Here is a 144,179-nt window from a genome sequence, read left to right on the forward strand (position 1 = left end):
AGCTATCAAGGTGAAGGGAGACGGGTCCTTTCATTTCCATGGAATAAAAGCTTTAGCATTGTTAAAAAGGTGATGAAGGATCGATCTACAGTAAGATTTCATAGGAGTTTGGGAGGAAGAGGAAGAAAGAAAAGTCTTTCAGAAGTGAATAGTCTGTGAAATTTTGGGAAATATTCTTTAGTAGTAGTATGAGAAATTCCGCACACACTGCAAAGTTAAAATATAACTAAAGGCAAAACTTATTTTTTTTTAGTTTTGGATAGAGTAGAGATAGATTAGAATGCTTGCCGGTTTTTATTGCTGTCTTTACCCCTGTTAAGATTCTCCCTCTCTATTTGTCCTGTTTACCATTATCATTGAAAGTAAAAGTAAAAGAATATCCCAAATTTTGAGTTGGCCCCAGAAATGTAAGAGACAGGACATCTTCCAATGGGGACACAGATGGCAGAACAAAAACACAACAGGGTTATAACCCTCCCTTAGACTGAGCCTGATTTTTCACCCCAGTGTGTATCTTCTTGAAAAAGAGAGTGGCAGTAAGACCATAAAAATAGAGGCTGTTCTTACAATTTGCTACCTGACTGAGTCCCAATTCCTGATTCTGGGCTTTCAATGTATAATGAATAATTTATTCTGGTTCTTTAGATGTGATATGGCAAATATATGTGAAAAAGAAGGTATTTTGAAGGTTGAAAGGAAAGAGAAGATTCCCGTAAATAACCAGCTGCATCATGCACTTTCCTCCAATTAGAATTTAGAACAAGTCCTTCAATTACGAAAGTTGGCCACACACAGAACATCTCAAAAGTTTTCTCTATCATCTTCTTATACTTAGGTATAAAGTATATCATGACTTTTTCTCTCCAAACCACGTGTGAATTCCCCAGTAACATTTCTGACTCCTGAACACTCTGTATCCTAAAACCAACTGCTAATAGCACTCAAGCATATCAGGTAGATAGTAACAATTGTGTCTCTTTGCAGTTTTTTGCATATAGATATGGTTCTAAAGATCACTAGTTGATAAATAAAACTGAAAATATCCTCTAATAATAATTAAAACCATGACTGTGGTTTTCCTTCAATAAATCCTAAACTCAGTAATACATGGCAGACGTCTGGCACCTGTGGTTATTAAAAAACAGTCATAGTATTTGTGAGGTCTCTTAATTTAAAGGACTGAACATTAAATTGAGGTCAGGGAATGTTCTCTTTATAGTGGTCATATACTCTACAACTCAAATTGATGACTAGTACAACAACCGAGGCTTGAAGGTGAATTGTTCTCCTCTGTACCAAGAGGTCACTTAATGGAACAACAATGAATCCTAAAAATCACATAATTTAGCCTTGTAGAGGTACTAAACCTGCTTATTGGCACTGACAGTAGTTGCATTTTGGTAATGCTGACACAGGCCTGGGCAATTAATGTTGAGCATTTAATGAAACAAACATAAGTAGAAATTGCAATTAGTGAAAATTATATGTCAAAATGATCAGTACATGTGGAAATTTGTAATTTTGCACTGTTCTTTTCTTTTTTTCTAACCTTCTTATTGGTCCTGTTATAGACAGGAAAAGGAAAACTAGGAAGGGGTCAATGCCAAGACCAAATTTAAATTGAGCTTTGCAAAAATGTATTTGTCTGTTTATTGTGATTTAAAGGATAAGCTCACCTTTTGGTAAAAAAAATAATAATAAATGCACATTTTTTTGCAGGTTAAAAAAATGTGCATTTATATTTTTTTTCTGCAGGAGTCTGTAAAGCATTGCACCAGCAATCAGTAGATTGCTGGTGCCATGCAGATCTCCTGCAGATCTGTCAGTAAATCTGCTTGCCCGTACAGGATGTACGAGCAGGGAGACATGTTGACAGGAGGATTCAATGAACTACCACGGCTCTCCACAGCGCCGTGATAGTTCACTGAAAACTACAAGCCGACAACCTCTAAGGTTGTCGAGACTTGTAGTTTCTCATTCACAGAATACAGTGAATGAGTGACATGGCCCGGTGGATGAAGCCTTGCGCTGAAAAGTTTTTTTAAATTCAAAATGGGGGACCAGCTGGAGCAGTGGCCGGTGCGTTCATAACATGTTACATGTTACACCCTGAATATGGGTGTAACACGTAATATGTTATGAAAGGTGAACTTATCCTTTAAGTGTTTTTAAAGACTATTTATTTTGGACTGAAGTATGTAAAAGGGTTAGAACACTTATCAAGTATTTAATACTCTCAGTGTCCCATTCAGGAGAGTACCTCTCTGTAATTAACCTGGTGACCACTGTTACCAGGACCCAAAGTGATGTGAAATTGCATACTATTTTACAGCTGTCATCAATACAGGAGATAAGGGACCAACTTGTTTCTTTAACCATTTTTACCATGTACATAAATGGCCAGACAGGAGCAGTGCAGGAGCTGGTGGTTGTTTAGAAACGTCCTCCTGCATTCCCTGCCTGTGCTCGCTTCCTGGGAGAGTGCGGCACCACGAACCAATCGCTGTACGGGACCTCTGTGTGAGGTCCCGATTCATGTGATCACTGATTGGCCAATCAGTGATCACATGAATAGTAGTAGTAAGCAAGATGTCACTTGCTGACATCATTGCTTACTACTAGTGAAATATGTGAATGATCACAGAGGTCACATGGTTATTCACCACCGCCTTGTACCATGTGACAAGCTGTGACTAATCATAGCTCCCACAGTATTTCTCAATGGCTGCAAGAATGCAGTCAAGTCTGTTCTATCAGTATGGAGGCCTGGACACAGCTGATGCATCTCTTTTCTGCCTACATCTGCTGCAACAGAACACTGCTATTAACAGGCTGATTATTACAGAAGAATGAAAAATAAAGTCTACATAGTCTATTCAGCCACAAAGTAAATGCAAAATTGCAAAAAAAAAAAAAACTTCTGTTCAACCAAACCTTTTATAGTCCATGTACTGAACAGTCCAGAAACAGGTTCTTATAGAAATGGCAGTTTAACCACTTCAAGTCAGGACACTTTCACCCCCCTCCTGTCCAGGCCAATTTTCAGCTTTCAGTGCTATCACACTTTGAATGACAATTGCGCAGTCATGCAATACTGTACCTATATGAATTTTTTTGCATTTTTTTGAGACAGTTAAAACTTTATTTTGGTGGTATTTATTCATCACTGGGATTTTTATTTCATTTGCTATATAAATGAAAAAGTCCACAAATTCTGAAAAAAGTGTTTTTCTTTTAAAATTTTGCAAAGAAATAATCTTTCTTCATAAATCTTGGCCAAAATTTATTCAGTTATCTTTTTAGTAAAAAAAAAAGATAACCCAAATTAGTTTATAACCAAACATTATAATTTTTCAATTTTTTTTTTACATTTTTATTTTATTTTTTATATTATTATTTATGTTTTTTCTTACATACCATCACCCTAGAAGTACAGTGTCACCATAGTGACACTGTACTACTTGTGGGGGGTGATTTAAGATTTTTTTTTTTTTACACTGATTGCTTTTACACCCATAAAGGCTGTAAAAGCAATCCTTTCTCCTTCTCTCTGGCTGCATTCTTGCAACCATTGAGAAATACTGTGTGAGCTGTGATTGGTCACAGCTTGTCACATGGTACAAGGCTGTGGTGAATAGCCCTGTACCATGTGACCTCTGTGATCATTCACAGATTTCACACATAGTAAGCAATGAGGTCAGTAAGTGACATCTTGCTTACTACTATTCATGTGACCACTGATTGGCCAATCAGTGATCACATGATCGGGACCTCACACAGAGGTCCCGTACAGCGATTGGTGTTCCGCTGTGTCCTGCACAGGCAAGGAAGTGGAAGGACGTTTATAAACGGCCACTCGCTCCTGCACTGCTCCCATCTGGCCGTTTATATCACATTGGCCAGATGGGAAGTGGTTAAGTGCAGCAGCCTCCAGCTTTGCAGCTCAGGGTGGCTCTATCTGAGTTGAACACATTGTCCACAGCATCTTGGTTCAGCTAAAATGAATAAGCAGACCTGTCTGGAGAAAAAAACAAACATGGTCTATGAGATTGGCTATCCACCCCATCTTGTTTGTAAAGATTCCCAGTGTAACCAGTCCCAGTGCACTTTTTGTAAACAACAAATGAAGACCTAGGTCTCCTTACCACGTGGCTTGCTGGTTTTACCTTAAAATGAATATTTAAGAAACTGCGAAACCACACACCTCCAATTATATGTTTTTCCATACAAAATAACCACATTTCAGCATGTTACAATGAGTATGTGTTGAAAAAAAAAAATCCCTTTGCAGATTAATTCCAGGGTCCCAATAATTATGTCATATGACCTGGATAACATTTGCCTTGGCTGTGTGATCATCAAATGTTCACATAAGAAACACAATGTCATTCAGATCACAAACCTGAGAAAATGTCACCGTAGTGCTAATTTGTATCCCTGCTTGATTTTATTACACCATCCCAGCTTGACTTTATCGTTATATTATATTAACAATTTATTCATACAGATTTTTTTCCCTGCACTTGTCACAATGTAGCTGTGAAATAGAAACTGTGAAATAGAACTTGCATAGTCACGTTGCAAGCTTTTCCACGATAAAACAAGCAACTACAAACAACCATGCTGACACTCATGGCACAGGCTTGGTCCACTGTTGTCACCATCAGAAAACTTGCGCTGAGAAATGATGTGCATCAGCAGCTGAAGTGCATGCTTGTTGACAGGAAGCAGCTACAAAAGAGATGCAGGAGATCAGCAATACCGAGATGCAACAAATATGACAAATGGTAGAAGCAAGTATTTTATTGAAAAAAAATGTAAATTGTTTATTATACACAGTGCTTTATTAAACTAAATTTAATCCAGTTAGAGCTTACATCTATTTTAACTGTAAACCTCACTGTACTTTAATTTGTAACAAACACCCTCCAATATTATACATATAGTTTTATGAATACATCTTTGCTGCTTTGGATAAAAGTGATATTAAAATAACTCAAACCAAATTAAAAGCATATTGAAACACCAAAGCACCATTTGCCAGCTGTAAAAAATGACAGCAGCTGCAACCATTTTCTGTAAGCTTGTTATAACCACTAGCTGCAAGGAGTGTGGTCAGCAAGTGGTTAAATACCAGCTTGTGTAACAACCATGGCTGCTTCTAATGATACAGTGGAGAAAAAGCATAGACACTAAGCAACCAAAAGTATGTTATCTTTTTGTTTACCAAATGAATGTAAAGGGAAAAAAAGCATAACAAACAATGCAGCCAAAAGTATGTTATTTGTTTGATTACTAAATGAAAATAAAGGAAAAAAAGCATAAAAAACAATGCAGCCACCTGAGGTCTAATCCTTGGTATCCAAGGATTGGTCTCTAAGGACTGGTAAATTGCAATAGAATATACAGTACATTTTGGTTGTGGGTTTGGATACCCTTTTAATATCTAGTTTAGAATGTAGAAGAAGAGGATCATTAGACATAATGATATAATATAAAACTCCCCTTGGATATTTTGTTTGCTGGCTCCATATAAGGACCCTAGAATTGATCAGCACTACTCCATTCTCTCTTTTGTGTGCTTGACCTACTTCAAACATATTTAGCAAGTGACTTCTCTGCTTTGTGAGCTTCTCATCTACAAACAGGTCAAGTGTTAAGAAGGGAGAGGACAGCACACTGGGAGAGTTACAACTTTCCCAATGGATTCAGTAAACAAAGGAGTTCATTTTCTTATTTAACCCTGCTATTGCCATACAAAAATAAAAATTGTGACAAAATCTTCTATAAGTCACACTTGTTCTTTCTGCTTCAATTCTTTTGTTGTTGTCATAGCATGCATGTTATTAGTGGTGTACTTTAATCTTTGTTATAATAATAAAAATTGTGTCTGCCTTGAAACGTATATTTGGAAATATGATGGTTTTTCAACTTTGATCTTTCTGGATGCTATAAGATATATCAGCTATTTTACTATTGTGGCCTTTAGTGTTCAGGGTTATCTTATTTTCTGCTGTACTACCATTTCAACAAGCTGAGTAAAATTATATTTTCTCTATCTCTTTCATGCATGATACAATGATATAAAGGGTCTTTAGGGACCTATATCTAATATAGCACGGAAGTGTTTAAATTTTACCCCCACACTATTCATTTATAGCGCATATATTTAGTAATTGGCTATAGTGATCAGTGGTTGACTACCCCTGATAGACTTTTATAAATGTAGGCAATTAAGTTAAAAATTTCAGTCTTCTCATTTTTCGGTTTAATAAATGACAGTTTACGATAGATTATGGATGACTTTTAATACATGTTGGAAAGATTCTTGTTTTTAACTACTTCCCATCTGGGCTATAGCCAAATGACAGCCAGGCAGTACATTCTCCATTCCAGATGGACGTGATATGTCTTCCTCCCTGGAGCGCGCCTCTGTGGTGTGATCTGTCACCTGGAATACCAGTCAGTCTACCGGCCACTGCCGGTACAATGTAATCACTGTGAAAAACCATAGTAGATTGCATTACAATTATACACAATGGATGGCATTGATTCATTTCATTCATTGTGTACTCTTTTGTTGATCTCTGTGATTGGTCACAGTGATCACATGGTACAGACAAGGCCAATCACAGCCTATCTGTACCATGTGATGAACTGTGGCTAATCACAGCTAACCACAATAGTAAACACTGAATGAATCAATTTCATAAAACTGGTTGCTTTTAACAGTGAAATTCATTGGTATAAGCAATCATAGTGTGGTTACAGTGGGCATGTGCTTTGGTCAGAAAAAAAATCATATGTTAAAAAAAATCATCAAAAACAAAAAATGCAATAAAAAAGAAAACAAATTGTTAAAAATTAAAAAAAATATAAATATTTCAGTTGATGCCTACATGTGTGATAAATAGATATTAGGAGTCAGTCACATGCAACTGGACTTGTTCTGTAATGTTAAAGACATTTTGCAGAAGTTTTTTTTTCAGTTCTAATAAGTGTCAAGATGATACCCAGCATTTATATCCACATGGATAACTCAATCACAGAAATTCAATTATCCTAGTATTTGTTAAGGCAGATATTAATTAATCAAGAACATGATGGGAAATGTGAAAGTTTGTAAAGCCACCCCGATCTATGTCCATAATCCAGTCATATCACATCCTGCCCGACTGTCATTTGGCTATAGCCCAGATGAGAAGTAGGTAAAAACAAGGATTTTTCCAACATTTATTAAAAGTCAACCACAATCTATCGTAAACTGTCATGGTGTCAGTTAAGCAAACCAAGCAGAGAACGGCCAAGATTCAAACCATCTATGGACAGGCTCATTGTACCCAATTTGATTGTTGTATGACTTGGGTACAACCAGCCTGTCTAATTTTTAATGCAAATATTGCCAGCAGTTACAGCTGCTAGCAATAATCACTGTGGCAGGGACCGTTTCCCCCACTACCTCTCGCACCTCCCCGATGGGAGAACAGAATAGCTCTACAGGAGGGATTCCCCTATCAACACTGATTGTGTTGATGGGGAAGCAAGCAGTTTTCTTTCCTGCAACCTGTACTTGCAGGAAAGAAAATTGCATCATCTATGGGCGGCTTTAGTCTGAGACAGATGTTAATCGTTCAAGATACCTGGATGGAGGTGTGAATTGATGTCATAACACTGGGAAAAAGACACTAAAATGGCATCATATGTTGGTCACAGATGCCCCTCCCCCCTCCACTATGTTTAGGAGTGGCTGTTTCAGTTGGTCACTTTCATATCTCTTGTGAACCAGTAGTCCTATCTGTCCAAAGTGTACAATTTGCTAATCTGTAGCAAATCCTCTAACACAAAGGAAGTGATATACAATGAACTAATAACTGCAAATAAATCAGCAATTTTGCACCTTTGCCTAACACATCCTTCTATTTCATCCTATAGCTCGCACTTTTCCACCTACATGGTTATCATTGGTTTCTATCTTAAAATGAGCAATATTTTCCAACTTATCTAATCAATTTACTTGCAATTTTTAACTACTTGACAATAAAATGTGTTTTTGTTGTAGTTGAATATTTCCTCCAGGTTGATCAGAAAATGGGTATGTTTTCTATTTCTTCTTTATAAGCATCTCAAGGCATTTGGTATGCAAGATTCCCTATTTAATTAGCAATTAAATGGATCTTATGGAAATCACTTTTGCAGTGTTTCAATGTTGCAAAATTATTTTATGCCTCATTTGTTTTGAAGTTATTTTCTCTACTTGAAGAACATAAAATCTGTCTTATATATTCTTAACTGCAGTAGCTAAACACAGATTTTACAACACCTGACCTGTGAACGGAAAAGTGTTCCAAAGAGTTGTTTCAGAAATTTAGCTTAGACTGTTAGACTGCTTATCTGTAATTATTCATAACATTATTGAGTACTGATGAATTTTAACACACCATGAAAATGAAGGGGACAAAAAGATTTTGGAATAAGATTAATGTTTGTTGAAAGCTTATTGTTTACATCCATTGATTAGAACGATACCATCAGTCTTCCAAAGGTCATGCGATGCCTAAAGCCAAGACGTTTTTCTGTGTTGCAACTAGACTGCAATAACATTGACAGCAAACATCTCTTCATTTATTTCTGGCACATTTTCAGTGCCACCATACAATTATTTTTTGACATTAATGTGTTTCCCTTTTTTTTTCAAATTTTAGCTTACTCAGTAACATTGCAGAAAAAAAAGATGTGCAGTAATCCATGGCAAATAATCATAATTAATTTTATGTTTGTCTGGTCACAAGTTTAATGTCTTCACACAGGCTTTTTCTTGTAAACATTATAACAGCAGTGTGTCCAAAATATTCAATTTGCAAAGCTCTTAGCCAGCTTTGCATAGCTCTTTTGAAGCCCTTAAACCATCCTTTCAGGCCCTGCTCAGAGACGTTTGTAGTGTATGAGTACCCAAATCTTTTTTCCTAGTTTTAGAGTGAGGAAGTATTAGAACTGAAGGTTCAGTTTTTATTGCTATTTGAGGCTCTGGTGGAGAGATTTAGGTGTCCACTACATGCTGTAAGTCACTGAATCTTCCTTCGAGTTCCCACAAAGTTGGGAGCTAGTTAGACTCTATGATGTTGTCACAGTCTGGAAAAAGGATAATTTATACACAAAGCAATGTGGTGTTTTGGACTAGGTCACCTACAGACCATTTACCGTGATCTACCAGTGATCCAAATTAATATAGAATTACGTGCATGTGGAAGCAAGACACTGACACTGTTGCAGTTTGCCAACTTCCTAAAATTCTGTTTTATTGAGGAACTAACAGTATCATTTATAGGGCTTATGATGCAGGCAAAGCATATACATTGATTGGGTGAAAAGTCCACTGGGTTTCTGCATATTCTTCCATCCGTGTTGATATCTTCCAATCATTGTCCCCAAAAAGACTCCTTCCCTTTTATGGGGGTTGTTTACATTAAAAGATACTTTTCTCCTAATGAGTCACCTAGGGTGAGACTCCGGATGAAGGCGCCATCTTAATTATCATCATTGTTCTGTCAACCTATATCTGATTGTTTACTTAAGAGAGTAAGGAATTTAAAGAGCAAGAAGCAGAAAGTAGCAAGACTATAAAATTGTCATTTTACTGATCATCTAATAGAACGTGGACTGTCTATCACAATCCACTACAGTGGTATGTGACTTTTTGGAAGGCATAGCGTATAGGATAGGGTATTAAAGAAGTTTCCAAGATGTCTATATAGCCAAGATGTCTTTATAAATTGTCAATGTCTGTTTAGAAATAGATATTGATCTAAGTTAAATTTTTGAGAAAACAGGTAGAACATTTGGCCAGAACAACTGTATAAAAAACTGCAGCAATCAGAAATATCTCCCACCAAAAAGAAAAATTTTTATGAAGAGCTTCCTAAATACTCTGACCTCTGTAAAATACTTCTAAATTCTAGGATCATACTGTATATTCTTTGTTGTCTTCTTTATATATTTAGATTAGCTGACATGATACTAAAGACAGTAGTTCATTTGGCTCATAATGCATGCAAGTACATGAATCCTTTGCTGTGTTTGCAGGAGGATGATTTTTTAATGCATACTAATGCTTGTTTAATCGAGTGATCCAGCAGCTTTTATTACCTGTGGCTACTAAGTGCACTTCCCTTTTTCCTCTCAACAGATTATGCTAAATGACTGCTCCTAAAACAGGGTGCAATAAAACACTCTATTTGATAATTTGATTGTGTATGCTTTGCATTTTCTTGTGCAAGTTTGCACCATTATTTAAAAAAAAAATGATACACTTGAAGTAGGCCTGTTACTTTACACAAGATGTTATACAATTTCTGCTACTAAGCTACTACAGTCAGAAAAAGAATAGTGCCTACTTTTGCTGATCTTTTCCCTGGCAGTTTTGTATTATTATGAGATAATAGGATCACTTGTAAACTGACTGACCAGTTGGTGCACTAAAACTGGCCATATACTAAAAGAATTTCAAACACTTTTTTTTTTTGTTATAGGAGTGTTCATATGGTTTTCTAATTGTTAATGGGATCAGATCAACATTAGTTTTTAACCACAGCAATGAAAAAATTCAAAGGAGCAGGGTGGAATTTTTTTCTTGGAAGAACACATTTCTAATAGTGTATTTGTTTTTTGTTTTTTTGAGAAATTACATTCATTACAAAATCGAATGTTAAAAGCAAAAGAAACTTTGAAGTACTTTTGACTGCCATTTATCAAGTCATTTACTGAGAATATTTGTACAAATGTTCATTCGAAAATCTACTAAGTTATAGCCAGGGGTGTCCCGAGGCAAGTGCAGGAGGTGCACCGCACTGGGTCACACCCACCTTTTGCACGGGTGACACCGGACACGCTCCACCAGGGGCAGACTGACCGAGTGCCTGGTGTCACTACAGGGCCCCATGAAAGGCTCAGTCCTTCCCTGTATGTGCCGCTGCTGAAATAAGCAAGTATTGAGGGGAGGGACAGTGAGGCAGGCACTTCAGACACCTCTCCTCCTTGGAGTTTCAGCAAAGGGGTGAGTCCACATCCCTGCCACGGGTGCTGAAGTCAGAGAGCTGGAGGGGTGGGCAGAGTATGCAGCAGGTCAGTGTGTAATCCGCGGACCCTGGTGACAGCACTGCCGCTTCATGTAGTAGGTAGGGGGGAGAGAGAGAATGCAGAGAGAGGGGGGAGAAAGAGGGCAGAGAGAGAGAGGGCAGAGAGCGAGAGAGGGGTGTCATCAGGTGTTCCGGCACCGGGTGACACCAACCCTAGGGATGCCCCTGGTAATGGCTAGCTTTATTTATCTCAGTGATAACCTTACATTGGACTTACATTGTCAGTTCTTTCTGTTATTCTATTTGCACCTCTGGTTTGGGTGCATATCAGAGACCTAGCATTTATTTTCAGACAACAGCTAAGTGCATAGATAAAATACAGTACATAGTTGAATGTATTTTACCTGCTTAAAGCAGTTGTAAATCCAAGAGCAAACATTTATAATATTGCAGCAATTCTTAGATGTGATTGTGTCATTAGCTTTCTTTTTTAGGCTGTCTTTGTTCTATTTTTTCAGCAAGTCTGTTGTTTAAAAAAAAAAAAAAAGAAGAAAAAGCAAGACAGTGACGTGGAAGTATTTAACTAAAAGGAGCCCAGGCAGATGGTGTAGCTGACTGTGTTTCACTGTGCATCCTCCACATTTTGTCTGAATGAGGTGAAGTGGTGGAGGGGCAAAAGCTGTGGGGGTATCTTCACCCGGAGTAGGATGATCCAGATGCATGTTGGGCAGGAAGCTCAACTCCATACCAGACAAGTTTTTCAATATGTCTGCATTTATAATAGTGTAACCCATTGAAATGTTAGTACTTCCAATTTCATTAAAGTGGACAGTAGATGGTGGTGACCTGCTATTCAGGGTTACTCACATTGACAGAACAGACCTCTGGAACTTGTATTTCTAAACAGCAGGACTTGGCTGATGAGCAGAGTAGCTAGGACTACATTTCCCAAGAGGGTAAGCGTGTGGGCGGGGAGACATACATATCCAAGCTCGGGAGATTGGCAGGGAGAACTTACTGACCACCCAGCTTGCCACGCTGCCAAGTAGGCCACTCTGACAGCAGGAGACAGAGAGGAATGCCATGTCTGACTCAGAGGGCCTGTGGACTGTCTCATCCATTGGGAAAGACGGATCGCAGCAGTCCGTCAAACCACATTGATTGGGTGAGAGAGACCCATGCATCCACTAACAAAGTGAACATTGATAATTCGTCACCTCAGTTATCTACCTGCACATAGTTGTGAACATTACATACAATTGCCCTAGTTTGCGGCCTAGTTATACCAGAGCCATCATTGGAAAATATCTGCAGTACAGTTATCATTTGACCATAGGATATACAGTAACAGATCAAGATACAGCAGTGTCAACTGAATCAACCAGTCCCTTTCCCTTTCTGCAGGACAGGATTCTTTCTACTACTCATCCTCTGCCTTTGTACATACACCTTTATGTCAATTGTTGCTATTTACTACATCAAGCTCAATTCATGATTAGAGCTCTTAAAGGGAACCTTGCACTAATTCTTTACCATCAATCAGGGAAGTGTTACAGCTTCTCCTTTTTCTTCACTATCTTTGATGTGACCACCTCAAGGAACTACCATCCACTCCTTGAGGCAACTTCACATCAACTGGGCCCCAACTAGTGCACAGAAGACATTATAGAGCTCTTAAAGGGGACACTGCCAATTATAACTTGGAATTCTCTTTATTTCACATAAATAATAATCCTTATTATCTAGATCTGAGGGCGCACAGTGAGCTTGTTTGTTATTGATAATTATTCCTGCACACTGGGATTAAACAGTCCTCTCAGACTGGAGACAGCAGATTATTTTGAAAGCAGGCCTGTTAATAGTTGCTTCATTGTGAATGGCATTGCTTTTGCTCACAATTGCCAAGAGTGATCATATTTGCTGTCTATATCAGTTTTATTTTGCTATTCTTGACTCAGTTACCTCTAATTCTAATATAAACTTCAACTTGGTTTATACTACTTTGTGTGTGAGTCCATTTTATAGGTGTGATTTAGCTGGGTCACCAGAGCACTGTGGTGTCAGCAGAGGTTGGGCTTTCAATGAGAGGTCCAGATTGACATGGAACCAAAAAATGACTAAGCAACCCTTAAGGGGGTAGTACTACAAGAGAATAATCCATTTTCCCTTTGTGAATTCAAATAAACATAAAATGGTCTGTATTGTGACTACCAATTATAAATAACAAAAAAAAAAATCACAAAATCAGGTTCACACTGTTACTGCTGCATAATCATGCATTTTCAGTGCATTTTTGTAGATGATCTTTGGACATTTTTATGCATGTTTTTTATACTTTTTCATACTTCATGAGGTTTTTTTTGGAGGAGGAGACTGGCTGTTAAACACAAAGCAATGCCAAACACACCAAAGAAGCATGTATATGGGTTCTTATGCACTTTTTATGTGCCCCTACTGAAGTCTATAGGGCCAAAAATGCACTATGCTGCAACTAAAGACACTCATGCCTTTTTTAAAAATTGCTCCTTGTTGCATTGATGTGATCAGGCACCTTAGAACATAATGCTATTTCCATTGTCATACATTGCAGCATGACAGAAGAATCAGAAGTTGCACTAGTGTGAGCGGGCCCTTGAAGTAACCTTCCCTTTGCTAATGTTTACTGACACTGCTGCCAAACATGAATTACTAAGCCTATAAACATGTCACTGGTGCATAGACAGTGAGCAAAACTCTGCTCCAGTGTGTTCCAAAAAACCCTACTGTTCCACCACTGATAAACTCAAAAATCAAAAACTGAACTTGAAATACCTTGTGTCCTTTCTGTGGCAATCATGTGCCACTGCTCACTGCATAGATCATCGGACAGGCTGAATTGTTAGAGATAGGTGAGAGAATGGGAGCTTTGCTGTGAGCAATTGGAAAAAAAACGACAAATTGTGTATGAGTGACAATGCTATTTAGTCTGCTTAATCTGTGAATGTTTATGGAGGAATGAGTGTTTTTGAAACAGGTGGTGGAACAGATTATGAAGGGAACACTGTTACATGATTGGAGAATAGAAAGGGTTCACTTTAAATGTATTTTGAATCATTCAGGCCTAATAACAACACCTGTTTTTGAACTCTAACTTTTTTACTTGTTTTTTAATTGCTTATCATTTTATTACTGCTAGCAGAAATCATATGCTAAAATAACAATAGAAGTGTGAATCAGAGAAGTCACTGGGTCTCTGGTGCATGCGCATAGTGTACACCTGTCCTTGGACTAATGCACACAATTATTTACACTATATGGCCAAATGTATGTGAGCACACCTCCAGATTACTGAGTTCAGGCATTTCCAGTAAAGGGGACCATTAAAACTTATCACATGCCTGATGAAAGGGTCCTGTGAGGATTCAATTTATCACCTCTGTAATTATGATGTGATCACTGAATAAATCTTCAGAGATATGCTGGAGATCCTTGGTGTGCTGGTGACTTACTTTCTACTTTGACTGTCTTCATTTTTCAACCGGTGCTGGCTGCAGCACCCACTTACAATCACAGCCAATTTTCAAGAGCATGAGCATTGGGAATATTGTGTTTGAACTCATTGATGAGGAAGTGCACATGATTATCTACACTGTATGGCTAAATGTGTGTGAACACCCCTATGTGAATACTTGAGTTCAGGTATTTCCAGTGAAGGGTACTGTTAACACTTGGCACAAAAGGGGCTATCAGGAATGGTGGGGATTGTGGGCCCTCAGTGCAGCTTGCATCCCTGTAGGCAACAGCTGACCTGGTACGGGAAAGTTCTAGAGACAAGAACCTGGGAAAGCATGGACTAGAGGACTCATTTATTTATTTATTTCAGGTACTTATATAGGGCTGTCAATTTATGCAGCGCTTCACATATATATTGTACATTCACATCAGTCCCTAACCCTCAAGGGGTGTACAATCTAAGGTCCCTAACTCACATTCATACATACACATACTAGGGCCAATTTAGACAGGAGACAATTAACCTACCAGCATGTCTTTAGAGTGTGGGAGGAAACCAGAGTACCTGGAGGAAACCCACGGAGGCACAGGGAGAACATGCAAACTCCAGGCAGGTGGTGCTGTGGTTGGGATTTGAACCAATGACCCTAGTGCTACCAGACATAAGTGTTAACCATTTAGCCACTGTGCTGCCTTGGGATGGCAGGAGTATAGTGCAGCACTAGGGTGCATTTCTCACAGGGAGAAAGGATTACAGCAGTATCCTACAGCAATGGTACCTGATGACAATACTACAGCATATAAAGACATTTTAGATAATTGTGAAATTTTGACCTTTTTGCAACAGTAAAGGAAGGTAATTTTCTGTTCCCCGTTTGGTGTAGAGGAACTCAAGTGGCCTGCACACATCCCTGAGCTCAACCTTACTAAACACCTTTGAGGTTAATTGGAATGCTGACAGCAAGCCAGGTCTTCCCATCCAACATCAGAACTGGACCTCACAAATGCTCTTTTGGCTTGGTTTACCACAACCACTCCAAAATCGTGTGAAGCATTATAAAAACAGTGGAGACTGTTATAGCTGAAAAAAAGGAAAGGGGCTGGGGGGGTGGACACCTACATACTAATCTGCAATATTTTTTAATGTGATGTCTAAGGCTAGCCATACATTATGCAATTTTCTTTCCTTCAACCAGGGGTGAAGGAAAGAAAATTGCTCAATTTCCCCATCGACACAGTCAGTCTTGATAGGGGAATCCCTCCCACAGTGCTATTATGTTCCACTGGATGGAAGCACGGGAGCCTTCCCCACCAGCAGAATACAGTGGTCACTGCTGATGGATATAGAGTCTGTCAATGATCATACAAAAAAACATAGACGTCAGTACAACCAGACTGCCCATTGATGGATCAAAATTCAGCTAATTCCAGCTGAATGAGCCAAATGTCAATCCATCTATGGTTGGCTTTACTGGTTAATGTAGGTGTGATTGTCAGATGTCCAAAACTTTTGACCATGCATGTCCCTATGCCACAGCACATCTGGTATGGTTGGCTAAGTCAGGATGAGTTTGATATATGACACTGGCTCTCAGGCATTGATCATGCTCACAAGGCAGTAAACAGTAAAAAAGAAAGTTTTTTATATATTACATTGTCTCCAAAATCTACCTATCTCTGCTTGTACAAGGGATACAGCTAAACTGTAACTTGTTGAAATAGTAGATAAATAATTGAGCATTTTCACTGCATATCATATCTGTAAAATTAACAAAAGTAAATCATTAATCAACTGAAAAAAGTGTAACGATTTAAAAGTTAATCATAAAACAGAATTACTGCACAAAATTTACTTTTGTATTCAAATTGACGTTATTAAAATAAACAAGCCTTATTTGATTAGTTCTACTTACAGTCATTACTTACTTTTGTTTGCTAAATTAGCAATATTAACTTTCCAGCAGTTATACCAAAGCTGCATTATAAGGAGAATTATTGTATCATTATCATTTTAACATAATTACATGTCTAAATACAAATCGCAATCCTTGTCATTATTGTTGTTTTCTTTTGGAAAATCAAACTGTACAGTCTAATAACAGAGAAATGGTTATGTGCAATGAGCAGCAAGCGATCAGAAATGATATTTTAACTACATTGACCTGACATCTGATTGTTGCTATGGTTTACTGCACTTCTGGAAGAGCCCAAAATACTCTGAAACACAGATCTATTTTTGTTGACATCTACACTGCATATAACATTCAGCTTCATCTGTTGCTTGTATTGCCATCTACTGGTCATTAGTAGGAAAAGTCTATCTTGTACAGCTTTAATTCTTGTAGTATATAATCATGTGTATGCTGCTCTGTTTCTGTAGTAATGAAACCTTGGTACACATGTGTAAAGATAAGTGTATAGTAACCAGTCAGTTTCTAACTTCAGCTTGTTCAGTTAAAAGAGAAGTATAGGAATAGTTTTAAAAAAAACTTACGTAGGTGGATGCAGCATTGATCCGATGCTACATCTGTCCCCTGCTGGCTCTAAGAATGAAAAATGAGCGATTAGACTGGGGTTTCCACCTCATCTCTTTAAAATCAAACATATATTAATCACACAGGTTCTGTGGCTGATTAAAGTGGTTCTAAAGGTTCAAAGTTTTCTTTTTACCTTCATGAATTTTTTGCATGAAGGTAAAAAACCTTCTCTGTGCAGAAGACCTCCTAGCCCCCCCCCCCCCCAATATTCACCTTGATCCAGTGATGTGCACTGGAGTCTCGGTTTTCTCAGGACTCCCTCTTATCATTGGCTGTCAATCACAGCCAGTGAGCCAATGAGAAGAGAGAGGGCTGACGCTGAGCCACGGCTCCATGTGTGAATGGATACGCGGAGCAGCGGGTGTCCCCATAGCAATCTGCTTGCTGTGGGGGCACCCGACAGGAGAGAGGGACAGGGAGGACAAGAAGAGGATCCGAGAAGAGGATCCAGGCTGCTCTGTGCAAAATCACTGCACACAGCAGGTAAGTATAGACATGTTTGTTATTTAAAGAAAAAAAATAAGCATTTAGAATCACTTTAAAGTGGTAATTAAACTCACCTAGTGCCTTATGTGCCTTAAATTAGCCTCAGCACCCATATAATTATTATCTGTTCGGTTTTAAATGGATTAGGTGGCAACCCTAGATTAGACACTGCTGATCGCTCAGTTGTCCCTGCTTCTCTGAGCAATGACTGTCGGTCACCTCTGTCTGCTCTGCCCCCCCCCCAGCGCTAACTGGAGCACTGGGCTGTGGAGGGGGAGGAAGTGGCTGGTTCAGGCTCCCAGTGTATCTCTGAGAGGCTGAGCCAGGTGCTAGTATGGACATCTGGGTGAATCCCGACTTTAAAATCAGGACCTTTTCCCAGCCTGAACCGGCTCAGTGTTGACAGCCGACAGTGGACTTTAGCCCGCAATTCACTGAAAATGGGTCACAGGAGTGCAGAAGGAACTGCACTCCTGTGATCCACAGGAGAAATACAGAAGCACAGTCAAACAATCATTGACTGTACTTATCCTAAAATCTAGATGCTGATTGGTTACTGTGCAAAGCTGCACCATATTCTGGATGCACCAGTTTTAGTAAATTTCCTCCTATGTCTACTTTTCGTTTTAAACTCTATGAATTTTATTCAGATACATTTCATGCTGTTATTATATTTATCCAGATATTTTTCTTTAAACGCCACCTAAAAGTGATATTTTAGTTTTGAATGGGCACCAGTAAGTTAAATCACTTGCCATAATCTTGTATATCTTGTAACTAAATATCTTGTAACTAATATCTTGTAACTTGTAATCATGTAACTATATCTTGTAACTAGTCTTGTAACATTAACAAGCATTTCTTGTTTTAGATCCCTTGTGTGAGACCATAATTATGGCTTATGTGGACCAGCTTTGTGTGAAATGCAGTATTTTGTGTTCAAAAGCAGTACCATTCAAAGGCGTGATTTTTTTTCTACCATTTGTAGACCTCTTTGAAGCAGTAAAAACACACCCAAATAGAACAAACTATGTCCACAAAAGCACAAAGCAAATCAGTCCTAATACAGTCTGGCGGATCAAGGCCACACCAGTTAACAGACTTGGCTTGGATTTGATGGGCCATTTCAAACCAAAAATGGTGAAAAACAATTCCTAGAAGTGTTGTTTTCATGCAGGTGGGCTGATTATTTTTTTTCTGGATGATAGAAAAGACACTTTACAGAGGGTTGCTTAGGCATCTGGGTCTGTGATAGCCATGATAGCTGTGCCAGACTGGATGTTTTCTTGTGCAAATATCTCCCCACTGGAGTCCCAAAAAAATCTAAAAGTTGAATTTGATATAGCTTAATACTGTGTCTCAGATAGGATAACCATAATTTCCATCAATATTGCAACTTCATAAAATGCATTTATGTTATAAATATAGGATTTCAGCCTAAATCCTGAATTTTCCTCAATCCTAAAAATTTCAACTACTATTGTCTACGCAAGAATACATCTATCTGCACTCACATTTTCCGCTATATATTACCCACTACCTCTGATTTTTAATATCCATCAGGTAGCTTGGATTAAAATGCATACCTTGGCTTGTGCACTTTAATAGAGTGAATTTGCAGGTTTTTTTTGAAGAATTGGATCTATTTCTATGCATCACTCCATGTCAAATCTAAATTCCTTCAACAACCATTGTTAAATAAATGGTTTGAAGCTCTACTCAGAAATATTTCACTTGAAGGAATAAGGAGCAGCTTAATTGCCAAGTACTAATCACAGTATTTATAATTCGGATACTTATCTTGATTGTCAAGCAGGCTGGAGTTATCATAGCAGAGTACATAGAAATGTAAAATTGAAAGCTGGAAAAAAGATTTAATTGAAGCAGTATTAAAATGTATGTCCAGTCAGAGCTTAATTTTGCATAGAGAGGGGAAAATAAAAACTCCTGTAAGAATATAACAGCCATCTAGGGCTCTTTTAGAGAAATTAACTCTCACTGTCATGGTGACAACACTTTCAGCAGACAGGAAGTGAAGGAACATTTGAAACAAGGACACAGACAGCAATGACATATTAAAAGGGTTTCTAACCTTCCTCTGCTCTTCTGAAAAAAAAGATGAAACCTTTCTAAGGGAGACCAAGCATACCCTTTAGTGATTGTGTATGTGGACACATGCTACATACCATTGCATGCCCTCTGAAAATGTATTTAATCAAAGAGTAGGTATACTGTTGCTTGCCAACATATCAATTGCATTGCTTTAAAATGTAAAAGTTTGTTTTTTATTTCTGGATTTTCTGGCTAATAAAAAAAGTTATCTTGTTTGTCAATATCTATATGATGTTTAAAATGTGTCTAAGCTTTGTAAAATACTCCAAAATCCATTAAAACTATTAAAAGCTGTAATAACTTTAAAATTACAAGTCTAATTTATATAATGCTAATCATATTCAAACACTGGCAGACTTGCATTTATAGCAATTACTGTGAGAAACAAATGCCTCATTGGTACCGATTAGTTAAATTAATTGGCTTATGGTGGAAGTCATATGTGACAGACTATGTGAAAGAAGGTCACACATGATACATATACCTTTCATTTTTTATCAGGATTAAAATTACTTATTGTTTAAAAGTCATTAGGTGATATATGTATTGTTCATGTTAAATAAAACAGCTGCCAAGCTCATTTGCTTTATAGCTGCTTATGTAATATTCCGTAGACATTACCAGGTTATACAGAATGCCAAGTCAGACAGCTATGCCCCAATTTCAGCTGCATATTGCATGAGTCTTTCAGTATGATTCACTTTTATACATAAGTTAGGAAAGGAATGAATTCTAATTAGCAAAACAAAACAGTGATTACCATTCTATTTTAAACTACAATACTCCCTACTTTAAAAGTGACAGAGTAACATTCATATTCATGAAATAGAGGGCACTCTGCAATAGGCAGGTGGCATAAAAAAAATCCCTATTTGTAAGTGCTTTCTAGGAATAGTTATCAGTATGTAGGCTCAGCTAAGCATATGTATACTTTGTTATATCTCTTCTGCATTTATATCTGTTTAGACCTTAGGCCGCTTATTTCATATTCAGGTTCTTGACACCAGGTATAGCTTACTTATCCTTTCCATGATTTACTTTCAATACATGCTAAAAAGGAATGTATAAGTCTCCTACTTAAGTAAGTTTGCAGCATAGGAATATTGCTGATATGTTTTTAAGAAGGTGCAGGCCCATTGTTCCCAGCTTCAGGGACCTGAACAAAAATGCAAACTTTGATTTCTGATTTATCATACTTCATTGACTGCAGTGAGTGAGAAGGTAGTGAATTACAGTAGTAAAAGTCCAAATTAAAAAAAAAAAAATAAGTAAGAAAGAGATACTGTAACACGTTCCTGCTCTGTGAAACAACATTGCATAGAAATGTTGCTTTCCTACTCTTCTCACAGTCTCCATTGGTGCTGTATGTTCCTCTCCTCCTTTGGGTGCCTTCTGTAGCAAGCCAGATAGGGTGGTAAGTCATGCCCAGGGGCGGACTGACCATTCGACCATTCGGGCACTGCCCAAGGGGCCGGGGTCAGTAGGGGGCCCCATGAGATGCCCTTGGTACTTTTTATTGGCTTTTTTGGGTTTGGTTTGAGTGTGGATAAGGACACAGGGGCCCCATGATACCCTATTGCCCGGGGGCCCCATGAGTTGTCAGTCCACCCCTGGTCATGCCCCTACTCCTTCCTCACAAGAATTTGACTGATGGCAACAGAGGAGCCTATGGCGCCACTGCCCTCAGTTTCTCATGTGAAACCAGGTCTGGAGCTGGAAAAGTGACATGGAGCCAGGTAAGTGTTTAGGGATTGGGGAGGAGTAGGAAAGGTAGTAAGGTGTTTTTTTTTACCAGAGAATGCATTAATGTGAAAACATTTAGAATTTAGTACTACTTTAACCTGCTGGGGCTGGCCACAGGTATATATGCGGTGAAACGGCCTTAATGCCGAGCAGCTGTATATATGCGGCCCTGTTAAAACAATTTACCATGATGAGAGTGCATTCCCTGCATGCTCCTAGTGTGATAGCCAGCAGGGATTGGTAATCTCCAGATGCAAACCTGCAATCAGGAGCTTTCTGATAATGTGACTGCTGTGACAGGCAATCACATGACCCGAATGCTTGCCTCTGCCTCCCAGCTTTTAGAATGCTTGCCTCTGCCTCCCCTAACAAGGACTGGGAGGTGGTTGGCACCAAAGGATTAATTATCAAAATGACAACCCTTTACAATCAAATCAGGAACAACAACTCTCATATTATTATCCTCACATATTCTTTTAAGTGACCCATTCTACCGACAATATACAAATGCAAAATTATTATATTCCTATTTGCTTTAGCATGATGACTTTTAAGGAAACCTACTTTAAACACATAATGACCAGAATCTGTAGAACAATGTTCTCAGGCACAGTATCCTATGCTGAGGGAATATTGTTCTATATTACACCATCCTTCATTGGTTGCATTGTGATCATCAAAATTACTATTATGCCAAATGTACTATATATTTTTGAAACATTAGCAATCCCTTCACCCAAAAAGGTACAAAATAACCTTCTGAGCTTTACCTAAAGTTACCAGCAACATAGTATACCTAATTCTCCATGATAAACACAATTACGTCTGAGAGCTGTGGCATCTTACAGAAAATTCTGCTACATAGATTCTACTCTAACATCCTTAGAGTCCCATCCCTCTTTAGTCCCTCTCTTTTTATTTCAATTCTGTTCTCTGTATAGTTTCAAGCACTACCATTTCTACACTTCTATTTAAAGGTTCTTCAGGCTATTTATGCCAGGCAAGAGACTAAAGCTGGGTACACACAAATTCAAATTCTGCTGGTTCAGTAGGGACTGGATGGAATTCGATCTGTGTGTGGCCCTCCTTGTACAACAGAAGCCAATTGGTAGATTGACTTCTGTTGAATGGGACTTATGGAAACGTTTAATTTGATCAGCTGATGCAGCCAACTGATCAGTGTATTTTGACTTTGGAGGTATGCAGGGAGAATTCCTCCATTCACCATGTTCCCCACTTTAACGAAAAAAAAAACTATGCATGTATACCCAGTTTAAAAAAAAAATTCAAATTATACTGCAAAAAATATATATTTTATTAGGACAGAGGTACAAGCACATTATGATACCATGGATAAGACGGTGCTGCTAAGAGTACTGTCAACTCTGCTGGAGATTTTACTGTGCTACTCTATCTTCAAATGGTGACTTTGGGAGTCAGCAGCCCCATTACATTGTGGGATCAGCCAGTTGGAGTGGTTACAACCTCCTCCCCTAGCCTCCCCTTTTAATTTCCATCCCTCTTTAGCCCCTATTTTTTGTTCCAATTCTGTCCAGTTCTTCAAGCTATTTATGTAAGACTGGAAACTAAATATGAGGAAACATGAAGAGACTCAACATATTTGCATTGCATACTACAAAAATATATTTTATTGGGACAAAAGTACAACCACATTATGATACCACAGATTTCAGTGTGCTGCTAAAGAGTATTATCAACTCTCCTGGCGGTATTACTGTGCTGCTCCACCTTCACATCGTTTTTTGGGTTTTTGCAATGTTTTTGCAATGTTTTTCTGAAGCTCCCTATTGTACTCTTTTTGCAATTTATATAGCATATGCTGAATCATGTGACAATCTTTGTAGGATGAGATGTTTTTCTTGAACACTTTGTATTCTAAATTCCAAATATAAAAATGATTAAAATACTGTTATATATATATATATATATATATAAATAAAAAAAATCTACATTATTTCTACCTGTGAAGCTGTGCAGACTGCTAGGTCTGAGAATATGCTCCTATAATTCTGTTCATTCAGCATGCTTCCCAATCATGTGATCACTGCAGAAATCAATTACAGTGATCCTATACAGGCTGGAGGCTAATTTACAAGCCTTCAAGTGACACCATGCCTCTCTATCACTACTTGCTGTTTCACGGATGAACAAATGCAATGTTGGAAATAAATACAGTGTGTAAAAAAATAACAAATTTATTGATATTTGTGCCCATTTGTTTCTCAGCTTAGAATAAAAATATTAATAAAAATAAGTGTATCAAAGAAAAACCCTGCATGTCCTTCAAAATTAATATAAAAATTATGGAGGCAGATCAGCTATACAGTAAATATACAGTATTGTAAAGTAGCTGATACAAACAGATATTTCTAAATTTAGTCTGGACATCTATGACTTAATGACCTCATGTCATAAAGTGATTATACTGGGATTTTGGCATGTTAGGCTCAATTTACAAAGCTAACATATTAGGATAAGAATATTTTTTCTTAAGCCTTGTGACCATAAGGGCCTGTGTCAGTAGGCTTTTTCTCTGAACCATCAGATAGGAATGCAAAGCTCACTTGAAGCAGGTTGAATGATTCAGGAGGTTAAAGACACCTGTCAATGAATTTTTAATCATCTCAGAAACATCTCTAACTAATTTCAAACTGATGTCATCAACAGAAGTTCAAGGGCCAGTTCACACCATGGTGCAGAGACATCAGGTTTTCTGCACACGTTCTGGAAGAGCACAACAAAATAAATTGTTCTCTATGTGTCCTGTGTACACCACCACACAAGTTTTACATGCAGATTTTTTTCTGCACAGGAATCTGCAACATCTATAAAACTCATTGAAGCATACATGAAAACTGATGTAAACTGATGTCTCTGCAAGTGAAATCTGTGCGCTAGTTTCCATCTGTTTTTCTGCACATATGGCGTGAACGAGCCCTAAAGCCTATCAACACAAACCCTACATTTCAAATCTCACTGTACTAAACTAAACACTTCATTTTTGAAAATAAGGACTTTTATCCTGGGTTTTATCTTTGTGAATTGAGCGTATTGGGTTTAACTCATGTAATTGGCAATAACTTCTGATATTTATAAAATGTATTGTTTTAATTATTGTTACTTTTACAATTTTGTGATAGCTTTTATATTTTACCTTTTATATATATATATGTTTTGCTGTTCGTAATTTTAGTTATAGGATATTTATAACACTTACATCACCAGTCAATCAGGAGTATATCTTCTTCCTTGTTCAGTAAATATAGTGTTACGGATTCTTGCTTCTTTTTTTTTGCAATGCCTGTTCAATAAATGTTCATCTTAAAGTTTTAATGGCTTAACCAGTCTGGGGGCTCCCTATAAGCTTTAAAACTAAGCAATTTTAGGCATGCTCAAATGCAACTTGTTGCTAAGGGTGGCACCAGTAGTTTTACACCCCGATAATATAAAATCATATATATATATATATATATATATATATATATATGAACATTTTCAACTAGTATGGTCTTTTACATAATAAATCCTTATGTGCTGTATTTCTTTTTTTTTTTTAAGATATGCAGGCATATAATACCTAATAAAAAGAGCAAAGGGCAATGCCAGTAGCAGCCATTTAGATTGTACCAATGATTTTCTTGACTTTATAAACATTTAAATTGGTTGCTAGGCATAAAAATGAAATTATTATTATTATTATTATACAGTATTTATATAGCGCCAAAGGGTTTGCTCAGCACTGTACGATAGTGTGGGGACAGAACATGAGACAAAACAGTGCAATACAATACACAAGGGGTTCGAGGGCCCTGCTCTTTGGAGCTTACAATCTAGGAGGGAGGGGATAGTGGTACAGGAGGAAGTGGCTGTGGGGGATGGAGTGGTAGGAGGAGTGGAGGAGATCGGTTGTTAGGTGAGGGTGGGGTAGGTTTCCCTGAAGAGGTGGGTTTTCAGGGTGCGCCTGAAGGTGAGGAGGGTAGGTGATAGTCTGATGGATTGGGGTAGGGAGTTCCAGAGGATGGGAGAAGTCCTGCAGTCGGGCGTGGGAGAAGGAGACCAGGGAGCTAGAGAGTAGGAGGTCTTGTGAGGAGCGAAGGGCACGGGCAGGGTGGTATTTGGGTCAGTGAGGTAGTTTGGGGCAGCGTTGTGAATGGCTTTGTATATCAGAGTTAGTAGTTTGAATTTAATGCGTTGGGTAATCGGGAGCCAGTGAAGGGATTGGCAGAGGGGGGAGGCAGATGTGGAGCGGTTGGTGAGGTGGATGAGTCTAGCTGCTGAGTTCAGGATAGAGTGGAGTGGGGATAGCGTTTGTTTGGGTAGGCCAGTGAGAAGAGAGTTGCAGTAGTCCAGGCGTGAGATGATGAGGGAGTGTACGAGTTGTTTAGCAGTGTCTGGGGTGAGGAAAGTACGTATCTTGGAGATGTTGCGGAGGTGGAGCCTGCATGACTTTGATAGTGATTGGACATGAGGTTGGAAGGAAAGGTTTGAGTCCAGGGTGACACCCAGGACTTTGGCGTGCGAGGTGGGATCGATGGTGGCATTGCTAGTCGTGATGGAGAGGATGGGGGAGGGCACGGGCTGGGGGGAAGACTAGGAGCTTGGTTTTGGACAGGTTTAACTTGAGGAAATGGAGCGACATCCAGTCTGATATGTCGTTCAGGAGGTGGGCGATGCGGGCAGAGAGTGAGGGGGTGACTTGAGGGGTATACCTAGGGTTTTAAAAGCAATTTGGGGTAGCATTAATAAGGGCTAGTATCATACTGTTGCAACCTGACATCACTCACACTCAGGCTAAATAAGCCCCCCTTCATGGCATCTTCACCAACATGTCAAAATCAGGCACATTTGCATACTGCTTGCAAAGTGCTTATGCCTTATATTTTGGGTGGAGACACACACAACCATGCACCAAAAAAGAAATGATTTTGGTGGTTAGATTGCGACAGGTTTTACATCAGTATGTCAAACTATTTTATATTATTTATAAAAAATGTCCTTCTGCAGAGTCTGTGACTAGTTAAAGCAATGGCTGTGGTATACTGAACTTGCATTCCATGTATACAGAATTGAGAAGACACTGCAAGTTAATAGAACTTTAATTACCATAGCACAGTGACTCAGTAAACAGACAGCATATTCCCAAATGAAAAGATTGCTTTCCCTGTGGCTGTGTGTTCTTTCTATTATTTCATCTGTGTCTAATCAGTGGAATTGACTGGCAGGAAACTGTGCCCTGGACATAATCAGTGTATACCTGAAATGAAAGTAAATGAAGTTCATGGAAAAATACATGCACATCAACCACACTACAGTAAAGACCATGTATTTAAATATAAAGTTTCACATGGATTGTTTAATCAGCATTTGTTCAAAAAGACACAGTATGTGTAAAGAAGTAAATATTGGGTGCAAAAATATAATGTTTAAAAGATCCGTACAAGATAACAAGTACATTCTTCCAATAAGAGGTAAGTTATGTAAATTCATTTAGTCATCACCTCTTCAAAAAATATCCCATGGCATTACTTTGCAGACAGAGGTTGAAAATCTGAAACAGGTGACTGTATATTTAACATTTGAGGCAACAACATTTTGATTGGTTATTTGCCACTGTTTATGAATCTCACATGAACTAATTTTAGCTCAGGCAAAGATGGTGGCTTGCATAAAAGTGGCCACCCGCCCAAGTCTATAACTGGCTTATGAAGCAAGGACACATAAACAGGCATCACATAGTGATGCCTGTTTATGTGTCCTTGCTTCATAAGCCAGTTATAGACTTGGGCGGGTGGCCACTTTTATGCATGTTTGAGTTTGTGGTACGTGGGTGCACTAGGGCCCTGGTTGCCATTGTGCTACATGCTGGGGTCCAGTGCACTCCTTTGCCTTTAAGAGTGGTGGCTCCCTCAGGTCCACCTGCCCTTGATCTATCCATTAAATGCATGTGCCTCTACTATGGGGACTCATAAATTTTAGAGTTAGGACCACAGATGATCAGGGTGCCGTGTCGTGGCTCTGTGGCTTACGTATGTATTTGCAAATGTGTGCTAACTAAACCCCTGTTATAAACGCATACTGTTAGACAAGTTAATTCGGTTGTTAGCAAGCTGGCTGGCAAGTTGTCCAAGAACATTGTTCTCTCCCCCTTTTTTTCACTTTCAAGATGGTGGCTTGACCTGTACCATGATCTACTGTAGCTAAGCAGGATACAGCATGCTAGTAAATATGTGGTGTTAATCAGCACATCCTGTAAATTCAATAAGGACTGACCCAAGCAATCCAAACCAGATAGGCAAACAGGTCAGAGTTGTAGCTCTCCAATATACCTTTATTTAAATAAGTCAGCAAACAACAGCATGTATATGAAGCAGTGTCTGATTTTTGCTTACGCTAGCGCCTAATCATATTAGAGCCCTGAACACAAATCAGATGAAAGAAAAGCTTTCCACCATTCGCATGGGTTATGAGATCGACATCAAGGGCTATTATACTTTTCAAATCTTTTATGTTATTTACATCTTAAAATGCCCGTGTGGCTTGTGCTTCTTCAGTGTGATTATTCAGAAAACAATAGCTTAGATAGCCCATCATAAATAATTTATTAGGGATAATACACTGAGCTTACAGTTGCTACACATTATACACACTACATAGAAAACACACTCTGTATCCCAACCTAAATATATGGTATATATAGTTATTGATCATATCCCACCACTATGGAGGGGAGGTATTAGGGAACTTAATTTTCATAACATTTAGTGGATTAATTGTCTGTTGGAATGTTGACCTGGAAACATTTACTGTGTATATATATATACATATATTATAATATTATAGCACCCTCCTATTTTAGCTAGGGAGTTAGGGAGCTAGATCCTAATGGTTAGCAAGGAGTTGGTTATCAGCTCAAGTGTAATAGCCAGAGGGGTCAAATTGTGGTCAGGGCTGAGAGATTCTGCAAGCCATCCCCTGTGGAATTTCTTCCTGCTCTGAGGCTTTCAAAGGAGGGCCTTGGAGGCCAATCCCCAACTGAAGGCTTGGCAAGGGACTGGGACTCCCTTAAAAGTGTAGGAGCCTGCTCAGTAGCAGGAGTGTGGTGGTGGGAGAGGTGTCGAGAGTTGGATGAAGATGTTAGGCTGGAGGAAGAAGGCTACCAGAAAGCCTAGTGGGATGGGGTCTGCCTGTGAGCCTGGAGCTGGGAAGGGGGTATAACCCAGGACTCACTGGCCTCCTGAGTGAGGCCCACCTATATGGCAGGGAAAGAGCAGCCCAACTGATGGTAGCAGCAGCCAACCCACAAGCGGTACAGGAGAGGATCTGAGAGAGTACACTTGCACCCCCTGGGCAGATAGGGGGAGGAGCACTCTGGTGGGAAACCAGATTAGCCCAATACTAGTGACTGTTCAACTCATTTAAAGGGACTGGAGACAGATCCCCTGCTCAGGAAACGTCTCCAGATTACTGGGTGAAGAGGAGTTTGTCTAAGGTCTGGGGTGGTACAACAAGGAGACGCTTGCTAGCTCTCCAACAGAGACTGTGTTGCAGAAAAGAAGCTTGTGAATAGTTACAGGACGTTTTTCCTCAGTTGTCGGTTCCCTTGGGCATCTTATACCTCCGTACCCTATCCAAATTTTAATCCCCTCAATAAAATACAAAACAAATGCTCAAGGACTGATCTCTGGCTCAGAATGCAAGCTTGTGTGGAGAATTCAGATTGCCTGGCAGTGCAGAACTGTAGGGGGACCCAATTCATCAGCAACCCCTATATATATACACTATATTAGCTAAAAGTATTGGGACATCACTCCAAATCATTGGATTCAGGTGTCCCAATCCCCTCCATGGCCACAGATGTATAAAATAAAGCACCTAGGCATGCAGACTGTTTCTAGAAACATTTGTGAAAGAATGGGTTGCTCTCAGGAGCTCAGTGAATTCCAGCATGATACCGCGATAGGTTGCCACCTGTGCAATAAGTCCATCCGTGAAATTTCCTTGCTACTAAATATTCCACAGTCAACTGTTAGTGATATTATAACAAAGTGGAAGCAACTGGGAACAAAAGCAACTCAGCCACGAAGTGGTAGGCCATGTAAAATGACAGAGTGGGGTCAGCGCATGCTTAAGCGCACAGTGCGTAAAACTCGCACTCTATCTACAGAGTCAATATCTAAAGACCTCTAAACATTGTGTGGCCTTCAGATTAGCATAACAACAATGCGTAGAGAGCTTTATGGAATGGGTTTCCGTGGTCGAGCAGCTGCATCCACGCCTTACATCACCAAGTGCAATGCAAAGTGTTGAATGCAGTGGTGTAAACCATGCCGCAGTGGAGATGTGTTCTCTGGAGTGACGAATTACACTTCTCTGGCATTCTGATGGACGTGTCTAGGTTTGGCAGTTGCCAGGAGAATGGTACTTGCCTGACTGCATTGTGCCAAGTGTAAAGTTTGAGTTTGGTGGAGGGAGGATTATGGTGTGGGTTTGTTTTTCAGGGGTTGGGTTTGACCCCACAGTTCCAGAGAAGGGAACTCTTAAGGCATCAGCATACCAAGACATTTTGGACAATTTCATGCTTCCAAATTTGTGGGAACAGTTTGGGGATGGCCTCTTCCTGTTCCAAAATGACTACACACCAGTTTACAAAACAAGGTCCATAAAGACATGGATAAATGAGTTTGGGGTGGAGGAACTTGACTGGCCTGCACAGAGTCCTGACCTCAATCTGATAGAACACCTTTGGGATGATTAGAGTGGAGACTGCGAGCCAGGCCATCTCGTCTGACATCAGTGCCTGACCTCACAGATCCAGAGGCCAGGAGTGGGCTATAGAGCAGGGGGCTCTGACTAAAGGTTGAGTGAGCCAAGACAGCCATGAGAGCTGGGCAATACTGGTAAGAAGAACAGCGGTGCTGCTGACAAGGGAACCAGGTGGCTTGGCATTTTCAATTTATGTTTTGATGTTAAACAATTCCTGTGTGGGAATCTGTTTATGGACTTTATGTAGTAAAAGTGCATTGCTGTGCCCTAAGGTACAATTTGGACTGACACTTCTCATTGGTAAATGCACTTACCACATGAGCATAATCAACACACCACAATATATATATATATATAGTCACTCCTGAATCAACAGCATACTACTACATATTATGATGCATTCTATTTTTAGGTGCATTAGTAGACATGCATACAGTTTCTAACTGTTTCTGTGTCTTTATAAAGGACTGAAAGAATGTACTGGTGTATTCTGAACATTAGCCAAGTCAGTTTTAGTTGAAACTCATAGAGATGCATTTTGCATAATCTTTTCCTTTCCCTTTTTACCCCTACAGCTATGAATGTTACCATAACCATTTTTATGGTCACAGTTTCATCAGTTTTACAATTATTTTTACTTAGCAGGAATTGCTCAAGAACTTCATCATAAACAGCAGAAACTTTGTCTAACCTAAGACAAGTAACATTTTTAACTATCAATTATAAGGAACCATTCTAAAGACCATTATAGAGATAATACTAAAAGAGAAATGCTGAAGGCAATGTCACATAGGCTTTCTAATACTTGTGACATTTTGGTAATTCAACATGATAATGAACAGTAATTAGCTTGTAAGTGAGTCTCAAACCTGTCACATTGCTTTTCCTTATTGAACAATGCTCTCCTGTCACTTGTGGCCGTACATTAGTCATCTATTACCAAACCATGAGCACAAGATAATAATAATTCTTTTTTCAACTTGTTTTGTTTTTCTGTTTTAATTAGCTCATCTTATCCATTAAAAAGGTAGGACTTGGTAATAAAACCTTGCATAGATTTAGAGAATTCACTATAAAAGTGAACTGATACATTCATTTTCAGTTGCACTCTGAACTAGGGGTGAGTAGGTTCAGGTCTACTATGAGTTTGACCTAAACCCACTCTGTTTGCAATTTAGGAAGAAGTAAACAAACTGGATGAATTTAGCCAGTTTACCTGCCCAAACCTCTGAGAGATGTTTGTAAGCAAAGATCTGTTGTAAGCCTGTGATATAGTAGTGATAGCAATACTAATGATGTCAAATGATGGATTGCTGACACTGCTGGTATATAAACAACAGAGACAGAGATCCTGGGTGACTTAATTGACAAAAATATGATCATGACCATATCTGATCAATGACATTACTTGGGATCCACTCCACTGTGTTTATATTCAAAGAGAGGCAGGGAACTGTTGTTTGCAATGGAAGCAGCGGTGGGGCAGCATTGTCATGACAGTGGGTCTTCAGGCATCATTAAGCATGATTGACACTTATCCTACATCACTGGAAGACATGATAGATTTTTTTGGGGTTTTTTTTGGGGGGGGGGTTCTTTAAATAAAGGATTTATTGTTCTACATTGTAGTGACAGCACTGACTGGCGGCACTGACAGCACTGATGGGTGGCACTGATGGGCACTGCTGGGTACTTTTGGGGCCGCACTGATAATCAGGGCACTGATAATCAGTGCTCTGATTATCAGTGCAGATGTCCTCTGTGACACTTGCCAGTTATTGGCAGTACTTTCCTCACGTTGTGACAGTGTGAGGAAAGTGCTGCTGATAACCGGAAACTGTATTGCTGATCACGTGGTAAAAGGCCGCTGTGATTGGCCTTTTACCTTGTTATTCGGCTATAGTACGGTTGTAAAGTGGCTAAGGTATGTAGATTACATGTTAATCATGAAAAGCAACACCTGGCAACAGAACAGCAGTCCTGCCACTATTATTGTTGCAAATGAACTGTTTGCCGATCAGCAGCTACAGGCAAAGCAATGTTCGAGTACTTTGTTCTGGCTGTACTAACATAGGGGGGCACTGCAGGCCCCCACCAGACACAGTAGAATGAAGATCCCAATAAACAGGACCCAGTGATCATGTGATCACTATGCAATCCAATGATCACAATGTTAGCAAAGCTGTTTTGAATCAGTCTGATTCATAACAGCTCTGCTTCTCTTCCTGGTGAGCTGTGATTGGCCCACATGGGGCCAACCACAGCACCCTGTACCATGTGACCAGCTCCAGCCAATCACAGATCACGATTATTTTGAACTTAATTCATGACAGTTCAAAGCAAGCTTTGCTATGCAGAGCAAAAACCTTTATTGCTCCTGCCAAGCAAAGTGTAAAAAAAAATCCCTGATCACCCCCTCAGAGTAATGCATGTAAAAAAAAATATTTTATCTTTTTTTTTCATTTTTTTTAATTACTTTTATCAGAGTTGTACAATGTTACCATAGTAACATTGTACAACTCTGATAAAAGTAATTAAAAAAAATGAAAAAAAAAAGCTAAAAAAATTTTTTTTAAAGAATTTTTTTAAAAATATTTACCTTACCTCCTTCTGAACCCCCCCCCCCTCGTAGATCCAGGGAGACAGGAAGAGAAGAGATAACACTGTGAGTAAAGCACTACATTTTACATGCACACGTTAGATTAGCACATTTAACCCTTTGATCGCCCCTATTAACCCTTTGATCACCCCATTACCCAGCCAGTGCCATTAGTACAGTGTCAGTATATAATAATTTTAGTAATAGTAATTTTTCACTGATCACTGTATTACTGCCACTAGCAACATTAGACAACATCAGGGTCTGTAAGCTCCTCTCCCAGCTAGCATTATATTGCCTGCACACTATCGCACTCACGCTATAGGATGCTGATCACCGCCATGACTTGTATAGTGTTTGTACAGATCAATATATTGATCCTGAACAGAACTATACTGGTACCTCCTTGGTATAGTGTTCCCAAAAGCACAGTGTTAGCAGGATCAGCCCCGTTCACTGCCAGCACTAGCGTTTAGCCCCTCTGCTGTTTTTAACAGAAGATTTCTATCCATTGATTGTGGGCCAAAGCAATTTATACAAACAACAATACATCGTCACCCATCCAAATTCTGCTCTTGCCAGACAATTTGCATGAAAATACTGTCAACATGGGTATTACAGATAATAATGAATTGCGGTCATATTGGTCCACAGAGCTGATTCATCATATGCCAATGTTCTCTGCTGTTACATACAATACATTGCCAAAAGTATTGGGACACCCCTCCAAATCACTGGATTCAGGTGTTCAAATCACCTCCACAGCCACAGGTGTATACAATCAAGCAACTAGGCATGCAGACTGCTTCTACAAACATTTGTGAAAGAATGGGTCACACTCAGGAGCTTAGTGAATTCAAGCGTGGTACCGTGATAGGTTGCCACCTGTGCAATAAGTCCATCCATGAAATTTCCTTGCTACTAAATATTCCACAGTCAACTGTTAGTGGTATTATAACAAAGTGGAAGCAACTGGGGACAATAGCAACTCAGCCACGAAGTGGTAGGCCACATAAAAAATGACAGAGCTGGGTCAGCACATGCTGAAGCGCATAGTGTGCAAAAGTTGCCAACTGTCTGCAGAGTCAATAGCTTAAGACCTCCAAAATTCATGTGGCATTCAGATTAGCACAACAGTGAATAAAGAGCTTCATGGAATGGATTTCCATGGCTGTGCAGCAGCATCCAAGCCTTACATCACCAAGTGCCATGCAAAGTCTCAGATGCAATGGTGTAAAGCATGCTACCACTGGACTCTATAGCATTGGAGATGTGTTCTCTGGAGTGATGAATCCCGCATCTCTGTCTGCAAATCCGATGGATGTGTCTGGGTTTGGCAGTTGCCAGGAGAATGATATTTGCCTGACTGCATTGTGCCAAGTGAAAAGTTTGGTGGAGGGGGAATTATGATGTGGGGTTGTTTTTCAGGGGTTGTGCTTGGCCCCTTAGTTCCAGTGAAGGGAACTCTTAAGGCATCAGCATACCAAGACATTTTTGACAATTTCATGCTCCCAACTTTGTGGGAACAGTTTAGGGATGGCCCCTTCCTGTTCCAACGTGACTGCACACCAGTGCACAAAGCAAGGTCCATAAAGACATGGATGGGTGAGTTTGGGGTGAAGGAACTTGACTTGACCTCAACCCGATAGAACACCTTTGGGATGAATTATAGAGGAGACTGCAAGCCAGGTCTTTTCTTCTGACATTAGTGCCTGACCTCTCAAATGCGTTTCTGGAAGAATGGTCAAACATCCCCATAGACATACTCCTAAACCTTGTGGACAGACTTCCAAGAAGAGTTGAAGCTGTTATAGCTGCAAGACTGGGGTCTTATAGACTAAGACTGGGATGTCATTAAAATTCATGTCTGTGTAAAGGCATCCCAATACTATGGCAATATAGTATATATGCCCAACAACATACTGGTACATCACTGGACTTTGAGAGATTATACTGGGATGACGCCTGCAGCTACAAACATCATCCTGGTATCTTTTTTTCAGCTGACAGTTGGCTTTAATGTAAAAGCAATCCTAGCAGCTAATTAGCCACTGGATTGTTTTCACAAGCAGTGCGAAGGGAAATCCCCCCTCCTGCCTCCTTCCACAGATTTCTTGGGCTCTCCTGTCCCACAGGGGAATCTGGGAATGCAGCCAGCAGTTCTGGCTGACCAGAGTTGATCAGAGACCAGAATGGCTCCAATCATCTCTATAGTCTAAGAAACCGGAAGCTACGAGCATTTCATAATTCCCGTTTCAGCAGATATTTACAGCGCCATTTTTAAATTGGGAAAGCATCTGATCACACTGATCTTGGTATGATCAGATGCTTTAAGAGCAGAGGAGAGATATAGAGTCTGATAGACCTCAGATTTCTCAGAAAAGAGTATCTGACATTGTCTACTGCTATCACAGGGGATATTTACATTCCCTGTGATAACAATAAAAGTGCTTAGAAAAAAAAGAGACAATGTAAAAAAATAAATAAATACAAAATAAAATCATTAAGATTCAAAAGATGTATTTTCCCCAGAAAATTTGCATTTATAAAATCACAGCGCAAATACTGTGTGACATAAAAAGTTGCAATACCCACCATTTTATTTTCTAGAGCCATTGTTTTTAAAAAAAATATAATGTTTGGGGGTTCAAAGTAATTTTCTAGCAAAAAAATGTTTTTTCATGTAAACAAAAAGTGTCAGAAAAGGCTTGTTCTTCAAGTAGCTAGAAGAGTGGGTGATGTATGGCAGAAGCTTCTAATAATGGCCCTGAAATGCCAGGATAGTGGAGCCCCCCCTCCAAATGATCCCTTTTTTTGAAAGTAGACACTCCAAGGTATTTTCAAAGGGGCATGGTGAGTATTTTGCAGATCTCATTTGTTGTCACAAGTTTTTGGAAAATGAAGAAAGAAAACAAAAATGTATTTATTTTTCTTTTTTTCTTTTTCAAGTAAAAGAAAAATCTCTGCTCAAATACTGTGTGACATAAAAAGTTGCAGCACCCACCATTTTATTTTCTAGGGCCATTGCTTTAAAAACAAATATAATGTTTGGGGGTTTCTAGTAAAAAAAAATTTTTTCATGTAAACAAATTGTGTCAGAAAAGGCTTGTTCTACCATAACCACTTGCCCTCAGGAAGATTTACTCCCCTTCCTGACCAGGCCACTTTTTGATATTCAGCACTAAGCTATTTCAACTGGTTATTTCGTGGTCATGCAATGCTATACCCAAATTCAATTTATGACCTTTTTTCACACAAATAGGGCTTTCTTTGGTGGTATTTGATCACCACTGGTTTCTTATTTTTTGTGATATAAATGAATAAAGATCTAAAATTTTCATTAAAAAAACTATATTTTCTACTTTCTATTATAAACAAAATCCAATAAACTCAAATTTAGGAATAACTTTAGGCCAAAATGTATTCTTCTACATGTCTTTTGTAAAAAAAAAAATCCCTATATGTGTATATTAATTGGCTTGTGTGAAAGTTATAGAATCAACAAACTTTGGTATATATATTGAAATTTGCGCAGCTTTCACTTTCTTACTGCCTATCACATTTCTTGAGGTGCTAAAATGCCAGAGCAGTACAACCCCTCCAAATGAACCCTTTTTGGAAAGTAGACACCCCAAGAAATTTGCTGAAAAGTATCTTGAGTTCATGGAATATTTTATTTTTTTTCACAAATTTTTGGAAAATTACACAAAGTTGTCACTTAAATGATATATTGCCATGGCTATATGTGAAATAACATCCCAAAACACATTCTAATGCTTTTCCCGAGTATGGGGATACCACATGTGAGAGAATTTTTGACAGCCTAGCCACATACATGTAGTGTTCTCTCTTCTCTCCCTGGCCTGACAAGGGTGACAGGGGGGCAGAGGAGGGCGCGCATATGCTTGCTTGCTTATACCTGGAAATAGAAAGCGGCGTAAGGGTACACCACTTTGCCTAGAGCTGCCACTCACATGCACATGTGTGTGGGCAGTCAGCAAGTAGTTAAAAAAAAACACTTTACAATGCAGGTGCAATAAAGATCATTGCACATGCAATACAATGCTTTCTTTGAACTGTCATGAATGGGTTACGTTCACGACAGTTCAAAATACTAGTGATCTGTGATTGGTTACAACTAATCACATGTTACAGGGTGCTGTGATTGGCCCATGTACCATGTGAGAGCTGAGGGCCAATCACAGCTTGCTAGGGGAGCTGTGATTCATAACAGCTTTGTTGACATTGTGATAGTGATCACATAATCACCAGGTCCCGATTACTAGTATGCGCATTTGGACACAGTGGTTGTGGGGGTGTGATGTGCCCCTGTGTTTGTACAGCCAGAGCAACGTACAAGTTCTTTGGGTGGGCAGCAAGTGGTTAACAGAGTATACCATACTGGTGCACAATTCACTTGCAAGTTTAAGGCACCCCAAAACATGTCATTTAACCACTTTCCCACCACCCTATAGCAGATATACTGCTACAGGGTGGCAGAGGTGTGCAAAATCATGTATATATATTTTTGCATTTCCGGGTAGGCGGCACGTGTGAGCTGAGCTCTTGCCCTACCCACACTACTGTTCGCAGCTGTCAATCACTGGGTCCTGCCTGGTGATTACTCGCCAGCACCTGGGAATAAAGGAGCATTGCCGATGCAGGGAGAGAACTGTATGTAAACAATACATTTTTCTCCCCTGTCAGCCCCTGCACACGGCTTTGCATGGCTCTGCATAGCATAGTCCTACTATGAGTTGCTGATCGCTGCCATTACTAGTAAAAAAAAAAAATACCAGTATATATACTGCCATTTTTAAATGTTATAACTTTCACATAAACCAATTAATGCACACATATTGGGATTTTTTTTAGCAAAGACATGTAGCAGAATACATTTTGGCCTAAATTTATGACAAAATTTGATTTTTACATTTTTTTTTACTGGACATGTTTAATAGCAAAAAGTCAGAAATATTGTTTTTTTTCTCTAAAAAATGCACAGATGATCAAATGCCACTGAATGAAAGCTCTATTTGTGGGAAAAAAAGGATGTAATTTTAATTTGGGTGCAGCATTGCATGACCGCACAATTGTCAGTTAAAGTACCGCAGCACTGTAACGCAAAGAACGGCCTGGTCAGGAAGGGGGTAAATCCTCTGGAGGGCAAGTGGTTAAAGGATTTATATATTTTTAATGTTGCCCTTTAAACCCCATTAAAGACTGCACACTCGTGAGGTGTCTATGCATGCTCTGACAATATGAGTATTCCTGCTCAGGAACCAGTCATCTTCGGGAAGTGATATATGCCAATATATCCAGCCACAATCTTATTGAGTTTGCTTAAAACAGAGTTTGGCTTTCAACTCCCTGTTGCCAGATTTTGTGCAAATTTCATCAAGTTTCCTTTTAAGACGTCATCTACTTGTTGCATTGTTCAGTAGTGTGCAATCTTTCTCTATGGGAGCTATTGATTAAGATGATCTAAATCTAGGAACAATTGACTTTCATTTGATTAGGCTTGGATTTAGAATACAATATTTAAGCAAGCATAATGATTTAGTGAGTAAAATATCCATGTGAAAACAAAAGTGAAATTAGGGCCAGTCAATCTCTATGTTGAATTTCAGACAACTAAACAATAAGGGTGTTTTTGCCAATAATGATGACTTTCTTGTGGTAGCCTGTCCTTTTTCCATTTGTAGTAAATGCACACTACAGAACAAAAAAATAGGTCCAATGTCTGGTTATGAATGCATTTATTTTCATATGCTTTTAAATGTTATTCATTTTTATGTAAATGCTCATTTTGGACAATACAATTTACTCTGGATTATTTTGTATATCAGTAAACATCTTATTATAAATTTGGATTTGAAATTAGAGTGTATCTGAGAATTCTAGATCAATAGCTGTACTTAATCATATCGACGGTATTGCTTTATGTAGTAGTGACACATTTTACAACAAATAGATTGAATAATTACAGAAATCCCTGGCCATTCTGTTACCACTAATGCAGATCAGTAAGAGTGCAATGGATCATTACATCAATGTTAGAAAAACAGAAGTTAGTGGACCTTATTTGTTTCTTGTGTACCAAGGTGCAGGAGTACAATGTAATTGGAGATGACACACTGTAATTACAGGCATTTTTCTAAATGTCGAGCACGTTAGCATTTTACTAATATAATGAAATACATTTAGATTAATCATTTTGTGTTCATAGTGCAGTCTGTACATATTATACAATTAACTCTCTTTGATTAGCCATAGAATTTAATAGTAGTCTTACACTAACATCATCTGATGCTGGAGACAATCCGTTTAAAAATTTAAATATATAGAGAATCAGTTCACGCCAGACAGATCTGAGGGTGCAGAAGAGCTTTTCTTCAATGCATGAACTTCACTAGGCCATTAACAATTGGCATGGTCTATTGGAATAATCAAAAGCATGCATCTTCATAGGCAGCCATATTCTTTAAAGAGTTCCTACTATTAATTGGAGGAACTCATAGCAGCCAATTGGAATGAAAGTGTATGTCCAGCCAAAACCTTTTGTCTTGGACAGAATAGGTAAACATTTTTAACACCTCTAAGGTTTTTATTGTCATCTGGCATCCTTCGAAGAGATCACTCAAAAACTGTCACAGTGACTGCTATTTTACCAGCCAGGAAGTGAGGCAAAATCTACAACAGAGACCCAGACAGCAGTAAAAAGCTGGTGGGGATTCCAGCCTTTTCCTACTCTACTATGGAAACAATTGAGTACTGTCCGTGATACTTTTTTTATTTGCACTAACATACAATTTTTGAGGACAAGCTTTCGGGGTATGTCCCCTTCTTCAAAGTCCAAACAGTACTATTACAAATCACAAAGTTTAAGCAGAATGTTAGAAGGGATTGAAAAAAAAAAAGGCTACAGATAAGATACATCAAAAGCAAGGGAGGGAGGAGGGGGATACTACACTCACACAGAGGGGGTCAAGCTTCAGCTAATAGATAGTCATAAAACTGTCGGATAATGGTTGAGGAATCCCATGTCCAAGTTAAGGCCGTTATCTTTTGTGTCAAATAGAATTATCATTCTTAGTTCAAATGTTTTTCTTTCCTGGATGGATTTGAATTTCCCTTTCAGAACTAAAACATTGAGGTCTTCCATTGTGTGGCCTGGTTGTGTGAAATGGTGTCCTACAGGTGTGCAGAGGTCATCTTCTTTATGTTCCTTGATGGTATGTCTGTGCAAATTCATCCTTGTTTGCAACTTCTGTTCTGTTTCGCCAACATAAGATCCTTTGCTGCATTTTCTGCACTGGATAAGGTACACAACATTACTGGAGGTGCAGTTGTATGATCCAGAAATATTGATGATCCCTTTTGAGTGTCTGACACTTGATGGATTGATTTGGTTGCACAGCTTGCAGCGTTTCTTATTGCAGGGTTTGCTTCCATTATTTGTGACATCATAATCAGAAGGAAGTTTCCTACTGATTAGTTTATTTCTGAGGTTGGGGGGGTTGTCTGAAGGCCAGTATTGGTGGTTGCTGGAATATTTCTTTCAGAGTTCCATCCTCTGTTATGATGGGTTGTAAATCTTTGATTATTTTTCTTATTCCTTCTTAACTTGGACATGGGATTCCTCAACCATTATCCGACAGTTTATGACTATATATTAGCTGAAGCTTGACCCCCTCTGTGTGAGTGTAGTATCCCCCCCTCCCTTGCTTTTGATGCATCTTATCTGTAGCCTTTTTTTTTTTCCATCCCTTCTAACATTCTGCTTAAACTTTGTGATTTGTAATAGTACTGTTTGGACTTTGAAGAAGGGGACATACCCCGAAAGCTTGTCCTCAAAATTGTATGTTAGTGCAAATAAAAAAAGTGTCACAGACAGTACTCAATTGTTTCTGTCGCAAATGCACTAATATGGCTACAATCACCTACTCTACTATGGAAAGATTTCACTTTTGTGACGTGAAGCAGTCATCACCGGAACAGTAGGTGAGACTCTCTCTTACAGAGCCCTTGATGGCAGTAAAAACTTGACAGATGTTCTAAACTTTTACCTCTCTATTCAAAACAAAACAAAAATGTTTGGTTGGGCATACACATTAACTCTGAAGTAATGAAATAAAAATGTATTAATTGGAAGCTGTGCTGAAAAAAAGACAAGAAGGAGGCAAAAACTAGTCACCAGTATTGCATTACCTTCTTTATAATAAGGGGAACCCAATATATCTTGCTCCCCAGGGAAATGAGTATGGGACCCCTTATTATTCATTAAAAAAAAGACAACCACACAGTTCTAAAGTTCTTCACTGAAAAAAGTGAGCCCACAATGTCTCACAATATAAATCCACCATCAATCATGTCACCAGTGATATAAATCCAGTGTCAATCACCATCATAGCATGGCACTGTTCTACCCAATGTGATTGCTCCATGCCAAGATGATCCACCTTCCAACAATGTTGTCATGCCACACTACCACTAAAAAAGACAGAATCCCAGCTGGCTGAAGTTTGCAAACAAACCAGCCAAGAATTTTGGGGTGACTCATCAACCAAATATGTCCATGATCATTTTTAGTCAATTAAGTCATTCAGGATCCCTGACCTATTTGTTTACTGACAGCATCCAACCAATAAGATGTTGTTTTTGTGGTAATCATAGGAAAGCAGCCAGGGACCCTAAAAAATATCATTAACTAAATATGGTCATGACCATATTTTTTCAATGGTGTCACCCGCACACCTTTTTAGGGAGGTACCCATCCAATGTTGAAAGGCAAATGGCCTGGTATGGTTCCGAAAAGGCCCACAAGCTTGCTGCCCTCTCTTTCCTGGTCTCTCCAGCTGAATGCTTAGCTAAGGGTCTAGTATGAATCATAACACTTTTTTTTGTTACTATTCATACCATTTATAGCTCCCACATAATCAGAAGTGCCTGCCCAGCGACAGGAGAACAAACAGCTACAAGGGTGTGCAGATGATGTATTTATAGGTGAATCAGGGGATTCCTAATCCGGAGACATTGCCACTTTGTTCTGCATAAGTAGTTTTGATATTGTGCTATATGTTACCATGTTATTCCCATTGTTGAAACCTTTTCATTTTTTCACACAGGACAATATGGGAAGAAGATTACTACTTACATTTCTCTGAAATGCGCATGTAGCTGTAACTATTTACATCCTATCAGTTTTGCTCAGGTTGCATTTTAATGATAGATTTTTCAGTCCTGAATGATAGGTTGTCTTTAAACTTTGTCATGAGAGAAAGCATTCTAAATCAGAGGTTAAAGGTCCCTCGGTGTATTCTTAATCCTTGTTACTGCTTAAAATGTGTTTCATTTTAGAGTAGTGTCTTTTATAAATTGGGTTTAGCTTGTAAAGAGCATTTCCCATTTTCTGTAGCATTTTCCATTTTCTAAATTCATGAGAAAAACAATGGGTGAAAGCTTATGTCAGGCTTCAATGGAAGAGCTAAATTATCTGCAACTCTTACTTTTTGAAACTATATATTTTTCCACAAAGTATTTACATCACTTTCTCTCAGTCAAAAAATTGCAAATTGCACTCTAGGCTGTAATATTTTTTCCTACAGGTTATCGCAAAACAGGGAGTTGGTAAGATGGCACGCTGTACCTTAGCCCTGAAAGATGAGGATTTATGAGATAGTTTTGTAAAGAGATAAACGAAAAATGCTACGCTTCATGATAAATTATATTACACTGATTTTCTGAAATAACTTTTATGTCTTTAGATAAAATCCAGCATATAGTATCTGACAGGATACTGCCTGCAGTTTGATTGATTAGCCGGAGCTAATAAAATAAAATAAAATGCATCTTGCTTTTTTCATATATAGTGTAACATATAATGATATAATTACTTATCCCTACATCATTTTTTATTTGCATCTGCTTTAAAGATTTACATTGTATTTTCATTCAGATATGTATGGAAGCAATTTATGCCAGTGGGGGCTGATTCACAGAAACTGGGGCAATGTAATTTTGAGTCAATGTTGGTGGACTTTAGAATGTTTGCAACTGTGTTTTTCTTGAAAAAGTATTCGTTTACCAAAAGAGTTGTTAATGCTTAGAACAGACTTCCAACAGAGGTAGTGAATCAGTCAATAGCAAGTAGATTAAAAAATGCTTGGGACAAGTATAGATCTGCACATCTGACAAAATAAAAGCCAAAAAAATAAAAACCAAAAATATATGTATGAATAAAAAAATTGTCAGACTCGATGGACCTCTTGGTCTTTTTTCTGCCAGCACTCTTCCATGTTTCTGTGTTCCTGACTAGTGAGTGCAGAAATCAGAGAGAGAGAGAGAGAGAGAGAGAGAAAATTATACTACACAGGCTTTATGGAGTACCATTTTACTGGCCTCTTACAAACCTTGTTAGATGGCATGTGAAAATCTGTGGACAGTGGATTGTACATATTCTCTGTAAAGCAAACTAGGTGAACCTTATGACTTAGTGGCTTACTCACTGCTTTTTACCTGTTGCCTACAATTTTACCTTTAAAATTGCCATGCCTAATCTGAGGTGCAGGATTTTTTTTTCCAAGACAAATTTGAGAATAGAAAATCAGTCATAATGTAAGTCATAGTGAGTATTTCTTGGGCACCAAAAAAGAAGATGGTAGCCCTAAAGATTATGTGGGTCAGCTATATAGTATGGCTCATACTAGCTATACAAATCTGGACTTAAAACTTACATAGGGATGAGGACTTTCCTCCTGCTTCAATGTAGCAACACTGGTCCAGTAACTAAAAACCAGGATTGCCATTTGAGAGAAGAATGAGAAAGCTACATGCTCACCCATACCCATTCATATTGGGTATTTTGTTCTTGATGGCCAAACAGAGCAGTGATGGTGGTAACAGGGGAAGGACAGGGTGGAGGGAAAGAATTGCATGTACTACTGCGAAGAAGAGTATTAACTGCTTGCAGACTGTCTATCACAGTTTTACTGTGTCAGTGCGGCCCCACTGTGTCAGATCACATACATGTACGTGATCTGGGACTTCTGGGAGTGATTTATGGCTGGGACCTGCTGATTAACTTAGCACATGACAGTCCAGAGCCATTGTGTTGACAAACAACACAGGGCTCTGAACAGAGAGCAGCAATGTGGCAGCGTTTTTCTCCCTGCAATGCAGGAATATAAAACAGCCACATCTAGTAATAAAAGCAGCACATATTCCACACACTACACGTTAGGCACACAGTTAACCCTTTGATTGCCCCTAGATGTTCACCCCTTCCCAGCATTGACATTAGTACAGTGACAGTGTATAGTATTAGCACTGATTACTGTATTATTGACACTGGGGATGTCAATGTCATTTAGTCAGTTCCCAACCATCTTCAGTTAGTGTCAGATACTATAAGTTGCTGATCATGATCATTGCCATTACTAGTAGAAAAAATAAATAAATTGAAATTGTGTACTGTATATACCATTGTTTGTAGACTCTATAACTTTCACACAAACCAATTAATATACACTTATTGGGATGGGTTTTTTTTAACCAAAGGCATGTATAGCAGAATACACTTTGGCCAAAATTTTAATTGGATTTTTTAATTTTTTTATTGGATATGTTTTACAACAGAAAATAGAATTTTTTTTTAAATTTTCAGTCATTTTTTGTTTATATAATAAACAATAAAAAACCCAGTGATGATAAAATACCATCAAAAGAAAGCTCTACTTGTGTGAAAAAAAAGTTTATAAATTTCATGTGGGTACAGTGTTGCATGACCACGCAATTGCCAGTTAAGCAATAAATAGCAATAAATGCCCTGGTCATGAAAGGGTAAAATCTTCCAGAGCGGAAGCAGTTAAAACAAACCTGTTACTTCACCCTGCATGTGCAAAATACATATTTGCTTTTAAAGGCAACCTCTCAAGAGAAAAACATGAAGGCTACCATTTTGAAATGCTATATTAATGGCTGTCATGGCAATCTCCTTGTTTCAATATCCTGAGCATCTCCCCTGGAACACATATACAGATGAGGACTCCAGACTGTAATCTGTATTTCTTGATCTGCATACCTGTTCTGAGTCAGAGTATTTAAGCCAGGTCAGCATAGCAGTCAGACATGTAGGATTTTCAGAACGTGGTCTGTAATATCAGCCCCTTTATTTTACTCAGGTCAGATTTACAATAAAGGTAAAAGCATGCAAGCATCAGTATACCTGTACCACCAAATTCTTTTTCTTCATTCCAGATTTGCATTTAAGAATATTATTGGTATGGAACTTGATATAGTAACAATTGATTTATATAGTGTGATACAGAACATGAATGACCCCAAATACCCATTATTAACTTTGCAGCGACTTATGTCTTTTGGAAATCTGCTGCAAAAATGGCTCTTGACTAGTCATGATAGTACTGGACACATGGTCAAGCCCTTCTTGTAATTAGTTTAAGGCAACATAAATACATAGACAGGAATTGACATCTTAACCATGTAGCTCTTTTAGAAAGAACATTGCATTAACCACTTCCCGTCCGGCCGCTGTATATAAATGGCCGGAGTGTGGCAGTGCAGGGGCAGGTTGCCGTTCATAAACGGCGTTCGCCATTTTGGACTGTGCACGCTCCCTGTTAGCGTGCGGCACCGCAATCCAGTGCCTGCTGTGCCCGCTGTATGGGACCTCTATGTGAGGTCCCGATCATGTGATCACTGATTGGCCAATCAGTGATCACATGAATAGGTATAAGCAAGATGTCACTTCTGACATCATTGCTTACTATGTGTGAAATCTGTGAATGATCAATTCGCCAATCACAGCTCACAAAGTATTTCTCAATGGCTGCAAGAATGCAGCCAGAGAGGAGGAGAAAGGATTGCTTTAACAGCCTTTATGGGTGTAAAAGCGATCAATGTAAAAAAAAATAAATCTTCATCACCCCCCCACAAGTAATACAGTCACTAGTAGTACAGTGTCACTATGTACTGATAGGGTGACAGTATGTTAAAAAAAAAAAACAATAAATAATAATATAAAAAAATAAATAAAAATTAAAAAAAGTTTTACTAAAAAGATAACTGAATACATTTTGGCCAAAATTTATGAAGAAAGATTAATTGTAACATTTGTAACAATAACATTTGTAACAATAACATTTGCAAAATGTTATAAGAAAAACACTTTTTTCAATATTTTTGGACTTTTTCATTTATATAGCAAAAAAAAATAAAAAATCCCAGTGGTGAATAAATACCACCAAAATAAAGTTTTATCTGTCTCAAAAAAATGCTGAAAACTTCATATGGGTACAGTGTTGCATGACCGCGCAATTGTCATTCAAAGTGTGACAGCATTGAAAGCTGAAAATTGGCCTGGACAGGAAGGGAGTGAAAATGTCCAGACATGAAGTGGTTAAACAAGCATTAAACATAACACTACCACCTAGTGGCAGGACTAATAATCACACCATGGTTGTAACACCTTTTTCTGTGTTAACAGTATGCTAAAAATGTCTTTTTTAGTAGTCTTAGGCCTGGTTCACACTTTGAATCATGCAGGAATGCACTATGGGATCCATGTGCAGTGTGATTTCAGCCCTGTTTATTTGCATGGGCTGAAATTGCACTGAACCGCACCAAAAGTAGAGCATGCACTACGTTACCAAATGCACAGCAACCAAATTGCATGGTCTTACACTGCATTTGTGACCTGTGTTTAGGGTGTCATTACATTAAAGTGTTACTAAACCCACAACAGTAAAATCAGTCTGTATATGCAGTAAAGCATACTTGTTATACTCACTGTGGAACTTAAGGGGTTAATCCTCTGCTTTGTGTAAAAAGGCTATTTGATCCTTTCTTCTCTGTCCCTCCTCTTGTTGAAATGACCACCTGATATAGACTTAATCCGTAGTCACATGCACATGCTAAGTTTGGTACATATTGCTAGAGAGGTTTTTTTTCCTTGGTAGAGTGCATGTGATCAGCACAGGGCCAATCAGCACATCTTTTCACATCCTCCTAGAGCAGAAAAAAATCTCCTCCTACAAACTTTAACCAGTGCTCTGCTGAAGTCACAAGACTGCTCTAACTGCTGATGAGAAAAGGTATTTAGCAGTTCATATTTACTAAAATAATTGCATTTCCATGTTGTGTGTACTGTGAGAGACCAGGATATAGTGAATGCAGAGTCCGGGGTTTAGTAACACTTTAACCCTGGGTCTGGAGTTTAGCAGCACTTTAACACTGACAGCCACTGCAGATCACAAGTGCGGGGCACTTTGAAGGAAGTGTGGGAAATGCGCATAGAATGCATGTTTCCTGCACTGCGTTCTGGTGTGAATTGGCCCTTAACACACATTGTTGCAAAATAATTTCTACACAGTGCCTAGCTGAGTAACCAACCAGTGATTATACCCTGCTATGCTTCATCTTTTTCCAATCTCTCTTGTATCCCTTGATTTTATGACCATTGTATCAGTATGCTTGGACAGCATCTGTACATTTCTGCATACGTTTTTGCAAAAAAATATCTTCCTAGTGGGAGACAATTTAACTAGCATTGTATCAATTGCTGGAGGATTCCTATAAGCAGCTGTGTACATTTTGCCACCTATTTACACAGCACTTATTCTCCACTATCTGTTTCTGCTGGTGACATTGTAAACATCCCTATATTGTATCTACAGGCTAGATACTTATTTAATACATTTTTGTAATAAAATAGTTAATACATTTCCAGGAAGTGTTTGTTATGAAACACAATGATATGGTGATGGTTACACTGCAAGTACATTACTAGATCTTACCTGGCATATGGGCAGTCACTGTGACACGTACAAGCTCAAAACAAACCCTTTGATATAGTTCATTACAAATTAATAATTAACCAAGGCTGCAAAGATTGATCTTATTAACACTTCCTTCTGGGGTTTTAATGTATTATTCAATGGTAAAACAATATTTGTTTTTAGGCTTTGAAACTTGCTATGAACAGGTTCGGAAATACATTATGCAATACTGTAATGCATGCAGGTGTTTTAATCCATTATTTAAAAAAGTATGGTCATCTTCTTTGCTTTTATAAATATTTTGTTATTGGAAATTTGAGGAAACCTGTAGTGAGAGAAGTCATAGTCTGCCATTCTGGCTTCTCCTTCTGATATTGCTAGTTGCCTGGCTGCCATATATTCTTCTAATGACCTTAGGCAAATAAACTAATAAAATAAAAATTGTCAGTAGGTAAAGAAAATTGTTGTAGATTTTTTGGTTATACTTCCTTCAGCGAATGTTCAGTACAGGGTCAGCTCCTGGCATTTTCTAGATGCTAAAGCTGGAAAGACACCATACAATGAGATTGTACAATGTGTATACAATCTCCTTTAGATGTAACAAAATTATGTAACATGATGACCTAAACAATCTATTCAGCTTGTATCAAATTGTGCAGGCCTTTGCACTATATAGTAGATGGTAGATCAAAAAAGACTGTACAGTCAAATGGTATATTGTATGCTTTTTTTTTCTCGAGGGGGGAGGAGCCTGAACATGGCGGCTGTGGGGAGCGAGTGGCTCTAGCTCGCTGCTAGGTCCCGCTTCCCGACCTCCCCAGTGACCCGTTGCAGAAACCGCCTCACCGGAGTCTGGAGGGCCGTGGAGCTGAGCCCGGAGAGCCGGAGATGGCCGCGAGACGGAAGCTGCAGAGACGCGTCGGTTCCCCCGACGCTTTGTAAAGAGAGAGAGATCCAAGCGACTGGGAAGTGAGGTGACGTGGAGGGAGCACGTGACCAGCCGCGGAGGATCTCTGGGGGAAAGAGGAGACCGGCCGGCGTCCTGATGTGACAGGGAGCTGCCGCTCCACTGTTACCGGCTTTTTGTGGCTCATAACCCCCGGCTTACTGCTGACTATAACCCTCGGCCGGCTGATTGATCCTGGGCCAGGGAGACCCGGGAATACCAGGAGACCCACCCTGCGTCCCTGGGGCGAATTTTAGAGTGAAAAGTGAAGCACAGTGTCGGAGATCCAGAGGAATCCCCCCCAGGACTGAGCTGTTGTGAAGGATCTCCATTCAAGCCTGGAGCCGCTGTCGGGGTGAGTGAGAGCTGATGGGGGCTTATGGCGTAGTAGACCCCTAAGTGACATTGGGGACAAAGGGGCTAAGGAGGTGAGGGGAGGATTTCCTGGGTCTAGAAGAGAACAAGAGAAGAGCCCTAGGTGCTTTAGGAGAACAAAAAATAAGGAAAAATAACAAGTAAATCTGGTCCACAAATCATAAAGGAGCGGTATAATTCCATCTAGAGAATATAGAAGATAAAAGACATATAGAGGATATGAAGAATAAAGGTCCCAAGGAAGCAGGGCTCAAAGGGTCTCAAACAGGCACGATAAGGAAATTTACGTCACATGGAAATATTACGCCAGAAAGGGCCCAAGGCGCAAGCGCAAAAGGGGAAATGGACACTAGCTCAGGAAATAGTCCTAGATTATCACTGGACTGTAACCAACAAATAGCGGATGGCTTGGGGAAACAAGATCTTGATGGTGAACTACAAGTACCAAATAAGAAGGAGATGATAGAAATGTTTCAAAGTCTGGAGAAAACGATAAAACATGAAATGACAGCTATTCAAAACGATTTAGGGCATTTGCTATTGAGAATGGAAGAAACAGAGGAGAAAGTTAAAACCCAGGCCCAAACCATAGATAATCTAAGGAAAAAAACAACCCATCTGGAGAAAACTCAGAAAAAACTGCTCTATAGGATGGAAGTTCAAGAAAACAAAGAAAGAAGGTGTAACCTTAGAGTACGAGGAATTCCAGAGTCTGCAAAAAGGGAAACATTATATGAACTAGTTAATAAAATTTTAAACTCCATAAGAGACAGACCTGAAACAGACGGGATTAAACTAGATGGAGTGTTCAGAACAGGAAAGTTCAAACAAACTACTGAGAGAGAAAGACCGAGAGATATAATTGTCCAGTTCCAAAAATTTGGAGTCAAGGATGAGATATGGAAGAAGATCAAGGGAAGATCATTAATTAAATATGGAGACTTGACTATCCAAATTTATGCGGATTTAACATCAGAGACTCTATGGAGGAGGAGATCCCTGAGACCCCTGTTGGAGCAAATGAGAAAACAGAATGTGCAGTATAGATGGGGTAATTCAGCATCTCTAATTGGCTGGAAAATTGGGGTTACAGCTTATCTGAGATTCCCGGAAGAACTGAGAGACTTTTGTGATAGACTGGACTTGCAAAGATTGGAGATAGCTGGGTGGGAAGAAGAAGAAGAAAAAGGAGTTGCGGTTGACACAAGAAAAGAGGACTGGCAGCGGGTGGGGGGGGGGGAGGAGGAGGGAGGCCCTGGGGTTGGTGAGAGAAGAGAGGGAGAATTAAGTAAAAAATATGTTTTTCTCCTTTTTTTTTTTTCTTTTACTCTCCCATTCCCCCCTGCCCCACCCCTGTCGATGTGGAAGCCCTTAAGGAAGCTCCGGTTAAGGGGGGGAGTAAAGGTTATTGTCGAGCCCAGTTGATAGAGAAAGGGGATCTGGGGAGGTCGGAGGAGAGGTAGCCGTCCATGGGCGGAGCTTACGCCCAAAATTTTAAATCAATCATGGAACTGGATCCACAAATGATTTGTAGGCAGGTTATAAGCCTAAAAATGGGTAGGGGAAAAATAAGAAAGGGGGGGCGGAGGTGGGGGGTGAGATGGGGATTGGGGGGCGGTGGTGGGCGAGGGGGGCTGGGTGGGAGAGAGCGGGGGGAGGGGAGGTTGGGCTAATATTCTGCAAGATAGTAGGGCCTAAGAGGAGGAGGCGAGTTAGAGGAGAGATAGACAGAATTAAGAAGGATGGAAGAAATACAGTTTATAACATATAATGTGAACGGGTTGAACTGCCCTGGGAAAAGAGTTGTTTAAAGAGTTACACCATAGGGCAACATCAGTGGTATTCTTACAGGAAACACATTTTGAGATAGAGTCAAATGTGAAATTAAAATCCAAATATTATCCAACATGGTATTACGCTGACTCTCCAATTAAAAGAGCAAAAGGGGTGGCAATAGGGTTGGCAAAGAACATGAGATTTGAGTTGGAGGATAGAAAGACCGATCCGGAGGGGAGATTCCTGTTCTTGAAAGGTAAATTACAGGGAATCGAGTGCACGTTAGCCAATATATATTGCCCCAACAAAAAGCCGGAGATCTATTTGAAGGGTCTGTTGAAAAAATTGATAGACTTTAAAAAAGGGCGTTTGATAGTAGCAGGAGATTTAAATCTCTGCATGGACCCACAAAAAGATGCAACCTCCCCTGTGCAGAGAGAAGGTGGTAGGTCTCTGAGAGCTTTGAAAAAAGCGATCCACGAGTACCAACTGGTGGACACCTGGAGAATAATGCATATGAAAGACAGAGACTATACCTTCTTCTCCAATGCACATGAGATATACTCGAGACTGGACTATATCCTAATAGATCATCAACTCATAGAACTGTTGGTTAAAATAGAAATAGAGATGAGTACATTCTCGGATCATGCCCCTTTCATAATGAAAATGGGATGGGGGAGACGGTGGACGGGAGGCCTAGGATGGAGGCTAAATGAGGCCCTTCTTATGGACGAGGATATAGCTCAGAAGATTGGGGAAGAGATTAAGGTATATTTTAAGGAGAATGAGACAGGGGAAGTATCGACAGCTACAGTATGGGAAAGTCACAAGGTATATATAAGAGGAATCCTGATCGCGATGGGAGCAAGGAAGAAAAGAGAAATAAGAGAGAGGGTCAGTGGGCTCCTAAAAGAAATCATGGACTTGGAGCAGATACAAAAGAAGAAAATAACAAGAGAAACAAAACAGAAGTTAATGGATAAAAAAGATGAGCTAGAGAGATTGATGGAAGAGGAGAGGAGAAGAGTATATAATAAGGTATTAAGTGAAAGATATAGATGGGGAGATAGACCAGGAAAATTCTTAATGAGAGCTCTGAATAAAAAGAAAAATAGAAATTATATAGAAAAGATAAAAAATCCTAAGGGGGAGTTGGTTTACTCAACTAAAGAGATTATTAAAGTGTTTACGGAGTACTATAGAAAGTTGTATAATATTAGCCCCCAAAGCTCGTCAAAAGAAAATGGAGAGGATATCAAAGAAAAAAGGAAGACCTATTTAAAAAACGCAGGATTACCAAAGTTAAGTGAAGTACAACTGAACTCCCTAGATGCGGAAATTTTCCAGGATGAAATAAAAGCAGCACTAAGAAGTACGGGGGGTGGAAAAAGCCCAGGACCGGATGGGTACACAGTTAATTACTATAAAAAATTTAGTGAAATATTGTTACCTAAGCTAAAGAAGTATATGAACGATTTGGGAGGAGGGATGGAGGGTAGAAGAGAATCTCTTCAGGCCCATGTTGTACTCATTCATAAGGAAGGAAAAGACCCCTCTCAGTGCTCCAGCTATAGACCAATTTCATTATTGAACACCGATACTAAGTTGTACGCAAAGGTTCTAGCAAATAGGCTGAAAGATCTAATGCCAGAATGGATCCATGGAGACCAGGTGGGCTTTGTCCCAGGGAGAGAGGGTAGGGACAACGGGCTGAGAACTCTGATGCTAACCCAGAAAAGTAGAAAAGGGAAAGCCCCGGTGGTGCTGTTGTCGATTGATGCCGAAAAGGCGTTCGATAGAGTGGACTGGGGCTTCATGATGGACAACTTAGAAGTGTTGGGGATAGGAGAGAGAATGCGTGAGTGGATAGGTAAATTATACAGGGAACCCACCGCAATTATTACGGTAAATGGAGAGAGATCGGAATCCATAGGGATGTCCAATGGAACAAGACAGGGCTGTCTTCTGTCCCCCCTGCTATATGTTTTGTCATTGGAACCCCTGTTGTCAATGATAAGGAATAGTGGTGCGGTAAAGGGAATCCAGATCGAAAATATAGAACACAAAGTAGCGGCCTATGCGGATGACCTATTGTTCTATGTAGGCAACCCCCGAATAACATTACCAAATATAATGAAGTTGTTGAAAGAATATGGGGAACTATCAAATTTAAAAATTAATCCAACAAAAACAGAGATCCTGAACATCAATATATTAAAGAGTGAAAAGGAAAAGTTACAAAAAGAATTCCCCTTTATATGGAGAGAAAAAGATCTAAAATACCTAGGAATAAAACTCGCTATCTCTTATAAACAACTGTATAGATTAAACTATATTTCCTTGATAAATGAGACTAAGGAAGAATTGAAAATATTAGGAGGAAACCCATCATGGATAGGACGTATAAACCTAGTTAAAATGTTAATCATACCTAAAATACTGTATAGATTCCAAATGGTTCCGATCAAACTCCCAGAGGCTTTTTTCAAGATAATAAAAAAAATGTTAACAAGATATATTTGGAGGAATAAAAAACCAAGAATATCATACGAAATATTGAGTAGGACTAAAGAAAAAGGGGGAATGGGACTACCCGATGTCAAGAGATACTATAAAGCAGTAATTTTAGCAAGAATTTATGATTAGACATTTAACCATAAGGGGAAGAGTTGGGTAAAAATTGAAAATGAACTGAGTGGGATTAGTTTGAGTAAGATGATATGGATTCCAGCACATTTTAGAAAAATTAATGAAAACACAAGTATCTACACTTTAAATGTTTTAAGGGTATGGGATAACTTACACAAAAATACGAAATGGGAATTCAACTCTATATTAATGCCTCTTGCAAATACTGATTATTTCCCCCCAGGAAAGGACGAGATGTCAGGGAGATGGTTTGAGAGGGAAGATGTCCAACTGAGAGATGTACTGGTAGAGGGGGAACTGAGATCATTTAAAGAATTAAAAGAGAAGAAGGGAGACATTTTTATTAGAATAGATGAGTGGAAATACCATCAACTAAAATGTTTTATTGGGAAACTACCAAAACCCTTGAGATTAAAAAAGGAGTGGAATATGTTTGAAAGGTTGTTAGAAACACGTAGAGATGGGAAACATGGTATTGCCAAAATTTATAGAATACTCACAGAATTAGACACAGACACAAAGTTAATTTTTATAACGAAGTGGGAAAGAGATATGGAGGTGGTGTTAGATGAGGATCAACAGAAAAAGATATTTAGATTGATACACGAGAACGTTAGTATGAGAGAAGTGGAGGTTAATTATAAGTGTTTGACACGATGGCACATTACACCGAGTATTGAGCACAAGATGAGTGGGGAGAATTCAAAAATGTGTTGGAGAGGATGTGGAGAGATAGGCACGGTGTTTCACATGTGGTGGCAATGTCCGAAAATTCAGGCCTTTTGGAAAACAATAGTCAAATTGATAGAAATAATAACTGGAAATGACATAGGGTTAGACCCAACGATGTGTCTCCTACATAACGTTGAGATAACAGTAAATAAATATAAAGAATCAGGCGTATGGTATTATTTAAACGCTGCAAAAGGGTTGATACCCAAGTTCTGGCAGAAAACAGAGGTGCCGAAGGAGGAAGACTGGATCAACAGAGTAAATCAGAGTAGTAGAATGGAAAAATCTTACTATATGCAGGAAGATAGGCTGGGAACATACTATTCGAGATGGGAAAAATGGGAAAAATCAGAAGTGAAAGAGAAATATAGAAAATTTTAAATTAGGAAGTTATTCAAAGTGATTGGGCCTCGTGAGATCGGAGAACTTGCAGAGGGGAGGGAGGGGGAGGGGGATGGGAATGGGTGGGAGAGGGGAGGGAAAGAAAAGAGTTATTAGAAGGGGTAAAGTAGAAATGTTAAGACTACTTACATGTATTGTGTCTCTTTTTATGGAATTTTTGTAATAATATGAAAAATTAATAAATATTTAAATTATAAAAAAAAATGGTATATTGTATGGCCAGCTTAAGAGTGAAGCCAAGTGTTGGAATAGTTCTAGTGTTCTCTGTACCACTACCACCCAATGACTGTAGAAAGATAAAAAAAAAAGAGGTGCTGGAGAAGATGGCAGCAACAGTGGTGTAGAGTAGCAACAGAAAGTGCAGATCTATTATTGCTGAAGAAGGGAAGCCTGAGAAGTAGGAATGAGCTGAAATGCCCTGGGATTGGTTTGAGCAGGGTTCTTTGAACTTCAAAGAATTTGGATGCCAAAACCAAGCCTCAAAATTAAACAGCATGTCCCATTCAGTGTGCCGTACCATCACTGAACCAAGACCTATTTAAGTGTATGGGGCTGTGGTACAAGTGCCCTACAATTATGTGTAAAACAAACCAAAGAAACCACAACACTTTGTTTAAATAAAACTCTAGTAATCAGACTTTCACAAACAAGGAATGGGAAAGAATATTATTATTATTATTATTACTATACAGTATTTATATAGCGCCAAAAATGTTTGCTCAGCGCTGTACATTGTATTAGGGGACAGTACATGAGACAATACAGTAACAATCAAGGGCGGACCAACAACTCATGGGGCCCCCGGGAATCATGGGGCTCCTGTGTCCTTGCCCAAACTCAAAAAAGCCTATGAAAAAGGTACCAGGGGCATCTCATGGGGCCCCCTACTGACCCCGGGCCCTCGGGCAGCTCCCGAGTTTCCAACTGGTCAGTCCGCCCCTGGTAACAATACAATACACGAGGGGTTCGAGGGCCCTGCTCTTTGGAGCTTACAATCTAGGAGTAAGGGGATAGTGGTACAGGAGGAAGTGGCTGTGGGGGATGGAGTGGTAGGAGGAGTGGAGGAGATCGGCTGTTAGGTGAGGGCGGGGTAGGCTTCCCTGAAGAGATGGGTTTTCAGGGTGCACCTAAAGGTGCACTTTCATAGACAAGGACTCTTTGAATGTAGCTACACAAGAAAATGGTGTCAGGAATGGACTGGCCAGCAAATAGTGGGACTCACCTGCCTTGTGAGCTGCAGTACCAGGGCTGGCCAGCGGGTGCTCCCAGCAATCAGAGACTCAACCTTGCAGCCAGTCAAACACCTGGAACTAATTATACTGGTGTATTTAAGGGACATTCAGACCTTCAGACTCTGCCTTGGTGTTGTGTTTTTCCTGGGCCCTGTATCTTGTTCCTGCATCCTGCTCCTGTCTTGTTGCTGACTCGGCTTGATTCTGACCTCTGCTGACTTCTCCTGTTCTGATCCCTGGCTTGTGACCCCGACCATTCTCTGCCTGACCCCCTGTACCTACCTGCCTGTTAGTTGCTGTACCCTGCTCGTGACCTGACTATTCTCCGCTTGCTCCCCCTGTACCTACCTGCCCGATTGATATTGACCCGGCCTGCCTGACAACGCTTGCACTGTATGTACTGTTATCTGTGGGTGGTTTGGTTTGGTTCATTTGCACTGTGTTATGTTTTAGTATTGCACTGCGTTTATGTTTGTATTGTTAGTGTTAATAAATTGTTTATAACTTATCTGAAGTCTGCGTTTCCCTGCGTCAGTCACACACCTCTGGTCATACCCGGGAGCCCTGACATTACACCAAGGCCAATCCTGACCAGAAGTGGCTGGGAAGCCATCTTGGTTTGTTGATGGGAAGGATGGATCTGGATGAGGTTGCGTATTTATATCTGCTAGTGTTTGATGACAGGGAGTATGCTTATCAAACTCTGAAGGAGTATCCCCGGGATGAACTGCTAGAATGTATACGGCTCGCTCATGTTCTAGTAGATCAGGGCACAGAGTTCTCTGAGGTGCAGCCATTGATTGAGGTTTGTGCTGAGTTGGTTTCATCTGGTACCCCCGAATGCAGGGATGAATTTTTGCCACCATTTAGTGCAGACAAGGTAGAGTCCCTGGTATGGTTATTAGAGGATGATGTGGGTTACTTTCTGGAGCGTTATTCCACATGTTCACCACAGGTACTAAGAGATTGTATAAACGCAGTGCAGTCTTTGGTCAGACAGGCTTTATGTAAGCTCAGCTTTGTTCAACCCATACTGCAGACATGGACAGATTTGTTACACCCAGCCTCAGTCAGCTTACAAAGACCCAGTCCTGCTTCTAATCTATCTCCTCAAAGCTCTACTCCTGTATTCCCAACAGCTCCTTTAGTTACAGCCCAGTATACTTGGCTATCTACCGCATGTCAGTACCCTGTTCCCACTCGCTGCACCTATCCTGCCTTTAACCCTGTAAAGAAGCCCTCTGTAGCGACTGTTCCTTCCCCTGTTCCATCCTCCAGCTCTTCTCTGTCTCCAGCTGCTCCATTCATTTGCAGACCTGCGTTTACTTGCAGTGCCCCAGTAGTTAAAACCAGAAAAAAGCGAAAATTCTTTCCAACCAATACCATCCTGCCAGTATCCAAACCGGTGAGCCTGCTGTCTGAGAACCTGCCTTCCGTGGTTCAGCCTGATGCCTCTCTTCAGCCTGATGCCTCTCTTCAGCCTGATGCCTGTACTCAGCCTGATGCCTCTCTTCAGCCTGATGCCTCTACTCAGCCTGATGCCTCTACTCAGCCTGAAGCCTCTACTCAGCCTGAAGCCTCTACTCAGCCTGAAGCCTTTACTCAGACGACTCGGTGCCCACAGTCTTGCCAGACGACTCGGTGCCCGCAGTTCCACCAGTTGACTCGATGCCCGCTGTTCCGCCAGTTGACTCGGTGCCCGCAGTCTTGCCAGACGACTCGGTGCCCGCAGTCTTGCCAGACGACTCGGTGCCCACTGTCGTGCCTGGTGACTCGGTGCCCGCCGCTCCGCCTGGGGGCCCGAGACCTGTTGCTCCACCTGGGGGCCCGATGCCTGTCACCCCGCCTGGGGGCCCGATGCCTGTCGTGGGCACCGAGTCACCAGGTACGACAGCGGGCTCTGAGTCAATTGGCACGACAGCGGGCACCGGATCAGGTACCGGATCATCTGGATCAACAGCGGGCATCGAGTCAACTGACCTAATAGGATCATCAGGCTGGATCAGTTCATTATGCTGGGTAGAAGCATCCGGCTTAGTAGAGGCTTCAGGCTGATTAGAGGCTTCAGGCTGAGTAGAGGCTTCAGGCTGAGTAGAGGCTTCAGGCTGAGTAGAGGCATCAGGCTGAGTAGAGGCATTACTACAGTGTTAGTGCATTTTATTAGCACTAATCACTGTATTAGTGTCACTGATGATGTCAGTGTCAGTTAGCCAGTGTCAGATTGCCATCTGTACTTTTGCAGTTCCACTATATGTCGCTGATCTTTGCCATTACTAGTATAAAAAAAACATTCCAGTATATATACTGTCATTTGTAGATACTATAACTTTCACATAAACCAATTAATATTCACATATTGGGATTTTTTTTCCAAAGACATTTCGCAGAATACCCTTTGGCCTAAATTTATGAAGCAATTAAATTTTTTTTAAATTTTATTGGATATGTTTTATAACAAAAAGTAAAAACTAGGGTTTTTTTCCTCAAAATGTTTGTTCTTTTTTTTTTGTTTATAGCGCAAAAAAAAAGTTCAAGTAGCCCAGTGCCATGTAGTAGAAAAAAAAACCTGGTCATGAAGGGGGGTCAATCTTCCAGAGGGCAAGTGGTTAACAACGCCTGGTAGCAGCTTTGGTTGTCTACCCACTGGAGTGGATTATTTTCCTAATTATACCTGATCTTTCAAATTAAGATAACCCTGGCTCTGATTTTACCTTTGTTAAGCACAAATAAACTTTTATACTTGGATCTTTAAATAAGTCTGTATTTTCTAATGGTAACTCCAAAACCTGAAATGTCAAGTAATGTGCAGAGGAAAAATTGTGCTGCAGTGTGACAGTATGAGAGAAAACAGAACCACTTTACAGGGAAGGCAAGTTCAGACCTAGTGAGCATTTTCACTGAGCCTTAAGGTGTGGATACTGGAATGAATATTCTGACAGTATTCCAGTTACAAGTGAAGTGAATTGTAATGATCATCTGGCCAGGGTGCAGCCTCAGATAACCCAGAGATCCCTCTGGCCACAGCTGCCCTCCTGCAAATGGAATTACTGATAGGAACCTAGCAACACTTTACTAGTAACTGAAGATGTCTTATTTTATCTTTTTATTCAGTCTTTATGTTAGCATAAAAAAACCAACAGTGTGTGAAAAGCAAAGATATGGATTACAACTAAATTAAACAAGTGCAAAATAGGGAAAAAAAATTTGGTTTACTTCTGTGCTGGAACTTTGATGGCATTTCTAAATGTTAGGATAAAAAGCATAGTTGAAGTATTTTAGCTAAGTAAATTGCATTGTAACTACTAGAAATTATATCTTTGTCTTTTACAGAACTATAAATTGGAAAGCTGATGCTTAGTTAATTTTTGGTTATTAAAGCAGTACACAGCATTGTTTCAATTCTTTCAGCTTTGTTTAGTTAGATGCATAAAAAGTGATTGAGAATTCAGTAGCAGCAGATCTCCGACAGAGATAACAAGTGATTTGCAATACATTCCTTCCTGGGAGGTTCTTTGTGTTTGCTTTTATATGCAGGCTTCCACGTGAAACTATCATATAATAAACAAAATGCTTGATCCCTGTAAGCAAATGCATGTTAAAACAGCTATGGATGCAGCTAGTGTAAATATTACAGACTGCTGACTTGTAAGGTACTACTGTACTGCACATTTGGTTATTGGATTTCTTTGTTTGACCAAAGGCAGTTTTTATGTTCTGATAACATTTCCGCTGAATGAATCATGTTTTTAATAATCTCCCAAAGGCACATGAAACACACAAAAGCAGTTTGAAGTTTCAAAATCTGGATGTAATCAATATTTCTGCCCCAGATCCTTACTATTTTTAAAATATAACATGATGAAATAAAGTACTGTTGTGAAATTTGATTTTAATTTGACTACTTAAATTGTTTGTGCTTTACCATTTCATTAAGGCAGGCCCGAGAGAAATACATATTCTTCCAGCCTCTCCTAAAATTGCCTTTTTAAAGTTGATCTAGTGGCTTCAGTTCTTTTGAGATACTGACTCATAACAAATGTCCAAATAAAGAGTTCTTCCTGTGGGTAGGTGCAGTGTGTTGCGGCAGCAGTTAGGACAAACAATCCAGTAGTAATAAAACGTAAAGCTTGTATTGAAGAGAATGTCAAACTACAAACATCCTATGTGGGAGAGCGCCTCCAGGGAAAACACTCACGATTGAGTTCACATGCAGAGATGCAGCAGTAAGAGATGCACCAACAGCGTCTGTTTCACAGGGAGAAGTGCAGCCTGGCAGGTCCAGTTCCAAAGATAGGATTCTTAGGAGATTGCAAATCACTAACCTGTCCCTAATTGTCAGGAAGCTTTACCTATTACTAACTGCTTTCCTGAAATCTCTCCCTATTCTATCTACTTTGCAAAATAGTGGTTCTGGCTGTCCTTCATTCAGATATTTGTGATGAATCTTTATTTTCTATTGGTTTGTGACAATAATCACTTATCATATATTCTAATAAATGATGTTTATTGATAATGCACTAGGCTGGTGCATCTTTTCTTTGATCTTGTTGCATACTTGTAGAAGATCAGTGACTCGTAAAGAACTGTAGCCCAAAACAGGAGGTTTTGTTTAAAAAAATACATACAAATAAAAAAAAAAATAAAAATATATATATATATATATATATATACTACTCCCTCTACCTCTCTCCCCCTCTCTCTCCCTCCCCCCTCTCCCCCTCCCTCCCTCTCCCTCTCTCCCCTTCCTTTCCTTCCTTCTTCCTTCCTTCATTCCTTCCTTCCTCCATCCATTTCTTGTCTCCCTTTTCTTCCTTCCTTCTTTCCCTCCCTTCTTTCCTTCCTTCCTTCTTTCATCTATTCCCTTCCTCCCTTTTCTTCCTTCCTCCCTTCCTTTCCTCCCCTTCCTTCATTCCTTCCTCCATCCATTTCCTTCCTTCCTCCATCCATTCCCTTCCTCCCTTTTCTTCTTTCCTCCATCCCCTCCCTTCATTTTTTCCTTCTTTCCCTCCCTCCCTCTCTCCCTTCCTTCTTTTTGCTCTCCCTCCCCTTCTTTCCATACTTACTCCCTTCTTCCTTCTCTCCCCTTCCTTCATTCCTTCCTCCATCCATTTTCTTCTTTCCTTCCTTCCTCCCTTTTCTTCCTTACCTTTATTCCTTCCTCTATCCCATTCCTTCATTTTTTCCTTACCCTTCTCCTCGTCTTTCAATCATTCCTTCCTTCTTTCCCCCTTCCCTCCCCTTCCTTCAATTCTTCCTTTCTCACTTCCTCCCTCCCTTCCTTCCTTCCTTCCTTCCTTCCTTCCTTCCTTCCTCCCCTCCCTTAATTCTTTCCTCCCTCCCCTCCTTTCATATCCTTCCTTCCTCCCTCCCCTCCTTCCTTCCTTCTTTCATCCATTTCCTTCCTTCCTCCATCAATTCCCTCCCTCCCTTTTCTCCTTTCCCTTCCCTTCTCTTCCTTTCTCTATTTATTTCCTTTTCTTCCTTCTGTCCTCCCTCCCCTTCTTCCTTCCTTCATTCCTTCCTTCCTTCATCCCTTCCTCTATCCATTCCTTCCTTCCTCCATCCATTCCCTCCATCCCTTTTCTTCCTTCCTCCATCCCCTCCCTTCATTTTTTCATCCCTCTCCTCTCCATCCCATTTCCTTCCTTCCTTCCTCCCTTCCTTCCTTCCTTCTTTCATTCTTTCCCTCTCCTTCATTCCTTCCTTTATCCATTCCCTCCCTCCCTTTTCTTACCTTCCTTTCTTCCTCCATTCCCTCCCTCTCTTTTCTTCCTTCCTCCATCCCCTTCCTTCCTCCATTTCCTCCCTCCTTTTTCTTCCTTCCTCCCTCCCCTTCCTTCATTCCTTCCTCCATCCATTTCCTTCCTTCCTTCCTTCCTTCCTCCCTTTTCTTCCTGACCTTCATTCCTTCCTCTATCCCCTCCCTTCATTTTTTCATTCCCTCCCTCCTCATCCTTCAATCATTCCTTCCTTTCTCCCTTCCTCCCTCCCTTCATTCCTTCCCTCCTCCATCCCCTCCCTTCATTCTTTCCTCTCTCCCCTCCTTTCATTTCCTTCCTCCCTCTCTCCCCTCCTTCCTTCCCTCCCTTTCCTTCATTCCTTCCTCCATCCATTTCCTTCCTTCCTTCCCTCCATCTAGTCCCTCCCTTTTCTTCCTTCCTTTCTTCATTCCTCCCTTCCCTCCTTTACCTTCATTACTTCGTCCATCCATTGTCTTTCCTTCCTTCATTCCTTCCTTTCTCCATCCATTCCCTCCCTCCCTTTTCTTCCTTCCCTTCCTTCCTCCCACCCCTCCTTCCTTCCCTCCCCTTCCTTCCTTCCCTCCCCTTCCTTCATTCCTCCATCCATTCCCTCCCTCCTTTCCCTCCCTCCTTTTCCTTCCTTCCCTCCCCTTTCTTCATCCCTCCATCTATTCCCTCCCTGTTCTTCCTTCCTTCCTTCCTCCATTAATTTCCTCCCTCCCTCCCTTCCTAACTTCCTCCCTTCTCTCCTTTTCCTTCATTCCTTCCTCCATCCATTTTCTTTCCTTCCTTCCTCCATCCATTTCCTCCCTCCCTTTTCTTCTTTCCCTCCCTTCCTCCTTCTTCTCCCTTCATTCTTTCCTCCCACCCGTCTTTCCTTCCCTCCTCTTTCTTCATTCCCTCTCTCTTTTTATACCTTCCTCCCTCCCCTTCCTTCCTTTTCCTTCATTCCTTCCTCCATCCATTTTCTTTCTTTCCTTCATTCCTTCCTTCCTCCATTCATTCTCTCCCTCCCTTTTCTTCCTTCCCTTCCTTCCTCCATCCCCTCCCTTCATTCTTTCCTCCCACCCCTCCTTCCTTCCCTCCCCTTCTTTCCTCCATCCATTCCCTCCCTTTTCTTTCTTCCTTCCCTCCATCCATTCCCTTCCTTTCGATATAAGGGGGTACAGGTTCTGTTTATTCATCCCAATCTAATGATAACCCAACATATACTAGTGCTCCCTGTTCACTCCCTACTGACACTGTCAACTGCCCCCACAAAATCATTGTGAAAAAAATAATACAGAAATAAATTGTAAAACATAATTAAAAAAATAGATAATAAAAATTTAAAAAATCTGACACCCACGCCATTGCTCTACTGACACATCCACTGGCCACCCAAAAGCATTTTGAAAATAAATGATAAAAATAATAAAACATTAATTTGTAAAAAAAATCATAAAATTGTAAAAAAAAAATAAAATAATATAAATGAAGAACTACTGACACCATCTACTGACACCATCCTACACGTACTACCCACCACCATACACTCCGCACTCCTCTCCCTGTACATACTACCCACTGTCATACACTCCGCACTGTACATTCCCTAGTTAACATTACCTCATTCTGCACTATATAAGTCATCTTAGACACTATTTAACTACACCCCTTTTAAGCCATGCCCAATTTTTAGTGCAATTTAAAACACACCCCTCCGCTCTCATCCCTTCCCCTCTCTCTCTCTCTCTTTCCCCCCTCCTCTTTTTCACCCTCTCACTCCCCTCTCTCTTTCACTTCCCCCACATGGCAGCCATCTTTAAACCTGAAAGTGCCCAGTGGCTTCTACGGAAAGAAGACGGGAACATTCATGCAGTGTTTGCTGCAGTAAATATGTAAATGCCCCTTCTATGCAGCTGAGTTGCAATATGTACAGTTGTGTCCAAAATTATTCAACCCCCACTGAAATTGAGTGTTTTGGCCAGTTTGACATTGCTTTTGATCATTCAGTCATCTTGCTTACATTTACATTAAAGAGGCACTTGTAGGTCAGACAAATATAACATAACAGTTATAATGAAATAACCACAAATGTCTTTTCTGTGCTCACAGCATTATCAGTTTTATTCAACCCCCAAGTGACATTCAATCTTAGTACTTAGTACAGCATCCTTTTACAGTTATAACAGCTTTTAAACGTGAAGCATAGCTTGACACAAGTGTCTTGCAGCGATCTACGGGTATCTTCGCCCATTCTTCATGGGCAAAGGCCTCCAGTTCAGTCACATTCTTAGGCTTGCGCACTGCAACTGCTTTCTTTAAGTCCCACCAGAGGTTCTCAATCGGATTTAAGTCTGGTGACTGCGATGGCCACTCCAAAATGTTCCAGCCTTTCCTCTGCAACCATGCTCTAGTGGACTTGGAGGTATGCTTGGGATCATTGTCCTGTTGAAAGGTCCAACGTCTCCCAAGCCTCAGGTGTGTGACGGACTGCATCACGTTTCCATCCAATATCTCCTGGTACTGAAGAGAATTCATGGTACCTTGCACACGCTGAAGCTTCCCTGTACCTGCAGAAGCAAAACAGCCCCAAAGCATGATTGACCCTCCACCATGCTTCACAGTAGGCAAGGTGTTCTTTTCATCATAGGCCTTGTTCTTCCTCCTCCAAACATAGCGTTGATCCATGGGCCCAAACAGTTCTAATTTTGTTTCATCAGTCCACAGAACACTATCCCACAACTTTTGTGGTTTGTCCACATGGCTTTTGGCATACTGCAGTCGACTCTTCTTATTCTTTGGAGACAGCAAGGGGGTACGCCTGGGAGTTCTGGCACGGAGGCCTTCATTACGCAGTGTGCGTCTTATTGTCTGGGCTGAAACTTCTGTACCCACATCTGACAAATCTTTTCTCAGTTCCTCAGCAGTCACACGGGGACTTCTCTCCACTCTACGCTTCAGGTAGCGCACAGCAGTCGAAGTCAGCATCTTCTTTCTGCCACGACCAGGTAGCGTTTCAACAGTGCCCTTTGCCTTGAATTTGCGAATGATGCTTCCTAAGGTGTCTCTTGGTATGTTTAACATCTTTGCAATCTTCTTATAGCCATTGCCCTTCCTGTGAAGAGAAATCACCTCTTCTCTTGTCTTCCTGGACCATTCTCTTGCCTTCACCATGTTTGTAACCACACCAGTAAATGTCTAGAAGGAGCTGAGTATCACAGTCATTTTAAAGCTGCCTAATTGGTGCTTATTATGCTTGATTGCTGCTCGGTGACATCCACAGGTGTTTTCAATACCTGATGGAAAGCACCTGTATGAACCTCTGTTCTTCAGAGTGGTAGTCTTTAAGGGGTTGAATAATTGTGGCAATGAAGAAACCACATAAGAACCATTTACTACTGTATTACATAAACAATTGATGTCATTTTAGTTGCATTTGGGTAGTTACAACGTCCTTGTAGGATTTGATTCTGAATACAATTCCAAATGTACACTATAGTCCCTAAACCCCTTTACAGCATTGGGGGTTGAATAATTTTGGACACAACTGTAGGTAGGGTTATGTGTGGGTGCGGCTTGAGTGTAAGTGGGGCATAGAGGGCCCCGTTATCTCTTACTGCCCGGGGGCCCCATGAGTTGTCAGTCCACCCCTGGTTGTTAATTTCATTAACACCAAAGCAGCTGAAACTGATTAACAAACCCCTATGCTACTTAACTGACCAGATCAATATCCCAGGAGTTTAATTGACTTGATGCTATACTCTGATTATTAATAATAATAATAAGAATAATATAATAAGTAGGGTGTTGGAAGTGAAACAAAGCAGATAAAAGGTAGTATGAGAAAGGAACAGAATAGACAAATTGGTGTTGATAGACAGGCAGAATGTAGGAAAAGTGAAAATAATATGTAGATACAAGTGCTCAAGCTAGAAATGCTGTGGAGAATGTGGTGTTGTTCAGGTGGGGCAGAATTTGATGTCGACAGAACATAGAGTACATACTGTAGCACTGAGGCCGTATGCTGGTCAACCTTAGCATGCTTTACTATTTGTCCATTATTCAGTCATATGAAAATAAAAGTAGTCTATATGGAAAATTAGTCTAATCTGCCCTAAAGGAAACAGTGCTATAATGCAAACCCTGTGGTGCCAGAATAAACCTGCATTAGTTTTCAAATTATGCCTTGAGTTCCTGTGGAGTTCCTTGGATTCAGACTGTGTTGTGCATGAAGGTTAGGGCTTTTTTCATGTCCACATAACCTACTTCCCCTCCACCCTATACCAGAAATACTGCTACAGGGCGGCAGTGGTGCGCATATATATACCTGATCTTGCAGTTCCGGGTAGGGGGTGCATGCCCTACCCGCACCGCCATTCATGTCCTTGGCTGTCAATCACCAGGTCCCAGCCGGTGATTACTCGCTGGCACCCGGTGATCGTTGAGTATCTCTGACGGAGGAGAGACCTGTATGTAAGCAATACAAATCTCTCCTCTGTTGGATGCTGCACACTCCTCATAGTAGAGCCATACAAAGCAGTGTGCTTACAGTAAAGCACACACATCCCAAGTGGTGAAACAGCACACAGCATGCAGTTAACTCTTTGATCACCCCAGATGTTGACCCCTTCCTGCCCAGTGCCATTAGTACAGTGTACATGCTTTTTATTAGCACTGATCACTGTATTGGTGTCACTGGGGATGTCAGTGACACCAAGTCAGTTCCCGCCAGTGTCAGAATGTCCACCACAGTCCCGCAGTCCTACTATAAGTCGCTGTTTGCCGCCATTACTAGTAAAAAAAATGTACAGTATCTATACATTGTAAACGCTATAACTTTCATGTAAACCAATTAATTTACATGTATTGGGATTTTTTTTTAGCAAAGACATGTAGCAGAATAAATTTCGGCCTAAAATGTATGACGAAATTTGATTTTTCTAATTTTTTTCCTGGACGTGTTTAATAGCAAAATGTCAAAAATATTGGTTTTTGCTCAAAATTGTAAGTCTTTGTTCATAGTGCAAAAAATTAAGAATGCACAGGCGATCAAATGCCACAAAAAAAGCTCTATTTGTGGGGAAAAAAAGGACGCAAATTTCAGTTAGGTGCAGTATTGCATGACCGTGCAATTGTCAGTTAAAGTAACCCTGCGCCGCATCGCAAAAAATGGCCTGGTCAGGAAGGGGGGAAATCCTCTGGAGGAGAAGTGGATCAGGGCTTAGTAGGATACTGCCACCAGCTTTGGAGCAACGCTTACAACAGGCAAAACTTTATGGTGACCAGTAAAAACATGGCTTATTTAAGAACTTTTAAAGGTCTTTCAGTGTGTTTGGTTATAAAGTATATTGTCATAAACACATTTCAATTTATCTGCCATGAACGTTTCGAAGGTCAAAGCAGTCTGCTAAATCTTTTCTGACTGTTGCTGGCATTCCACCTACAACCTTCATGTCCCAAATCTGTAAAACAGGATTCAAGAATATATTCTAGGAATAGTATTAAAATAAAGTATTAAATACAGCTGCTGAACTATCTGATCTAAAATTATATGTAATTTATAACAGCAAGAAGTATACAAAGATTCAGGTTTGGTCTGTTAACTGATAGATGCAAAAAAAGTCTGAACTACAATTGAATGTTGTTCATTTGAGACGTCTTCGTATAGATATGATTTGGTAGGAATATATACAGAATATGTCAATTGGCAAGTTTTGCTCAGGGCTTAGTAGAGCTTTGATTTGTTATTTGCAAATAGTGATAAGCTTTAATATACATTGACTTTTTTAAGTCAGTGAAGGTCGATTTGAAACCCAGATCTTTATGAACAAAACAGATAGGCTGCTAAGCTTTTTTTTTCTATCAGGAATAAAATTGTGTACATCTAACCGCATCTCTAAATGCTGAACTTTAACTGTAAGTGACTCAAAGAAAAATGATCTGAGTACACCAAATAAAGTAGAATTTGAGCTTCTGATGTATATGGTACAATTGCTGTGCCTTCCCTTATTTCTACGATAGGCTTTATTTTGTGATGTATGAGCATTCTTTTAGAGCTATAAGTAGCATAGGAAAAATCCTTCTATTTAGTTGTCCTCCTCCCCAACAAAGAACCCATTGAATGGCTGCAGTTAGCTTTTTGAACCTATCAGTATCGTCAAAGCACTTTGGATAGCGGATTGGGTTCAATGTTGAGGGTGAGGCAAATTGAGGACTGTATCTGTCACCTCTGTAATTACCTACTAGGAAACAAATATTGCAGAAATAATCAGGATTGTTGATTACTGGACATTTTGTCAGAAGAGCACTAGTATTGTCCTATTCAGCTCTAAATGTGACAGAATAGGACTGTGCTAGAATTTCAACTACAACACAGAAGAATTATCAATACCTTTAACTTGTCCCAAGTGTATTAACAATAAAATGTTATGTGCAAAGTACGTGATTGATATCACATTATCTCATCACATAGTTAATATAGAAGACACTTTCACTGTTACAGCCAATGTGTTCTTGTCATTAACCATCATAATGATTGCCACTGGGGAGAGCTTTCCAGCTATACACAGGGAATAAGGAAAGAGAGACAAAGGATGACTTTTTCTGTAAAATCCTAGCCATCCCAATACAGCTCACCCCAGACACCTTCGGTTGAAGTAGCCACCTGATTTAAAGCTGTTATTGTGACAGAACATTATCAGATCCTCCAGTTCAAACCACTCTTCTAGTCATTCTCATGTCTTTATGGTTTAGGCGCTTTTAGATCTTAGTTTTTGACTTCCTTTCTACAGGGTGGCAGATGGTAAATGTGGCCCAGCATGTTAGTTTGGATTTGTGCAGCCTCCAAGCTGCTCACAGCAGTGGGGAACTGGTGGGCTGCTCTGACATGTGGAGGAGGCAGTGACCCAGTACCAAAATTCTGTATGTTCCCCAACTTTTCTCACAAGAGCATCCAGTAAAACCCCACCTTCTAAAGCTTTCCCCAGGACCTCAGCCAGTGAGAGGGTAAAATTAGGAAGGGGCCACATGGAATTACCCCAACTCATGCATGGCTGGAGGTGTCCTAAATATTGGGTTACAGCTGCCAGGTGCTCTCAGGGTGACAGCTGACCTTAATGTGGGGAGATAGCTAGCAGAGGTGTTGCCATATCACTGAGGCAAACTTTCACACTCACTGCACCTGCACAAAGGCACAGAGATGCGCTTCTATGCTCACTACCTCTGCACCAAGGCACACTAATGAGCTGCCACTGCACCAGCATGCATTTACCACCACTGCCGCTATGCACACTTCATGCACATCTGGGTGCAGCTTTATGAAAGAGAAGCCCAGGTAAAATGAACAATTCTAACCAGGATGTGCATGCAAATCTGTCTGTAACCTGACAATGGTCAGCCTGCTGATCTACTAATAAAAGTTCAGAAGTGGGTATGAGGTGTGATGACTATATGTGCTGAATGTATAGGGGCCATGATAGTGTGTGCTAACAGTATTTGGTTGAATAGCAGAGTATTAACTCTGTACATTGTGCTGTACACACTCCAAACTGCTCCCTTTTCTGCATTGTGCAGTATGTTAAAGTCAACACCACTCTACACAGAATGCATTTTACTCCATACAGCTAATCCTCATAGTTATGTCTCATTTAATGCATGTAACAAAGTAGTGTTAAATGTAATGCATGTAATTCATGCTAAAGGAACTTCCACATCCACCCAAAAAACAGGTATGGTTTTCAACCCAGATTTATGCTGCCACCTAGATCCATGAAGAACCTACGATTCTTAGAAAATCTTACAAGCTCTGTAATATCATTAGAGATGGGTGTCAATACACTGTTTTATCTCACAGTGGTTGCCCATAGGGGCCAAGATATTCTCCTATATCTAAAAAAATCTAATCCCATCAGGGAGAACAAAGGACTTTACTGGTACCAAGGGATGACACAAGTAATAAAAAAGTCATGCTTTTTATGTACAAAACGTGTATAAAAAGATAACCATTAAAAATTTAGCTATGCATTCCCCATTTTACAGTCACAAATTCTTTATTACAGATTTCCAAAAAATAGTACATAACTTCAAAGATGACAGGCCGAAAAGGTCAATACGTTTCAATACGTTTCACAAAATTGCTTCCTCAGGACCTTATTATATCTTCAAGGAAGTGTAACCTGACTAGGATATGGTTGTTGACCTAAGCCTTACACAACATTCCAGATCAAGCCAAATATAACCACCCTCTTGTAAACTGTTAAAAAAGGGGTAGAATTACCAGGGAAGTATATCCTAAAGTAGTAGCCCATATGTTTAAAGCAATCAGAATCACTGGCCATCTCCCATAGATTCCATTCTTGTAAGGGCCACCATATTCTGCTACTGCCCTGCATGGGCTGTCATCAAGTAATAAGTACATTTAAGAACTAAGAATATGAAATATAACTATAACTTTATTAGGTAGGTTAGAACAGTGTTTTTCAACCTTTTGACAGTCAAAGCACACTTTACAATTTGCATAATCTCAAGGGACTCTTTAAAATTTTGCACACTTTTCCGAAGCACCCCATTCTAAAGTGTAAAGAACTAAATGAATAGTTTTACATAATGCAGCAGCATCCACACACATAGGACACCCAACAGTAGAGGTGTTTACTCTTACAGCAATATACCTTTGCACACTTTGGTACTGACTAGTATTTTTCTTAATCACTCAGCTAACATAACTAGAGATGAGCGAATCGAACTAGGCGAACCGGAATTCGAGTCGAATTTCAGGAAATATTCGATTCGTGTCGAAACCGAAATTTTGCCTACTTCGGGTGCGCGAATCGAACATTTCCCGATCAGCCGGCAAAAGTGTCCCTGCAGTGAGCTCCGCTATTTCTGACAGTTCTCTGACAGAAGGAACACATGTTTAGCGGTTGAAACATTGTATCTATTAGTTTACATTTAGGATACAGATGTTTCAACCACTGTACATGTGAAGAAGTTGTGAGAGAACTGTCAGAAATAGAGGAACTCTGCACATACACTTTTTGCCGGCTTGGAATTATTCTTCTTTTCATCCTACTTCTTCTTCTTCTTCATCCTCAGAAGAAGAGGATGAGGATGAGGATGAAGAAGAAGAAGAAGAAGAAGAAGAAGAAGAAGAAGTAGGATGAAAAGAAGAATAATTCCAAGCCGGCAAAAAGTGTATGTGCAGAGTTCCTCTATTTCTGACAGTTCTCTCACAGCTTCTTCACATGTACAGCGGTTGAAACATCTGTATCCTAAATGGAAACTAATAGATACAATTTGTATCTATTAGTTTCCATTTAGGATACAGATATTTCAACCGCTGTACATGTGAAGAAGCTGTGAGAGAACTGTCAGAAATAGAGGAACTCTGCACATACACTTTTTGCCGGCTTGGAATTATTCTTCTTTTCATTCTTCTTCTTCTTCCTCATCCTCATCCTCATCCTCATCCTCTTCTTCTGAGGATGAGGATGAAGAAGAAGAAGAAGAAGAAGTAGGATGAAAAGAAGAATAATTCCAAGCCGGCAAAAAGTGTATGTGCAGAGTTCCTCTATTCTGCAGATACACTTAGAGGAGCTCTGCAGATACACTTAGAGGAGCTCTGCACATACACTTTTTGCCGGCTTGGAATTAATCTTATTTTCATCCTACTTCTTCTTCTTCTTCTTCTTCATCCTCATCCTCAGAAGAAGAAGAGGATGAGGATGAGGATGAAGAAGAAGAAGAAGAAGTAGGATGAAAATAAGAATAATTCCAAACCGGAAAAAAGTGTATGTGCAGAGCTCCTCTAAGTGTATCTGCAGAGCTCCTCTAAGTGTATCTGCAGAATAGAGGAACTCTGCACATACACTTTTTGCCGGAAACCGCTGTATGGAGTGAATGTCCCAAAACTGTCAGAAATAGACTATTTATGACAGTTCTGGGACATTCACTGCATACAGCTGTTTTAACCGCTGTATGGAGGGAATGTCATGGAACTGTCAGAAATAGACTATTAATGACAGTTCTGGGACTGTCCTTCAATGCAGCGGTTGAAACATTGTATGTATTTGTTTCCATAAATGGATCCATTTATGGAAACAAATACATACAATGTTTCAACCGCTGTATGGAAGGACAGTCCCACAACTGTCATTAATAGTCTATTTCTGACAGTTCCATGACATTCCCTCCATACAGCGGTTAAAACAGCTGTATGGAGTGAATGTCCCAGATCTATCAGAAATAGACTATTTATGACAGTTCTGGGACATTCACTGCATACAGCTGTTTTAACCGCTGTATGGAGGGAATGTCATGGAACTGTCAGAAATAGACTATTAATGACAGTTCTGGGACTGTCCTTCAATGCAGCGGTTGAAACATTGTATGTATTTGTTTCCATAAATGGATCCATTTATGGAAACAAATACATACAATGTTTCAACCGCTGCATGGAAGGACAGTCCCAGAACTGTCATTAATAGTCTATTTCTGACAGTTCCATGACATTCCCTCCATACAGCGGTTAAAACAGCTGTATGGAGTGAATGTCCCAGATCTATCAGAAATAGACTATTTATGACAGTTCTGGGACATTCACTGCATACAGCTGTTTTAACCGCTGTATGGAGGGAATGTCATGGAACTGTCAGAAATAGACTATTAATGACAGTTCTGGGACTGTCCTTCAATGCAGCGGTTGAAACATTGTATGTATTTGTTTCCATAAATGGATCCATTTATGGAAACAAATACATACAATGTTTCAACCGCTGCATGGAAGGACAGTCCCAGAACTGTCATTAATAGTCTATTTCTGACAGTTCCATGACATTCCCTCCATACAGCGGTTAAAACAGCTGTATGGAGTGAATGTCCCAGATCTATCAGAAATAGACTATTTATGACAGTTCTGGGACATTCACTGCATACAGCTGTTTTAACCGCTGTATGGAGGGAATGTCATGGAACTGTCAGAAATAGACTATTAATGACAGTTCTGGGACTGTCCTTCAATGCAGCGGTTGAAACATTGTATGTATTTGTTTCCATAAATGGATCCATTTATGGAAACAAATACATACAATGTTTCAACCGCTGCATGGAAGGACAGTCCCAGAACTGTCATTAATAGTCTATTTCTGACAGTTCCATGACATTCCCTCCATACAGCGGTTAAAACAGCTGTATGGAGTGAATGTCCCAGATCTATCAGAAATAGACTATTTATGACAGTTCTGGGACATTCACTGCATACAGCTGTTTTAACCGCTGTATGGAGGGAATGTCATGGAACTGTCAGAAATAGACTATTAATGACAGTTCTGGGACTGTCCTTCAATGCAGCGGTTGAAACATTGTATGTATTTGTTTCCATAAATGGATCCATTTATGGAAACAAATACATACAATGTTTCAACCGCTGCATGGAAGGACAGTCCCAGAACTGTCATTAATAGTCTATTTCTGACAGTTCCATGACATTCCCTCCATACAGCGGTTAAAACAGCTGTATGGAGTGAATGTCCCAGATCTATCAGAAATAGACTATTTATGACAGTTCTGGGACATTCACTGCATACAGCTGTTTTAACCGCTGTATGGAGGGAATGTCATGGAACTGTCAGAAATAGACTATTAATGACAGTTCTGGGACTGTCCTTCCATGCAGCGGTTGAAACATTGTATGTATTTGTTTCCATAAATGGATCCATTTATGGAAACAAATACATACAATGTTTCAACCGCTGCATGGAAGGACAGTCCCAGAACTGTCATTAATAGTCTATTTCTGACAGTTCTATGACATTCCCTCCATACAGCGGTTGAAACCGCTGTATGGAGTGAATGTCCCAGAACTGTCAGAAATAGACAGAAACTGTCACAGAACTGTCCTTCTTCTCATCCTTCTCCTTCTTCTCATCCTTCTTCTCATCCTTCTTCTCATCCTTCTCCTTCTTCTCATCCTTCTCCTTCTTCTCATCCTTCTCCTTCTGCTCATCCTTCTTCTCATCCTTCTCCTTCTTCTCATCCTTCTCCTTCTCCTTCTTCTCATCCTTCTCCTTCTCCTTCTTCTCATCCTTCTCCTTCTCATCCTTCTCCTTCTCCTTCTCATCCTTCTCCTTCTTCTCATCCTTCTCCTTCTTCTCATCCTTCTCCTTCTCCTTCTTCTCATCCTTCTCCTTCTCCTTCTCATCCTTCTCCTTCTTCTCATCCTTCTCCTTCTCCTCATCCTTTTTCTTCTCATCCTTCTCCTTCTCCTTCTTCTCATCCTTCTCCTTCTTCTCATCCTTCTCCTTCTTCTCATCCTTCTCCTTCTTCTCATCCTTCTCCTTCTTCTCCTTCTTCTCATCATTCTCCTTCTTCTCATCCTTCTCCTTCTTCTCATCCTTCTCATCCTTCTTCTCATCCTTCTTCTTCTCATCCTTCTCCTTCTTCTCATCCTTCTCCTTCTCCTTCTTCTCATCCTTCTCCTTTTTCTCATCCTTCTCCTTCTTCTCATCCTTCTCCTTCTCATCCTTCTCCTTCTCCTTCTTCTCTTCCTTCTCCTTCTTCTCATCCTTCTCCTTCTTCTCATCCTTCTTCTTCTCATCCTTCTCCTCCTTCTTCTCATCCTTCTTCTCATCCTTCTTCTTCTCATCCTTCTCCTTCTTCTCATCCTTCTCCTTCTCCTTCTTCTCATCCTTCTCCTTCTTCTCATCCTTCTCCTTCTTCTCATCCTTCTCCTTCTTCTCATCCTTCTCCTTCTTCTCATCCTTCTCCTTCTCCTTCTTCTCATCCTTCTCCTTCTCCTTCTTCTCATCCTTCTCCTTCTTCTCATCCTTCTCCTTCTTCTCATCCTTCTCCTTCTCCTTCTTCTCATCCTTCTCCTTCTCCTCATCCTTTTTCTTCTCATCCTTCTCCTTCTCCTTCTTCTCATCCTTCTCCTTCTTCTCATCCTTCTCCTTCTTCTCATCCTTCTCCTTCTTCTCATCCTTCTCCTTCTTCTCCTTCTTCTCATCATTCTCCTTCTTCTCATCCTTCTCCTTCTTCTCATCCTTCTCATCCTTCTTCTCATCCTTCTTCTTCTCATCCTTCTCCTTCTTCTCATCCTTCTCCTTCTCCTTCTTCTCATCCTTCTCCTTCTTCTCATCCTTCTCCTTCTTCTCATCCTTCTCCTTCTCATCCTTCTCCTTCTCCTTCTTCTCTTCCTTCTCCTTCTTCTCATCCTTCTCCTTCTTCTCATCCTTCTTCTTCTCATCCTTCTCCTCCTTCTTCTCATCCTTCTTCTCATCCTTCTTCTTCTCATCCTTCTCCTTCTTCTCATCCTTCTCCTTCTCCTTCTTCTCATCCTTCTCCTTCTTCTCATCCTTCTCCTTCTTCTCATCCTTCTCCTTCTTCTCATCCTTCTCCTTCTTCTCATCCTTCTCCTTCTCCTTCTTCTCTTCCTTCTCCTGCTTATCATCCTTCTCCTTCTTCTCATCATTCTCCTTCTTCTCATCCTTCTCCTTCTTCTCATCCTTCTTCTTCTCATCCTTTTCCTTCTTCTCATCCTTCTTCTTCTCATCCTTCTTCTTCTCATCCTTCTCCTTCTCATCCTTCTCTTTCTTCTCATCCTTCTCCTTCTCCTTCTTCTCATCCTTCTCCTTCTTCTCATCCTTCTCCTTCTCCTTCTTCTCATCCTTCTCCTTATTCTCAGCCTTCTTCTTCTCATCCTTCTCCTTCTCATCCTTCTCCTTCTCATCCTTCTCCTTCTTCTCATCCTTCTCCTTCTTCTCATCCTTCTCCTTCTTCTCATCCTTCTCCTTCTCCTTCTTCTCATCCTTCTCCTTCTCCTTCTTCTCATCCTTCTCCTTCTTCTCATCCTTCTCCTTCTTCTCATCCTTCTCCTTCTCCTTCTTCTCATCCTTCTCCTTCTCCTTCTTCTCATCCTTCTCCTTCTCCTTCTCCTTCCTCATCTCCAAGGGCATTTCAATTAAAGGTACAGTGTTCTGCACTAATTTAAAGGCTCTCTGAAGCCTAGAAACCCTTTAAATAAGTCATCTTCGTAGCGGAGAAATTCGCATCGAATCGAATTTCACACTGGAATTCGCCGAATCAGCCGAATCGAATTTTTCATTTCTTCGCTCATCTCTAAACATAACCCTAGTGCTGATGATGATGGACAAGGGAAAGGAAAACGAGGATGCTTTGCAGGCACTCAATGTCCTCCATATCAACCAATGACATCATTGGTTGTTAGGATGCCAGCAGCTGGCCAGCACAGTGCCCAATGCTGTAATGATGCACAATAAAAACTTATGACTTTTTGTAACAAAAAGGCAGGCTTGATTCACCTGCTGGCTTGTAATTTTGGAGCAATTTGGGGAAATATTTTTATGTACTTTTCCAAGGCACCCCTGAGGAACCCAAAAGGCACCACAGGGTACCTAGGCACCCTGGTTGAAAAAGGTTGGGTTGAAAAACTGTTTTATATTTATTGTAGGAATTACAATTAACTCATTATTCTTAATTTTAGTGGGTTACTATACCATTCTCATTCTTTTTTTAATTCCTATGCTGAATACGATGGTTGCTAGAGGACAATAAGGATTTACAAACTTGATAAAAGAGACACAGTTGTGCACAGACGGCTTCTTCCTTTTGTATTCAATCCTTTACCAAAAAGTTAGAATCCAATGCACAGTATATATATATATATATATATATATATATATATATATATATATATTATACACTAATTTTTAAAGGAACCTTTATACTATTATATTATATGATTATATGGTGAGTAACACACTCTACACACTATCTACTACACAATTGCTTCACAACACTTAACATCCTTGTCTTCTCAGGAAGTATCTTTGGAAGGGGAAAAGAGCCAGATGCGCATACTCCTGCCTAAATAAACACAGGCTGGTAGATGATGAGGATCTAACAGATTTAAAAGATTTTTACTGGGCAGTACAGCTCGAACAAATTAAACACTGGTTCCCATGAGAGGAAACACCACTATGGGTAAAGGTTGAATCAGCTCTATCACCCACGGGAGACTTACTGTATATCTACTCCTTCTAAGTGACATGTGGAGACACTGGTACCTGGCTCCCCTACCCTTAATTACCCAAGCCCTCTTACTAGCTAGGAGACATCTCCACAATATGCCAGCAAAATATGACATATCTAATATGGTGTAATTTCCTATAAATGTTCTTGATTCTATGATACATATGCTCAATACCAAACCGCTAATACACGCAGGCATTTATAAAGTCTCAGACATGCCCATTCAAAATACCCCTAAGAAATTAGAGTACCTGAAAAGGTAATTCAACCTGACTAAAAAGACACTATTCACAAGTGCTCGTATTATACATTTTCTGAACAAACATCCCATTCCAGTATTCATCACTCACCGTAGAACATAATGTTTTTACACCTTTACTCTGATAATCAAAAGACCAAAGAAATCTCCCTATTTTATAATATTTTACAAGCTAAAAACACCTTTAATAAATCCAGCACAATGCTGAAATGGGAGACTGATATCCACTCTACATTTACCCCTAATCAATAGCAAACTGCCTTTCGATCCATATCTCAAGCATTGCATTGTGCTAACCACTGGGAACTGGCACTGAAAATCACTATAGATGGCGTTATACCCCTTTCACATGGCCAAATTCTCCCCTGACTGTTCCCCTCTATGCTGGCGTAACTGTGGCCAAGTGGATCATCTACTCCACATCCTATGGGGTTGCACCCACCTCACCAGCTTCTGGAGGCAAATATTACAACTCCTCTCCACATGCACCGGAATATTGTTATCTCCTTGCCCGGTACAGGCCTTAATCAACATTAGTATTGACAAACTCACAAATTTGTCTAGACAGGTTGTCACGCACACCTTACTAGCCGCTAGATCTGTAGTTCTCAGACACTGGAAATCCAACAAGGCACCAAATCCTTCCAAAGTAGTAAACACAGTTCAGAACAACTATACCTACAGTATGAACAGCTATTAGCCATAAATGCATTAAAACATGATTTCTTTAACAAATCTTGCAATGTTTGGACAGAGAGATTGCCTTGTAAAACTGAAATGCCAAAAGTCATTGTACAGGGATAAAGTTATTGTACTTTGAGACTTGACTGATACCTGTTTGTACTTTGAAAATTGACCAACACATGTACGCACTTTGAGATCTGCACTGTACCACTAAGTTGTGTTACTTTATGGTAGCCATGATATAAGCAATAAATACTTATTGGTTGAAAAAAAAATGCCTACAATATATGTGAACCGTCACCTTGCAAAACAACCCATTCAGTTTAAATTTGAAATTAAAGTTAAAACATGTATATATATATATATATATATATATATACCTGTTTAACCCCTTGATCACATACTCTCTGTTCTCATAAGGAGTTCAGGGAGCTAGAGTATGAGAAACAGCAGCACACTGGTCTTCCCAGTGAATGCCTGTGCAGGAGGGGGTGTGTCAGAACAAGTCTTGTCATTAGAGGAGAGCAGACAGAACACTGACCATGCTGCACCCTCATGCCTAGCATGGTCACCTTTTGAAAATGAAAGCAGAGGGACTGTCAGGAACACCACAAAGGAACTAATACAAAGAATAGGATACTTTTTCATACAAGTACTTGTTTCTGCAGGCACATATCAGGAATATCAAATGTAGGGTTTACATATTCCTTAAAATGCACTTACAAATTTGTGCTAACACAGTAAACAATGTTGTTTTTTTCTGTCCTGTGGGCAATAGGTAATAAAAGCAAACAATGTTGTTGTTTCTTATGGTGTAAATATACCCTTGAGAGTATTGTTAGTATATAATGCTCTTTTTTTGTTTTATTTGTCATTACTTTTTCTGAAACATATGAAGAAAGTCTGGATTTAAAAGGATATTTGCTGTAAATGTAAACTTTTGCAAAGTTTGTTTATCAGATGTAATACCTAGGTGCAGTATGAAGCACACAGTGAAACTACTATTGATGATGCTGGAAGGAAAAAAAAACAAAACCGTTAACGCATGCACAGTACGCTTGAAGATAACCACTTAACTGACTAGTTCAGTGATATGACATTCATAAAACTCCATCAAAAATCAATTTAGCTTACTTTAGTAGGGGGTTGCTAGAGAAAGTTGCCTTAATAATGCATGTATGATTATGATTCAATTGCTCATGCTTTAAAAACATCCAACTAAAATTACCTGTATTCTTTATGGTCCATTTTATCTAGAGGTCTACTGTCTCAAGGTCACTGGACTACAACCCTTCTTTAAGTATCTGTAACAGCACACTATATGACCATTAGGCACTGCCTGTTGGATCTTTCAAAATGCTTTATCACTTACAAATCCTCCGTTATATTATACTTCAGATGAACTATATGTCTTATTGCACAGTAGCTTGACAGCCCCAACAAATGCTATACAATCCTAGAGGTCAGTTTGTACCTTCTTGATACTCTCAAAACAAATGGAATGTGCCCGAGATGGTTGACTTCAGTTTGAGATTTTGATCTGTATTGCAAAATGTATGTTTACTTTGAAAACTGTAAGTTCACCTGTGTGAACCTGTGCTTACTATTACTAATACCTAATCAAGTGTTCGGAAAAATCTTTTTTTTTAACTCCCCTTTCATATGATTGAATAGTTAATTATTTCTACCAACATTCAATTTACTAAGTGCACAACCTTCACTCCTTTAGTAAATCAAGCATTTTGTCCTGTTCCTACATTAAATTTTATGAGGTAAAAAAGAAACTGGTCAAGGTTCATAACGGGGTCTCGTGCATTTAAATTCTTACATGTTTTCCATTACCTGTCTTCTTTTGCTGTCCAGAAGAGGTGTCATAACACTGGCTTTATTATAAGGAACAAAAATACATTAGTTTTCACATCCTCCATTAGAAACTAAGCTTCCCTTACAAATCGGCTAGTTAGGTGACTATTTAGCTTTATTACCAGCACTTGGCAGAATCCTCCTTAGGGATACATACTGTACATGTCAGGTTCACAGAATTTTTCATATCTCCATTAGAGCTTAAGAGTGTTTTTTGTGAGAACAGCCATTTTACCGTTCATATTATCGATTTTTACTATACTATAAGAAATGTCTTCAAATTTTTTTCTTTGATTTTGCTGCAGCTTGTGTTACTAAATAACACCAACAGGTTCAGAAAAACAGCATTAAATCTACAAAGACCTGTGCAAGTGAACCGTACTAAGCACAATAGGAATTTCTTGTAGTGTTTCCACTAGATATTATGTGAGATAACCTCATGTTCCATATGTAGATCAGAGTTTCAGTAATATATTATGTACAGGTTAAAATATATAAAACCTAGAAAATCCATACGTTGCTAAGCCAATATTTTAAGAGAAAAGTTTTATTAAAAATTGATATTCTCTATAATATTAAAAGGGGTTAGAGGATTCTGCCACTATGTGAAGTTCTTCTGGTCTGTCATCTGTGAGTGCTCAATAGATAAAGCAAAGCTCACAGCTGAGCAATCAGCCCTGATTAACTAATCACATCACATGTAAGTATTAGATCTAATGGGATGCTCATTATATATGTAACGCATAATCCCTACTCTTGTGTGGTATAAAATTAAATTGTAACTTCAGTTGGAATAAATGTAGCACCAAAACGCTCGGATTTAGCATTCTTCCAGAAATTTGCACTACAGCTGTAACAATTCATTAGCATACAAAGGGGTTGATATACTAAAACTGGAGAGTGCAAAATCTGGTGCAGCTCTGCATATAAACCTATTGGCTTCTAGGTTTTTATTAAAGCTTAATTGAACAAGCTAAAGTTAACAGGCCATAGACAGTTTGTATCGTGGCCAGTTCAGCATGGACCAGCTGAGATTCGAACCATGTATGGAAGGCTGAATGTACTCAAGTTGAACGACCTGGGTACAACCAGCCTGTCGGATTTTACATGCAATTATTCCTAGCGGCTATTATCCTTTTCAACTGGCAATCATACTATTCCAAGCTCCTTCCATGCCAAGTTCTCAGCTGTGGATGTGACCAATTAGCACGCTCCTTCTTCCTGCTCTCCTCCCTCAGATCTGTCAATCACTCACAGAAAAATATTAATCCCCTGCCTTGCAACCACAAAAATGACCCAACTGAGTAGCTCCCATGGCTTAAGAGGGCCCCTAGCCATTTTTCAATATGATGTTATTAAACACTGTCCTTCTATTGATGTTTAGAAGGCTCTCAGAAATGGTATTACCTGCTTTTGTTATTATATCACTAGTATTCTAAAAAGATATGGAGATTCACACATCCTTAGCAATAAGAGTTATATTTTGATGAGCTCTTTCACTGTATGTATTACCTGCATTCATTTTTAAAAATACGTTTTTCATAATTGTGGCCTTTTAATTCTGATTGTAAAGATCATGTTTGCTCCCCAATAAGCATTCATGTCTCACTTTGTTAAAAGTAATTAATTAATCACTTAATTACCTGACACTCTAACCCCATTCCTATCCAGACCAATTGTCATATTGTTGCACTTTGAATGACAATTACACAGTCATGCAACACTGTACCCAAATAACTTTTTTATAATTTTTTTGAGACAGATAAAGCTTTCTTTTGGTGGTATTTTTTTGTTACTTTTTTTTCCCTTTTTTGCTATATTTTGCTATATAAATAAAATACCGAACATTATGAAAAAAAAACACCTTTTTCGTAGTTTCTGTCATAACATTTAGCAAATAAATAATCTTTCTTCATAAAGTAAGGCCAAAATGTATTCTACTACATTTCTTTGGTAAACATAACACAAATCAGTATATATTATTTCATCTGTTTCAAAGTTCTAGTCTACAAATTATGGTACATATATTTGAAAATTGATCAATCTTGATGTACTGATGGCCTGACATGGGAAGTTTTTTGAAGTTGTATTTTTTTTTGGCACAATTTATAAAATGAAAAAATGAAAGTACAATTTTAGTTTTTGTTTTTTCAAAAATGTTAACATACAGAGCAGTACAGTGTCATCATATGTCTGGCGTGGCAGTGATCACATACATTGACTGGTGACAGGGTGTTTAAAAAAAAAAAAAGAAAAAAATGTTAAAAAAAAAAAAAATTCAATTTGTAAACTTTTTTTTTTTTACACTATGATTACTTATTATAGTGAAGAACACTGTTTCACTGTTATAAGCAACCATTTTAATGAATGGCATCCATTCATGTGCTATTTTGTACAATTGTGATTGCTTTGATTGGCCACAGCTATCACAAGTTACAGGTCTCTGTGATCGAACCTTGTACCATGTGATCACTGTGATTAGTCACAGAGATCACAATATTACACAATAAATGGCTGTGAATGAAAGGCATTGTATACAACTGACATGTGATTGCTGTGATTGTTCAAAGTGACAACATGGTACAAGGGCCGACCTTTGTGGATTATATGCAAGGGAAGACTGTTAATACTCAATTATTCTCATACCTACTGTACCTCTGATCCTACAAAAAAAAATCTTCATGTGAAGTTTGAGAATGTTGATCTTTGAAGTCCTTTGCAGCTTTCTTTGGTTCCTCCTGCTGACCTCCACATCAATACCCTCTCCAATAATGGAAAATAGAACAGAACAAGCAGTGCTAGGTCATCCAAAATGTGTCTTACATATACAGTATATCACGCAGAATAAAATTGCCACCAAACACAAATCCATAAATAACAAGTCTTATATCAATATACGTCATGAGACCATCCTCAATCATGTATAAGTGATAACCAATACTCATGTGATTATTAGGATTATACCACAATAAATGATTAGTGAAATACAGTGAATTATACTATGATACACTGCGTTGTGCAAAAAGACTAAAGATTATTAGTGAAAAAAAGAGAGAAAACATTTGCATTCATAATAATGCTAAAAATAAGTCCACAGTCCACAATTTATTGTACATGCCCAAAGAAAAAAAAAATGCCAGCCATAGTGTAAACCTACAATAGGTAGATTGATAAGCACTTTTCCTTTTGAGCACTGGAACTTTGGTACATTGGGAGATCCTTGATCATATTCCAAGGCTTGTCAGTGTTTCACACTACGACTATGAACTTATTTTTAGCACTACTGTATTATTAATGTACATTTTTATCTCTTTTTTTGCAATGTTAATCATTTGTGGTGTCTTTTTGCACAACTCAGTGTTTCACAGTATATTTCACAATTTATTTATTGTGGTATAATCAATTAATCATATGAGCATTGGTTATCATTTATACATGCATGAGGATGGACGCAAGACACATATTGGTATGCTATTGATTACTTATAGATTTTTGTTTGATACCATTTTGTGTAATATATAGGTAAAACACATTTTGGGTGACCTATCGCTATATGTTTTGTTCTATTTTGGATTTATATTATATATCACAATGTACAACTAGCTGCTGGGTCTTTATACTTTTTTGGCTGGGAGCGTGGGTCTTTTCTTTTCATTTGTCTTCTATAATGGCCCGGCGGTCAGAACCTTTGAGATCTTTATGGGATCCAAAAGAATGACACTCCTGGAAGTGTTGGTTTCCCTGTGGACAATGCAGTTGGAGTTGAGTTCAGCAGAGCAAGCATCAAAAAAAGATTATTTACAGGTTTTTTTTTACAGTTAAATTCTGCTATAGTTACTTTTCTATAGTGACAGGGTCACTTTAAGGACACTAGAGAAGAATTTAAATGTATGAGAATGCTCTTGTCAGTTTTGTTGTTGATGATGACAATGATGATTATTATTGATATTTATCATTTGTCAGTCTGCATGTCCAGATTTTTCCAAGTCATTGAGCAGGTTCTCTTAAGCATTCTTTCTAACATATTCTGCTGCCCTGTTAGAACGTGTGAATTTTTTCACTAACGCTGACAGTGTGTATTTTATAAGCAGCAAAACAAGGGCAACCTAAGGTGACATAAATCAAATAAAGAGATGGTCAGAAAAATAAGACTGTATTCATTATAAGACACAAAAAACAGTTCTCTGTGCACAGGAAAAAGTGCCTGGTCAAATTCACTGAACCTCAAGTGATTGGCTGACTGCTGAACCAATGTAGGACAGCACCAACATTTGCACCTAAGTAATCACAACGAAGATGAACAAGACAACGGGGATTCTGACCTGCACTGGGAAGTGAATCTTGGCTGTGTATGGCACTGAATAATAGGATTTTCAATTGCCTTTCAGATGTCTTTGTCAAAACACATGAATGAATGTTGAAATGAACCCATTAGAAAAATGTGCAGCAGTTTATCAAGGAAGAGAATTGAGCTAAAAATGTCATTGTTTTTTTCCTTGTGAGAGAAAATGTTTTAGCTGCCCAGCTCTATTGCAAAAATCATAGGAAAATGGCTTTTTATTTGGTCTTGGATAATGAAAATATATTAATAATTAAATATAATATGTTTTTTTCTCTAAGCTGCAATGTATTTGCAAAAGTAAAGATTTCATCCTTTATTGAACTATAAACAGGCTTTGTGGTAAGAAGTGTCTGGAAGCATGCCTGTGTTGTCTGTACTCAGTTTATGTCAATTATATTTAAACAATAAAAGGGAAGATCTGGTTGACACGGGCAGCATTAGCAGTTTCTTTGTAGACACTTTTATCCATGAGAAGTCAGAGGCTTTCCTTTTCTTAGGTACAAACACAGTGGGCTTCGTAAAAGAGCCAGAGAGGGTGGCTTAGGACAGACATTCTACAGTAATATGTATGATGCTGCTAGTAACACCTCCTGGAAACTAAAGTTACAAATGTTAAAGGAAAAACCACAGTGAGAGAGCGATGGGGGCTGTCATTGCTGATCAACTTTTACCAATGCTAGTTGTCTGGAGCTCTCTGACATCAATGCTTTTCAATGATTGGGAGCAACCACAGAAATGTGAAATTCAGAGTAAAGCCAATGCTCCTGATCCTAATTTGGCCTAGGTCATTGCCTAAAAAAGAACTGAAACCACTGGATCGTCATTACAATTGGCAACTAGCAATCGTACTTTCCAGTACCATTTAAGGTATAAGAAGAGAAAAGGCAATGCCATTAATGGCCTGGCATAGATATGCAGGCTTTAGGGCTGTTATTCTGAACCAGGCTTTATTACCTAGCTTACCAATGACCTTGGAAAGGCATGCAGAGAAGGGGTTCAGACTTTTCAGCTTTTAGTGGTTGCATGTCTGTTCTAGGTCAGCGAGTCTTTGGGCAGTAAAGCTGGAATGAAAGCCCCAGATCCTACATGCTGCATTTTAAAAAGAAAAAAAAACAATTTTCAATAGACTTTTACTTAAGGGTGTATTTGTAAATGTTTTCAACATTTACTTAAGTTTAACCGAAGACTAACACTTTTTTCCAATTGAGTCCAAAAAATGTGTGAACCTGTTGTTTAAATCCTATGTAAAATATTTAGAAATAGACCGCATACCGTATTTTCCGGCGTATAAGACGACTGGGCATATAAGACCCCCTACTTTTCCTGTTAAAATATAGGGTTTGGGCTATACTCGCCGTATAAGACTACCCCTCTTCCAACACACACCAAATAAAAATTAAAAAACATCAGATTTGATTTCAATATGGTATGGTATTCCAATGATGGGGCACAATTCTTCGCTCTGACACCAATGATGGGGCACGTTTCCTCGCTCTGACACCAATGATGGGGCACAATTCCTCGCTTTGACACCAATGATGGGGCACTATTCCTCCCCCTGATACCAATGATGGGGCACTATTCCTCTCACTGATACCAATGATGGGGCACTATTCCTCCCACTGACACCAATGATGAGGCACTATTCCTCCTACTGATACCAATGATGGGGCACTATTCCTCTCACTGATACCAATGATGGGGCACTATTCCTGCCACTGATACCAATGATGGGGCACTATTCCTCCTACTGATACCAATGATGAGGCACTATTCCTCCTACTGATACCAATGATGGGGCACTATTCCTCCCACTGATACCAATGATGGTGCAGTATTCCTCCCACTGACACCAATGATGAGGGACTATTCCTCCCATTGACACCAATTATGGTGCCCCATCATTAGTGTCAGTGTGTAAAGAATAGTGCCCCATCATTAGTGTCAGTGGGAGGAATAGTGCCCCATCATTGGTGTCAGAGCGAGGAATCGTGCCCCATCATTGGTGTCAGAGCGAAGAATCGTGCCCCATCATTGGTGTCAGTGGGAAGAATAGTACCCCATCATTGGTGTCCGTGGGAGGAATAGTGCCCCAGCATTGGTGTCCGTGGGAGGAATCGTGCCCCATCATTGGTGTCAGTGGGAGGAATAGCACCCCATCATTGGTGTCAGTGGGAGGAATAGCGCCCCATCATTGGTGTCAGTGGGAGGAATAGCGCCCCATCATTGGTGTCAGTGGGAGGAATAGCATCCCAACATTGGTGTCAGTGGGAGGAATAGCGTCCCATCATTGGTGTCAGTGGGAGGAATAGTACCCCGTCAGTGGGGAGAGGAATAGTGCCCCATCGTTGGTGTCAGTGGGGGGAGGAATAGTGCCCCATCATTGGTGTCAGTGGGGGGAGGAATAGTGCCCCATCGTTGGTGTCAGTGGGAGGAATAGTGCCCCATCGTTGGTGTCAGTGAGAGGAATAGTGCCCCATCATTGGTGTCAGTGGGAGGAATAATGCCCCATCATCAGTATCAGTGACACCAATGATGGGGCACTATTCCTCCCACTGACACCAATGACACTTGCTGACTCCTGTTCCAGTATGGTACTGCTGCAGCCAGCATATGTGGTTGCAGCAGCACCTCTGCACTGCACACTTACCGGCTTCTCCCTCACTCGATTTTCGCAGGTCCGCTCGGCTCCGCCTCCTCGCCTGTGATTGGCCGCCTGTGTGCCTTTCCTGAGCTACAGTTCTGGCAGCCAATCACCGGTGAGGAGGTGGAGCTGAGCGGCAGGAGTGAGGGAGTGGCCGGAGTGACTGAAGGAGCAGCGCTTCCTGGACTGGATCGACGTGGGAGCCAGGTAAGAGACAGCAGCCCTCTGCCCACCCCTGTACTTAGTGTCCCTTCCGTCAGAAGGGGGGGGCGGCGGCGGCGGCACCATGCCGCCCCCCTAAAAAGTGCCGCCTTGACGTATACCGGCGTATAAGACGACCCCCGACTTTTGAGAAGATTTTCAAGGGTCAAAAAGTCGTCTTATACGCCGGAAAATACGGTAAGTGTTTTATTATAGTCAGATATAGGTGTCCGTTGATGAACCAGCCATAAATGATCGCTGCTCAGTTCTCCGGCATTCTCGGAGAACACAGTTCTCCTGTGAATGTCTTTTATGAAGCAGTTCTCCGAACGAAGGGAGAACGGTCTACAAGCGCTGGAGAACGGTCTACAAACGCTGGAAAACGGCTTATTTTAATATAATCTCGCGAGATTACAGTAAAAGATCAGTTTACTAAGCAGAGGTAAATTATCGCTCCTTAGTTTGTGGGAGAACACAAAACTCCAGTGAAGGGTTGAACATGTTCTCCGCTGATCTCCTGAGTGTCATAAACTGTGAATAACCAGAGAATAGCTGCAATCCTCTGAATCACAGCTATTCTCTGTGTCATAAACGGACACCATAATTAGTATTGCAAATGAACATCACTGTGAGTTGTAAGATTGGAAAACATACATTCATGTTGTGACTATCTGCAATTTGCAGCAAATTTCACAACAAAAAGTTTTAAATTGCATTGACAATACAATTTTTGCAAAACTCAAAAAATGTTTTTTTGTTTTGGACAGAGTAGGAAAAATTTGTATGTATGTGTCCTTATACGTCCTAACAACCATTATGACTGAAACAGAAAATGACAGAAAAATCAGACATTTTAAGTTGTCACTAGGGATGAGCTCAGGGTTTTATTCAAAAACAGGTTGGGACTGAACTTTGGCTGTTCAGACTTTTGTCTAATCACTGGACTTTTTGGTCATTCGGTGAGGGTGCAACGCTATATATAAGCAGGCACCTGCTGTATCCTTAGCAACCAGTGACCTCACCCGGGTCCATTCATTTACTGACCAATAATCCATGGCAATGTAAAAAAGTAATAGCATGAATCACTAAGAAAATATGGCTACATGGTCATATGGTCACATCACCTGGGAGACCTCACCCCTTTGCTTACTTTTAGTGGTGGGGCCATGTCAGCGATGACATGGGGTTCCCCCTAAAAAGTTCTGAAGAGTCTTGAATAGAATTTAGGGGGACCCAGTACTTTTTTTTGTGTGGGGTCCCCTTTACATGCAAACCAGACCCTCATCATGGATGGGGTCAGGTGTGTATATTTAGGGGAGCCTCATGCAATTGTTTTGTGCAGGAGTCCCCTACTAACATCTATACCAGACCCTCATCTAGGATAAAGGTTTATTAGAGACAAAGGGAAACCCCAGCTGCTTTGTATCCAAACCCAAGTAAGCTGCTGGGAGATGACATTTGCTGACAATTTAAACTGCATTTTTTCTTTGTACATGTCAGTTTTGCTGCAATAGGTTATATAGATTATACAGATTGGCACTTCAAAGGTGGGATCAGGGCATCCCCAATCATGTATTTTAAAGGAGTTTTTCATTTTTAATGTTTAAATTAATGCATTACTAAAATTACTGCTCTCTGCCGAACAGAATATTTAACCACCTCTGGACTGCTCACAGTTCAGGTACTGCGAGCAGGTGGCACAAGCAGGCTAAGTGACATACCTGTACATTGCTTAGCAGATGTGCTCTGACTTGCCACTCTCGCTCCAATGAACACAGCACTTTGTTGCCCAGTACCATGTGATAGTTGTGGGCTAATCACAACACACAATAGTAATCACAGCTGTTATGAATGTAACACATTTGTGACACTGCAAAATATTCATGGTACAGTGATCATCACTGTAAAAGCAATCAAAGTCTAAAAAAAAAAAAAAAAAATCCCTGATCACCCGCCCCAGAGTGAACGCTGAACTACTCTGATGAAAGTATATAAAAAATTAAAATAAAATTACCTTTTATATTTTTTTTTAACATACCACCACCACACCGGTCATATGATGACACTGTACTGCACTGGTGACAGTATTTAAAAATAATTCACTGTGCCTCCTTCTAAATTTTAAGGGCTGAATAAATTAATTTTAAGGGCCTCAAGAAATGATAGGCCATCAGTACATCAGGAATGATCAATTTTCAAATATATATACCATAGTTTGTAGACGCTATAACTTTCAAGCAAACTACTTAATATTTACTTACTAGCATTTTTTTTACCAAATATATGTAGTAGAATGCATTTTGGCTTAAATTAATAAAGAAATTTGATTTTATTGGATATGTTTTATAGCAGCAAGTAGAAAATGTACAGTATATATTTGTTTTCAGTCTTTTTATGTTTATATAGCAAAAAAACTTAGTGGTGAGCAAATACCACTAAAAGAAAGCTGCTAAAAGTTCATTTGGGTACAGTGTTGCATGACCACACAATTGCCAGTTAAAGTAGCACAGTGCTGAATAGCAAAAAATGGCTTGGTCATGAAGGGGATAGAGCCTTCCAGAGGGCAAGTTTTCCTTCGGTACCTGTTTCACAGGGCAGTACCCAGCCCCCCCCCCCCCCCCCCCCAGCATTTTTTGACAATCCCACTCTCTTTGCCTAATCAAATTTCCACTTCTGTTTGTTTTAACATTAGGCTCATATTGACTTTAATGGGGTTCAGACTTGATACCTGAACTTTAGTTGTGTTTTTTGAACCCGTCTCGAGCTAAACCCAGGTACATTTGGCTCATCCCTAATTGTCACAAGAACAGTAGGTGAGGATACATTTTTCATTGGTAACAGATTTTCTAGTGGCAACTATCCCCTCATTTGGAAGAGACTTTCTCTCATATACTGTTGCCTCTCTGGGACAGGAAGTGAAGAGAAATCTGCCCAATGGGACACGGACAGCAAATAAGAAAATGACAGGACTTTTAACCCTTCCTTACTCAATCCAGAACCCAAAAAATTGATTTGGCCATTCATACAGGTTAATTCTCATTTGACTGCTTGCCCCCCCCACATCTGATTGTAAAATACAGTTGCAAGAAAAAGTATGTGAACCCCTTGGGATTACATGGAGTTTTGCATGAATTGGGCATAAAGTGTGCTCTGAACGTCATCTAAGTCACAACAATAGAAGAACACAGTCTGCTGAACATAATACTACACAAACATTAGATGTTGCCATGGTTTAATTGCACATAACATGTAAATATTCACAGTGCAGGGAGGAAAAAGTATGTGAACCTTTGGACTTAATAACTGGTTGACCCTCCTTTGGCAGCAATAACCTCAAGCAAACGTTTCCTGTAGTTGCAGATCAGACCTGCACAACGATCTGGAGTAATTATGGACCACTCCTCTTCACAAAACTGTTTCAGTGTAGCAATATTCTTGGGATGTCTGGTGTGAATCGCTCTCTTAAGGTCATGCCACAGCATTTCAATCGGGTTGAGGTCAGGACTCTGACTGGGCCACTCCAGAAGGCGTATTCTGTGCTGTTGCAGCCATTGTTTTGTTGAATTACTTGTATGCTTTGGGTCATTGTCCTGTTGCATCACCCATCCTCTGCGGAGCTTCAGTTGGCGGACAGATGGTCGTACGTTTTCCTGCAAAATGTCTTGATAAACTCTGGAATTCATTTTCCCATCAATGACAACAATCCGTCCAGGCCCTGAGGCAGCAAAGCAGCCCCAAACCATGATGCTCCCTCCGCCATGTTTTACAGTGGGGATGAGGTTTTGATGTTGGTGTGCGGTGCCTTTTTTTTCTCCACACATAGTGTTTCTGTGTTCTTCCCAAACAACTCAATCTTGGTTTCATCTGTCCACAGTATATTTTGCCAGTAGTGCTGTAGAACATCCAGGTGCTCTTTTGCAAACTTCAAACGTGCTGCAATATTCTTTCTGGACAGCAATGTCTTCCTCTGTGGTGTCCTCCCATGTATTCCATTCTTGTTTAATGTTTTCCTTATTGTAGATGTGTCAACAAAAATGTTAGCATGTGCCAGAGATTTCTGTAGGTCTTTAGCTGACACTCTGGGATTCTTCTTTACCTCATGCAGCATTCTGCGCTGTGCTCTTGCAGTCATTTTTACAGGACGACCACACCTAGGGAGAGTAGCAACAGTGCTAAACTTTCTCCATTTGTAGACAGTCTGTCTTACCGTGGACACATGAACATCAAGGCTTTTGGAGATAATTTTGTAACCCTTTCCAGCTTCATGCAAGTCAACAATTCTTGATCGTAGGTCTTCTGAGAGCTCTTTTCTGTGAGGCATGGTTCACATCAGACAGTGCTTCTTGAAACCAGTAAACCCAAAACAGGTGTGTGTTTTTTAAGGGCAGGACAGCTGTCAGCAACGCATCCAATATCATCACACTGAATGGAGTCAAGGTTGGCTCACTCTTGGCTCCAATTAGCTCTGGGAGAAGTCATTAAGCTAGGGCCTCACATACTTTTTCCTCCCTGCACTGTGAATGTTTACATGTTATGTGCAATTAAACCATGGCAACATCTAATGTTTGTGTAGTATTATGTTCAGCAGACTGTTCTTTTATTGTTGTGACTTAGATGATGTTCAGAGCACATTTTATGCCCAATTCATGCAAAACTCCATGTAATCCCAAGGGGTTCAAATACTTTTTCTTGCAACTGTATACTTTACCACAATTTTTAAAGTGTCAGGTCCCTCCCTAAACTGTCCAATGTATATGCAATCAGGTAGTCCCATATATCCACTTCCAATTACATGTGGAGACATATTAAGATAAAGCAGCACATAAATGACTTTAGAACCATAATTTATATCTATTCCTAATTTTTCCTAATCATGTTGTTGCAGACAATGAGAAATAATAAAAATATGCTAATGAAATGAAATTTACAGGACTGTTTTATCTGTGACAGTCAAGCTGGTCCCACCCATTCTCTTTTGATAATGATGCTGGATATCCCATTAAAAGGACCAGTAGGGAGGCTTAAGATACTGGGGGGAGGGGCAAACTTGCATGTAACTTTAGGGGCATATCTTTTTTTATCTGCCTAAAAAGGTGTATCTTTTCAGTATGTATATCCATTTGAATTTCCCAGCTTTGTGACAGTTTTAATTTATTGATTCTTGCATTAATTAGCAAGGTTCAAGAGTGGTATGATAAGCCGACTATAGGTGGATCAATATTGATGAACCGGTCGGATTTTGATTCATGTATGGGCAGACTAGTTATACTGAAACCGATCTATCGATTGACTTCAGTACAACTAGTCTGTTGTGTTTTTTATGCATTCGATCAGTGTTAACGGCTATAGCCGCTGTTAGTGATCATTGTATTCTGACAGCTGGGAAACATCCCGCCATCAGAATACAAAAGCTTTGCTGGAGGGATTCCTTGAATGCGTTGATGGGGGGAATCAAGACAATTGCTTAATGTATGGTCTGCTTTAACTATAGTAGTAACCAGTGTAAATCCATACTGTACTGTTCTGGTCTAAAGTAGTTGTATAGGTTGATCTCCATAAACATCCCACCTATAGTTAAAGCATTAGCTTTGTAGCACAACATGGTTCAAATCCAAAAAAGTCATCATTTACATACTCTATTTTAGTCTTTTTATTTGTGGTCACGTGAGGGTGGATGTGAATCTAGACTCCTATTGCATCACTGGTGGAAGTTCCTGCTCCAGTTTCCAGGGCAAAAGCTGCTGGGGAAAAATGATGTCACATGTCACCTCTTTCCAGCACCATGGCAGAGCCAGAGAATTATGGAGCATGTGCAGAGTAGCATTATCAGAGGAAAATGCACTATGGCGCATGTGCAGAGATATGTTATTGGAAACACATTACCTCACATGTGCAGAGCAGTATTCTGCATGCTGACAATACTGGAGGGAGATTAGTCATTTTAATAGCATCTGAAGAGTGCTGTCAGCCAGCAGTGAAAATAATGATCTGGGAAATAGAATCGCCAGATAATTTTTTTTTGCAACTATTTAACATAACAAAAATAAGTGTATTATGAATATTCATAACTTATTACATTATATAATATTTTTTTTCCTTTTTTTTGCTGTTCCCCTCCTAGACACTGCAGCCTACAGTGGGAAGATTTCAGCAACAGGGGTAGTGATGAAAATTCTGAAAGCAGTGGACAGAACTAGGTGTGGACAGGTGCTGAGTTACAATCTATAACCTTGTCAATCAGCATTGACAATGCCCCTGCAAATTTTTTTTTAACCGCACTGCAGTGCAAGCAGGCACAGGCAGGCTCAACAGGTGGGATTTAGCAGGGGAACTTAAGCTGGCCATAGATGGATCGAAACTCAGCCGGTTCAGCAGGGACCAGACAAATTTCGAAGTATGGGCAAGCTGGTTGTACTGAAGTTGATCAATTGATTGACTTCAGTACAACCAGCTTGCCCATACATTGACATTTCTCTAGTCCCTGCTGAACCAGCTGAGTTTCGATCTGTCGGGTTTTATCTTATTCAATCACTGCCAGAAGTGATCATTGTGTTCTGACAGCTGGAGAACCTTGCGCTGTCAGAATTCAAAAGCTCCGCCATAGAGATTCCCCCATCAACAGTGAATGTGTTAATGGATGAATCGAGCAATTTTCTTTCCAGCAAGCAGAGGCTGCAAGAAAGAAAATTGCTTAATGCATGGTCTGCTTAAGAAAAAACTGAAAGGGCAGATGCACTTAAAATGAAATGCTGTAATGCTTATACTGTATTTTATTTTTTAATGAAAGGCCATAACTCTACCTTATGTAAACATAATTCTGATTGATTGATATATATTATTAGACTATGTTCTGTTAATGGTCACAGGAGAAAAGACCAAATACACTAATCTCTGTACTCTGTGAAGAAAAGTGCAAAAGGAGAGACCAGTGAGATCTGTACTCTAGTGCACGGAGCTTACTCCCCAGTATCCAGGAAATGCGCGCTGAAGGGTTATTTTACTGCCCAGTGCCCATTATGCATGCCCTAGAACAGGGGTGGGCAAACTTTTTGACTTGAGGGCCGCAATGGGTTCATATATTGGACCCGGGGGCCGGACCAAGAGTAGATGAATGATGTGTATGTGTCATCCATAGTAAGTATAGTAATATTCCCCCATAGTAAGCATAGTAATTAATCCCCCATATAGTAATTCATCCCCCATAGTAATTCATCCCCCATAGTAATTAATCCCCCATATAGTAATTCATCTCCCATAGTAATTCATCCCCCATAGTAATTCATCCCCCATATAGTAATTCATCCCCCATAGTAATTCATCCCCCATATAGTAATTCATCCCCCATAGTAATTCATCCCCCATAGTAATTCATCCCCCATAGTAATTAATCCCCCATATAGTAATTCATCCCCCATAGTAATTCATCCCCCATATAGTAATTCATCCCCCCTATAGTAATTCATCCCCCCTATAGTAATTCATCCCCCATATAGTAATTCATCCTCCATAGTAATTCATCCCCCATATAGTAATTCATCCCCCCTATAGTAATTCATCCCCCCTATATTAATTCATCCCCCATATTAATTCATCCCTCATATAGTATTTCATCCCCCATAGTACTATTCCCCCCCAAGTAGTAAGCCAAGTCCCCCCTGTGTCAATTCACTTACCTTTGCTCCGCGTGTTCCTCTCGCCATGTTACCGCGCCGTTCCGGTCTTCAGGGCGGACTGTGAGAGGAGCCTAGCTCCCCTCACGTTCGTCACGCTGCCCCGCCTACACACATCCTGACAGCCATCCTGACAGTATCACGCTCCACGGGCCAGATTAAAAGGTCCGCCGGGCCATAGTTTGCCCATTGCTGCCCTAGAAGAAATCAACACCCCAGCACAGTATTATGTGAATAAACTTGTGAGCCACTGGAGTAAACAATCAATGTATTAGGTCGCTGGAATCCTTGCTCACCCTCATAAGATGTGTGCTATATGTAAAATAAATAAATAATTACCGCGCTCTAATACTATCATTCCAATAAAACGTGCATATAAAGTATAACTATTCAATATTATGTGCTGTAAAAATATCGACTTGTAAATTACATCACCATAATTAATCAAATTATATTAAAAATGGAGTAAAGTGCAACAGCGCTAGGTGTCTAATAATTAATCGGATGATAAAAAATGAATATATAAATAGATGAATAAATTAATTAAATGAGCTGCTAGCATAGAAAGTGAACCTCAAAAAACTTTGGATAGTATGTGATAAAAATATGCAGCGCTCATATATTAGAAATTAACCTGATCGCATAAATTAAATATAAATTAAGCAAGATTCATGATAAGATAAAGCATTAGAATATTAAAATATTAAACTCGTGACTTCTGTGGTGCATCCGAGGTTGAGAAACCAGAGGGAAGTTCGTGACTCTTGTGGTGAAAAAACTGAGAATAGCTTGCACCTTATACCTACACAGGCTCAGAGAGAAGCCACATGATCCCAGCTACGCAACCACAAGCAGCTTGAAAGGAGAGTATATTATTACCACCATTTTTCTGCTGAACTTTACTCTTTTTTGCACAATTTGCACACTTGACTTTATGAATTTATTGATTTCTTTTTAACTAGTTATTTATATTGCAAATTTAGCACAATTAGATTCATTTAAATATTCTTTATTTATATAAGGATTTTTTATTTTTGACGACACATTGTGTGAATATAATATGGTGATGTAATTTACAAGTTGATATTTTTACAGCACATAATATTGAATAGTTACACTTTATATGCACGTTTTATTGGAATGATAGTATTAGAGCGCGGTAATTATTTATTTATTTTACCCCAGCACAGTAGCAATGAAACCAATAAGATCTGCACCCTTGTATACCCAGCTTATTTCCCAGCATCCATGACACTGTAATGTACACAGTTTCACTGCTCATTATCCACGTCACTATTGGACCTATACCCCAGAACATTATGCATGCTAACAAACAGACCAAGAACAGATCTCTCCAGGGTGGGACTGAAGAAACCTATAAAGTACATATTTAATGGTGCCACATCCCACTAATGGAACCAAAGAGAGACATGGGCTTTCCAGGCACCCATCATTAAAAACAGTGAAAATGACAATGAGTTCTCACTATCAATTTTACTGTTTTTATTGGTGATTCTCAATAAAGATTTTTGAACATCCTATTTACGTGTAACTGTGGTCCTTGGGGTGCCCAGAAAGTTCATTTTTTTTTATGTCAAATTGGTTACAGTATGCATGCTACTAATGAGATCTCCATTCTCACATATAGCTTGCTCCCTGGTATCTGCAAATATTGAAGTGGAACTTCACGCTCTTCCTCCTTATCCCCCCTTCATATATGGCACTTTGGGGGTTTTTTGGGGGGACCGGGTACCCGGTTTTGACAGGTACCAATCCCTCACTTATGGTCTGATCGCCTAAGCAATCTGAGCAGAAGTTTCCACAGCCACATGTCACAGGTCCCAGAAAACTGTGGGACCATTCAGGTAGCTCAGCATGGCTCACACATGGCAGTGGGTAGCCTAACCCTGGAGACAGAAGCCTGGTGAAGAAACTGGACAAGTGAGGATGGCACTGGATCCTGGGACAGCTGAGTGTCCTATTATTAAAAGTCAGCAGTTACAGTTTTTGTAGTTGGTGACTTTTAATTTTTCTAACAATGACTGAAGAACCACTTTAGGCTCAGAGCTTTAAAATCCATATCCAAAGCCAAGGTATTTTAATGCCACTTTTCTGAATTATTGATTTACAGGTTTATTTTTGAAGGTTTACCTTATGGCTACTTTAACCAAAAGTTTATTTTATTATATGTGTTCATTTTCTATCAGAAATATTATTTTGCTATAGATACTCTAAAATGTTAAAATCTATTTTTTTTAGATTGGATACATTTCAGGGTGGCTTGTGTATGGCATGTATCATAATAACTGCATTTGCATCTTCATAAAGACCCTTTTATCACAATCTCATACCATTTGATAGAAACAGGCCAGGTGGTGTGCTACATAAAATGACATAATTTTATCATCTAATGTTCCATTAGCTCAGCTGAATAATAGATGCTCTTTGACATATCTTGCAATACACCTTTACAAAATGAATGGACATTTTGTAAGCCCCGTCATTGTCTGCCACAGTGGCATGTAGTTTTCTCATATGTAACCAATATTTGCATACCATGCCTATCTTTCGTAGTAAATGATTCACTTTATAATGTTTGCTAAATTAGAAAATAATGATTATCTTTACAATAAGGTACAATATAGAAGAGCAGAACGTTCCTATGTATGATTTACTAGCTTGTTTTATAGATCAAAACATTGGTGATAGTATGGTAATAAAAAATGATACCTGCTATAATTATTAGGGTACTTGCTTGTCATGGAAAGCTCATTGAGTATAAAACTACCTGATAAAGCTGACATGCATTTTATTGGCTGGCCATGGATGAGTGGTTTATGCATCCAGAGGGAGTTATGTGTGATTTACAGCTTGCAAACACCCTTGAATATCATGCACCTTTGAGATACAATTATGTAGCCTTTTCTACGAAACAATTTTAATGTTAAATCTGGTTCATAGTCTCGGGTTACTGTGACAGGCAACCAGCAACATCTGTATATTGTCTACTATTTTCCTTTACTGTAATTTAGCAAGTCTGTCAGTAAAATAATTTCATCTTTTTCCTGACTTATTTTTATTACTTTACAGTTCAGTAGATAATTAACTTGAAATGCTATATTTCCTGATACCTTCCTGCCATCAAAATATGTCAGAGTTAATGAGTGTCGTTTTACCTTTTACTGAGATCAGTGTTCTGGCATAATTGTTACTACTAATACCTCTATAAAATACTGACTTGGACAGAAGTTTCTGAGTTCATTCTCTTTTCCACTTAACTGTTCCAACAAATTAAATCTTGACGACATTTAACAAAGTGGAAGACAAGCTTTAGCGTTAATATACTTACTGAGATATGTTAGTGACCATCTCATTAAAATACAATGCTGACATCACCTTTCCATTAACACCACTAATCTATGTTGTAACACAGACCAGTCATGTCTATAACAGTGAACAAGGCAGCCTTGTTTACACCAGGTGAAAGTTAAAATGGTCTTAAACCCAAAGGCAAACATTTATTATATTGCAGCTTACCAATTGTTAGATGTGACGGCTGCATTTGTTTTCTTCTTTCTATTTTCATGTGGTGATCTGGCCAGTAAGTATGTTGTTTTTCAGAAGCACAAGCTCTCCAACAGAATGTATCAGTTTACATAGATGAGAAAATCCAATTAAAGCTGGAAGGGGTGATTAAAATGATCAACATTTATTTATTCATGTAAAATCTTTAACCTAAAAGGAAAAAAAACTGTTTGATGTAACTGTTGATCCCTCTATTAATCACTTGCCTACCGGACACTTATACCCCCTTCTTGCCCAGGCCAAATTTCAGCTTTCAGCTCTGTTGCACTTTGAATGACAATTGCACAGTCATGAAACACTGTATACATATGACATTTTTATATTTTTTTCACACAAATAGAACTTTCTTTTGGTGGTATTTAATTGCCACTGGGTGTTTTCTTTTTTGCGCTATAAACAAAAAAAGAGCAAAAATTTATATTATAAAATTTTGCAAACAGGTAATTTTTCTCCTTCACTGATGTGCATTGATGAAGCTGCACTGATACGCAGCACTGATGAGAACTGATAGGTTGCACTGATGGGCACTGATAGGTGGCACTGATGGGCATTGATAGGTGGCACTGATGATGTGGCACGGATAGACAGCACTGAGAGGCACTGATAGGCAGCACTGATGAGCCAGCGCTGATTAGTCTGCACAGATATGCAGCAATGATGTGCACTGAGGGTCGGCACTGATGGGCAGCAGTGATGGACACTGATGGGCGGCACTGCTGGGCAGCACTGAATGGTGGTACTGATGGGGGGCACTGCTGGCTACTGGTGGGTGGCACTGCTGGGTACAGGTGAGTGGCAATGTTAGGCACTGATGGGCACAAGTGGGTGGCACTGCTGGGCACTGATGGGCATAGGAGGGTGGCACTGTTTGGCACTTGTGGGTAGCACTGCTGGGCACTGGTGGGTGGAAATTCTGGGCACTGATCATCAGTACCCTGATGATCACTGCCGCTGTTCTCTGACAATTGCCAGTTATCAGCAGTACTTTCCTCATGCTGTGACAGCGTGAGGAATGTGCAGCCGATAACGGGCAACTGCATTTACCCAGTGATCTGCTGTGTCATTAGACACAGCTGATCACATGGTAAAAGGCCGCCATGATTGGCCTTTTACCACATCATGTGATCAGCTGTGTCGTAGGACACCCCCGCTGGGGGTGCATGGGAGGGCGCATTTTGAGAGGATGTCATATGACGCCCTCCCAGAACTGGACAACCACGCTGTAGCGTGGCTATAGCTAATTCGGCTATAGCACAGTTGCCAAGTGGTTAATTTGCAGTCTACAGAAAGACCCCCTGTAGGGAGGAGAGGAGGTCTTTCAAATCTAGGTCACAGTTCCATTCCCTGGCAAAAAAAAAATAAGATTAGATAATATAAGATAATTTAGAGCATTAGCAACATTTTTAAGAAATGTCTTACATGAACATTCTGGCATTGTCCTTCACCATCAGACAGCAACTGCTTCAAGGACTGTATTGTCAGGCTTTTTGTTTGCATTAGGTGGGCTTTACATTCCCATGCAAGTCTGTGGAAATACAAATCCTACTTAAAGCAGCTCAAATTCATGTCAGAAAATGTTCCTTTCACTCTCCTAATTCCTAGGCTGACAAACTTGTGTAAAAAAAGATCTGTATACTTACCTTTTTCAGCCTGCTCTGGTTGGGTCATGTGGCCTCGTCTGTCAGCCAGCAATAGCTGCAGGGTAGAGAAAATTAGAAGCTGGTAGGATGGGTCCCCTATCATATGATCACTGTGACAGGCAATCAAAGTGATCACATGATCAGGAAGCCCGCAAAATCCTAGTTCTTTTATGATATGTCATCAGAGTCTTTTGCCCATGTATCTGCTGACTGATCATAGCTACAAAAAAGCCCAGTTATGATATTTCTGACAATGCTCTAACCCACCTCACCAGCCTTTTTGTAGCATTGTACAGTAAAGGCTTTTTTCCGGCAACTCCATCATGCAGATCATTTTTGTTCAAGTTTGTCATATTGTCCTCTTTAAAACAACACCGTCTTTTTCCAGAGCAGCCTGTGTTTCTCTTGAGTTTACCTGTGTCTTTTTCTTTGTATCTCAAACTATTTTTCTGGCAGTTGTGGCTGCAATCTTTCTTAATGTATCTGACCTTGGCTTGGTATCAAGAGATCCCTGAATTTTCCACTTCTTAATAAGTGATTGAACAGCATTAACAGGCATAATTAAGGCTTTGGATATCAGTTCATATCCTTTTCCATATTTATAAAGTTCCATTAACTGGTTAGGCAGGTCTTTTGACAGTTCTTTTCTGCTCCCCATGGCCCAGTATCTAGCCTGCTCAGTGCATCCACGTGAGAGCTTACAAACTCATTGACTATTTATACACTGACACTAATTGCAATTTAAAAAGCCACAGATGTGGGAAATTAACCTTTAATTGCCATTTTAACCTGTGTGTTTCACAACAGACCAAACATTCCAGGGTATGTAAACTTTTGACCTGGGCCTTTTGTGTGATTTCTGTTACCTTTATGATTTTAAAAGGAACCAAACAACTATGTGATAATAAATGACTTCATACGATCACTATCCTTAAATAAAAGACAGGTTTTTGGCATGACCAGTCATATTTTCAATATCAATGCCAAAATTTTATGATTTCTGCCAGGGTATGCAAACTTTTGAGCACAACTGTGAGGAGGGGACCCCAGCACAGAGATGATTTTAAATGCTACAGGGAAATTCAGGGAACTATGTCCCTGGAGTTCCCTGTTAATTTATTGGCTTTAAGTTTATTTCTCACATTAGTTCAAATATAAACATATTGCAAAATTGCTTAAACAGTCCCTGTCATGGTCATCCATAAGTTCTTCTGTCTTCATTTTCCATTTGGTTCCAGTCTTCTTAAAAACTCCCATTTTGGGATATTTTCAGCAACTCTTCCCCACTTCTTTATTGTTGAAATGGTAGTAACTGGATAATGGGCTCATGGAAATTTCACACAGTCTAGTTTTCATGTTAACTGGTTGATATTTAACAGTTGTGATTTTGTAGTTACATTATATTACCACAATAGTATATAAAATAAATAACTAACAGTAAATAACTGCAAGTTCTGGTTATTTAGTTTGCCTCCCTGCCCTCCCACCCAGGGGCGGACTGACCATTTGGAAACTCGGGCACTGCCAGAGGGCCCGGGGTCAGTAGGGGGCCCCATGAGATGCCCCTGGTACCTTTTTCATAGGCTTTTTTGAGTTTGGGCAAGGACACAGCGGCCCCATGAACCCCTAAGTCCCACCCCATCATGGCAAAAGGCTGCCAATAAATGAAAAAAAAAATGAAAAAAAATGAAAATAAACTCAACATTCCTCTGGCTTCTGCCCATGAAGCCATCATGCCTGGGCATCACAGTTTTTCCAGCGAGATCCCAGGGAATGCTGAGTAGCCCAGATATTGCAAGAAACTCCTGAACTGTGCTATAGGGTCATCTTGCAAGACTTAGTTACTTGCCTTTCCACAGGATCTGATCAGAAGGAGGCTGACATCACCCTATGTAGTGTGGAAGCTGGGGTGAAGATATTCATTAGCTTTTTTCCTAGCAGATTTTTTTATGTAAGTATGTGTCCAGCCAAAACTGTTATTTTGTTGGGTTTTTTGCAATAAAGTGAGATAATGGTTGGAACCCATTTTGAGTTGTTAATGCTATTTGGGTCACCCTTACAGCTATTTCCTTTTACCAAAGAAAAAAAGAGAGGAAAAAGTTCCTGGTCAACTTGCCAAGTCCCAGCCAGCTTGTCAACAACTGAATTAACCTGTCTAACAGTATGCGTTAAAAACAGGGGTTTAGTTAGCACACATCTGCAAATACATACGTAAGACACAGAGCCACGTCACGGCACCCTGATATTCTGTGGTCCTAACTCAACCAATTCTGAGAGCCCCCATAGTAGAGGCACCTGCCCTTGATCTATCCATTAAACACATGTGTCTCTACTATGGGGGCTCTCACAATTTGTGTTAGGACCACAGAACATCGGAGTTCCGTGACGTGGCTCTGTGGCTTACATATGTATTTGCAAATGTGTGCTAAACCCCTGCTTTTAACGCATACTGTTAGGTTAGTTCGGTGGTTGGCAAGCTGGCTGGCAAGTTGACCAGGAACTTTCTCCTCTCTTTTTTTTTTACATGCATTGCCTGTTCATTTGTCCTTGCTACAAAAGCCAGTTATAGACTGGGGAAGTGGCCACTTTTTGTACTATCTCCTTTTAACCCCTGTCCTGGTGACAATGGCTACACCAAATAATAAATGAGGGTAAACCTGCCCTGAAAAATGAATAAGTTGCAAATGAGCAAAACTACTTTTTGCACCACAACTTCCTATACTATTTATGGTGCCTTTTACCATTAGGCTGGTACTTTGAAAGAATCCTCTTCTAAAGGGAATAGGAGCTAGAATGAGAAAGACAGAAGAGCCAACCCTGTTTTAGCTGTTCAATCATAGGGATGACTCATAACTGTTGTGCAGGGCAGGTATCCTTAACAGGGGATTGCACTTTTTTTTTTAATATAAAAAAGATAAAAAAAACCCACTGTAATAATTACTGGCAAATTGGATCTCAGTAGTGGATAAGGCAAATTGCTGCCAGAGCACATTTTTAATTATTCACTCATCTATAATAAAAAGAATTAAAGGCTTCTGGACAGAATTACTCTGGACACCAAAGCTATCCTTAATCATAAATTGGTTGGTATAGCATATCATTTATTCCCACAGAAACCTATAGTTAGGCGCATGAAACCTAACTGGATCTGTTTTTGCACACCATTGATCTTTACACTTAAAAAAATCAGCTGAAACATTTAATAGGATTATACAAGCTCGAAAGAGCAGGGCCCTCAATCCCCTCATGTTTTGCATTGTATTGGTATTGTTCTGTCACATGTTCTGTCCCCCTTTGCAATGTACAGCGCTGAGCGAACTATTGGCGCTTTATAAATACTGTATAATAATAATAATACATGCAATAAAATGATGTCTAAAGATTTCACTTGTTGATGATTAATAGCAGTGAGGTGACAGGTTCTCTTGACACTCACACATCTTTGAAGATCCCACACCTTATGTTGGAAGTCTCCTTCTTGGATAAAGCTTATCATATACAGTACTTGATAGCTTCCATAGATGGCATATGTATTAACTCATGGTAGTAAAAGGTAGTAAAAGCTCTTTGGCAGGGGCGGACTGACCATTTGGAAACTCAGGCACTGCCCGAGGGCCCGGGGTCCGTAGGGGGCCCCATGAGATGCCCCTGATTTTCATAGGCTTTTTTGAGTTTGGGCAAGGACACAGGGGCCCCATGATCCCCTATTGCCCGGGGGCCCCATGAGATGCCCCTGGTACCTTTTTCATAGGCTTTTTTGAGTTTGGGCAAGGACACAGGGGCCCCATAATCCCCTATTGCCCGGGGGCCCCATGAGATGCCCCTGGTACCTTTTTCATAGGCTTTTTTGAGTTTGGGCAAGGACACAGGGGCCCCATGATCCCCTATTGCCCGGGGGCCTCATGAGTTGTCAGTCCCCCCCTTCTCTTTGGTGTAAACGACTGTGATTTTAAAACATGTAGGTCAGCAGCCTTAGTGATTTGGCTTCCAGCTTCTTGTTCTGATGGAATGTTAATTAGCCATCTTTCCTTGCCTGTCACTCCTGCCACTCACTGCTTCTGTGAGTGAAGGCAAGGCATGACATTCAACCTTGCTTCTCTGGAACATTTGCATCCACACGCTGTAATTACGTTCCAGCCTTGATTTCTTGCAAACCTGCGTGCTCTGCTTCAGATCCACTTTATTTCTTGCTGCATTATGAAGAATAATCTCTGCTAATACAAATGAAAACATCCTTGAGATGAGAACACGGAGGATGCTGCATATCCAACAAGTCATATGATCTCTGACGATGCCTGATTTGATCGCTGTGTAGTTTAGTTGGATTATCAGCATATATCTGTGAGAGCAAGTAATACAGGAAGCCACTCCTAGAATGGAAAGGAGAGGAGGGGGGGGTAAAAAAATAAAAAAAATAAAACAGCATCTCAAGTCATGCCAGCCAATAGGACAGGAAGAGGCTTGGGATTTAAAAGAGATTTGCAGAGGCAGTGCCTGTGTGTTTCCGACAGGAGGGATGCTCATTTAATGAACGTTGCTTCTCGTGCTCATGTGTGCTGGCTGCACGGTTTAGCTTTGTGAGCCCGACGTGTCAGATTAAGTCACTGGTTACCACACTGACGGTGTAGCAGCTGCATAATAAATGATGGGGAGAATCATGTTAGGCATGCTCACCTAACCTAACTTGAATCATGCGTGAGGGGAGCTATTGGAATTCAAATAGACTTTCTTGTTCCCAGCAGTCGGCAGTAATAGAATGCTTTGTGGAAGATGACAGATGCAGGGAAAAGATGCTGTTTTGCACTATCTTGATTTGTTACAGCAGCCAACTTATTGGCATGATGGAGTGACAAGCAAAAAGCAGCTGGCATGGAAGGTAGGATTAGCAAAGTCATCTTATCCTTATCAATGTATTAAGAAACTGTTTGTGACATTTTCCTGCACGATCGTCGAAGATGATGTGTGATAAAAATGGACTTTCAACTCTGTAGGCTGTGTTTCCCCTATTGATTGTCTCTGATGTTTTGCATAATTGCTGGGCTCTTTGGGGCCAGATGCTATATATATTGTTGTTCATATGGCACTGAGTTGGGAAGTGTTGCTTAAAAGTGGAATGTAGGTACAGCATGCATGTCAACACACAATCACCATCTGCACAAGATCGGGAAAGCTAATACAAGGAATCCTTCAATGTTTTCTTCTACATGTTGCTATCTAGCAATAAAATGGATCTGCAATTTTGCAAAGAGCAATATCCTCAAGGTTCGTTATCTCCACTTGTCACAGTAGAAAGAAGCATCCGGGGTTCCCCTCTTGATTTATTCTGCCTGTGTTCAGCCATTTATTCAGTTGTTAAGAGCAGTATTATATAGGAGAAAAAAAAAAAAAAACACATTGATTTCCTGCAGGGTTATCCAGCAACTCCAACATCTGTCTCAGCTATTGAACTGTATTCATGTTTAGCCAACTTGATGTCTACCCAGCTGCTCTATCGTTTACTTGCTTGATTAGGGCTCTTAATTTATGTGTGTCAGACTGTATCAGACATGAATTGCAGGGTGACAGAAAGCATTAAATCACATTAAAAATGTTAGCATTGCCCCTGCAAGTAAGATATACCTGCTAATCTATGTTTAGAAGTAGTTACAACTTAGCTTTCATGACACTTTGATTATTAAAATGGGGGTCCCTTTGTTTTTAATCTGAACAATGTTTTGAAGGAGAGCTGGCTAATTGACAAGATATTCCCACTCTCAAATATGTCTTTTCTTTACAACAGGTGATTGCTTCAGAAACAAGCTTAGGAAGAGCTCACGTTTGATACAACACCAGTAATTAACATGTCACTATAATTTAAGATCCTTTAGCGGCAGATGACACATAGTCAAGCTGTCTATATCATATTAGCAGCAGTGTGAGCTTCTCAGCACTTGCTGTATGTTACTGTGCATTTTATTTGGAAATGCTTAGTAATGGTTACAAAACTAGTCATCACGCGCCAGAGTTGTACTTCTAATGTGCTGTCAGGGCAGGCAGATGAATGAAATAGGTGTGGATGAAAATGAGAAACCTCTAGGCCAAGATGACCATCCAGTTTTTCTTCTAACTTGCTAGTGTAAGCTATGTAAGCCCCCTTTTCAGTATGTTCATTAATAATTTAGTGCATTTCCCTTTCCTAACTCAACTGGTAGGCTGACCAAAACAGAATGCTTACTTTTTCCAGATACAGCATATGTACATGTCTTGGCTAACTTAGAGTGCGTGAAACAATATTATGACACTTACAGTATTTTACCATGCTGATTTATGGATGCTGGTAACTGTTTCAGGATTTTCAGCATCTGTTCAGTTCTTTTTCTGAAGTCCTAGCAAACTGTTCTTTACCATATACACTACTAAGAAAGAATAATTCCTTTTAGTGTAATTAAAAATTTAAACAGCCCACCTTCTCTTTTTTTGTTGCAGTGTATTAATGAAATAGTTAAATGAATGCTAACATGCCAACATTGTAGTTCAGCATTGATATAAATCACTTGCACCATCTATGCTGGGTTAAAGAAGAACGCATATCATTAAAAAGTGCTTTTATTTTGTAGTGATGCGCCCAGTAGTACTTCTTGTAAATCGTTGGTGATCCAGAAAATCCCACATTTGCTAGTTTCTAAGCAGCTTGTATCATTTTCTTTTTTCCAGGTACGTAAAAAGCCACTAGAGGTAGCTAGTTGTTGTGGGATCTTCATATCACTAAACAAACATCTAAAAATAAATTCTCAACCAAAGCTGTATGTACTTTTCCCTGTGCTGAGATGCATCTAGTCTGCCTCTAAAAAGCACTTGCTGATATGCAATTCTAACATCTTTTCTTTCATCAACAGAGATATTAGGAACATATTATGTGGTTTCTGAAAGTGTTTATGCATTATTTAATTCCTAATTTAGAATGTGTCTATGATAAGATCTGAAGAAGCATGAATTGTGACTGATTTAATCTGTCATGAATATTGACCTATGACAGGTCCGGTATAAAGCTGAATAAAGCTTCCAAACTTTTATGTACTGTAGTTTTTAACAAGTGGTCTTCTCAGTGCCGCCTTCTAGGGGCCATGATACATCAGGGCATTGTAATGTTGCACTTCCCAAAACCGAGAGGCACAGAAAATGGTTAATGGACTGATCATTACGTAGAATCAGAAAGACAGCCACGGTCACATGAGCATCTTGGAAACCATGTGATCATACAGTTTCATACTGCTTTCAATGTCAAGACACAGCAATTTAGTGTTTAATTTCATAAGAAATGCTAGTATTCTAATGGTTAATTCAAAAAAGCACATTGCTCTGAATACTACGTTGAAAATATAGATAACCATTAATACTGTGCTATCTACTGAGCAAATTAAATAGGTTTAGAATAAAAGTCACTCTGTCCAGCCACTGTAGCTTCATGGACTGCAATGCTGTGTGGTTACATACGTATGTTAAAGCCTAAGTGCCTAAACTAACTTTAATTGTAATTTGTTTTATATATGCTTGTCATATGAGAAGCGATGATATACTACTGCTTTTTCATTCTTCCTTCTATATATTATATTTGGTTTGTCTATATTTTATGAGACGTTTTATCTATGACATTTTTGGGTTAACAACGAATGGTATAGGCTTGTCAGCACATATTTTTGCTTTTCATTTTGCTTTTCAAAATCATTGTGGAATTAAAGGTTAGGCCTAATGCAGGCCATAGATGGTTCGTTTATTGGCCGATTTTTCGTTCGAAAGAATAATCGGCTGATTTTCGCACTGTTAGTGGGGCAATGGCATCAGCCGATTTTCGCGGTTCTTCCTCATTTCTTTTATCGGTCATGCTGGAAAATTTGTGAAAACCGGACTATTTTCGCAATCATTGGTGGCAACAGAATGACCGATGTTTCGTTTTTCGGACAAAAAATTGGCCGATAAATGAACCATCTATGGCCTGCATTAGTGCAGCCAAAATAAATATCAGGAAAATCAGCACAGGGGACATAACTGTGAGTAGGGTGTGTCCCTTGTGCTTATTTGTTTTCTTTTAATTAAAATGCTCCTCCATCTATGCTCCTCCCCTCAATTCCACCCCTGTAATCTTCTGGTGAAGTGCAGGGTAATACAACTAAGAGGCTGCCACAAGCTCTCATCAAGAGAACCCGACTGTATTTTGTCTGGTGATTGGTGGAACACATTTTCTGGGTGGATCATGATGGAAGATCTCATGGATAAATGTTTGTTGTGGTCATACCCATCAAGAGAACCCGACTGTATTTTGTCTGGTGATTGGTGGAACACATTTTCTGGGTGGATCATGATGGAAGATCTCATGGATAAATGTTTGTTGTGGTCATACCCATCAAGAGAACCCGACTGTATTTTGTCTGGTGATTGGTGGAACACATTTTCTGGGTGGATCATGATGGAAGATCTCATGGATAAATGTTTGTTGTGGTCATATCCACATTTATATTTGGTGAGCAGTGTGTGTAACTAGCGTATTCACTATTAATTTAAATACTGCACTATGGTCCCCCTTTTGCTGCTGTGGTATGTGAGCTTTGTCTATACAGCAATTTCATACACCAGTGGCAGAGCCAAGGATTTGGAGGAGCTGGAATGAGACTGGAGTGGATTTAAGGGAAACCCGAATTATTAATGGCAGTTTAAGCAGCTATTGATTCCAGTGAGTTTTCACTTTGATGGGTGGGATCTTCATTCTTCATTTGATGCACATGTTATGGTGAACAAGGAAGTACATCAAAACTGAATTTGAAAGTGACTTTTTCACAATATATGTTTGTATAAATATTTATTGTTTTTTTGATGCTACGGTTTCACTTTGAGCAGCTTTCCTCTGCTCATGTGCACAAACTATAAACTGCATATCTGAGTAATCAGGAGAATGGGGTAACTGGCTACAACATTTATTTAGGGACAAGCAAAGATTTCAAAAGTACTCCAGAAACTTAGAATATGAAATGTTCTGCTGCTTATTTTCTCATTAGCACCAATGAATATTTATATGTGTCAAAATTGTAGCATAGTCATGTTTAAAAAAATTGTAGCACAGTCATAAATCCAAAAAGTGAATATTGGAAAAGTGGCTCTAGCATAGGTACATTTTTAAAACATTCCAGGAGATTACCTATGGAGCTGAACTGTATAAATGGAAAATGTTTTACTTGGAAAAGGATTTTTAATTCTGTTCAGCTAGTTTTGTGATCCAGACCCCCCCCCCCCCTCCCTTTCCTGCCAGACAGCACGGGCCCCCTTTCTCCCCAAGCCTGGTGATTACATGTTATAGAAGCAGCAGCACAGCACTCTGCTCTCTTTGGTCATCAGTAAATTCACTGTCAGTACATGTGCACTGTGGAAGAACCTGATTGGCTAATAAAATTCTTTCTCCCAGTGTGAGTATTTCTGTGCAGAGCACTACAGTAGTTTTTTTCTGTTTTTATCATGACTGCTTGATATACTTAACATTGGCTGTTTTTTAAACACACTTATTGGCTTTTCTGATGACTGTAACGTAACTTAATTTAAGCCTAACTACATAGATAAAACTTTTTTCTAAATTTTGACTAGAGGTGGCAAAAGTTGGATTTTATTTGTCTGGGGAGTTTTCTATTGCTATCCTTGTGATACTCGGACAAGAAAAGATTGATGTGGGTATAACTGGGATAGAAAGATACAGCAATAAACATTTTGACAAAGGTTCTAACCTTTTTCAGGTTTCTAAAAAAAAGTGTTTTAGGTATATTTGGAGAGATTTACAATAACATCTTGTTCAGTGACAACAGAGTAAACCTCCCCAATAGAAACAGTAATAAAAAAGAGACCAAAGTAATCCGACCCAAGTCAATTAAAGTTATAGTTATGATCTTTCATGTATGAGTAAATTATAGGTGGGTTTATGTTACTTACAGGGGTGGACTGACAACTCATGGGGCCCCGGAGCAATAGGGGATCATGGGGCCCCTGTGTCCTTGCCCAAACTCAAAAAGCCTATGAAAAAGGTACCAGGGGCATTTCAGGGTGTCCCGTACTGACCCCGGGCCCTTGGGCAGTGCCCGAGTTTCCAAATGGTCATTCCGCTCCTGGTTACTTAGAAATTACGCTCATTGGCCACTTTGTTAGTTACACCTTATTAGTACCAAGTTGGACCTCCTTTTGCCTTCAAAACTGCCTTAATTATTCATGGCATAGACTCAATAAGGTGTTGGAAACATTCCTCAGATATTTTGGTCGATATTGACATGAGATACTTTTGCCTTTCTGTCATCCTGAACCAGTCTGCCCATTCTCCTCTGACCTCTGACATCAACAAGGCATTTTCATCCTCACAACTGCTGCTCACTGGATATTTTCTCTTTTTCAAAACATTCTCTGTAAACCCTAGAGATGGTTGTGTGTGACAATCCCTGTAGATCAGCAGTTTTTAAAATACTCAGACCAGCCCATCTGGCACCAACAACCATCCCATGTTCAAAGTCACTTAAATTCCCTTTGTTCCCCATTCTAATGTTCAGTTTGAACTTCAGCAAGTTGTCTTCACCACTTCTAAATGCCTAAATGCATTGAGTTTCTGCCATGTGATTGGCTGATTAGCAATTTGTGTTGGCAAGCAATTGAACAGGTGTACCTAATAAAATGTCCAGTGAGTGTTCAGTATATAATTTCCATGTGTACCATCCCTGAATCTAAGAGAAAACCACTCTCACCCCAAAAGAAGGGAGATACTTTGTTACAAAGGGAACTTTAAATGTACCACATAGGAAAATATGAATAAAACATATTTTATTACTTTTTTTTAAAAAAGAACATATTACAACCATAAGAAGATCATTTCCAGACTGTTATAATTATTGCTTAGCACCTAGGATTGATGTGTTTCACGGTAACTCACTTCTTCAGGATATGCATTAAAATATCCATTATGCTATTTTGTGTAAATAACATGCATATATTAGTGTAATTGTACAGAATAGTATATTCAGATATGGTTTATTAATTTTAATGAACTTGGCAATCATTTATACAGCTACAGATTTTGCATTTTCTCCAGTAGATTCAATAGGTTTATTTGTAGTACAACATAATAGGTTGGCCACACAGTGTCAGAGAATGCTGATATATTGAGGGAGATATACTAAAACTGGTGCACATAGAATTTGGGGCAGTGGTGCATATTAATCAATCAGCTTCTATTTTTTTTTGATCAAAGCTTAATTGAGCAAGCTGATGTTAGAAGCTGATTGGTTACCATGCACAGCTGCACCAGATTCTGAGTGCACCAGTTTTAGTAAATCTCCTCCACTTTGTCTACTTTCTTTCAGTGGTATTTGATCACCTTGCATTTTTTATTTTTTGCACTATAATCAAAAAAAGACCAACAATTTTGAGAAACAAACAATATGTTTGACTTTTTGCTATTAAACATGTCCAGTAAAAAAAAATTAATTTCATCATAAATTTAGGATAAAATGTATTCTGCTGCATGTTTTTGCTAAAAAAAATCCCAATACGTGTAAATGAATTGGTTTATGTGAAAGTTATAGCATCTACAAATGGCATTACATATACTGGGATTTTATTGTTTTAACCTTGTAATGGCGGCGATCAGCAACTTATAGCGGGACTGTGGTTCTGCAGGACTCTGATACTGGGGGGGAACTTATTATCTGTCACTGACATCCCCAAAGACACTAATACAGTGATCACTGCTAATAAAAAGCACTGACACTGTACTAATGACACTGGGCAGGAAGGGTTTAACATTTTGGGCAGTCAGAGGGTTAACTGTGTGATGTGTGCTGTTTTACTGAGTGCTGTATGTTGTGTTTTACTGTGTAAGCACATTGCTTTGTATTGCTCTGCATAGCAGAGCAATACAAAGCAGTGTGCTGGAGCTGACAGGGGAGAGATCTGTACTGTTTACATACAGACCTCTCTCGCGTCAGTGATACTCAGTGATCGCCGAATGCCATCAGGGAATCACCGGCCGGGACCTGGTGCCCGACAGCTGACGCCACCAATTTTGCACAGTCTTGCCGTCCTGTAGCAGTATTTCTGCTATAGGGTGACAGGAAAGTGGTTAATAAGACAACACAGCAACCTCTTACAAGATGCAAAAACCCATCTTTGCAGTGCAATAGATGACTTTACATTGCACTGCACAGTATACTAAGGTCAGTCAGTAAAAATCAGTAAAATGATATCTGGTGGTTGCTATGGGTTACTGCTCTCTGTGCATAATCATAGCATTCTGCATGTCCTATTATATAATCCTGCAAATATGGAAGCATACTTTTACTATTTTCATGGAATTTTGGTATAATGGACACATCTATACACTGTTTTAGCTTCTGAGTATAAGCACCTACAGTATTACTTACAGTTTGACAAATACAGTAAAGGCTTGACATTTTCGTACACCTCCTGCCTCCTAAAATTGATTTTAGATTGCTTATATATCACACACAGCACATAACAGAATATCTTATCTTAGTTTAGCATGCTAAAAATGTGCAATAGGTGGCAGAGGAGAAATAGGAATGTAGAACTGCTAAAAGGTGCTATCAAGATTTATAAACGTATATTAATGTTTACAGGCGGGAGCCTCTATATCGTATAATTCATTTGTATACAATGAACAGTTCATCCTGGAAGCAAGCTGATTGAAACTTTATATAGTGTTAAGGGCTCATGTACACTGCAGCTGATAAACTCACGTTTAGGAGCTTTTCTGCGTTTTTTTCAGCAGCCCCTGAACTCTCCCTAATGTTTTCCTATGTGTCCATGTACACTATGTCGTTTACAGGCAGTTGCAATTACAGTTGTTTTTTTGAACACAGCAAACTTGAGTTCAGGAGTAGATTTTATCAGCGTTCTATATCCAAATGCTGTCCAGAGCCTTTTTTCATCATCAGAAATGTTTCATGTATTCAGATGGACCCAGTACACCAGCTCAGTCAGTTCCAGGTTTTGTGTGAAGGAAACAATGGTAGAACGTGCCGCATTATGCTCATGATGGGATCCATAGTGAATACAACCAGAAAAGACAGGTCATCTCAACACATACTGCTCTCTCCCTGCTTCTGCTCTCTCTAGTTCTCTCAAAATGTCTGCAATAGTTAATTTTTACTGTTTTTCAGTGCATTCTGGGCATTTTGGAAGGTCTCCTGATATCTTTAAAAAACACTTCTAAACACAAACACACATAAACACTCATAAAGAGGTATGCAAACGTGGCTAAACAGACATTTTTTGACCTACGTTTTCCAGCAGTCAGTTTCCATCGTTCAGAAGTGTTTTCCAAACGTCCCGTGTACATGGAGCCTAAGGCCTCATGCACACTGGACATTTTTACAGCTGCTTCTAGGGTCGTCTGGCATTTTTTTCTGCCTCTAAACTCCCCTGAAGATCGTTGCTGATCTCATTTGTGGTTTAGGAAACAGAGATGATCAGCGGAGAACATGATCTCCGCTGTTCATCTCAGCACACAGATGGCCAGTGTGTGAAGGAGCGATCTCAGCCCTTCACTGATCATCTCAGCACACAGATGGCCAGTGTGTGAAAGAGCGATCTGAGACCTTCACTGAACATCTCAGCACATAGATGGCCAGTGTATGAAGGAGCGATCTGAGACCTTCACTGATCATCTCAGCACACGGATGGCCAGTGTATGAAGGAGAGATCTCGGCCCTTCACTGATCATCTCAGCACACAGATGGCCAGTGTGTGAAGGAGCCATCTGAGACCTTCATGGATCATCTCAGCACACAGATGGCCAGTGTATGAAGGAGCGATCTGAGACCTTCACTGATCATCTCAGCACACGGATGGCCAGTGTATGAAGGAGAGATCTCGGCCCTTCACTGGTCATCTCAGCATACAGATGGCCAGTGTGTGAAGGAGCGATCTGAGACCTTCACGGATCATCTCAGCACACAGATGGCCAATGTATGAAGGAGCGATCTGAGACCTTCACTGATCATCTCAGCACACAGATGGCCAGTTTATGAAGGAGCGATCTCGACCCTTCACTGATCATCTCAGCACACAGATGGCCAGTGTGTGAAGGAGCGATCTGAGACCTTCACTGATCATCTCAGCACACAGATGGCCAGTTTATGAAGGAGCGATCTTGGCCCTTCACTGATCATCTCAGCACACAGATGGCCAGTGTGTGAAGGAGTGATCTCAGTCTTCACTGATCATCTCAGCAGTCAGATGGCCAGTGTATGAAGGAGCGATCTGAGACCTTCACTGATCATCTCAGCACACAGATGGCCAGTGTGTGAAGGAGCGATCTGAGCCCTTCACGAATCATCTCAGCACACAGATGGCCAGTGTGTGAAGGAGCGATCTGAGCCCTTCACTGATCATCTCAGCACACAGATGGCCAGTGTGTGAAGGAGCGATCTCAGCCCTTCACTGATCATCTCAGCACACAGATGGCCAGTGTGTGAAGGAGCGATCTGAGACCTTCACTGATCATCTCAGCACACAGATGGCCAGTGTGTGAAGGAGCGATCTCAGCCCTTCACGGATCATCTCAGCACACAGATGGCCAGTGTACGAAGGAGCGATCTCGGCCATTCACTGATCATCTCAGCACACAGATGGCCAGTGTACGAAGGAGCGATCTCAGCCCTTCACGGATCATCTCAGCACACAGATGGCCAGTGTACGAAGGAGCGATCTCTGCCCTTCACTGATCATCTCAGCACACAGATGGCCAGTGTATGAAGGAGCGATCTCAGCCCTTCACGGATCATCTCAGCACACAGATGGCCAGTGTATGAAGGAACGATCTCAGCCCTTCACGGATCATCTCAGCACACAGATGGCCAGTGTATGAAGGAGCGATCTCGGCCCTTCACTAATCATCTCAGCACACAGATGGCCAGTGTATGAAGGAACAATCTCAGCCCTTCACTGATCATCTCAGCACACAGATGGCCAGTGTATGAAGGAGCGATCTCGGCCCTTCACTGATCATCTCAGCACACAGATGGCCAGTGTATGAAGGAGCGATCTCAGCCCTTCACGGATCATCTCAGCACACAGATGGCCAGTGTATGAAGGAGCGATCTCGGACCTTCACTGATCATCTCAGCACACAGATGGCCAGTGTATGAAGGAGCAATCTCAGCCCTTCACTGATCATCTCAGCACACAGATGACCAGTGTATGAAGGAGCAATCTCAGCCCTTCACTGATCATCTCAGCACACAGATGGCCAATGTATGAAGCAGGGATTTTAGCCCTTCACTGGTGATCTGTGTTCTTCCTCCAGATTCTCCAGCCCAGAGCTGGAGAATCGGAGGAACCGCAAATGAAACAGCGGTAATTTACCTGATTTTGACTGATCTCTTACTGCAATCTCAAGAGATTATAGTAAAATAAACTGTTTTCCAGCATTTGTAGATTGCTTCTCCATTCAGTCGGAGAAGTGATGTACACCACTTCATAAAAAGGCATTCAGAGGAGAACTGTCTTCTCCGAGAATGCTGGAGAACTGTCTTCTCCGAGAATGCTGGAGAACTGAGCAGTAGTCATTTACCGCTGCATGATAAAAGGACACCATAAACTTTTAGAGGAGTTTAGAGGAGTTTAGAGACATAGGCAAAGAAGGGAGAAAACAAAAAAAAACCCACTGCAAGTGCATTTAGGAGCAGCAGAGTTTTGACAGAAATAAATTCTTGACGCCTCTAAACCTGCAATAAATCTACGTGTATTTAGCGTGTGTGCGTTAATTTATTTCAATAGCCAGAATAAATTAGGTATCTTAGCTGATCAAATTAATTAACACCCCAAAATGCTTGAGGCGGCTAAATACGCATTAACACATTACACACTTTTACACGCATCAGGAATCATTTCTGCCATAATGCTGCTGACTGGGGGAAAGGTTTCTAGGGCAGTTAGAAGAACATCCTGTGTGCTTGAGGCCTAAGAGCTATCTGGACATTGTTTTTCTTTTAATTAAGATGCTCATAAAACACAATGAAATGATTACAATTGCTTTGAATATTGATACTTAAAGTGTAGGTTCAGCTATTTTTTTAATGGGGAAGGATGAAATCCCCTGTCTTTTTACTTCTGCCAGGGGAAACCATTTGAAAGATTTCCACTCACCTACTGTTGTGGTGACAACAGTTTAACCAGACAGTAATTAAAGAAAAACTACCAACAGGGGCACAAACAGGAATTAACCACTTGCCCTCCAGAGGATTTACCACCCTTCCTGACCAGGCCATTTTTTTCATTATGGCGCTGCATTACTTTAACTGACAATTTCGCGGTCATGAAACACTGCACCCAAATGAAATGTACATCCTTTTTTTATTTTTTGCGCTATTAAAAAAAAAGTCCGACAATTTTGAGAAAATAACAATATTTTTGACTGTTTGCTATTATACACGTCCAGTAAAACAATTTTAAAAATCAAATTTAGTCATAGATTTATGCCAAAATGTATTCTTCTACATGTCTTTGCTAAAAAAATCCTAATATGTGTAAATTAATTGGTTATGTAAAAGTTATAGCGTTTACAAATGGTGGTACATATACTGGATATTTTTGTTTAACTAGTAATGGCGGTGATCAGTGACTTATAGCAGGACTGCGAGACTGCGGTGGGCATTCTAACACTGGGGGTAACTGACTTGGTGTCACTGGCATCCCCAGTGAAACCAATACAGTGATCAGTTCTAAAAAAAAGCACTGACACTGTACTAATGGCACTGGGCAGGAACGGGTTAACATGAGGGGCGATCAAAGGGTTAACTGTGTGTAGGGAGTGTTTTACTAGGGGGCCGTGTCAGTGTGCTTCACTGTAAGCTGTGCTGTGCACAGCCATCCAGGGCAGTGTGTCCGAGCCAACAGGGAGGAGGACTGTTAGTAAAAAATGCATCCCTCTTCCCCGTTGGAGATCCTTGATAATCGGTGGGTGCCGGCGTGGAATCATCGGCCAGGACCAGATGATTGACAGGTGTGGCCGCGAATGATGGCATGGGTAGGGCGCGCGCCCCCTACCCGGAAATACAAAATCACATATATACGTGATTTTGCGCACCCCCACTGCCCTGCAGCAGTATTTCTGCTATAGGGTGACGGGGAAGTGGGTAAAACTGACCTGGGTCTAGCATCTTCCTGCTTTACTAAAAAACCCTTTTCACTGTGGGGTTTATTTACTAAAGCTGGTTCCCACAGAATCCCGTGCACCAATCAGCTTTCAGGTTTTATTACTAAAGCTTAATTGAACAAGCTGAGGTTAGAAGCTGATTGGCTACCTTGCACAGGTACATGAGATTCTGAGTGAGCCAGCTTTAGTAAATAAACCCGTGAAATATTAGGTGAATGAATACCGCTCCAATGGAACTCCAGATAGCAGTAAAAAAAAAGTTTTGGCTTGACATAGACTTTAACCACTTGCCTACTGGGCACTTTTACCCCCTTCATGACCAGGCCAATTTTAAGCTTTTAGTGCTGTTGCACTTTGAATGACAATTATGCGGTCATGTACCCACATGAAATTTTTATAATTTTTTTTCACACAAATAGAACTTTCTATTGGTGGTATTTAACCAATAGCCACCTGGCCAATAGTCGTTTGGCGGCCGGAAATATGCTTTAGATTTCCGGGTGGACGCCATATGGCGTACTCCCGGCATGCGCAGTTTGCGAGCTTGCAGAGCTGCGCAGTGGCGCGATCTGTCACCGGCCGTGTACCTCAAACACGGCCGATGACAGATTTTAGTACCGGCCCCCTTTGCCGGTACCATGTGACCTGCTGTGGCCAATCACAGCAGGTCACATGACAGTTGTATACAATGGATGGCTTCATTCATGCCATCCATTGTATACTAGTGTCTAACTGTGAATGGTCACAGCAATCACATGCACATGTCATGTGATTAGCTGTGGCCAAATCACAGCTAAGCACAAAAAAAAAAACCCTGAATGAATCGATGTAATTCAAGTAAATGCTTGCTTATAGCAAAGTAATTCTTTGCTATAAGCAAATTGTGTAAAAAAAAAAAAAAAATACTGATCACTTCCCCAAAGTAGTACAATGTTACTATGGTAACATTGTGCTACTTTGGTCATAGGGAAATATGAAAAAAAATCTTAAAAAAAAGAAAAAAAATGTAATAAAAAATTTAAAATAATTAAAAAATAAAAAAAATAAAAAAAAAAATATTTTTTTTTCATACTGTCACCAGTCAGTGTGCCTGATCACCGTCATGCCAGTTATATGATGACGCTGTACTGCACTGGTGACAGCATGTAAAAAAAATAGTGAAAATAATTTTTTTAATTTTTTCATTTTCCGAAAAATTATGATAAACAAATACAACTTCAAAAAACTCGCCATGCATCTTATGAAGTACGTTGGACTGTCTACTCTGCAAAAAGGGGTAATTTGGGGGATATCTGTACTGTTCTGACATTCTTGGACCTCAAGAAATTAGATTGGCTGTCAGTACTTCAGGATTGATCAATTCTCAGATCTATACCATAGTTTATGAACTCTATAACTTTCCTACAAACTAAATAATACATCCTAATTTGGGTTATTTTCACCAAAGACATGTAGTAGAATACATCTTTGCCTAAATTTATGAAGAACAATTATTTATTTGCAAACTTTTATAACAGAAACAAAGAAAAACGTGGTTTTTTTTTCAAAAATTTTGGTCTTTTTTTGTTAATTTAGCAAAAAATAAAAACCCCGGCGGTGATTAAATACCACCAAAAGAAAGCTCTAGTTGTGTGAAGAAAATGATAAAATTTTAGTTTGGGTACAGTGTTGTATGACCGCGCAATTGTCATTCAAAGTGTGAGAACGCTGAAACCTGAAAAATGGCCGGGGCAGGAAGGGGGTAAAAGTGCCCGGTATGGAAGTAGTTAATCACCTCTGGGTTTTTTATTGTTTGTGCTACAAACAAAAAAGTGCAAAAAAAACACAGTTTTTCTTTGTTTCTAATATAAAATTTAGCAAACAGGTAATTTTTCCCCTTTACTGATGTGCGTTGATGAGGCTGCACTGATAGGCAGCACTGATGGGCACTTATAGGCAGCACTGATGAGGTGGCACTGATGGGCATTAATGAGGAGGCACTGATGATGCTGCACTGATATGCAGCAATAATGGTCACTGATAGATGGCGCTGATGGTCACTGATAGGTAGCACTGATGGACACTGATAGACGGCACTGATGGGTGGTGCTGACTGGTGGCACTGACTGACAGCACTGACTGATGGCACAGACTGGTGGCACTGATGGGCAGAACTGATGGGCACTGATGGGAGGCACTGCTGGGCAGTGGTGTGTGGCACTGTTGGGTGACACTGCTGGGCAGTGATCATCAGGGCACTGATGATCAGTGCCCCTGATGATCAGTGCATATGTCCTCTGTGTCATTTACCAGTTATCGGCAGTACTTTTCTCACGCTGTGACAGCATTAGGAAAGTGCAGCCGATAACTGGCAACTGTATTTACTCGGTGATCCACTGTATCATTGGACACAGCTGATCACGGGATAAAAGGCTGCTGTAATTGTCCTTTTACCTCATCATGTGATCAGGTGCGCGCTGCTGGTGGTGCAAGGGAGGACACATTCTGGGAGGACGTCATACGACGCTCTCCCAGAACTGGACAACCATGCTGTAGCCCTCATTTGGCTATAGAGAGCTTGGCAAGTGGTTAACTAACACTGGTGTTGCCAATTACAACTAATAAGAGATTTACTTAAAATTTCCAGTACAATATGACACATGGTGTTGCTTTACTGAAGGCAAATAGGCTGTTCCTTTTGCAAGGGAGTTTCTGCTTTATAAATGTGGTAAACTTCCACTTTACAAAAAATATGCAATTACATGCAAGAAAAATTTTTTATTTTTTGCTTGCACATGATTGGATAAAGGAAGTCAGCAAAGCTTCACCTCATTCACTAAGCTAAGGGAAATGTCCTTTGCATAGTGTAAATTCCCTTGCAAGGTCAACAGCCTTATTTGCCTTTAGTAAATTAACCTCATGGCCTTTGGTTAATAATAGCAGCCATTCAATTCTTTTTTTATCTGGATTGTCTATACTTCAGACCTACTGTGTTTTACGAGTGTAATCCAGTGGAAAATGTAGGTGTTAATGAAAGCAACAAGTCAGTAGTAATTAGAAGATAATTCAAATTCTTGAACATTGTGGATAATTTTATTGTTATTACTTTTTTATTAGTTATTCTCAATCTTTATGTGTGAGGAACATCTAACCATGATACTGCATTGTGCACTTAAAATACTCTGGTGCACATATATTTGTTATTTTAGTAGGCTAGATGACTAAAGTGTGTTCTATGGCTATTGTTTCACAAAACGCAGGTCCATTCTGTTTGGATCTGCCTCATCTTGCAACAATGCCAAAAAAGACAGCAGGCAACAGCACTGCCATACTGACAGCAATACTGATGCAGGACCAACCAAGACAAAACAGCAGACAATGATGGATGTCTATACGCGTCTGTTTTTAAAGCATAATTTCTCTTGGAAAGGTTTAGTTCTTTATAAACAATTGAAATTTAATTTTAGGGGTAAGCGTATTTGAATTTTGTTATTTCAAACTAACAAACAAACACTATGTTTTATGTTTTTCTCTCAACGCCAACAAGCAAAGCAATGCCCAAATTTATCACAGTTGGCCAAAAGTCATTTCATGAAAACTAGAATATTTGAAGAAACTTTGGAATTAAAAACTGTCATGGGACATACTGCTAGATGGAGTTGCCAAATGTCCACAGGCTTCAAACATATCTAGACAACTGTTTATTTTAGTACAAATGTAAAAATTATTTACGATTTTTATATCTTCTGCAGTGTGCTATATTTTATGCTACCTGTAATGCTAATTGCAGACCCAGATGGATGAGAATGTCTGTAGAATTTTACTGTACTCCCTCCCTTAGAATGTAAAAAAAAAGTGTGTGACGAAACTAATCAAATAAAATCTGTTGAAAATGATCAAAATGATGCCAACCTAATTATATGCATCTGTACCTGCATTCAGAAAGAAGGAAAATTGGAGATAGAATTTTGTGATTTCATAATCATACCATATACAGATGGACATGTCCTAATGTGGAAATGCTTTGTTTCTAAATTGGAATGCTTCAGGCAATAGTTTGAGTGATAATAATGTCAATAACTTTTAGCAACTAGGAAATAGTTTTTCATTTGTAATTGTTTCATATTTCATGGTAATAGAGTAAGTGAAACGGGGTCCTTCTGGTGGATTTTGCACGATAACGTGAGCAAATGAGGTAACTTACCTGCACTATTTCTTGAGTACATAGATTTATTTCAAGTACCATAATCAAAACCGCTGTCACTGGAAAAAGAACTGTGGAAATTCCAACATTTTACAGCTTTCTTCAGCAGGGGAGAACAGAGAATATCTTTCAATGGATACACCTGTTCCAGGATCAATTACTTAAGATGGGGAGTTTCCCTTTCACTTACTGTGCTTCATCTGGGGTAGTGTGGAAGGGGAAGATAACTAATGGGACACAAAAAGTAAAAAAAAAAAAAAGTTTGCTATAAAGGCACTTAACAGCACCAAACACCAAGGATCATGTATACTGTATAGGCATAATAAAAACAGGTGGAGATGTTGACCATGCCAAAAAGAAAATTATATGATTTAATTGTAAAAATTGTTTTAAATTATGACAAGTCATGGCCTAGGGCAGAAAGTCTGTGAGGGGAGATACAGAGCCACACACATCATATTGTTGACTAGGTGAACTCCAAAACGTCCAATTGTAAGTTCACCCTGAACACTGGCTGTTGGACATTCAGCCAAATGCTTAGGACATTCAGTGTAGATGAATGGGCCAGCTTTTGGCTGTCAGTGGTTGCTAAGGAAGCAATGGCTGCTGCAGCTGCCACATCCATACCTACCACTGACATCACTTGGCCTTTTCACTTGCTGTACATGTCTGGGAATCCATGGTCATGTAAGCCAATGGGTGGGGAATGGAGCATTATATAATTGCCTAAACATGGCTAGATGGTGTCACCACTATCCCCACCCCTCCCCTTCCTTTATATAGCTGATGAACATTTGGGGTGCTGTCTAGGTGCTGTCTGGGGAGCTAGAGTTATGGTTGGGGCCGGTTGCATGCACCAGGTCATCTGTTTTTTTCTTTCGGTGAGTCGGTGGTGCCAGGTATCATGTTGAAAATGGATTTACAATGGGGTATTTTGTGGGGGAATTTTCATTTTTAAAATAAGGGATTTGTTAAACATTTTGGTGTCTTCGTTTCTAGGTGACATGTAACGGTACTCATTCATGTAGGGGAGATGGTATTTGGAGGTTATTTACTTTTTAAGGGGATCTTCTGGGGGGGTCCAGATTCTAATGACCTCCTGTCCACAATGTCCCAAAACCAGGGTTGTGAGATTAAGACCCTTGTCATCATCAACATGGGGTGCTTTTCCAGGGGGGTCCCATCTAGCAAGATGAGATGGGGCATATGTTCAACACCACCTTTCCTGGCTAATGACCCCCTGCCCCCACCCACAACCCCCCAAAACCATTGGGTAAGGGTTATGGGAATAAGACCCTTGTCATCATCAAGGGGGGTCCCCTTTAGTAAGCTGAGATGGGGCAAATGTTCAACGCCACCTTTCCTGGTCAACAAGGCCGCATGCTCAGATGAAAATGGTTTTTCTGGGGGACTTCACACAATTTTTTTTTATTAGGTACCCTTTTAAAATTCATAACAGACTAAAAGGGTCTGGTATGTATTTTGGGCTCTATGCAATTTCTTTCCACTTTTGCTGTACAATATGATACAGCAAAGTAAACTAAAAGAAAAAAATGACTTTAAATTATTGAAAAATTAAATTTCATTGCCGACTTCTTTTTAATAAAAAGCACACAAACTCCTCCAACGTTCCTCCACAATACATAACAGACCATTAGGGGTATGCTATGTATTTTGGGGACCTTTGGGGTCTGTGTTCTGTATTTAATTTTATTAAAAAAGAGCTGGAGGGTGATATCATTTACCAGCAATTTAAAACCTTTTGCATTTCCTTTGTAAATGTCAGTGCCAAAAGAAAAAAACACTGCTCCCACCTGCGTGGAATTTTTTTTGCATTGGTACATGTTCTCCAGAGCAGTGCTTTTCCCACATGCTATACACCTTCTTGCCTATTGGCACAGAAAATGGTAATTTTGAATTTGACCGATTTGAGTAGGGTTCGGGTTTGGCAGTCTTTGAAGTTCACTGAACCCTGCTTGAACAGAACCCAGGGCAATTCAGCTCATCACTATTGTTGATTGGGTCTGTACTCCTAGAACAAAACTGCTAGCAGAAAAGGACAACAGTTTGCCCAGTTATTTCCATTTATACGCACTCTTAGACTTGCCATATACATGGCAAAGGCTATGCCCTTTAATCTCCTATGTTAGTCCACATTTTATTAATATATTTTAGAAGACATTTATCACTACTTCTCAAACTTTCATTTGTGTTTCTTATATACCTGGAATAGAAGAAAGGAAAGAATACTTAGGAAGGTTTGTGTAAAAGCCCCAAACCTTTCACATGTCAAGGATATGATGATAGCAAACACTCTGAAACTTAAACACTTTAAACCATTTTGTTGTTTTTAACAAGTATACCAATAAAGTGAAAACTTGAGTAATTTTAAAACATGTTGCAAAATGGTTCTCTTTTCCGTATTTTCTTTTATTTCTCAGTGCATTACACCCTCATGGATAAGTTAATGCAACACGGTAATTACCAGCTCTAGCACACAAAACATGAATTATAATCTTCTAGCATTCCCAAGACAGCAACAAAACACCTTGAAAATGAGGGTGGACAAGCTCATTGCTTTAATAATACATCATAAACAAGTGTGTATCATTTACTAGAGCCTCACCAAAAATTGAATTATTTTCATAATAATAGATGATTGATGCGTATTCACAACCACCTTGAAAACACATTAGAGGTAGACTAGAGTACAGTTGTTTTAAGCTTCTGAAAATAATGAACACCCGAATGGTGGATGTGTTATGAGAAGCCCAAGGGGATCCATTTACTGTACAAATAGGCAGTGAGAAGTAAAGCTTGTTATACAATGCAGATTCATCAAAATTCTCTGCTTTTCTTGGCAACCAGTTTAGGAAATGGTTGATACAAACTAAAAGATGTTAAAAAAAAATCTAGTTGAAAGATAACAGCACCTCCAAATTAAAACAAATCATTTTTATAAGAAAAATATAAATGGACTATTCTACTTTTTAGAGGATACGTTCACCTGTATTTAAGGTGTAACATATAACATGTTACTATACAGCACCTGCTCCCTTTCCCCAATCCCCACTCCATGGCAGTGTGTGGGGGATCCTCTCCCCGTACCCACTGTCACTATTTAAAAACAGCGTGGCTCTGCAGGGCCATGTCTTTCATTCACAGAGTTTTGTGAATGAATGAACTTCAAGGACCATCAGCCACTGGCAGACGGCATGTAGTTCTCAATAAATTATAAGGACACTGATGAACACTCTCATAGTTAATTGATTCTACCTGCAGTTCATTAACTGCCTGCCCATATGGGAGGCATGGTCAGACAACTGACTGAGAGTCTGCAAGATACTGGCAGAATTTGCTGATCACGGGTGCAATGCCTTATAGGCTGTAGTATAAAAAAATATTAAATGCACATTTTTTTTACCTGCAAAAAGATGAACTTACCTTTAACAAATGCACAATCAAGTTAAGGTTTATTTCTAATTTAGGAGATTGAAGCAAACAAATGTGTTTTGGAATGGAATTCTGGGCAAAATAAAAAATGACTGCTTTACCTGCCACAGGATGGCAATTTTGGCAAGTCATTCTTGTGATGCACAAACTTCTGCTAGTCAGTGAGATGACTAGCATTCTGTAGCATTGTTAGTTCTTGGCTCAGATTCACAGCACCCGGTTCATTAGACAGAGGTGATGATGCTGATTCACTGTCCATTGAGTAGGTTGGGGGTGTATAGATGACAAAGGAAGCTGAGTTTCTAAACAAGGAAATTAATTACACAGTCAGGAAAAACATGTGCCACTGGTCTTGCAGTGCAGTGTTGAAATTTTAACCATGAGAGGGACAAACTGGAATTACTAATCCTTTGACAGGTATAGCATAAGCATATTTTTTTTTTCAATTGTGTATTTAGTTTTTAGCCGTGCGTGTAAATTTTAGATTATTTTCATCTTTCTCAACATGTATTTCAGATTGTTTGATAAATTACACTATGAAAGTTCACAGCATTAACACTGAAAATGGAAGAAAACCTGATTGCACATTTTAAAAATAAAAAAGTAAAAAAATTAATTTTATTGAGGATGTTCTTATAATATAGGTTAAATAAGGTGTTCCAAGGCTTTCACCCTCACCTGAACACTCATGATATAGAAAAGGTAAAGGCTGACTCCCACTGGGTTGAGTCAAGCCTAGCTAGAAATTGCTTGGATCCCATTGATTACCAAAATGATAGGTTCATGGCAGGCTTATTGGTGTTCAGGACCAATGCAGGAAAAGGAGAGACACTTGTTTTAGGTGCTGTGGTGAGGGAAGGATAGCTGGGGTGGGGGCCTCTCCTGCCCTCATATCGCCATGACCACTCCTGCATTGTGTGGGACCCAGTGGTGGACTGACAACTCATTGGGCCGCCGGCAATAGGGGATCATGGGGCCCCTGTGTCCTTGCCCAAACTCAAAAAAACCTATGAAAAAGGTACCAGGGGAACTCATGGGGCCCCCTACTGACCCCGGGCCCTCGGGCATTGCCCGAGTTTCCAAATGGTCAGTCCGCCCCTGGTGGGACCAAACTATCAAACTGACAGCTCAGTCCTGCAGATTTCACTTAGAGAGTGCTCCTCTTCTGGTGTAATAACCAGAAAGCTGCTGTCAGTGTGATAGTTGCCCACTCTGTTTTAGAAGTGGTGACAACACTCCTAATTAACAGGGCCCAGCATACCAGCTTTCAAAGTGACCCTAGAGCTCTGCTGATGACACTGTACATCTGCAGGACTAAGCTAGTCCTCTTCTTCAATCATTTAGAATAAAAAGGAGTATTGCAGCCTTGATTCAAAAATTACTATTATGTGTAAAATGTGTAAAAGAAGTTTTTTCAACAAATATGTAGCCCCGTTTTACCCGTAGTTAACCTATTCTGTAAATAACTTCTTTTTCTCCTTCTTTCCTTAGCTATTTTTCTACTATTTGTATGTAACCTTTTTAAAATATGCATTCATTTTTGTAGATATACATTAAATTAATTCTTTTTTTACCGGAGTCATAATTCTAGTGTGTTTATAAGTAGACACATTGCAGAATAAAATTTGCACTTTTCATGAGTTAGGCTTATGATAATGTTAATGAAATTCTGGCTTTATTTTAGCATGCTGATTATGACTAAATTACGCTAGCTCAACCCTTTCACTGCCAACAATGTAAGGCTTGGGTTTTTAAACACACTATAGCAGTCATAACTGTGTTTACACTAAAAAAAAAAAACATTAAAGCCCCTCCTCAACCCTAAGTACTCACATGCATGCCTTAAAAGGTGCAATTACACACATTAGGTATCGCCCTAATACATGGTTTACTCTGAACTTATGACCTGAAAGTATCACCTATGGACAATTTTAAGAAGTCTATCACCATTTCATGAGCATATATAATCTTCAGACTTGGTATGTTTGGTATCTATATACTGGATGCAACCTTACCTTTTACATTTTACCAAAAATACAATATAATATTGGGTACTATATTGTGTTTGTTTGCACTAAAAGTAGCTTTGATAAACAGTTACCAAGTGAAAAGTTCCAGAATTTTATTCTTCAGAGTCTCTGTTTTCAAATATATATAACATTTTGGGGGATTTAACCAATTTTCATACAACAACAAAAAACACACAGTTATTCCAGAAGATGGCAAAAAAAAATAAATGCAATTTGAGGGGGAAAAATAAATTCCTTTCTGATCCCCCAGAAAGGAAATTGGATATTTGCTGGATCAAGAATCCTTAGTTTTATTACCTATAAATGTAAATATCAAGTAATATTTCATGCATTTTTGAATATATCCAGCTCTTTTTTTAAAACAATCGATGGCCAAAGCCAATTCATGAGGGAACCTATTCCATATGTTCATAGTACTTGCTGTGAAGAAGCCTTTCTGTATGTGGAGGCTTAATCTCTTTTCCTCCAGGCGTAAAGTGTGCACCTTATGCTTTGTTTTAACCTTACAGTGAATAACAAGTTCATTATATAGAACACTTAAAGTATTACTACACCCAGGACCCTGTATTCACTATGTCTGTTCTCCCACAGTACACACAGCATGGAAATGCAATTATTTTAGTAAATATAACCTGCTAAATACCTTTTCTTATCAGCAGTTAGAGCAGTCTTGTAACTTCTATCAGTGTTCAGCAGCGCACAGGTTAAAGCTTTTTGGGGGAGTTTTCATTTTGCTCTAGCAGGATGGAGAACCCCTGACTTCTGTCTGGACAGTGCTGATTAGCCCTGTGCTGATCACATGTACTCTCCCCAAAAAAAATAAAAAAATCTCTCTAGCAATACACACCAAACTGACCATGTGCAGAGTGACTCCACACAATATGTCTTATCAGGAGATAAGAGGGGGGCACTGGAAGAAGAGAAGGATCAGAGAAGTCAGGATTTTTACACAATGCAGAGGATTAACCCCTTAAGTTAAGTGAGTATAACAAGAACATATACAGACTGATTTTACTGTTGTGGGTTTAGTAACACATTAGGTTTTTTTTTTTACATGGTGATAAAATCTACCCCTAATTGACTCTTATCAAGAGAGAATACATTCAGTTCAGCTAAAGTTTCCTTATACCTGAGCTCCTCCATGCCTCTTGCCATGCCCAAAACTTAACTGCATATGCTGAATCAAACCACAATGCATTTGGTGCATGTCCATCTCCTACAACCCATTATGTATTCTATGGTCAATATGTTTTAACTGTGTGGCAGCATGCAAAAATTATTGTAAACCATTCATTCATTGTTTAACCTCTACACAGAGTTTAAGGAAGAATTCCAGATATGGTGTTTTATACACAGTTCCATTGGACTAGCTTGGACCAGTGTAACTATGTATATACTTAACCTGGCTGATGGAAATCACTGGGTGGAAGTAGACACCGCTGTTCCAGTGATCATCACCACTGCCAGTATCTTGCACACTCCTGTGCCGAGAGTTTGCTCTGCCGCTCTCTGAACACAGGAGTTCAGCCCTTCAGCACAGGCACCATTCAGAGAATGCTTTGCCCTCTTAGGGCTTTTCCTGCGCTTCCTGTCCCAACCAGCAAAAATTAAAGTGGCATGGATTTTAACCCTTCCCAACAATATCTAAAACAAACAAAAAAAGTTTTGACTATCTATTACTCCTACAGATCCAGATTTAACCTATGCATTTAAGTAAAAATTGAGTTGAGATACCTGCACCTGTCATGCAAAACTGTGTACCTTTAACGTTAAACTGAACTTGCAGCCTTTATTTAACCACTTCCTATCTGCCCTATAGCATAAATACTGCTACAGGGCGGCACAGGTGCGCAAAATCATGTATATATACGTGATTTTGCATTTCTGGATAGGGAGCGCACGCGAGCCTACCTGCGCCGCCATTCATGGCCGCGGCTGTCAATCACGGGGTCCCAGCCAGTGATTACTTGTCAGCGTCCTGTAATTTCCAATGATCTCCGACGGGGAGGAGAGCTGTTTTGTTTACTAACAGTTCTCCTCCCTGTCAGCTTGGGCACACTGCTTTGGATGGCGGTGCACAGCACAGCCAACCAAAGTAGTGTGCTTACAGAAAAACACATGGACACAGCCCACTAGTAAAACACTCCCAGCACACAGTTAACCTTTTGATCACCCCTCAAATTAACCCATTCCTGTCCAGTGCCATTAGTACAGTTTCAGTGCTTTTTTTTAGCACTGATCACTGTATTGCTGTCACTGGGGATGTCAGTGACACCAAGTCAGTTCCCCCAGTGTCAGAATGCCCACCGCAGTCCCGCAGTCCTGCTGTAAGTCGCTGATTGCCACCATTACTAGTTAAAACAAATTTTTTAAACGCTAAAACATTCACGTAAACCATATAGTTTTTACGTATTGGGATTTTTTTCTAGCAAAGACATGTAGCAGAATAAATTTTGGCCTAAATTTATGATGAAATTAGATTTTTATCATTTTTTTACTGGACATATTTAATAGCAAAAAGTCAAAAATAATGTTTTTTTCTCAAAATTGGCTGACTTTTTTTTTATAGCGCAAAAAATAAAAAACGCACAGGCGATCAAATACCACTGAAGGAAAGCTTAATTCATGGGAAAAAAAGGACGTAGATTTCATTTTGATGCATGTGTTACATGACCGCGCAATTGTCAGTTAAAGTAACGCAGCGCAGTAAAGCAAAAGATGACCTGGTTAGGAAGGGGGGTAAATCCTCAGGAGGGCAAGTGGTTAAACAATGTAGTTTAGTAGTAGTGGAAATGTATATACGCAATCCTATGGCACTGTGTTTTCAATTATTGTATACCCCCATATAAATTATGCAAAATTACCTGTGTACATTTATAGAGACTTATGGCACTTCACCCTCAAATACACCCCTCATCTAAACTATGCAGATATTGTGGGTGTAAATTTACATACAGACGCTTATTGCACTGCACCCTCCAATACATCCCCGATATAAACTTTATAGATCTTATAAATGTAGATTTACATACAAAGGCGTACGGCACTGCACCCTCATATATATCTTTTTTATGAATGTTGCCGATATTGTTGGCATACATTTACATACTGAGGCATGATTCCCTTTTTAATTCAGAGATTGATCATTGATGGCAGAGATGAGTCAGAGAAATTGTCTCTTACAGCAATGACAGTCATGCATCCTCTGTCCTGTTCTGCCAGCATAGTTACCATAGTATCTTCAGGTGCTAGGCATTCAACTTATTTTAATGCTTAATTTCTATACTGTGTAGGAAAGGAAGACTGCCTGCCAATGTAGGTGAATATGGAGTAAAATCTGTCCCAGCATTATATTCACTCACTTCACCTTTCTTACACTGTATGACAGCTCATCACTGAAAAAAGCAGAATGTCTGTTATTGAGATTTTTATAATATGATTGTTATGCTAGCAAAGCGGAAAAGGGGGGCACATGGTTGTCACAGCTATATGAGGGGATTTCTTTGATTCTTCCCTTTACCCTTAATAGGTTTTAATAGCTTTTACCTGTTACTAACTGCAGAGAGTACAATGTCATAATTCAGTGCATATGAAAACACGTTTACACTGATTTTGAGTTTTTTATTTTGTCTACCCAAATTATGTGGGGAATATATTTTCTGCCTTATGAATATTTTAAAACTCAATGCCAACCAAAACATTTTTTTTGATAGATGGGGGAGGCTTAGAAACTGTGCTGACTATAATTTTTGTCTCTTATTGGAAAATTCTTCTTCTGTGTATTTGATAGAACAAGAAGTGAGGGGAAATCTCCCTATTTCTTGGCAATTTGTGGAGTGTCAGACATAAAGCAATACGAGGGAAAATCTCTCCACTTCCTGTCCATTTGAAGGCTGTCAATACTAGAAATACAAAAACATTTTATGGTAGAGCAAGGAGGATTTGGAAGCTCAGTCAAGATTTTACTGCTGTTTGTTTCACCATGAGGGAGATTTCCCTTTAGTTCTTGTCCAGGCTACAGATGTCACACAGGGCAGGGATTGAATAGAAATAGCAAAGAAAAAAAACACAGACAGAATTTAAATCTGATAGATAAATCAAAAGATTGCATATAAAACCTGCAGAGGTTCAAAAAATATTTACAAAGACAACAAATTGTGGTGCAAGCTGTTAAACAGTAACTCTAAAATAGATGCTCAGCAAAGACTTCATAAAGTCCATGTGTGGTATATCAGTGGTTAACTCATCTGGCTTCCAGCACTCAGTGCAGCTTCTCAAGAGACTGAAGGAATCTCTAAAGCAACAAAAGGGAACAGCAGAGGGCACATCTAAGTGCAGTAAAAAAAATCAATTACTTGATAAAAATAACAATTGGAAATTCATATTTGAAAAGGAGTCAAGCATCTAAACATGTTTCACTGGGGATTGTCATCCAGACCACATCAGCACATAGAAGAGGCAATCCAGTTCAGAGACTATGTGCTTCCAACAGGCAGGAAATACTCAGGGAGTCATTCGGCCAGCTGGAGGAGAGTCCCATGTGATGTCAGATACTGGTGGGTATGGCTACATGTTTCAAGGCCAATTTATATTATATGTCAAAAGTTTTTATAAAAAGAGGCACTCACCGCACTACAATTCAATCCTACCTAGTGAAAGCCGTATAACACATGAACCAAAGTGCTAATAACATTGAATAATAATCGACATAACCTAAATATTATCCATTGAATGAATCAACATAAAGCATAAACTAAAAAGTGTCCATAAATAAATCACAGTACATCCACTAATTTGTCATCCGCTTGTGTGCCCGACATCGGTGAGTTTTCTGATGACGTGATTCCGCAAAATGCATTGAGGCCTGGCCATCGTCATATCTGGTCCCTGATTACATCACTTCCAGGGACTTGGTTCCAGCCTGTGGAACACATGCTGGCTTAGCCTGTCAGAGCGGCAGTGCTTGGTGTCTTAGCCACAAAACACGCTGTGCAAGTGCCAGTAGCAGCACTTTTGAATGTGAGTGTATTCTTATCCTTTAACTTCTTTATATTTAATAACATTTGCTACAGTAAGGGAAGCATCTTTGTTTTTGGAGTGTGTGTATTGTCATACTGGTTAATTCAGAAGAAGATCCTGGTGGCGTCTGCTTCCTCCTTGACTTTGAGACACGCACAAATTAAAGCAGTTCCACTCGACCTACCAAAAAATAAAAGTCAGCAACTACAAAAACTGTAGCTGCTGACTTTTAAAAAACAGCCACTTACCTGTCCCTTGGTCCTGTGGTGTGTCCCCTGCAGCTTGTTTCACCAGCCGTCCTGTATTCTAGGAGGCCGGCATCTTCAGTGTGGGCACCTGGCTGTGATAGCTTGCGGCTTCACAGCTGGGTACCCACTGCGCATGTGCGAGTAGCGCTGCGCTTCATGAATGGTCCTGTAGTCTTCTGGGACCTGTCACATGTCCCAAAACACTACAGGGAAGGAGGGAGGACACCTTCCGTTTCTGATTGCCTAGGCGATCGGACTGGAAGTGGGAGCGGGTACCTGTCAAATTTGGGTACCAGCTCCCCCCCACTCCCCAAAGTTGCCAATCCTTAATGGGGAGCGGGGGAGCAGTCCTTAAAGCGGAGCTTCCCCTTTTGGGTGGAGCTCCGCTTTAATTTGGATCTGGTAAGCATTTCATTTTAATGCATGTGGTGGTGAATCAGCAGCAAGTGGAATTCATACAAGTGTTGGGCACACAAGCGGATGAGAAATTAGTGGATGGACTGTGATTTATTTATGGACATGTTTAAGTTTATGATTTATGTTGATTCATTCAATGGATAATATTTAGGTTATGTCGATTATTATTCATTGTTATTAGCAGTTTGGTTTTTGTGTTATACAGTTTTCCCTGAGTGGCATTGAATTGTAGTGGGGTGAGTGCCTTTTTTTAATAGAAACTTTTGACACAGAGTAGTTTACACTGTAAGGAGCTGCTTCCCTTTTCTTTCTTTTCATATATAGGCTTGGTGTGGTGCCCCATTTGATTTCACTTTATACAATTTATATTGATTAGTTTCCTTAATTAACTTAAAATGATCAGCTTGAGACACTTCTGAGATCCTTAGATTTCATTGGCAGGAACATTTAATCTGCAATTGACCTCCTTCTGACTTGCATTTGACCTGCTTCCAGTGGGGTTTGTATTCATCTGGACTTGTAAGGGAATGCAAGATCCACTTGAAATAAATAAAAGTCCATTCACCCATGCTCTTATTTATTCAAGCACTTTAGGCCTCTTGCAACTGTTATCCAGAACTCAGTGAAGGTCTAACTGTCATCTGTTTTGGTTTGTTGCAGAGATTAAGACTGGCTTTAGATAAGTCAGTTTTTGTTTTTCGTTCAATCATTCAGTTGAATTAAAAAAAAAACTGACCCTATTCTCCCATCCACATATTTAAGGAGGATGGGGGAATTCTCCCTGTTGTGTTTTTTTATTCTGACAGTGGGAAGACTTCATTACCAGAATACACTGATCAGTTCTGCAGTTTATTAAATTACGGCAGATGGAAAATAACTGACAGAGTAGATGAACAGAAGTCGATCAGTAAATCGACTTCTGTTCAACCACAATGGCCATACATGGATCAAAATGTATCCGGTCCCTGCTGAACCAGCCAAATTTCAATCCATTTATGGCCAGGTTTACTCCTGTGCTGGATAATCTATACAATCTGTACGGTTGTTAGCACACAGCTTATATATTTGTAAGTGCTTCTTAGCAGTGTTATTGGTTGCAATTAAATTTTAATCTACATAATTACTTGTAAAAATTGGGCCTAAGCTCATTTTATGTTGATTGAGAGTGAGACAAAGTAATGATCGATTGATCTGGGGAAGGAAAGGCGCATTAGTAGATTTGTTTTTTTTTTTATAAAGTCTCTCCTTGTGTTGTCTCTAATAAGCAAGATATAAGAGAATGTAGAATAATCATTTTTAACAATTTCTTCTTTATAAATGCTTCATATTTTGTATAAGTGTTTTCAAGTGCCATATGTCAAGTGCTGCTGACCTAAAAAGGTACCATTTGAATGCCAATACTCTAAGAATGGACAATTTGATATATACAGTATATTGTGTTTGGTAGTCATGATTGTACATAAAGCATATACAGTATGTGGAGAATTCATATGGAAATGATCTCATTTTGAGAACAACAATGTACTTTCAGGTCTGGTGAATATCAGCATTCATTCTTTACCCTTACATTCACTTGTATTCCATTTGTCACTAAGCAACTTTCAGCTGATAATATATCTGACAACTCGGAATTTGCATTGGTGTATAGTGAATGCAATGCTAATGTATGTGATTCTACAGAAAAGTTTTTATATTAAAGGAATAATGTATACTTGATACAATTTTATTATTAAATTAGAAGACTACCACCTCAGCTTCACTAGTAGGCTGCAACTCTGTGAATTTAATTATCTTTATAATAAGCTAGCAGTCCACAGGGCAAACCAGTACAGCCATGTAAATTCCAAGGCTTAAAAACAACTTTATTACTCTATATTTGGTAATAATTGTATGTATCGAAACCTATCACCCTATATACAAGTCAAAGTATGCAAGTAGGCAAAGCAAAACCAGGATATACAATTAGCAATATTAGATATAAACCTATATGGGAACATAGATCTAAGATCATAAATATTATAAATTGGTGTCTTAAACTAATACTCTCTATAACACCCTGTGAAACAATACTAAAAAGTCCTACTTTCACCCTTGAAAGTATAAATCAATTGTAATAAATCTTTTTAGTGTCCATCAAAATATGTGAAACAACACCCAAAATAAGTCCATAAATCTTCCTCCAATTTATGTAAAAAATCGCCGTATGATTCCAATAATTGGCGTGTGCCTCAAAACAAAGAAAACTCAATAGTGCATTATCCTCAAAAAATTTGTTAAATACATAAATAATTTTCCAAAAAAATTCCTCATTGTTTTCGTGCAACAAAACACACAAATCGTGAAAACACCTTTGATAGTGAAACACACTGTGTAGTATTTATATGTACACTTCTCCGTGAACATTAAGTGTACACATCTAAGTGGCTGAATCACATACCCTTACCCTAATGCAAAATAAGTAAGCCTTATATGAATATAGAAATCCAGAGAGGGAAATACATCAACTGGAACCACATGTATGCCTTCAGATCCCTCAAATGCTCACTCCAATACTTCCACCTTCTTATGCTCCATAGCATTCATAGAGGGAAAAAACAAAGCCATATAGTGCAATATGTATGAAGGTATAAAGATCCACGCTCTAATAATATCTGCTTACATATTAACCATTTAAAATTTGCATTAAAATCCCATGACTCCACCTCAAGCAGCTTCCAGGAACACCAGACTGTGGTTACCACACTAAAGATGGCCATTCCGCTACTTCAAGTTTTTTGGGCAATGTCCAACGTCACGGCCCTTGACGCGTTTCGTCACTTCGTTGACTTCCCCTTATTCTCTCTGGATTTCTAGTTAGCCTATTGTTAGGCCATTTATCACCAGCTCCACATGCTAACCATGTCAGCATGGCTTTTTCATGAGCAAAACCATTTCACACAACAATGGAGTATGACATGATTTGTTTATCAACAAAGCCATAACACAGCTTGGAGTTCTGCATGCCCCTAACCTAAAGTGTTTTTTTTTTAATGTTGTATATTGAAGTCAGGGGATAATAGTACACATGATGAGAGTATCTGACAAATGGTTGTCCATTTTTTTTTGCATGCTAGTCTTATATCAAAAATAAAGAGGTTATGAAAGTTCAGAAAATTCTTGTGCAACAGAATACAACTTCAGAAGTGATGTAATGTGTTGTCTTGTATTGTAATGTATTCTCTCGTTTCTGAGCATGTGTAGTCTAGCTCTTGATTTTCTGGATGAATACTGTACTAATTAAAGAAAATTGTATGATCTGGTAACGTATGAAGAAAAAAAAATTGTATTTGTCCCTTCAAATAATTTCAGACAAAAGCTGTGTACTAATGATCAGATTATTGGACGAACGTTTTGAAAGCAGTATTTTTCATTCGATTTTCTGATTGTGCTTACTAGGCTTTAGGCTAAATTGTGATACGGGCAAAATCTGTAACTTCACTGGCTACAAAATCAAGTTTGTCAAAATCTCTTTATATCATCCCTAATAAACTGCTCTTGATGTAGCTCATAATGATCAAGTTTGTGCATAAATTTAATGTTATTCATATGAAAAATTGCTTAAAAACTTTTCTAATCTGACTTGAAACCCTAATAAATTATTCATCTGATTAACATTAACATCTTGTATAACATGATGGATCTAAATGTCTATACGTGTGAGACTACCTGAATGGTACTTTAGAAGCAAATTATACTGTGTAATTAGTGGTTTAGGTCTGTGTAACAATAATAAATCTAGAAACATCAATTATACTGTACTACACGGAATGCATGCTATGTTTATCTCACCTTCCCTATAGCATAAACTGATGAGATGTGTGGAAATGTAAAGGTAAACTACAGTTCTGCTAAAAAAAAAATTGCAGTATAAATGATAGATACACAGACAATTTTGTATTAAAATGTTATTAAAAATTGCCTTGACATTTTAATCTTCAGCCAGCTTCAATTTTCTAAAACTGCCAAAAAAGTGCAAATTCATTTTCAGAGCATCCTTGGCAACAGTATTCAGCCAGTAGATGTGATTTCCTGGAATCCTCATTCTGCTGTGGTAATTGGCTCGCTCTCTTTGCCAGAAATCTGCAGGGCACTTGAGGTCAAATTTCAGGTAACCAGTTGCATTAATATGACTTCCTCTGTAATTCTGGTGCAGTGTTTATTGGGATTGCAATGATAGAAAGGCACCCTCACTAAGATTGATAGACATATATTGCATAAGTGTGCACACCATCCACTTGGAATCATTTCTTTTCTTGACTCATGGAACATTTAAGTTTAGTTCAGGATGTTTCCCTTGTTTTTGGGTAGAAATATGGCCAAGCATGGAAAAACTATTGCTTTATCATGTATGCAAATTATCTCATTCTTTTTATTCCTGTATAAAGACAGTGGGTTAACTGTATCCAAAGGTTTCATGCCTGGGAACCTAAAGTAGAATTTAACCCTGGATGGGTGACGGTGGAAGGACTTGCCATTAAATACAGTGCACTGAATAGGAGCATATTATGGGCCATTGGGTGGTCAGTGATGAAGTACCTTTCACAACTGTTACTTTATCACTGCACCTGGATCCTTTCTCAATATCTTACAGATGAAAAAGACCCAGAGTATACACTGAACTGTGCATGTGCCATAGGCAATGAACACACAAAAATGCTAGATAAATGGGAAAATATAGACCGCATATTAAATATCTTCTACTAAAAACTCTTTCCCCTGGCATTTTTTTCCAAATTTAGTTCCACATTAAGCATAATGATCTCACCAGTGGAGCCTCCGAGAGTCCTACATCACATTTACATTTTTCTTGGGTATTTCTTATGCAAGTTTTATTGTGAGAGCAGTGATTCACTAAATAGGTTTAGCTTCCCTGCCCTAGAAATATTATGAATAGGGAATGATTAAAATTATAGCTCATCTTAAACCAATACATACAAAAACTAATTTATTGCCGCTTATTAGCTAATTAACTAATTTTTTAAATTAGTTTGTTGCAATAGTTTTTATTTTTTGTATGTTTTAGTATTTTTCTTTATTTTTACCTAGCAATACTGTGAGTTATGAATTTTTACCAATGTTTTCTCACCTCGCTGTATCCATGGAGTTGTCATCCAGGCTGGGCAGTCTTTTACTCTTCATCTCGGTTACATGGGGAGATTCATAGTTTACATCAGGAAGATAACAATGCTTTAACTTTCATTTCCACTCACAGGCAGTGACAAGGGCATTGCATTTCTTGCAAGATCAAAAGGTATTTTCTGTACTTTCTACATCAAAGGACTGGCAACCTGCAATATATGTTTGTTCTTGGGTTTAAATATCCTTTAATGATTAGGGGAATCAATGTTAGCTCCCCTACCTATTCTTAATGACCTCCTGTCACATCCTGTGCAGTCTGCTTGCCTGTAGTAATCTACCGATGAGAAATCTTTTGCCAAATAGTAAATGTAATGGCTCTCCAGTTAAGACAAGTTTGCAAATGCAACAAATATTTAACTAGGAAGATTTACTGCAAGTTCAGATTTTTGGCTTAACACTCATTAACTGTGAGATTATCTAATGCTCCGACATCTACCAAAAAATGAACTATCCTTTTTTGTGTAAATGACCCTTTAGAAAATGTAATGGTTTCACTTTTTTGTATGTTATCCATAGGTGTTTGTGTGGAACCAAATATCAAATAACCATATGCACATTTCAAATACATTGAATATATGCAGTATTTTTTTTAATATGAGGCTTGTGTGAAGTCAGCACCTGGGAAAAATAAATGATTCTGTGACTGCAAGTTCTGTAGTTTTGCAACAATTTAAAATGAATGATCAAGAACCTTAGAAATGATAACGTGTACAAGGCACTTGTGAAATTCTGTGAACATCACATAGCCTAATGTCTGTATGATTCTGAAAATACCTTGATATTTGTTCCCTTTTCTCTGGGCTATTTGACATTTGGTAGAAAGCTTCAATCATACCATTGCTGCAAATACTGGAATGACTGCATGATGGAACCTCCATATCACACATGTCAACAGATGCAATAACATTTTCAGGATATGTGCCATTGACATTTGTTGTAGCTTTAATTAGATCCTGGAGCTGTACATTGTGTCTCTGTGCTTATTTTGATAGCAACATATATCTGTAATACTTTACTGTATTAACTTTTTGAAGGGAGACTTAATGCTAAGATATAGTAAAATGATAACATAACATAATACATATGGGAAATAAAATAGGAAGATAACAGCCTAAAACTGAGAAAACCCCAGCTCTGTATATTTTAAGTAGATAGGTAAGATGACTAAATCTTACCTATCTACTTAAAATACTTTCTTTTTAGCAGAAGAAACCAAACAGTTTCCTAAAAGAATCCTAAAGCATATGATTTGGCTATCCTGAATTTATGGTAGTAAAATGCTTTTAGAACTACATGTAGTTTTTGTACTTTCGAATAGGGATGAGCCAAATGTACCCAGGTTTGGTTTGAGGTGGACTAGGTGAACGTTCATTTCAGGCTCCAAATCTGAACCCCATTGAAGTCTATGGGAACTAATTGTTAAAAACAGTAATGCCTATTTTCTAAGCTAATAAGCATGGGATTGTCAAAACATTGCATGGCAGAGGGGAGCTGCCATAGGTAATGCACAAAAAGAAAAAAAAACCTCATAAACAATTTGGTGGGGAACATTTATGTCAATAATGCTTTAGGTCCCTTTTACATAGGGCGGACTCCGGAAAACAGATCCCCCTGCTCAGCAGGGGATCTGTCCGCTGATCCTCACTGAGGATGTTTGGTCCGTGTCCGCTCCACTTGTGCATAGTGAACAAGAACACAGAAAGCAGTTCTCTATGGGGCAGTCCGATCCGTTAGATGGATGGTGAATGTATCCCTATCCACCTGATTTTGGCAGACCAGATCCAATCAGATCCAGGCATGTGTAAATGGACACATGTCCGTTTACATCTGCCTCCCTATTAAAGAACAATGAGTGGTCCAGTCGGGTCCACCTGAAAAACAGACAGGTGGACACGATCGGTTCGCTCGTGTGAAAGGGGCCTTAAGGTCAACATTAAAAATGCTAAATTTATTTAAACTGCATGTAAAGTGGCTTAGTCTATCTTTGCCTGTGAAGTTTTCGATCCATGCAACCTACTACAATAAAACTGACATCTACCAAGGAAAAAATACAGTTTACATTTCTGACAAATTACACCTTCTAGTTTTTTACTTTTGTTTCTAACAGAGCGACTAGCAATTCCCTTCATCCATACCAGGTTTTTATCCTAGATGAGGGCTTAGTATAGATACAGAGTTTAGATGTACGCCTGAACAGCCAAAGTTCAATCCAAACCTGGGTTCAGACTGAACCTTGAGTTCATCCCTAGTTTTGAATTATTATTGTTATTTATTTATTAATAATTTTCTGATTTTTAATTTCACTCATCATATTTATAAAAACGGTAATGCAAGAATAAAATGCACCTGTGTATGTTAAAGTTTTACATATTCTAACAAATCAGCTGTCACATCGTGAGGAAAGTACTGCTGATAACTAGTAAATGTGACAGGGGAGATCTGCACTGATATTCACTGCACTGCCACTCATCAGTGCCCAGCAGTGCCACCCATCAGTGCCCAGCAGTGTCACCTATCAGTGCCACCCAGCAGTGCCACCAGTCAGTGCCATCTGTTAGTGCCTCCAGTCAGTGCTATCAGTCAGTGCTGCCAGTCAGTACCGCTCATCAGTGCTGCCCATCACTGCCGCCCATCAGTGCCCATCAGTACCGCCTATCAGTGCCCATCATTGCTGCATATCAGTGCATCACAAGTGCCTTCTCATCAATGCCCACCAGTGCTGCCTCATCAGTGCTGCTTCATCAGTGCTGCCTATTAGTGCCCATCAGTGTTGCCTATCAGTGCTTCCTCATCAATGCATATCAGTGAATGAGAAAAATTACCTGTTTGCAAAATTTTATAATAGAAACAAAGAAAACTTTTTTTTTCAAATTGTTTATTTTTTTTGTTTATAGTGAAAAAAATAAAAACCCCAGTGATGATTAAATACCACCAAAAGAAAGCTCTATTTGTGTGAAAATAATGCTAAAAATATCATATGGGTACTGCTTTGCATGACCGTGCCATTGCCATTCAAAGTGAAAATTGATCTGCGCATGAAAGGGGTGAAAGTGCCCGGTAGACAAGTGGATAAAACATCTGAAATGCAAACATATCATTCTATAATGTGTGCTTGCCTCAACCCAAAGCACCGAGTGTGATTTCTAGCTTTTTTCTCTTCCCTCTGCTATCTGCATGAGTCACTTCTGATCATTTATCTGGACACCAAGCAAACCCAGGTGATAACCCTCCTTCAACAAACAGCAAGTGATTGACAACCTCAGCTGTGCATGTTTCCCGATGAGACTGTGTAGAGAGGTGTGTGTACATTCCCTCCCCTCAAATCACAGATTACACTCAGTTCTCCTCTCTGTGCTGTGCAGTGTGTAGCATCGGATCCCTGCCCTATGCTTCCTGAAACTCAGAAATGCCGTTTAAACTGTGCACTTTGAACATTTTTAAAGGAGAGAATTCTGCAGGTAAATGGATACAACTTATGCAGAAGGATTTTCTTTCATCTCTGTGTATCACTTGAGGCTAGTTCAGCAATGGGCAAACTACGGCCCGCGGGCCGTATACGGCCCGGTGGACCTTTTAATCCGGCCCGCGGAGCTAGGCTCCTCTCACAGTCCGCCCTGAAGACCGGTGTAACATGAAAATCTGTCTCCTATGAGGATCTGTCCCCCTCGACGTATCTGCGCATGTGCCGGAGATCGCCGATCGGCTGCTAATGCCTGAAACTGGCACATGCGCAGATACGTCGAGGGGGACAGATCCTCATAGGAGACAGATTTTCATGCTACACCGGAACGGCGCGGGACACGGCGAGAGGAACGCGCGGAGCAAAGGTAAGTGAATTGACACAGGGGGGACTTAATATGGGGGATGAATTAATATGGGGAATGAATTACTATAGGGGGGATGAATTACTATAGGGGGGATGAATTACTATAGGGGGGATGAATTACTATGGGGGGATGAATTACTATGGGGGATGAATTACTATATGGGGGATGAATTACTATGGGGGATGAATTAATATGGGGAATGAATTACTATAGGGGGGAGAATTACTATATGGGGGATGAATTACTATGGGGGGGATGAATTACTATGGGGGATGAATTACTATATGGGGGATGAATTACTATAGGGGGGATGAATTACTATAGGGGATGAATTACTATATGGGGGATGAATTACTATATGGGGGATGAATTACTATGGGGGATGAATTAATATAGGGGGGATGAATTACTATATGGGGGATGAATTACTATGGGGGATGAATTACTATATGGGGGATGAATTACTATGGGGGATGAATTACTATATGGGGGATGAATTACTATGGGGGATGAATTAATATAGGGGGGATGAATTACTATAGGGGGGGTGAATTACTATAGGGGGGATGAATTACTATGGGGGGGATGAATTACTATGGGGGATGAATTACTATATGGGGAATGAATTACTATAGGGGGGATGAATTACTATATGGGGGATGAATTACTATGGGGGGGATGAATTACTATGGGGGATGAATTACTATAGGGGGGATGAATTACTATAGGGGGGATGAATTACTATAGGGGGGATGAATTACTATGGGGGATGAATTACTATATGGGGGATGAATTACTATATGAGCGATGAATTACTATATGGGGGATGAATTACTATATGGGAGATGAATTACTATAGGGGGGATGAATTACTATATGGGGGATGAATTACTATATGGGGGATTAATTACTATGGGGGATGAATTACTATATGGGGGATTAATTACTATGCTTACTATGGGGGAATATTACTATACTTACTATGGATGACACATACACATAATTCATCTACTCTTGGTCCGGCCCCCGGGTCCAATATATGAACCCATTGCGGCCCTCAAGTCAAAAAGTTTGCCCACCCCTGGGCTAGTTACTTCAGTGAGTTATGTGTAAGGGTATACAACTACTTTAATGTAAGCTAATACCAGGTGCTGTAAGTTGATAGATATAACCTAAACCCAACTTCAGAGTCTCTATTGTGGTATTTGAGGATGATTTACTTCAAAGTACATGCTGCTGGTACAATTTAATGTCCATAGTTTGTTCACAGGCACACTTTAAGATTTTTTTTTTGTGCATGTAAACCAGAATGCTTCAAAATATTCATGTATTTATCAATATAATGGAGTAGAAAATAATTTCATTGGTGAAGCTGCCACCATTTATATGTTTGTTCTGCAGAATTTTGGCAGTCAAGAGCAGTGAAGCCATAAAACGACTATCAGTCACAACGTTTTCCTAATCTGTCTTTGGACATACGTCCTGCATAATACTTTACAAATCGGAGTGCAAATCATTGACAAAGGAAGCTTTGCCATTTCTTATGGATGAAGCACGAATAGTTTGATTCTATCCAGTTCCAGGCTCTAAGGAAACATAGAGAAACATACATATTTTATAGATCACACTAACCTGCTTTGCATGCTTCTGTCATGCTGTCTGAAGATGTGAAAGATTAAGTTCAGACAGTGTGAAATAAAACATAAGGCAGTCATATTGCTGTTTCTGCATTGAACTCCCTGTACCAAATTGCCTTTTCTAGTTCACACACAAGTATGCTTGACGCCTATAAATATTAGTTGGCTTCCCTGGGCAATATTAATTATAAATAGCTTTCCTCTTCAATTTATTTCTTCATTATTGAAATTTCTTTTATTCTTTTATTTTAATGTGTATTTTGCAAAAGCATGTGCATATATTAGAGACCTGGTGTTGTTTTTCCCTCATTATCATTGGTGCTACATATCTTAGTGCTGTAGCATGCATTCATAGAGTACAGATGTGTTGCACACTAAAGCTTGCTATATATTGATGAACATAAGTAGACAGTTATAAAGACTACACATTCTGTAAACAAAGGGATCCAGCTTTCGTTGTTTACTAACTGCTGTTGACCTGCGCAATGACAGGTTAGAGCCCCGAAGTCAGGATCTTCAGAACCGTGAAACTGGCTTTGGTGTAGCACAAAAAAGGCTTTCCAGGTCATATCAGCAAATAGTAGACATTTTGTGGTACCTGCCCTAAGCCAGACCCTTACTTTTGAAAATTTAGGCTCCATTCACATTTAGTGATTGGGAATCATGTTCAAAATCGCCATGTTTCTGAATGCAATTCCCAATCGCATGGGACTAGCATCACAATACGTGGCTCATATTTGGATGCCATTATCCTTCAATGGTACCATAAAAATGATGCGATTCTGCCGTGGTTGCTGCTCAACATCACATGGTATTCGTACCAATTTGTCATGTGAAAGTTGTTGCACAAAAATGAACAGGAGAGTCTTTTTGGATGACAAATGTGCATAGGACAGCCCATTCAAGTGAATAGATTTTCCTAGATTATAAGCTCTAATGATCAAGGCCCTGTTTCCTCTTGTACCAAATCGGATTGTAACTCTAATGTCTACCTTCAATTTGTACAGAGCTGCGCAAACTGTTGGCGCTATATAAATACTGTATAATAATAATAATAGGCTGGCCCTATGTGACACGCACAGTCATGTGAAAATATGAAAGCTCATTCCCACTATGTGATAATGTGAATGGGGCTTAAAAGTGATAATTTTGCATCAGAGACAAAATTAAACTGAGATCACCTTGCAGAAGAAGCAGAAAAATATTCACTTCTTCAGTGGTCGGAAAGTCAAATTTTTTTCTTCAACAATGCAGAGAGAAGCTGCTATTGAATACATCCATCCCTTGCTGTGCTTGTTGTTGCAGTTTCTCTTGCCCAGTTCTACGTCACTTTGTTCTATTACAACAAACATGAGAGATCCAAAACAAAGACATTGACTAGGTACTGTGCCTGAAGCTCCTTTAAAAAATTAGGATTTTTTCTTTTACCCACCTAAGGTGTGCATATTTATCTGCTTCTTTTATGGGGAGAATGCAGTTTAGTTTTGATCATTTTAAAATGGGTGGAAAAAAGAAAAGACCAGAAGCACCTTCAGACATGGCACCTATCACATGGAGAAATGATGTGGAGTGACACAGTGAAAAGTACTTGTGTCCTTTTCTGTACTCCCTATG

This window comes from Staurois parvus, unplaced genomic scaffold, assembly GCF_062004578.1.
Source record: "Staurois parvus isolate SC_StPar_1 unplaced genomic scaffold, SC_StPar_1.0 ptg000696l, whole genome shotgun sequence".
NCBI classification, from domain to species: domain Eukaryota; kingdom Metazoa; phylum Chordata; class Amphibia; order Anura; family Ranidae; genus Staurois; species Staurois parvus.